Raw genomic sequence first — 144179 nt, forward strand, 5'->3', positions numbered from 1 at the left:
CTGTGCCTGGCCTGGTGGGCTTGGCACAGACTGGGCTCTCGGGTGGTGTTTGCAATTGCTGGGGCAGGTTGTCAACTTGTTTTGGGGCCACTACCACATGCTGGTCATCCCTGCTGGGGCTGCTCGCCCCTCCCTCCTCCAAGGTTATGGTAATTGGGGCTGTGTCTTCAGCCTCCTCCAGGTCAGCGAAGGTGGTCTGCACACTAGGCGCAGGTGTGGCCCTGGTGGGCTGACCTCCTGCACTTGGCGTGCCCCTGGTGGGCTGTCCTCCTGCACATGATGTGCCCCTGGTGGGCTGTCCTCCTGCACTGGGTGTGACCCTGCTGTGGCGTGCAGAGGTGGGGTGCGTCTTGTGCCTTGGCGTGCCCTGATGGCCCCTACCCGGGGTGATGGTGGTGCCGGTGGTGGCGCAGTGGACGCATGGGTGAATGTCCTCACTTCTTCATCTTCCCCTGATGTCTCAGGTTATGCCTGTGTGCCTGTAGGGGACATAGTGGATGACATTAGGACACATGATTTCATGTGTATTGGCATGCATGGCAGTAGTTACGAGGGAGGGGTGTGTCACATGGTATTTGGACTGATGCACGGGCCTGACCTGCTTGCGTCTGATAGCAGATTGGGATAAATGGGGCCTGGTGCTGGGGTGGGGGATTGGGCATGTGGATTTGCTGTGGTGGCATAGCATGGGGTAAATTGGTGGCCTAGCCATTGCTTGACTCACATGCATCTGATGCACAGAGCCAGCTGGACTGTTGCACTTGGTGATGGGGGGGCTGGTACTTCACATGGCCTGTATCCAATGGTGCACTGCTGTGCCCCCAACATGGCTGAGTGGTGCATGGCACTCGGATGTGCCCCTTGGCTCCCCCCCCCCCGACTCCTCGGCCGCACAGGGGTGGCCTAGGTGTACTGGCACATGGGTACTTCCGTAGGTGCCTGTGTTGGCTCCCAAACACTGCCCCCAGTCAAAATGCCCGGCTCATCAGTAGTTGCACTGGGGGGTGCTGTGGTTGGAATTTGGTGTTAAGTTTCCATTGGGGGTGGAGGTTCACTCATCTTCTGCCTCCTGGGTGCCAGCCTCGGCTCCTCCTACTCCATCTATCCCCTCCATATCTATCACTGAACTGCAGCACTCCTCCCACAGTGTCAGGTCCAGTGGTGGTGGTGAGTCTACCCCTGTGGCCTGTCAGTCTGTGCGGTGCTGTGAAAGTATTGACTGGATCCGGACCCGCAGGTTGTTCCACTGCTTTCTGCAGTCCTCCACATCCTGCAGGACACGGCCGACTGCTGACACCTTCTGGCTGATTGCCAGCCAGATCTGGTTGCGCCGTTGTGAGGAGGTCCTTTTTAGTTTGGCCCCATAGAGCTCAGCATGATTTGCTGCCACTTGTTTCACCAGGCACTTCAATTCTCACTCCATAAATGTTGGCTTCCTGACGCAATCGTGGGCTGGCTTAACCCTTGCCCTCTCCTGTGACATATTTGCTGCTCAGATTGTGTGGATGGCTGCCAGGGCCTCAGAGTTTTGATGGATTGTGATTTCAAAAATGGCCGCTGCTATGCTTCCCGTTCTAGCGGTTACGCATTTCCTGCTGGTAGTATTAGCGTCTGATAATAGCGCATGCTAATACCGGGTCCTGGCGTCACTCATGGCTGTAGCGCTAATTTCTGTGATTTTTCAGCCGGTAAGCCGTTTACAGGTGATGTATATGTCGGCCTCTATTAGCGTTACTGTCAGAGCCATGTACATGTGCCTGCATACTCGTGATGTGGTGGGATTACTGCCATGGTTCCCAGTGGTAATGCTCAGTGGATTTAAGGCCTGATTAATGCCCAACTCGTGATAAGGTCATATGTTAAAATGGGCATTTGTTGTTGATGACTTTTTCACTTAAACAGGATATTTTCCAGGAAATTTTCACTGATTACTCTTTAAGTGGCAACTTTTTCACTTGTTGCCAAAAATAAGTAACCTTATGTCATCAAAAGTAATCCAATGAAATCCAAAGTGATTCAAAGTAATTCAAAAGTCATCCAAAGTAGTCTAGTAGTCAAGTAATTGAAAAGTAATATGAATTTTTCCAAAGTAACCTGAAGTAAATTAAAAGTAATCTGAAGTGATCCTGCATTTGGGGTTAGCCTGGTGCAATTGGACTATAAATCTAAAACACCAGAATAAAGTAAATACAAGTCTAATGATATATCAAAGTTAACCGAGTTCCCGATACTGTACATTTCACCTAATCCAATTTCACCTAATTAGAAATCACTGAACTTTTTTTTCTTCGAATTGGTTAGGTAAGTAGGTACATTTAAAAACATAGATGGGGTGGGGTTAGGGGATAGGATAAGAGACAGCCTTCTGATTGGAGCATGCACGCCCAAGACTTTAAGTGGGCCAGAGCTAGACAAGGCAGAGCACTGGCAGTCTACGAAAAGTGTCCCTGAGACAGGACCTAGCAATCTCAGCCCAACAGGCCGCTAGAAGCCGAGGGCTTTTTTCTAAAGCTTGAAGCTCTCGTTTCGAAAAAAAAGCGTCGCTTTTTTAAATGAATTTTAGCTGACTCCTGTGAGGCACTCCTTTGATACGGTGATCATCACCCTCACACTCCATCTCCAAGTGAGAGGGCGATGATCGATGCAAAGGGGTGCCTGTTAGCACAGGTGGACACTACAATTAAACAAAGCTTACCATACCTGAATGCCACATTTTTCAAAATCGAGCTGGGGTCTTACACAGACATGCCCAGCACGCAGCAGTCAGGGCAGGTCTTAATTGCGGCACTGACAACTTGTCCGGCCACGCCCCCTAAATAGCCCCATCAGGTAATTTTTTATTTGCATTTTGAAAGAGCTCATACAGCCCGCGGGCATCGCGGCGCTGTTACAGGAATAGCTTGTTTTTTAGTTGCGTCATTGATTTATTTTGTCTTAGTTGCGTATTTATAATGTGCTTATTAAGTGCGGACCGAGGGATCGAACCTGTGTTGCTTCTTGTCGTCTTGTTTCCATGGCGTTCACTTTGCTGCTGAGCTATCCTCCCAGGCCGCAATGCGAAGTTGGTGCTTTCTCTGCGTAAAGCAGTGATTGAAAGACACATATCCCTTATTCGACAGCCTAGATGTAAAGTTTGAAATCTCGCAGCAGCAGCAAAAGGGTGAAGACATGTTGGACAATGCATATTTACTCAGCGCAGACTAGTAAAACACAAGCGCGAGTGTCTGGAACTGCAGATCACGTGTGTTGCAAGCAAGAACAGCGTTGTGCAACGTGTTTTTCTGTGACTACTGCTTTGGGCTCTACCCGCGGTACTGCTGGTCAGATCAGAAGAGCTGCTCTGGCGTGAGAACCGGTCAGTGGCGTGCCCGATAAATCACGGATTTATTACCCAGGCCGGTTCCCATGATTATCAGGGGGACAGCGGACACTGGCTCTCGTAATCCACATTCTCGCGGTAAAGCACATAGTGCTTCAGAAAGGTTTAATGGTCCCTTAGTGATTTACTAATGGGGTTCTTTCTCTTGTGTTTACTAGGCCTCCAAGGGGCGGCGAGGTGCACGTGAAGGTCACCCTCCCCGCAGTGTAACAGAGGGGGGCGTGGGGCAGAGCAGCAGGCGCATACATGACCTTGCAGTTTGTCTACCTCGAGTTATCTATTCTCAGACATGTTATCCATGTGGTGTATGGGAACATAGTGAAACTCAATGTCAGCTCAAATACTTTAGGCCATGGTTACGTCCGTATTTCCACACTCAGGATGTGTGAAGTGCTGCACATTGAAAATGCACCCCCTCTTGCAGTGCTACTGCTGATGGCTCTCACAGGGCACACCAGGTCAATGAAGCTACTGATGAAATCTCTGTGAAACCTAAAGGCAGAAAACAAGCCACCGAACTTAAGCTTTGGCTACATGTATCCCCTAAATGATGTCATAAGTTTGGTGGGATCGGTATGAATCAGAGCCACGCAGACCCTTTATGTTGTTTCCAATTGCTGCATGCTTTACTGGTGCCACTAAACTTGTAATGACCACCTAAATCCTTCAATATGATTATGGCGGTAGTAGTAAAAATGTAGTATTTTACGAATATTAATGTCAAGGCTAGCCAATGTATTGCACTCATAAGAACTGTCAAGGCTAGCCAATGTAGTGCACTCATAAGAACTGTAAAGGCTAGTTTGCACTTGAAGAATTGTTAAGGCCAGCCAATGTATCACACTTAGTAGAATCTTTAAGGGTATCCAGTTTATTACACTTGGAAGAACTGAGTATTAACTAATGTTTTGCACTTCGAAGATTTGTGAAGGGCAGCCAATGTATCGCATTTAGAAGAATCTTCGAGGGTTGAAAGTGCATTACACTTAGAAGAACTGGAGTTTTGCCAATGTATTGCTCTTAGATGAAGGAGGAAGCTCAGGCACTGTATTACACTTAGAAGAATTGTCAAGGCTAGCCAATGTGTTGCACTCATAAGAACTGTCAAGGCTAGCCAAAGTATTGCACTTAGAAGATTTATGAAGGCCAGCCAATGTATCGCACTTAGAACTATCTTTGAAGGTAGCCAGAGTATTGCACAGAGAGGAACTGTGAAGGTCAGCCAATGAAACACACTTATAAGAATCCCAGAGGGTATCCAGTGTATCACCCTTAGAAGAATTGTAAAGGCTAGCCAAAATGTTCTTCGAGGGTAGCCACGGTTTTACACTTAGAAGAACTATGAGGGTTAGCCAAAGCACTGTACCTAGAAGAATCTCAGAGGGCAGCCAATGCATTGCACATCAAAGAATTGTGAACTTTAGCCAACTAACTGTACTGAGAAAAATATGAAGGGTAGCCAATGCACTGCACTTAGAAGAATTGTAAAGGTTAGCAAATGTTTTGCACTTAGAAGAATCTTCAAGGGTAGCGAACATATTACACTTAGAAGAATTGTGAGGGTTAGCCTACGTACTGGACTTGAAGAATCGTTGAGGGTAGACAATTCACTGAACTTAGAAGAACTGTAAAGGTTTGCCAAGGTATTGCTTTTAGAAAAATCAACGAGGGTAGCCAATGCATTGCAATTAGAAGACCCTCAAAGGTAAGCCAACGTATTGTACTTAGAGATATTGTGAGGGTTAGCTGATGCGTTACACTCAGAAGAATTTCCAGGTTAACTGAAGATTTATGAGGGTTAGCCAATGTAATGCATTTAGAAGAACACTGAGAGTAACCAATGCACTAACCACCCCAGCTCCTGCTCCGCTCCAGCATATCTCCCAAGTACCACACACCCCTATGGGTCAGCCAAAACACACACGAAACACACAACCAATAGGTGTGTGTTTCGTGTATGGATTGGCTGACTTGCAGGTGCAAGTGGATCTAGGTGGTTACTGGTCATTTGGTCGAAAAAAAGGTCGACAGGACAATTGGTCGACGCAAATTGGTCGAAAGACAAATGGTTGAATTTTTATTTTTTAGTATTTTCACATTTTATTTTTTTTGGGGAGGTCCCTCCCCAACCCCCTTTTTTTGCTTAAAAACCCTTTTTTTTCCTAAACGAAAACCTGAAAAATATATATAAAAATAAAAAATAAAAATCGACCATTTGTCTTTCGACCAAATTGCGTCGACCATTTGTCTGTCGACCAATTTTCTGTCGACGAAATGACCGGACACCTGGTGCCTTCCTGGTTGCCATTCTTTTTCCCCACATAGCAAGCCCCACCCACCTCGTGCCTTCCTGTTTGCCGCTCTTTTTACCCACTTAGCAAGCCCCGCCCACCTGGGGCCTTCCTGGTTGCCACTCTTTTCCCCTACTTAAGGAGCCCTCCAACCTATTTTCCTTTGCAGATGGAGAGCAGGTGGCAGTGGATCCAGTGGCGTAACACAAAATGTGGGGGCCCCCCTGCGAACCATGCTGAGAGCCCCCCCCAACTCGGCAACACATCACGGGTCGTGCTACACTCTGAACAGGCCTAGATTATCATGCTTACACAATACGCATAAACGTGCTGCTGAAGGGGTATGCCGCACACTGTACTAGCTAAATATGTGTTTTAATGCAATATACAGCACACTTCCTAAAAGAAAGTGGCTAAAAAGCCAGAGGGCCTCATTACGAGGCGGGCGGAATTGGTTTAATGGCGCCGGTAATGGTGCCGGCGCTGTTAATCCCATTCCGCCCTATTACAAGGTTCCCTTGCAGGACCCGCTCTGGAACTCTGGTCAGACTAGACGTCCATTGCGGGTCCTGCGAGGGGACCAGGGAGCTAACAACGGTTAGCTCCCTCCCCATTCCCATTAAGGCCGATGGGGGCTTGAATGGGAATGGGGAAGGTCCGGGTCCGGGTTCCCTGAAGGAGGAAATACCAGGCCCTCCAAAGTCGGAATGGCCCGGTATTTCCCCTTCAGAGAACCGGACCCGAGTTTGGAGGCATGGCTGCCTCCAAACTCGTAATGAGGCCCAGAGTGTTTGCTATTGTTTTGTAGGGTAACATCAATCCAATACATGCAAGTCACCAACAGTGCACAGGAACATTAATGGTTTGCTATTAAAAATGCCATGCCACATTGAAAACATGTCCCAATGGCTGCACAATGCAGACCAGTGTAGACACGTAATAACATTACAGTAAAGCATGCCAGGCCACATTTAGACATACCTAGACTGGTTGCACAAAAATGCCAGTCAAAGAAATAATACTCATCAAGAAGAGAGCACACATTGAAGCCCGGGTCTCTGCGGCCTCTAACAACACGGCCAAACTCTTTAAAATCTGCACGGATCTGGTCAATCCTGTTGCGGTCTCCACCTCTCCTCTTCCCTCCCAGGCCCTCTGTATGGCTCTGGCCTCTCACTTCTCTGCTAAAACTCAGGACATCCTGCCCACTATCTCATTTTCCTCTCCCTTTTCATCTCTCGTCCCCCTTTGGCCATCTCTACAACTCCTCCTCCTTTCTCCTCTTTCTCTCTGACAACACCTAACAAGGTTTCTAGACAAGTCCGATCCATGAAAGTGTCGTCCAAACAGGTTCTCCCCTACGACTCCAGAACCATCAAGGACCATATTGACACCCTCGCTGCAGCCTTGGCCGATTTCTGTAATCACTCTTTCACCACTGGAATGTTCCCCCACTCCCCTCAAGCACTCCCTTGTGCACCCACTCCTCAAGAAGCCGCCTGCCGATCCTACCTGTCCGGCAAACTATCGTCCAATCTCCATCAGCCCTTTCCTGGGCAAACTCTTGGAAAAAAAACTGGCCATCTCCCAGCTTACTCTCCACATTGAATCTGTTGGTTGTCTCCATGACCATCAGTCTGGCTTCAGAGCTGCCAGAGGCACAGAAACTGCTCTCCTGAACACCCGTGAAGATCTGCTCTCCAACCGTGATTCCAGCATTCCTTCCTTCCTAATCCTCCTTGATCTTTCCTCTACTTTCTACACAGTCAACCACGCCATCCTGATCAATCGACTACATGAGAACCTGGGCATCACGGATCAGGCCCTGGAGTGGCTGACCTCCTACCTCTTGGACTACCCCTCCCAGGTCCAACTTTCTCTCTGCCACCTCTCTCTCTACCTGTGACATTCCCCAGGGCTCTATCCTCTCACCCTGGTTTTTCAACCTCTACTTGGCCCCTTTGGCCCACCTGATCTCTACCTTCTCCTCTAACTTTGAGTATTATGCGGATGGCACTGAGTTTTCCTTCAGGCTCCTCTCACCTCTCACTCATTCCTGACTGTCTAACTGTGATTCAGGATTGGTGCACCTCCAACGATCTCTGCCTTAATGCCATTAACATGGAGATCCTTCTCATTTTGACCCCTGCCCCTGCTTTCCCTCTCTCACTCAGGCCGACCACCTTGGGCCCTCTTGCTTTGCCTTCCTGCAAGGCAAAAAACCTTTTGTGCCATCTTCGACTCCACTCTCTCTTTCTCTCCTCGCATCTTGGATGTCGCCAAGAAGTCTCACTACCTACCAGCTGCTTCTCCTCAAAGGGACTCTTCCTTTTCTCACTTTCCCCCAGAAGCTCAATGTCTCCAGAGCCCTGTTTCTCTCTAGGCTGGACTACTGCAACGGCCTCTTTCTCAAGCTGCCTTCCTCTACTCTCCGCCCTCTGCAACTAATCCAGAACAGGACTGCAAGACTTATCCTTGGCAACAAGCCCAGGGATCATATCTCTCCAGCCCTGAAATCTCTCCACTGGCTCCCGGTGGTTGCAAGAATCAAGTTCAAGACCCTTTGCATTGTCCACAAGGCTTTCTGGGGTCGGGCCCACACTACATCCAACGCTCTCACCAAAATACCTTCTTTCTCGAGCCCTTCCCCCAGCTACCTCCAACTCTTTAAGGGCTAGACGCTTCTCCAGGCAGAAGTGGGGGGTAGATCTCTCTCCTCTGCAAATGCCTCCCTCTGGAATGGCCTCCCTGTCCCTCTAAAAACTTTAGCGGACCACCTGATGTTCCGGAAACAGCTCACAACTTTCCTCTTCTCCTCTGCTTTCGCTCTCTCCCTCCACTGCTGACCTAACTGACCTACCTGTATGCTGTACCGACTGGTTGCTTGGCTACCCTCAGAGTCTCACTGAGTCCAGGCTCTTTCTTGATCAGTCACCCTTGCACTGCCTCCAGCCCACCACGCACTTAGGGGCTGTAACTGTAACCTTACAGTCCCTTGTTCTCCTTGCACTACCCAGAACCGCACTGCCCTGGCTGCACTTACTCAGAGCATTATTGCCCTGTTTTCCCCTCCCTTCTTCCTTGCACTTACCCCCTCCCTTTCCCCTTGCATTTCTCGTTCTCGCACTTGCACGATCTGAATGACAGAAGGGCTAGTAAGATCATTTGTCTTGTCCTCCCTCTATCTTCCCTCCCTTGCTTGTCACGCCTAGAAACACATGTGTACAGGCATGTTATACAAGACTCATATCATATAATTTTATCACAGATGCCCAAAAAAATATACAATGCAGCAGTAAGAAATGGCTAGACTGGCAGCACCCAAATGCCAGTCTAGCCAGGTAATTACACTTAGCAGGACTGCTTTATCAGAAATGTGGAGCTAAAAAAAAGTCATACCAAACTGAGGAATAACTAGACTGGCTGCACCAAAATGCCTCTCTAGTCACTAAAACCACATATCATGCCTGGTTAGCCTGGACATGGACAACCATTATGATTTATCACACAATCTCGCCCCACACAACCCCTCTCCCTCCCATGCCCTACCCCAACCTCCAAAATGAGCTCCTTGCCCCAGAATTATCTTCACATCCCTCTTCCTTGTTGCAGAGCTTACATTTCAGGCTCCTTGCCTCATAGGTAAGTACTGGTATGAGGAAGAGTGGGATTAGGAGTAATGAAGATACAGGTAGCTAAATCAGGCATTACCTCCATGTACCTCTACCTCATCCCAGTGCTTGTGTATGAGACATAGTGCCACATACACAAGTACTGCCTCATACACAAGTACAGGGACGAGGAAGAATAGGACTAGGAGTAATGACAATTACCAATAAGTAATTAAGGCATTAAACACACGTAGGGGCTTAACAATATTGAGTTTACTGGGCTTCAGCACTCACCCCCAGACATTTTGGGCTATGTTGACTCAACCTGGCTGACCTTCAGAGCAGTTGCCAGACAGAACAGGACACAGATTTTAAACAGCACCTGGGTTTCGCTGTTAATAAGGGCCCAGCAATTACTAACGTGAATCATTTCACTGTTAGTACCTGCATTCAAATGCCACATTTTTTAGGCATTTTAAATTGTGATGTGAGTTTAGCACTTTCATGCCAGGGAAATGATTGGAAGGGTAGAAAGGGAACAGGAGACCGTTCATTCTCACATCAGTTCATATGTGGGTGCTTTCACACTTAAAGGAGAGAGTTAACTGCTTGTAACATTGAAGCTGCACTAGAATAGTCGCATTAAAATGTGTAGAGAAGTTTTATGCCCCCACACAAATAAGTTTGCCCGCCCGTGAAGTTAGAGTCTCTCCCAACATTTGAAGGATCAGCCCCCCAAAATGTAGGTTTTGTTGTACCCCTGAACACAAGCAAACACACCATTCACCATATACATGCACGCACACCCAGCCATCCAAACATTTAAGTGTGCACTCTTTCACCATGCAGGCAAACCCAGGCAGCCATCCATACATTTAAGTGTGCACCCTTTCACCATACAGGCACACACACCCAGGCACCAATCCCTACATTTAAATTTGCACCCATTCACCATACACTCACACGGGAAGCCACCTACACATTTAACTGTACACCCTTTCACAATACATTCATGCATGCACACGTCATGGGGTTCAGGGGAGCCCTATTACTTCAAAAATAAATAGTTTCTTTTTTTTTTGTTGTAAATTTGGTTTTATTAAGTTTTGCAAGTGTAAGTCATGGTACAACATTCTGAAAACCAGTACAAATCTTATAACAGTATAACTAAGCAGAAATAATAGAAGACTCCATGTATTCCGTGTCTGTCCGGCAGACACGATCTCCATACATAATGTTCGGATGTAAACATGACTCCTCCCCCCACCCCTGTTGCCCACCCCCTTCCCTCCCCAAGGTCAGACAGCGTTTCGTACAGCTCTTGCAGCGTTCATCATGTGAAAAGCAGAGTTTAACATGTGTTGTCGGGACCTTCCTCAATCGTGAGAGAATATAGTAGTGGCAGCGGGCTCTGTTTTATTCAAGTCTCTGTTGGGTGTCCTGACCCACGTTTAAGCTATCATGCTACAACATTTGGTGCTGTGGGCTTAGAAAATTCAAGATGGCGGAAAACCCACATGTGCGCCGAAATCCAGGAAAGCTGCGCAGTTTGTGCGCACACCAAAATGGTTGCCTCACTTGCCACCCACCAGTGCGAGAATGATAGGCCGGGTTGCCATGAGGGAAATGGGTTGCCAAAGGAAAAACAGTAGCGCCGGTTAGCTTCAAAGCGCTTTAAAACCACCCTGTGTTTCTCTGAAGGCAGGCTCAAAATGTCTATTTTAAACATTGCAACACATCTAAAAACTCACTGGACACCAGCAGACATTTGGTAGAATGGAGTGTTGTGTGCCTACAAAATCTGGGAAATGAAGAGCCCAAAACAATGCTTATAACAAAACTGCTATGGAGTCAGCAGTTTAAGTTGCACTGGATTTAAAGACACTAAAATCGAAAATGTTTAGATTAAATGAGTGACCTATGTTTGGTGTCACATGCCTTTGTAACTGTTGAAATGTCATAGTTTTGCACTTAGAATCAGCATTCTAGCTGCATGTGTAAAATTGCAAGTTAATTTAAAAAGCAACAAAAAAAACATGACAGTTAGCTGAAAGTCTGGCTTAAGGAACTTGATTTTGCTTGACAGCTACCCCCATCAGGAGTGAAACTTGAGTCACAACTGTGTTCCCAGGCCTATCTGCCTTTTGCTGGCCACACTAAGGATATACCATCTCTCTGATAATTGAATTAAGGGGAGCCCCCTACAGAATACAGGAGCTCTGAACAATGTAACCCCCTTCACCCAGGCAGATGGTTTATGGCAGGAGTCGTAAATGGTCGTAAAAAGTGGCTTCCTCCTGAAGGAAAGGGGAGGAGCACTGCCTGTGAGAGCAAGCTGGCTTGGCAGAACTGGAAAAACCAGAAATTCAACCTTGTGCTGAGGGTAAACCACACCCCTTTGGAGCCAGAACATAACTTTAAAAAGATGGATCATTCATAGAGCGGACATGTGAAAATTTTATAAATGATACCATAATTCTTGTGATTTTTCTGCCCACAGTTTAAGAGGTTTTTAGAACCGGTGGTATGTTCAGGGGGGTTTTAGCGGAAAAGAGGATATTACTCAAAATGTGTGCATGTGAAAAATCTGACACTTCATCAATTAATGTCCATACTCCTTGCGCACATGTGTGTAAATTTGGGGTAATGTCCGGAATTGCAAACCAGTTAAAAAGTGCAAAATATTGCCATTTCTGAATGCAAGCTCCCAGGAAGAGCAGAGTTTGAACAGGGTATATCTCCTGTGATATGTGATGTGTGCATGTAATTTAAAACCAATGTTTACCTGTGCAAATATGTCTTTTGTTATCAAATATAGAATGTGTGCAATTTGACTGGGGAGTGTCCTCTCTGCAAGCCATAAAATGACATCACGCTGACACACACTTCCTTCCCCAATCAAATGAGAAATGGAAGTTTGACCAATTAGAAGCTGAGAGAGAGGTAGGGTCAGTGATGCTAGAACACACCCACATTCTAAACACATAAAAGCAGACAGACAGGACAGATAGGGACTTTCAAATCCATTTGCAGCTGGAAGCTCTGCCGGGAAAATCCATACTTTACCTCCATCAATCTCCAGAGAAAGCTGTGCAGAAAGATCCAAACTTTAAATCCCTCAATCTTCAGAATCCAGAGAGAGAGCAGACCCAGATCACTGTGAAGTGCAGAGACCAGAGTCCCGTCTAAAACCTGACCAGATCCATGGCGAGGCCCATTTCACTCAAGAATATAGTGTGAGTACCTAGAAAACTGTGCAGAACCAATCTCCTAGTTAAAATAATATAATTCAATCTAGCTTAATCTAAGTAGAACTGTCTCCTAACTGTCACCTGTCATTTGCATAGCTGTCACCTGTCATTTTCTAGTTGCAAGCTGCACTTGTCTTTTTGAACTTTAAAATTTCAAATCTGAAAAACGACCTTTATTTAATCGCTCATATCTCTGTGACCGTTTGTGCTAGAGACTTGCAGTAACTTTCATCTGGAAGCTGAGATCCTAGGCTTTCCTAGGACCCCGAAACGATAGTGATAGTCCTTGTAGTTCCTCTGTAATCGCGCCAGACGCATCCGCAAATTTTGCCGCGATTTGAAAATTTCTCCACTTGCAAAAAGATAGCTGCTTTTGCTTTCCTCTGAAAAAAACCGTTTGCCTCATAAAAATTATCCCTGAATCATTGCTAGTGTGAGCCTGGACTAATATTAACTAGATACCACTCACCCTGAACCTCTAGAGGGAATTAAAAGCAAATTTAGCATATTTTTCACTCCATTGCCAGCACATATAAAAGCATTTTGCCTGTGTTTTCAACTTCTGTAGTCTAAGTTGCTGGGGTGAACTGAATCACATTTAATTGCATTTCTGAGAACTGTGTGCCTTCCTTCCATTTCCTTGCATTGCATAAAAGGGGGGGGGTGAATTGTACAAGAAAGTGATTACATTGTTTTTGCTGAAATCCTATCAAGTTATTTTCTGTACTGCATTTCATTCCACATTGCATCCATTGGAAACCATAAAAGTATTGTTGCTATCTTATCCATTTCATGTCAACTCCTTAGTGATTATCAAGAAGTGTGCTAGTGCCAGATTCTCCGTTGTTAATCTTTATCATATCAGATTAAGTGTGATATTCAATTATTAATTTATTATAAGTGTGATATATATATATATTGTTTAAATTATCAAATAAACATTTTAAACTTGCAAAACAGAACTACTTCTTGGCTCAGCGGGGTCAGGGGGATTCTGAGAGAGGGGTGTTATATAGGGGTAGTCATCCAGAACGCATGAACTGGACATAAAGATATATCAATAAGGGTTTTCATTCAGTATTCTAGACTAGGCGTTGACTTGGCTGTAGTGCTGAATTGAATCCTCTTACAAATTGGGGGCTCGGGCCGGACGTTTGGGTTAGATTTACCATTTGTGCAGATTAATACAGCGTGCCAGCTGACCAGATACACATATCCGGTCGGATCCCCACGCTGTGTTACGCTGTAAAGCACTCCTCAAAAGGGACACTCCAAGAAAAGTTCTGTTCTGCAAAAATAAAATACAAACTTCTGTAAGTCAGGACAGAGACCAATCTCTAGAATGACGACCTTAGTAGACATGAAAATAGCCAGAGAGCACCTCTTGCATAAGCTATTTGTGAGAGGTGAATGGACCGAACAGGGCCAGGATGCGTGGTTGCAGGCCATCACACAACAGGTCACTGAAACAGGGTCAGATATATATAGAGATCAGGGTCCCTTACATGTGGCCATGAGTGAACTATATATGGCTCCTAAAGCCAAAGAGGAACACAATAAGATTGCCAGGATAGCAGCATACCTGTACCTATACATGGGAGACATGCAGGATAGATGTGCTGAAAGCCAAAATCTGGCAAATAGGCAACAGATGGCATTACAGAAGGCCCAATCTGATCTGGACTCTTCTGAGCAGAGGCTGCAGAGGAGCCAGGAGTCAGAAAATGACAGCAGACGGTACATCACTAAAATAAAGGAGGATATGGATATACTGCAACAGGAAAAGGCTGACCAGGATACTAGATTTCTGGCCCTGCAGAAGGAGCACCAAGACAGTTTGGACTCCTTACTGCAGAGCCAGAAAAAGCTGGAGCAACAATTAGACCTTAACAGGGCATGCACGGAGCAGGTAGCCACCCTGCAAAGTCATCTAGATAGAGTGAAGGTAGAGAGCAACAAGCTGATTTTGAAAGACCTGGATACCCAGGCAGAGTTTGATGAAGAACGCCAGAAAGCTGGTGCCTTTCAAAGGCAGAGGGACGACCTGGCGGCACAAATGCAGGCTCTTAGTCAGGAAAGAGACGCCTTAGGCCAGGAAGTCTGCCATTTAAAAAGGAAAATGGAAGAAAATCACCTGGCCCACCAGGGACTGGGTGACCTCCAAAAAGAACACCAGAACTTGTTAGAGCACACCAGGAGGGTGGAGGATGCTCTAGCAAGAAAGGAGCAGGCCAATAGGGACACAGCTCAGGAGGTAACCCTCCTGCAGCAAAGACTGGCCCAGTGCTCCAGGACCAATCAGGAAACACAGAGAGAGAATGAGGCTCTCTGCCAGCGCAATGATAGACTCCAACAACAGGTAGCGATGCAGGAGAGACTGATAGAGTCTAGTAAGGCCTTAACTGAGGAACTGAAGGCACAAATGCAGGCTCTTGCATTGCAACAGGGAGCAGAGGCGGATAGAGACCAGGTTCGCTGGGAAAGGGAAACTCAGGAGCATAACCTCAGGAGCCCTAATACCAGAGGCCTTTATCTTTCTCAGTCCCTGGACTCTGCCAACCCCATGTCCCCTGGCGCACATGAGCACAGGGCCACAGGGATGGCAGATTACTATCCAGCTAAGAGTATGGGGCTCATAGGCCAGTACCACTCAGGAATGGAGGGGTGGGCATCCGGGTATGGGCACCCAAGTACAGTACAGTTCAATGGGGAACCCCAGGAGAGTAGGCCCATTAAGGGCATCCTGAAAACCTCTGCCCAGTTAGGTCAGTGGAGGGGGTACCCATCAAATCCTGGCAGCAAGGAGGAATCTGAAGACTCCTCTGAACTGCGCAGGACACAGGAGACCAGGTCCCCACAGTCTGCCAGCCATTCCCAGGCTCGCAGAATCCGGGAAAACCTGGAAGAACAGACGGGAACCTCTGGGAGCAGTGCCTCTGAGTCCGAGGACGAATGGACAAGGGTTACCCGAACCAAAAAGGCCAATAAGGCAAAAAGGGCCTTGCTTAAGGACCCCTTAAAGCAGATTAAGGCGATCAGGAGCGTCATCACGCCTTACCATAAGAACGCTAAGTATTCTGTTTGGGAGCACTTAGAGTTGTTTGAACAAATGATGGAGACTTTCCATTTGAAGGACAGCCAAAGCTGTATTCAATATGTAAAGTGGACCTTCTCCCCGGAATACTCCAGTTTCTTTGCGGGGCTGGAGGACCAAAATCATTTAAGATGGTTCGCCTATAAGGCGGCCATCTTGAAACATTTTTCTGTTCACAGAAATCCTCAAGAGGCTCGCAAGGCAGCCTACAATTTGCAATGTGGGGAGGATCAGGCCCCACAAGAATTTGTGCAGGAGTTAAAGCGTGCTTTTGCACAGACCACAAGAAGGGTGCGCACGGATAGCAGAGAATTTATTAATACGTTTTTCCATGCCTTGCCCAAATATATCATGACCCAGCTCGTGAGGGATTTTCACGAGAAAAGATCTTTAGACTGGGTCATTGAACAGGCTACCCGGATCTATGAGGTGCAGAAACCGGTAGATAGCAAAAGTAATGCCCAGAAAAACCCCAAAGCCAACAGCACCCCTGCTGCTGCCAAGGTGGCAGAGGTAAAGGTCACCCCCATTTTAGAGTTGGAGATGGGGGGGCCTAAAAACCTACCTGCACCTAATAATGCTAGGCCCAGAAGGTCCTCGGGCCAGTCACAGACAGGGAGCCAGGGAGGCAGCCCCACAAATGGGGTCAATCGCTCTCCTGATTATGTAAGTCCCCGTTACAAGGGAAATCGACCCATCCTGGGTTATGTGTGGACTCCTCCAGCCCAAGGGGGGGGATCCAGCCAAGCACCTAACCCAGGGAACTTCCCTCCCAACTTCCCACAGGAGGGCAGAAATTCTCCAAATCCTGGGCAGAACTTTTTCCCCAGGTATCCACCCAATTTCCAACCCCAAAATCATCCATCCTTCTTTCCCCAATTCCCTGAGCCCAGACAACCTAATCCGGGAGAGGGGAGGCCAAGGGTGGAGGGGTACCCAAATCTTCCCAACCCGGGGTATTACCAGAGGAGGGACAGCTACCCTTCCCGGGATCAGCCCAGGGGAGAAAACAGGGCCCCGTATCAGCCTGAGTGGGTTTCCCAGTTAGAGCGCCAGGTTCAAAACATGGCGCGGGATCTGGGTCACATACTGAGGGCTCAGCAGAACCCTCAGATCGGCATGCCGGCGCAGAACGCACCCAACTCTGGACCTGGTGCCCCAGAACAATGACGGGGGCAGCACCCCGATAACTCACCGGTTCCCAGGGAGGAGGCACAAAGGGAAGGGGGGTGTAAAGCCTTGGAGGAAGCTTCCTTCCTCACTTGTAAACAGCCCCTGGAAACCCAGGAACCGGAAACAAAATCTCTTGCCCCTGAAAGTCTGCCTCCTAAGGAGCAGAGGGGGGGTAGGAGAAACAAAAGACCCAAACAGACTCAGTTTGAGGAGGAGGTACAGGTCTTCCAATTTGAGGGAGAGGGATCCTCAGAGGATCCTGGGAAAAGGATCTTCTCCTTCAGAGAGGGGGGAACTCCTCCCAAAGAAAAATGGGTCCCTAGGGATGCAAATCCAGACTGGGGAGATGTGGAGACTGAGCTACCGCCGCCCACTATCTCATCCCAGAACCAACAGCAAGAAAATCCCCTGGTTCAAACCCATCCTGGTGACTGCCTCCAAAAAGGGGGGGGCGGCCCAGAACCGGAGCCAGGGGAACCCAAAATGGCTCTGATCTCCAGTTGCCAACTTTTTCTTTCAGATTCCCAAGGCTCTCCACAGAATTCTGCCCAAATCTCTTCGCTAGCGATGTCCAAAACCAGAAAGTTAGCCCGCCAGTTGTCCAAAAATGTGCATTATCTGTGCCCCCTTGAGGAGAAGGAGGGAAGATACTATGCCCCGGTACAAGTACAGGGGCAGGGTACAATTTTGGCACTGGTGGACACTGGATCTCAAGCTACCCTTCTGTCCAGAAGGGCCTTTGACGAACTAAATGCAGGAAGGGGAGAGAATTACCAAATTCCTCTCACCTCTCTTCCTGGACAACTGCAGAACTTTGACGGGAAGGAAATTCCCGTCGAGGGGACGGCAGATTTGGACATTAAAATTGGGCGACATAAGTTGAAACACCCGGTCATAGTTGTGACCCCAGAGGGCACCCCTTGTTTACTAGGGAATGACCTCCTGAGAAGGTTGTCACCCCTAATAGATTGCGTAAACAAGGTCCTCTGGACCCAGACTAGCCGACCAATAAAATTAAAACAGAGTGTTAACCATGTTAGTTTAAACGGTACCTGCCACATGGTTGAACAAAAATCTGACCAAGTAGAATTTCACTTCCAGAATAGCCAAATTCCAGACGTGACAGTAATAGCAGTAGGACAACAGACTGGTGATGGGGGGTCCTCTCTGTTTCTGAAAATCAACCTTCCTTCCAGTTTAAGGTGGTATTCCACGCTGGAAGGAAACACTCTGAAATTCTTTACTAATCCACAATCAGAAACTCCCACTCCTATAGTCCAGAAAGATGTGAAATCAGCTCAGAGCCTGGCTGATATTCAGCAAATTGGAGAGCAGTTGTTCATCCCTGTCCAGTTAAATGATGGGAAGGACTCTGTTCTCGCTCGAGTGTGTGTGAACAACGGTAAGAGCTTCATCAGCGAAGCCATGTTCCGCCAACTCCCAAAAGATCCAGCCATTCCCACATTCAAACTGATAGACAAATGGGAAATGGACCTGGAAGCGCCTAATTCCAAACATCTCCTGCCAAGCAGGTGTATGCTCAAAATCTCCATTGGCAACAAGAGCATAGTCCACAATTGTTGGGTCGTGCGAGACGTCCCCGCCGCCTTTTACTTAGGCAGTGACATTCTCAATCGCTTTGCCATTAGTTTGGACCTAATAAACTTCAAAGCTTGGTCCCGATTAGCGGATAATCCCATGGGCTTTGATGATCCAGAAAAAGCATTTAGGTCAGCTCAATTGCTACCTTATGCAGTTGGAATTCAGATCAAAGAGGAAGTCACCATCCCAGAAAGGACCCGACAATTCTCCCTGGAAGTGAAAGTTAAAAGAGGACAACATTTGAAAAACCCTGATGCTTACATACATCTAAATGCTTCTCTCCAACAGCAAGGGTTGGGGGTAAACCCAACTCCATTAGTCAACATAGAACATGACACCATTCCAATAGAGGTGGATAACAGCGACTTAAAGAGTATTACTCTAGCCGCAGGCACCATTATTGGAATGGCGGTTGATGACCGACATTTCTCCATTGATCTTGGAAATGAACTGTTAGGACCAATCCCCAAGGACTGTTTTGACAGTGACAGTGAGGACCATACAACACCAGACAGGATTTTTACCCGGCATGGGGGGAACTTCCTGGTGTACACTTCTTGCCCCTATGGTAAGGAAGATGTGACTTGTGACTTCAGGAGGGATGAGGTGATTTTCCAGGTCCATGAGGGCTGCCTTTCCCACCTGAAGCCTCCGGTCCAAATCAGCACTCTGACCAGGGACTTCTCCACCCAGCTGGAGGAGGCCGCGGAGATAGCCAGACCAGAAGTCTTTCCAGGCTTCAGGCAGATGGTGGAAGAGAGAGTCAACCTAGCTGATGCCTGTGTGACTCTGGAACAAAAGCAAAAGTTGAAACAAGTTTTCTTGGATTTCCAAGATCTCTTTGCGGTAGACTCATATGACTGTGGTCGCACTGACATCCACACAACAACAATCCCCACGGACCCTGGCATGACCCCAGTGTTTGTGAAGCAATATCGCTTGCCTCTCGCATCCATGGAGTCCCTTACTGAAATAATCAAGAACCTTGAGTCCCGGGGAATAATCCGTCCAGTCCACAGCACCTTCAATAATCCGGTGCTGGGAATATTGAAGCCGAACGGCCAGTGGAGACTCTGTGCTGACCTCAGGGAGCTCAACAAACGGGTCCATACTTCCCGATGGCCTCTGCCCTACATTGACCAAGGGCTGGCCCAGATCCAGGGGTCACAGGTATTCACAGCAATAGACCTGACCAATGGATACTGGACTGTGCCTGTCAGTAGGGAGGACCAATACAAGCTGGCTTTTACCTTTGGGGGCCAGCAGTACACATGGACCCGGACTCCCTTCGGATACCTTAACTCCGGTAATGAGTTCAATGTTTTCCTACATAAGGCCATGCCCGACCTGGGTGCGAGGGGTAACCTGGCTTATGTAGATGATGTCCTCATCAAAAGTTCATCTGTGGAGGAACACATAGCGGAGATCCGTTATGTTCTGACCCAGTTGAGGGCCGCCGGAGCAAAACTTTCCTTTCAGAAAGCACAGTGGTGTAGAACCCGTGTTAATTTCTTGGGGCATGAGATTACTCCTCAGGGTCTCTTTCCCCAGGAAAAGAAAGTGGAAGCACTTCAGAAACTGAAAGACCCCACAACTCTGCGGGAACTAAGGAGCCTCCTTGGACTGACTAATTACAGCAGAAAGTTCATTGAGGGCTACGCAGAGATCACTAGACCCCTGATTCATCTCCTGAAGGGGGGGGTCAAGTGGGAATGGGGTCCAGAACAAGCCGAGGCAGTAAAACAACTCAAAAGAAGCCTCTCACAAGCGCCTTGCCTAGCTTACCCTGTCAGAAACAAGGAGTTCTTCCTGGAGACAGGGTTCTCTAATACGTGCTTGACGGCAGTATTATACCAAAAGCATGACAAGGTCAATAAAGTAATCTCCTATGCGAGCAAAACTTTATCCTCTGTGGAGGAAAAATTCAACGATTGTGAGAAGGCACTCCTGGCAACGGTGTGGGCATTGAAGAATTACCGCCCGTTTATCCAGCGGGAACACATCATAGTGGAGACTCCACACCAGCCTCTGCAATATCTCCAAAGTGACAGAATCCGGGCCGGATATGTGAGTAATTCCCGAATTACTTCCTGGATTCTGTCAATGCAAGGCTTTCCTGTGGAAGTCAGATATGGCCAAAACAAGAAGAGTCCCCTCGCGCAAGGTCTGGCTGACTTGCATGATTGTGCCAGAGAAAACTGTCTCGAGGACGAAAGTCTGAAAATCAAGGACAACATGGAGGCATACCTTAATTCCCCCCACAAAGTCTTTGAAGAAGACAAGTGTGAGGGAATGCCCACTGTGTATGTGGATGGATGCTCTTACCATGTTGACAACGACGGGGAGAAAGAACTGGTGGCCGGCGTAGGGAATGCATGGGTGAATGAGTCCCCAGAACCCTCTGCTGGATACAAAATTGGTCCCCGAAGTAGTCAGGTGGCAGAATTGATGGCTGTGCATCAAGCCATCCTCACTGCTGTCCAGCATCAACTCCGCGAACTGGTCATAATCACAGATTCGGATTATGTACGGAACGGGTTCGTGGAGCACCTGGTTAATTGGAAAACCAGAGGCATGTTATGTGCTAACAACAAACCCTTGAAACATGGGAAGTTGATCCAAAACATTGATGATCTGGTCACCTCGAATGAGATGACCATCTATTGGAAAAAGATCAAGGGTCATTCCAAAGTAGAGGGACCAGACAAAACTGGAAATGACTTAGCTGATCAGCTGGCCAAAACCGGGGCCATCCAAGGGGATCTAATTGAGATTGAGTCCCTGTTGGGGGAAATCCAGGTCACTGCTATCACTAGGTCCCAGACAAATGCTCACAACGACCTTTCAATTGCACAATGGAGTAAGGAGACCCCTGATGCTGATTTGATTACAGCTCAGAAGGGGGATCCAATAATTGGTAAATTTTACCAGCACCTTGAGGACCCTGAGAACTTTCCCCTGACGGATACCGATTACATTGGGAAAGAGGACCTAAGAGTGTTGATGAAATGTCCAAAAATGTTCCGAATCCAAGACGGTTTGCTGGTAAGGAAATCCAAAGCTGGCCACGATCAGTGGGTGGTTCCTACCTCATTCCGAAGCCTGATGTTAAGTCACGCCCATGATGCGGCCACTGCCGGTCACAGGGGGTTTCACACAACATTGGAAATCTTAAGAGAGGTTGCATACTGGCCACACATGGGGCAGGACCTCGACCAATACTTGAAGGGGTGTCTTGTGTGTGCACAATTTCAGCCATCATCCCTCACGCACCGTGCGCCTCTCCAAAAGCGGGGGATGACACTGCCATGGTCAGATTTACAAATCGACTTTGTAGGCCCCGTGATTCGCTCTGCTAGGGGGAATAAGTACATGTTGACTGTGACATGCTTGTTTACCAAGTGGGTGGAATGTCTCCCAGCCCCAAATTGCAAGGCAGAAACGGCAGCTGCCTTGATGATTAACCACATCTTTTCCCGTTTTGGTCTACCTCAAAGGATTGAGTCAGACAGAGGTAGCCACTTCACCAGTGAAGTAATGACAAAGATGTGGGAGATACTGGGGGTCAAGAGAAAGCTGCATATTGCTTACAGGCCAGCTTCTTCTGGGGCAGTAGAGAGATATAACCGGACAATTGTGAGCATATTAAAGAAGTTTGTGGCAGATTCTGGGCCAAGTTGGGATATCCGATTACCTCTGGTCCTAATGGCCATCAGATCTACCCCTTCATCTGCAACCAAAATGTCACCATTTGAGTTGATGACTGGGCGCAAGATGGTGCTTCCCCAGCATTTGCTCTACAGGACCCAAGAGCAGACACTAATAAATGCCTCCACAACTCATGAGTATGTGGAGAATTTAAGGAAACACCTCCAACATGCTTTTGCTTACGCTCAGCGGAATCTAGAAAGATCGGCTGATAGCATGAAGACCCACTATGACCTGAAGACTTCCAGGAAGGAATATCAGGTGGGAGACCGGGTCTATTTATACAACTTCCAAAGGAACCAGGCCAAGCAGCGCAAATTTTTGCCTACATGGAAAGGACCCTTTGAGATCATCGACAAGATCTCCCCTGTGGCCTACAAAATCCACATCCCCAAAGGTCCTTTGGCAGCGGGGGAAGACAAGTGGGTCCACATAAACCAGTTGAAATGTTGCCATCCCAGGCACACTCTGCAACAACTGGAGGAATCCTCTGGAATCCTAGCGGGTACTGTCTCAGACTAATTCAGTTCCAATCATAAAACATACCACATCTAGTCTCTAAAATATTGTGATTTGCATGAAACTGTCTCTTAGTTATACTGTTTTTTATCAAAATAAGAATGTAATGTTTCGTTATGATGAAATGCATATGCTGCCCCACTATCTCAACAGTGGTGGAAAAACGTCTATGAGTAGGTATTGCCGCTCTTCCTTTGTCGTCCTAGGAGAAAGAAGACCTTGAGACTGGCCAAGGAGGATGACCCAGGGACCGGGAACGAAGATCCAATGGGCCCGGGGTACCGCCCAATACTCCCATCAGGACCGGCGAGGAGAACCGATCGATCAGTACCAAATGGAGAAGAAGATGCTGAGCTGTGCCATTTTCAGAATTGGAAGAAGATTATGCGGACAGACCGGTGCGTGGGTCAAAACCCTTGTGCACCCGACTCCCCATCGACTCAAATTCAAAGTGCAGTCGCGTGGGGGGGCTTGTTGGGTGTCCTGACCCACGTTTAAGCTATCATGCTACAACATTTGGTGCTGTGGGCTTAGAAAATTCAAGATGGCGGAAAACCCACATGTGCGCCGAAATCCAGGAAAGCTGCGCAGTTTGTGCGCACACCAAAATGGTTGCCTCACTTGCCACCCACCAGTGCGAGAATGATAGGCCGGGTTGCCATGAGGGAAATGGGTTGCCAAAGGAAAAACAGTAGCGCCGGTTAGCTTCAAAGCGCTTTAAAACCACCCTGTGTTTCTCTGAAGGCAGGCTCAAAATGTTTTAAACATTGCAACACATCTAAAAACTCACTGGACACCAGCAGACATTTGGTAGAATGGAGTGTTGTGTGCCTACAAAATCTGGGAAATGAAGAGCCCAAAACAATGCTTACAACAAAACTGCTATGGAGTCAGCAGTTTAAGTTGCACTGGATTTAAAGACACTAAAATCGAAAATGTTTAGATTAAATGAGTGACCTATGTTTGGTGTCACATGCCTTTGTAACTGTTGAAATGTCATAGTTTTGCACTTAGAATCAGCATTCTAGCTGCATGTGTAAAATTGCAAGTTAATTTAAAAAGCAACAAAAAAAACATGACAGTTAGCTGAAAGTCTGGCTTAAGGAACTTGATTTTGCTTGACAGCTACCCCCATCAGGAGTGAAACTTGAGTCACAACTGTGTTCCCAGGCCTATCTGCCTTTTGCTGGCCACACTAAGGATATACCATCTCTCTGATAATTGAATTAAGGGGAGCCCCCTACAGAATACAGGAGCTCTGAACAATGTAACCCCCTTCACCCAGGCAGATGGTTTATGGCAGGAGTCGTAAATGGTCGTACAAAGTGGCTTCCTCCTGAAGGAAAGGGGAGGAGCACTGCCTGTGAGAGCAAGCTGGCTTGGCAGAACTGGAAAAACCAGAAATTCAACCTTGTGCTGAGGGTAAACCACACCCCTTTGGAGCCAGAACATAACTTTAAAAAGATGGATCATTCATAGAGCGGACATGTGAAAATTTTATAAATGATACCATAATTCTTGTGATTTTTCTGCCCACAGTTTAAGAGGTTTTTAGAACCGGTGGTATGTTCAGGGGGGTTTTAGCGGAAAAGAGGATATTACTCAAAATGTGTGCATGTGAAAAATCTGACACTTCATCAATTAATGTCCATACTCCTTGCGCACATGTGTGTAAATTTGGGGTAATGTCCGGAATTGCAAACCAGTTAAAAAGTGCAAAATATTGCCATTTCTGAATGCAAGCTCCCAGGAAGAGCAGAGTTTGAACAGGGTATATCTCCTGTGATATGTGATGTGTGCATGTAATTTAAAACCAATGTTTACCTGTGCAAATATGTCTTTTGTTATCAAATATAGAATGTGTGCAATTTGACTGGGGAGTGTCCTCTCTGCAAGCCATAAAATGACATCACGCTGACACACACTTCCTTCCCCAATCAAATGAGAAATGGAAGTTTGACCAATTAGAAGCTGAGAGAGAGGTAGGGTCAGTGATGCTAGAACACACCCACATTCTAAACACATAAAAGCAGACAGACAGGACAGATAGGGACTTTCAAATCCATTTGCAGCTGGAAGCTCTGCCGGGAAAATCCATACTTTACCTCCATCAATCTCCAGAGAAAGCTGTGCAGAAAGATCCAAACTTTAAATCCCTCAATCTTCAGAATACAGAGAGAGAGCAGACCCAGATCACTGTGAAGTGCAGAGACCAGAGTCCCGTCTAAAACCTGACCAGATCCATGGCGAGGCCCATTTCACTCAAGAATATAGTGTGAGTACCTAGAAAACTGTGCAGAACCAATCTCCTAGTTAAAATAATATAATTCAATCTAGCTTAATCTAAGTAGAACTGTCTCCTAACTGTCACCTGTCATTTGCATAGCTGTCACCTGTCATTTTCTAGTTGCAAGCTGCACTTGTCTTTTTGAACTTTAAAATTTCAAATCTGAAAAACGACCTTTATTTAATCGTTCATATCTCCGTGACCGTTTGTGCTAGAGACTTGCAGTAACTTTCATCTGGAAGCTGAGATCCTAGGCTTTCCTAGGACCCTGAAACGACAGTGATAGTCCTTGTAGTTCCTCTGTAATCGCGCCAGACGCATCTGCGAATTTTGCCGCGATTTGAAAATTTCTCCACTTGCAAAAAGATAGCTGCTTTTGCTTTCCTCTGAAAAAAACCGTTTGCCTCATAAAAATTATCCCTGAATCATTGCTAGTGTGAGCCTGGACTAATATTAACTAGATACCACTCACCCTGAACCTCTAGAGGGAATTAAAAGCAAATTTAGCATATTTTTCACTCCATTGCCAGCACATATAAAAGCATTTTGCCTGTGTTTTCAACTTCTGTAGTCTAAGTTGCTGGGGTGAACTGAATCACATTTAATTGCATTTCTGAGAACTGTGTGCCTTCCTTCCATTTCCTTGCATTGCATAAAAGGGGGGGGGGGTGAATTGTACAAGAAAGTGATTACATTGTTTTTGCTGAAATCCTATCAAGTTATTTTCTGTACTGCATTTCATTCCACATTGCATCCATTGGAAACCATAAAAGTATTGTTGCTATCTTATCCATTTCATGTCAACTCCTTAGTGATTATCAAGAAGTGTGCTAGTGCCAGATTCTCCGTTGTTAATCTTTATCATATCAGATTAAGTGTGATATTCAATTATTAATTTATTATAAGTGTGATATATATATATATTGTTTAAATTATCAAATAAACCTTTTAAACTTGCAAAACAGAACTACTTCTTGGCTCAGTGGGGTCAGGGGGATTCTGAGAGAGGGGTGTTATATAGGGGTAGTCATCCAGAACGCATGAACTGGACATAAAGATATATCAATAAGGGTTTTCATTCAGTATTCTAGACTAGGCGTTGACTTGGCTGTAGTGCTGAATTGAATCCTCTTACATCTCGTTTCGGTCTCCCGTTCTCGGGGTGATCAGCTTGTGGTTGAGGAGTCCATTGGGTAAGTATATGCTCTTGTACTCCATCCAGAGAGCTTCGATCTGCGACGATCTTCCGTGTAGTGACGCTGTGATATGTTCCATTATGCATATATTGGTGGCAACGTTGATCCATTCGTTTTTCGTAGGAGTTGTGGGGGCTTTCCATTTCATCACCAGCGTTGCTCTTGCTGCTAGAAGCAGATGCGGTGCTATGTCCTTTATTTTGATCCAGTCCTCTTCATCCTTCTCAAGGCCGAAAAGTATGAGGTAGGGATTAGCTGTTCTGACAATGCCGTCGACCTCCTTGATCCAGCCCAACAACTCAGACCAGAAGAATTTTATTTGGGGGCACCCCCACCACATGTGCCAATAGTCCGCTTTCTCTCCGCATCCCCGCCAACACTCTGGCTTGACTGTTTGGAACATTTTGGATGACCTGATTGGATCGTATTGCCATCTGTGGAGCAGTTTGATTGCATGGAGCTTGTATTGGTTTGAGATGGATATTTGTGTGGCCGCTTGGCATATGGTGTCCCATAGATCCGATGTAATCTGTTCGCCAAAATCCTTTTCCCATCTACTTTTCAGTGCATCCGTGTTCACTCCCTCCCCTCCAGTCAGTGCCTTATACATGTCCGAAATCAGGCCTTTCGTTTCAGTTCTTGAGTCGAGTATTTTCTCAAAGGGAGTGAAATCTCTCATTAATTTGGGCTTCCACAGAGGTCTCGTCAGAACACCTTTAATTTGTATATATTGAAAGGTGGATAGTGGGCCTATTCCGAGGGCTTCCGTTAATTCTGGGAGAGGGATAAAGGAGTCCTTTCTTTGTAGTTGCCCCACTCTTTCCAGTCCTGCCTCATACCATGCTTGGAATCGTCCTACATTCGGAATGTGGTCGTTGATTCCAGGAGACCATAGATGGCTTAAGGGGGCTGGCCAGGTGGTAATGTTTTGCATGTTCTTCCCATATGTCCAAATGTCCCAGATGGTGTTCAGTATAGGGTGATCTTTGAGTTTTCTCCGAATCCTCTCTTTTGGAGCCCAGAGCCATTCCGATACAGTGGCTGGTGAGAAATAGTGGTTATCCATATTATCCCAATGGATGTCTGTCCGATTGCGTAGGTGTGGAATTAGTACTCTAAGTTGGGATGCTTCGTAGTATTTGTGAAGGTTAGGGAATCCGAACCCTCCCTTGTCTTTGGGGAGTGTTAAGATCTTATACGGGATCCTTGCTCTCTTCCCTTGCCATAAAAATCAGAGCATAGTCCTTTTGGTTTCAGTAAAGAAACTGATCGGGATCCTGATGGGTAACATTTGGAAGGGGTATAGGAATCGAGGGAGGGACACCATCTTTATCGCATTAAGTCGACCAAGCCAGGATATTGTGAGTTTGTCCCATCTTGCCAGATCCAACTTGAACTGGTTCAGCAGGGTGGGGAAGTTAGCTTCGTATAGGTTACTCAGCTTTTTTGTAATTTGTATCCCCAGATATTGTAGTTTTGTGTGTTCAATTTTAAGGCCCAGGGGAGAGAATTTGGTGGTATTCTCATCTTCTGTGCCTTGGAGGGGGAAAGAGTGTCGACTTGGTTTTGTTTACTTTGAACCCTGATAATTTACCATATTCTTCCAACAGACAGAGGGCCCGAGGGATGGAAGAAAGGGGATTAGTAATGTGGAGGAGGATATCATCTGCATAGAGAGCAATTTTGTACTCCATAGATCCCAGTCGAATGCCCTGTAGGATGGGGTCGGCCCTCATCGTTATCGCCAGGGGCTCTAGTGAGAGTGCAAAGAGGATTGCGGATAGGGGACCTCCCTGTCTAGTCCCACGATGCAAGGAGAACCATCTGGAATATTCACCATTCACGAATATTGAGGTTTTCGGATCTGAGTATACTGCCTGTATCGCTGTCCTGAACCTCGTGCCCATTCCCACTTTACATAATACTGATTTTAGGAAACCCCATTCCACCCTGTCAAAGGCCTTTTCTGCGTCGATAGAGAGTAGGACCGGGTCGTTGTCCAGAGTCTGGGATGTGTGGATGAGATGGAGGGTTTTGCGCAACGTGTCCGCTCCCTGTCTCCCTAGTATAAACCCAACCTGGTCAGGGTGTATAAGTTGCGGGATTAGTGTTTCCAACCTTGCGGCCAGGATCCTAGTATAGATTTTGGCGTCCAGGTTAAGGAGGGAGATGGGGCGGTACGAGGCACATTTCGTAGGGTCCCTCCCCACCTTGGGGATCACTGTGATCAATGCTCTAGTAAAGGAATCTGGGGGTTTCCCGGTGTCCATTATCTCATTGAAAAGGGTCGTTAGAAAGGGAGACAGTGTTGCCATGAAGGTTTTATAAAATCCGGCCGTATAGCCATCCTCTCCCGGGGATTTCCCTAGGGTTAGCCTCTTTATAGCGGCTTGGACTTCGGATTCTGTGATAGGGGATTCCAACAGTTCAGCATCCTGTTGGGGTATGCGGGGGACATTTATTGAGGACAGGTACGTTTCAGTGTCTATTTGTTCAGGGTTCACTTCAGAAGAGTAGAGTGCCTCATAAAAGTCGGCGAACGATTCTGGAATAGTGGTGTGGGCGTGTGGTGTTCGGGAGTTATCCTCAGCAATTTCAACTACTCTTCGTTCAGCTCTCTGCTCACGGAGCCTAGCAGCGAGAAGCGCATCGGCCTTGTCCCCTTTCTCGTAGAATTTTTGCTTCAAAAACCTTAATTTGCGCACCACTTGTTCGTGTTCCAATAGTTTCAGTTCGTTTCGTTTCTCTCTAGCTCTGGCCATTTTCTTGGGATCTAGTTCTGCGTTTGGTTCGGTCTCCAGTTGGTGAATTTCTGTTCGTAGTCTCTGTTCGATAAGGTTACGCTCCCTCTTCTTCGATGAGCCCTCCCTTATCAGGATCCCCCTCCAGGTAGCCTTTCCTGCCTCCCAGACGATCTGTTTAGACGTTTCACCATTGTCGTTTGTTTCGAAGAATTTGGAGATCTCCGTCTCCATTTCGGTTCTAAAGACAGCATCTTTCCAGAGGCTCTCATTGCAGCGCCATTTGCCACACTTGGTCGGGAGATCTGCCCAATGAATGTCTGTGAGGACCATGTCGTGGTCCGACCATGTGATCGGGGATATGTCCGCTTTAGCTGTGACCTCAGCGAGCTCTCTGGATAGGTATATGTAGTCAATTCGGGTGTACGTATTGTGTGGGGCGGAGTAGAAGGTGTAGCCTTGCCGTTCGGGATGATGTGCTCTCCATACGTCTATCATATTATACATTTCCATCGTTTGTGCCAGCTCAGTTAGCTCTAGTCTGTTTTGGTGGCTCGCGTTGGGGTTCCCAGGTTTCCGATCTTTGACCGGGTCTGCCCATTGGTTAAAGTCTCCGCCTAGGATGATGTGCCCGGTGGCTTCTAGTAATATCTTGGGGATCGTTCTGGAGAGGAATCTCGACTGACCCGTATTCGGGGAGTACAGGGTCGCAATCGTTACGTTTACCTTCCCTATTTGTCCATTCACGAGCAGGGCTCGTCCTTCTACATCAGACCATGTCCTGGTGGGAGTGAATGCTATACCTTTCCTGACAAGGATTCCCACCCCTCCTTTCCTAAGCGGGCCGGAGCCCCAGTATTCGTTCCCAACTCGTTTCCCAAGGATCAGTCTTTGTTCTCCTTTTATGTATTTCGTTTCCTGCAGGAAGAGGATATCTATTTCAGCCCTACGGAATTCTCTGGCGACAAGGGACCGTTTCGTCGGTGAATTGAGTCCTTTTACATTGAGTGTCCCGACTCTCAAGGAGACATTTTTCCTTGTGTTAGTGTCTATTATCATTGCTCTTTCTCATAGGAAACAGTCTCATCGTGCGTATTTGGTAACACATCGCTCTCGTGGGCTGCTTGCTGCCATGCTTGTTTTGATGCACTATTCTCGCTGCCTTGACCCTCCTCGGCCCGCTGGCCTTTCCCCCCACCTCCCTCCCTCCCATCCCCATTCCTAATTGAAGGCGTCCGATCTAACCCGGCGTGTTGCTCCAGGTCGGCGTCGGACCACCTCGGGGGGCCGTTACTTCCCGCCCCCTAACCAAAGAAGTCATTATTGTCCGGAGTGAGCCCCTCCATGGTTCCCCCCTAATTTTAGTCATTAGAGTCAGGGAAAATATGCGTGTTCGTATCGCCTCAGTGCATCGTTCGCATATGTAATTGGAACTGTCTTACCTGTATCGTTCGGATTCAGTTATCTGCTTCTGGGGAGATATTGCCTCTCCGGAACTTTCGCGACCCCTTTACTCTTTTTCTCCTGGGGCCCTGGATCCGCCACTCTCGTCCTTCTCCGTGTGATTCTCCCCGGCCAGCCTCCTCTCCCCGAGTGTCAAGGAGGTTAGATATGCATGCTTGTATTTCTTTCTCGGATCTCAGCCTGAATCTGGTTCCGTCGTATTCGAATGAAAGTGAGAAGGGGTAGCCCCACCTGTATCGAGTATTCTTTTCTTTGAGCATCTTCGTGAGTGGGCCACACATCCTCCTGAGAGCGAGAGTCAGGGAGGAAAGATCCTGGTAAATTGAGATTCGTACTCCGCCTAAAGTGATCTCGTCGCTCCTTCTGGCCTTCTCGAGGATCCTGGCTTTATCTCTGAAGCGGTGGAATCGGGCAAGAACCGAACGTGGGCCACCTGTAGGGCCTCCTGCCCTGTGTATTCGTTCCGTTACGGGTTCATCCACTTCATCATCCGCCGTGAGGAGTTTAATAATGTTGTGGAGTGTTTCCTTGAGGTCCGCCTCAGTTTCCCCTTCCTTTTCAGGAATGCCAAAGATGCGTATGTTGTTCCTTCTTTCTCTATTTTCCAAATCGTCCAGTTTGAGTCTAAACTCTTCTTCTTTCCGTTCCAGGTCCGCCATTCTCTGTCCAAGTTGTATCTCCAGTGTGTCGATTGAGGTCTGGTTATTTTCGACCCCTTCCAGCCTGTCTTCCATGCTGTCGAGTCTTTGGGTGATCCTGTCTATTTTGCCTCCTATGTTGGTGCCCAGGTTCTTTATTTCGCCCAAAAGGGCAGCAATGTCTCCTTTCGTTGCCGCTGCGAGTTCATTTCCCGTAGTGATGTTGTCCGCCATTGCTGGTTCAGTTAAGGCGGGAAGGGTGGGAGCGTAGACGAAGTGCTGGAGCTTATGTTTAAAGTCCATGCGGGTCTTTGATGGTGATGTTGGGATTCCTGCAAAGCGACAGGCAGAGGAGGCACAGGCCCCGGTTTTGGGGGCCTTACCCTCTGTAGTGGGCCGTTGCAGGGTGCATGGGGTGGTACCTTCCGGTGGTGTGACGGTTGCCACAGCGGGTTTCGGGCTCTCGAGGTGAACTGCAAGGATGGTGGCGAGGAGAGCGAGCCTGGCGATTGTGGTTTGAGGAGGCACACGCCCTGTGTCCAGGGGCCTTGCCCTCCGTTTGATGTGGTTTCTGTTTCACCAGGATGGTGTGCTCCGTAGTAGTCTCAGGGTCGGAGATACCACGCGTGTGTTATAGTATCAGTTGGGTCGCATGCTGGGGTTGGGGGCGTCTCTGATGGGGGCCTCCCCGTTTCGGTTCCTGGGTGGATCGTTGGGTGGTCCGTTGGTCGGCGCTAGGTGTTTCAGCGCCGTTGTGTCGCCCTTTTCCGGAGGCTCGGGTTTTCTCGACCATCGGGATCCGGGGTAGCGGGGGGGTACTTGGGGGGCGAGGAGTGGGTCTGAAGCCGTTATCCGATGCTGTATGTCCGATATCTGCTCAGGGTCGTGGTCCTCCGTGGCCGCGTAGGTTCTGTTGCGAGTTCGTGGCCCGGGAAGGCCCTTCAGCGCACGTGTTTAGTTTTGCTTTCTCGCCGGTCGGACGGCCGCGGCTTAGAACACGGAGTTTGTCGGGATCCCGGGTCCGTTTTTGCTCTGAATTTTTCCCAGCGTTGGGCGAGGTATTCCTACTGCTGCCTCACGCTTTTTCTCCGGTGGGGGGGTCCAAAAAGTGGGGGCTCAGTCCATCTTTTGGGGCGGTTGCGGCGGAGCTCACGCAGATTACATGGCAGTCTCTGCGCCCCCTGGTGGCCGTCCAATAGTTTCTTTTTTAAATCACTCTGACTTCATAAAGAAATTATTTCCGTTAAGGACCAAACCATAACAGAAATCATTTCTTTATGAAGGCACAGTGACTACAAAAATAAACTTTCTTTTTGAAGTCATGGGGCTCCCCCAGCCCATGACATGGAGACCTCCAGCCTGGGGTCTTCCATGTCATGGGGTGGGGGGCCCTCGGACTTCAAAAAGAAAGTTTCTTTTTGTAGTCACTGTGCCCTCATAAAGACATTATTTCTATTACAGAAATAATGTCTTTATGTAGGCAGAGTGATATCAAAAAGAAATTTAAAAAAAACCCAAAGATTTTGAGAAAATATTTTTTTTCTTTTTTTTTTCTCCAAGTGGGGCCCGCTCCCAGTACATGTGCTAGCGGGGACCCCCACACTGTGGGTGCTGCAGGGGCCCCTGTTACGCCGTGAGTGGATCTAGGCCACCTGGCCTAAGCCCCGCCCACCTGGTGCCTTCCTGGTTGTCGCTCTTTTTCCCTACTTAAGCAGCCCTGCAGCCTTTTTTCCTGTGCAGATGGGGAGAAGGTGCAACCACCATCCTTCTTAGCCCTGCTTCTTCCTTCCTGCTCTTAACTCTTAGATCAAGGGCATCTCTCGCCCGGGCTTCTGAAGCGAAGGGCAGACGAAGAAAAGGCCAATTCCTGTTTGGACCTGTTCGGACCAGGGGGACCCAAGGCCCGAACCTCTGCCCAGACAGCAGGTAAGCATGCACCAACATCCACCATCCTCAGGCAACGCCAACTTCTCAGGAGCTGAGGTGAGGACAGGTGCTCAGTGGCACAGTAAGTTGTGCATTTGTAAAAGTTTTATTCTCGCGCCGCAGTGTGTGTATGCCGGCTCCCCCCTCACTGCATTATATTGCTTTGTGTTCTGCTGCATTCTTCCTTCTTCGAGGTTTACATTTGTCGACTGCTTTGTTCTTTTGTATATTGTTCTGTGTTCTGTCATGCCCCTAGATTCTCTAGATTATTTTTTTAATGACTGCTCTGTTCCTGATGCCCATGTAACCTGATTTGCTTACCAGACTGCCTTCTTTTCTGCCTGCTCTTCCATCTGAGCTCTTGTCTACTTAGTCAGTCATCCACTATTGTCTTGTCCCTTTCTGTCTCGTCTGCTTGCACCCCTCCTTTTGTCCTCCTCTAGTGTCTCCCCCCATCTTTCCCCTCCATCCATCTTCCTCTCTCCTCTTCCCCCACCTAATCTATGGTGCTCTCTGGCTCTCCTATCTTTTCAAACTGCTTCTCTAGCAACTATCCTGCTCTTCTCACTAAATCTGGTAGGAAGAAGTTCAAAAAGGATATCCTGGTCTCCAACCCAGGCCTCCCTATCGCTGACACCTATACCAGTGCTTCCTCCAGACAGACCCTCACTGACATCCTCTTTGTCGTTCCCTCGCCAGACCTATGGACTCTTCACTTCAAATGTCTCTGTGCTCTCTCCTTTCTCTTCTTCTCCCATTAATGGTGGCACCGGTTGGGAGGCCCTCCTGGCCCCCTTACACTCCTCTAAGATCATCATTAATGTTTACCTGAATGGCACCGTCTTGGTCCAAGGCCCTCAGGCCAATCTACTCCTCTTTGATAGACGCTTCCTGCACTTCCATCAATTACCTTCTTCTCCTGCTGTCCCTTCTCTCGTTTCTTCGGCTACCTTGCTTCCCCCCTCGGCCTCCTCCTTGGCTACCTTTCCCTCTCCTCCATCTTCTGCCACCCCCCACAGCTCCTTCTACACCTCCACAGGGCGTGCCTCTGATTTGTACCCCTGCCCGGAAGTCTTTCAATGTTGGCAACCTTCTCCATATTGCCCCTCTCAACTATCGCTCAGCTGTCAAACAATCCTCTGACATCTGCCGCCTCGTGGAAGAATTTGATCTCAATGTCCTCGGTCTCATCGAGACATGGTTCACGGCCAGTTATGTCACAAGCTTTGACACTCTCCTGACTGCTGGCTACAAGATCCTCTCTGCTCCCAGATCCAACCATTCCGGAGGGGGTGTAACCTTGATCTTCCCAGAGTGGATTCCTGCTTCTGTCATTCCTATGCAGGCCTACTCCTCTTTCGAATGCCTTGTCTGCAGGCTCTCTTTCTCTCCTGGACACTCTCTTACCCTGGCTACTATCTATTGGCCACCTGGTCAGATCACCTCCTTCCTCTCTGAGTGGGCGGACCTCTCCTCCTCCCTCCTGGCCTCAACCACTCAACTCCTCCTTCTTGGAGACTTTACCATCCACCTGGATGCTTCCTGTCCCTCACCTGGACTCTTTTGCGACCTCTGTGAGTCTCTCTCTCTTTCTATTCACCCCTCTGGCCAGACTCACTCTGCAGGGCACACTCTGGATGTTCTGATCTCTTCAGATCTTCCCCTCTCTACCCCCCTCATCACTCCTCTCTCCTGGAGTGATCACGTTCTCCTTTCCTCCCATCTCTCCCTCGCTACCCCTCAGGCCAAGCCAACTCCAGCACTGCCACCTACCTTCTCTGTCATCCGACCCATTAAGTGTGTGTCAGTTAAGGCTTTTCCCGCCACTTTCTCTCCCTCTCCTTCCCCTCTGGCTGACTCACATCCTGGCACAGCCCTTTCCATGCTCCACTCTTCTATCTTTGATACTCTTGATGATCTTGCCCCTGTCATGAGGTTCCGCTTGAAGCCCAAAGCCAAGTGCAACTCCTGGTATGACTCTGACCTCGTCACTCTTAAACGCAAGTGCAGGGTGGCTGAGAGGAAATGGCTAGCTTCTTGTGCATCCTCTGACAAACAGGACTGCCGCTTGCTGCAAAGGCAATAACGTCTCTCTGTCCGCACTAAGAAGAGAGCCCACATCCAAGCCGGCATCTCTGCGGCATCTAACAACTCAGCCAACTCTTTAAAATATGCAAGGAGATGGCCAATCCTGCTTTAGCCACCACCTCTCTTGTCCCCTCCCAGGCCCCTGCACGGCCCTGGCTTCTCATTTCTTCTCTAATACCGATGACATCCTGTCCACCCTCTCATCCTCTACTCCTCCTCCCTTCACTCTCTCCTCGACCTCTGGCCCCCCTGTGGCCACCTCTCATACCTCTTTCGCTTCCTTTCCCCTGTTTGCCCCTGACAAGGTTTCTAGACAAGTCCGATCTATGAAGGCCTCGTCAAAAACAGGTTCTTCCCTGTTCTTCCAAAACCATCAAGGACCACATTGACACCCTGGCTCCTGCCCTGGTTGACTTCTGCAATCACTCCTTTGCCCCTGGAGCCTTCCCTTCCCCCCCTGAAGCACTCTCTTGTGCACCCTCTTCTCAAGTAAATCTCAGCCGACCCCTCCTGCCCGGCTCACTAGGCCCTGACTGACCTCGTTCCTCTCTGATCGACCCTCTCAGGTCCAACTGGGGTCCTTCCTTTCCTCTATCTCATTCTCTACATGTGGTGTTCCCCAGGGGTCTAACCTCTCTCCCTGGCTATTCAACCAATACCTGGTACCTCTTGCCCACCGCATTGCCGCTCTCTGCTCCAACTTTCATTGCTATGCGGATGACACCCAGCTCATTTTCAGGCTCCTCTCTGCCCCCTCTTCTCATTCTCTCTTCTCTGCCTGTGTGTCTGCTATCCAGGAGTGGTGTGCCACCAACGATCTCTGCCTTAATGCCAGTAAGACAGAGATTCTCCTCATCGGCACACTTGCACCCTCCTTTCCTGTCAATCTTTGGCTGGCCTCCCTCGGCCCTCTTCCTGCTCCCATCTGTGAGGCTAAGAACCTCTGGGTTGACTCCACACTCTCCTTTTCTCCTCACATCTCTGACATCTCTAAGAAGTCAAACTACAAACTGCACCTCCTCAGAGGTATTCTTGCTTTCCTCTCCTTCCCCCAGAAGCTTAATGTCTCTAGAGCTCTGGTTCTCTCTAGGCTGGACTACTGCAACAACCTCTTTCTAAATCTGCCAGCTTTTACTCTCCACCCTCCGCAACCCATCCAGAACAGGACTGCGAGACTTGTCCTTGGCCTCAAGCCCAGGGATCGTATATCTCCAGCACTGAAATCTCTGCATTGGCTCCCAGTGGCTGCAAGGATTAAGTTCAAGACCCTCTGCATTGTCCACAAGGCATTGGGGCCTGGGTCCTCAATACCTCCAACTCTTTTTTCATAAATACCTTTCTACTCAAGCTCTTCGCTCCTCCACCTCCAACTCCCTCAGGGCAGTCGCTTCTCCAAGCAACGAGTTGGTGGTAAATCTCTTTCTTTGGCTGGAGCCTCCCTCTGGAACAGGTTTCCTGCCTCCCGGAAACTTGAGGAGAACCCTCTCTGGTTCCAGAAGCACCTCAAGACCTTCCTCTTTGCTTCTGCCTTCTCTCTTCCTCTTCCCTGCTGAGTTCATGTCTGATACTGCACTGGTCACCTGGCTACCCTCTGATTTCGGGCCTAGGTACCAGCCCGCCCAGTTGCACACCTGCCCTCCTCCCGGCAACCCTTGCACTTGGGTCTGTATCTGTAACCCTACAGTTCCCCTACCTGCACTTTTGGACACCTGCTGTCTGCACTTGCCCTTGCACCTGCCACCTGCTGGCCGCACTTCTTGTTATTGTTTTGATATCATGTACAGCACTGCCCCTTCCCTTTTCAACTGGCACTTTTCTCATCCACTCTCCCCTGACCTTGCACAATCTCAATGCCACTTGGCCTAGTAAGATTGTTGTCTCTGTCCTCCCTCTGTTCCTCCTTCCTTGCCTCGTCGCGCTTTAAACACGTGTGTATAGGCGTGTTACAAATGCCATATCATATCATAAGCATTCACATACAACAAACAGTCCCAGACACTGGGCCTTACCCTTCCAGATACAAGAAGCTAGTGCACACAATCTAAACCCAAGTAGAAAGCCGATACGCACAGATGGCAGTTTCTCCTGGTTCTGCAAGCATCAACAGAAGAACACAACCTCTATCTATCCCTCTTCCCTCACTAACACACCCGCCCTCATTCTTACAGAGCCATGTGAAAGCCTCGAGAACATACTAATGGTAACGGTGCATGGTATAAGACAACTTAACATAACATAATCAGCTGATTGTGAATTGGGATCACATGGGATATTTACATCATGGTGTAACTTGTAAGTACTATATGGTGGACATGTGGTCTACTTACCCCTTGAAGTACGTTCTATGTATCCAATGCTATAAATATCCCATGTGATCCCTGTTCCTAATTAAGCAGTATTTTAAACAAGCATTGGCAAAACCAATAGTTTGGGCTTTTGTGTAAGTATGGGATAAGCATTTGATAGGCACTGATATAAATGTACTACCTAACCATAAGTTCCCCACAGCTGGAAAATCGAGTGATTACCTGGGCAAAGCACTGTACAAAAACAAAAGCCAGTACAAATCATGTGGAATCAAAATGAATAGACAAAATCAATAGGTAAGCAAGTGAGCTTTGAGCCATTAATGAAAGAGAGTAAGAGAGGAGAACAAGTGAAGAGGAAGGAGAGGAGAATTCCAATGTTTAGGGGCAAGTAGGGAAAAAACTGAAACAGCGTTTAGCACATGGGGACATGGAACAGTGAGTAAAAAAAGGGATTGAGAACGGAGGGAGTGAGATGCAACATAGAAAGAAATACGAGAGGAGGAGTGAGGAGTGAGGTCATGAATGCTTTTAAAACCAGGCAGAGGAAATTAAATAGCAAACTTGATTCAAAGGGGAGCCAGTGCAGACAGACAATACAGAGGAAATAGAGTCACGAGAGGATAGAGAGAAGAGAAGGCATACTGATGAGTTATAGACGAGGAGCAATATGAGTAGCAGGAAGATTAAGGAGAAGGGAAGAATAGACAAACCAATGAGATAAAAACAAGGAGGAGACAAGAATTTTAGACGCATTGAAGGAAAGGAAAGGTCTAGAGTTACGAATATCATAGAGATAGAACCAATAGGAGCGGGCAAAAACTGGTTTCGGGCGGAAGAAGAAATTGGGAGAGAAGTCAGGGAGTAAAGGAGATAGAAGGAGGAGGAACACTGGAGGCAGGAAACAAGAGAATTTCAATCTTCGAGGGGTTAAGATGGAGGTGGTGCACCGTCATCCAGCACTGAACAGCAAGGAGGCAATAAGTAAGTGTTCAGTAAATAGAAGGGGAAAACAAGGAGAAAGAAAGATCAGAGTATCGTCAGCATAGAAGTGATGAGGGAAACCAAAGGAAGAGGTGAGGGAGGTAAGAGGAATGGTGTAGAGAGAAACAAATTAGGGGGCCTAGGACAGAGCCATGAGGCACACTGTAATGACGAGGGAGAACAGGACAGATTGAGCCAGCCCAAGATACTGAGTAGGTGTGATCAGTAAGATCGAGGTGAACCAGTTTAAAACTGAGCCAGGAAACCAAGGCCAGAGAGAGAGTGTGAAGAAGAAGAGAGTCCTCGACAGTGTCAAAGGTGGCTGACAAGTCGAGCAGAACAAGGAGAGAAGACTGCGTAGAGTGATGAGCAGAGAGCAGTGAGTCGCATACCGAGACAAGAGCAGTTTCAGTGGAATGAAAAGAGCAAAAGCCAGATTGACAGAGTGGAAGAAGAGAAGCAGCGCTAATGTGCGAGGAGACTTGAGAGATGCACTCCAATAGTTTGGAAAGGAAAGGTAAAAGTGGGATTTAGACTTCCTGCAGCGATGTTCAGCGTGATGCAGAATGCAGTGCGAGGAACAGAGAGCTGGGGTAAGCCAAGGTTGAGGTGACTTATGCAAAGGCAAAAAGGGAGATGAAGCATACAGAAAATCGAGAGCCTTAAGAATTGTAGAAAAAAAAAGGGAAGCAATAGAATCGACTGGAAAGGAAGATAAAGTGTTGGGAGAACAGAGAGAGGATCTGAGAAAGGAAATGAATAATAAAGTATCAAAGGACCGCAGGTCTCGATGGAAGAAAGTAGAGGAAGAGGCGGGAGAAGAGGGTGGGGAAGAAGGAATAAGCAAAAAGGAAAGAAGGGAATGATCAGAAGAATATAAGGGAAAGGTCAGAGTAAGAGATAAAGAGGAAGAGAACATTGGATCCAAGGATGAACCAGAGAATTGAGAAGGAGAGGTGGAAACTTACGATAGTTGATAAGAATCAGAAACTGCTAGGAGTGGAGCTGAGAGTGGGTAGTAGATAGATGGAGGTTAAAATCACCCAGAAGGAACAATGGAGTTTTTAGAGGGAAAAGAGAAGATAGCAGGAGGTCAAGATCAGCGCAAAAGAGTTCGGAGGGGAAGGGAGGCGGTAAATCAATAGAAAAGCAATAGAAAAGCGCAAGTGGGTGTGAGGATAAAGTAGAAGAAGCGGAAAACAGAGCAGCATAGGGTGATGAGGTTGGATGGGTTAAGCCATGTTTCTGTAAGGCAAAGGAAATGTAAGTTGAGATGAAGGAAAGTATTACGAGATAATGAGCCTAATTACAAATGTAACGCGTATTACAGAGGCCAATGTTGAAAGGAGATGAGGACTTAGAAAGAGGTAGGATATATGAAATTGTTAAGGTTGCAGAATGAAACAGGAGTAGCATAAGTAGAGGAATTGTAAAAACGAAAGAAGGAATAGGGGATTCAATAGGGGCAGAAAGGGCATGAAAGTACAGAAGAAAGAGTAAGAACAGGATGTATGAAAAGATGTGCAAGGGAGGAGAGAAAACAAGCACCACAAAGTTGTTAGTTAGACAAGTACCCGAAAATGCAGAAGGAGGCGGCACAGGCATGGGCAGAAGATGGAAACAAAGGAGTAGCGCAAGGGCCTAAATGGAAAAACTGAGATGGGTGTAGCCTGGTGAGAAGAAAGTCACAGACATCATAAATGACAGAGAGACACAAGAGAAGAGGCGGAGCGGGCTGCTTTCATGCCCCGACAGCCGCAAACAGCCCAGTGATACTTGGCCGTACTTCACTGGGGCTGGGCGTAAGAGCCTGAGAGGGGGCGTGGCCTCAGAGTGCCGCATCAGACAGGCACTGGAACCGTGGCCCAGATGACTGTAGGTGGGAGCGGGGCAGCCGCAGACAGTGAATGAATGAAGATGGTAAGTGATATGATTTCAGTACCTGGCAAATGCCTATCTTATACCTCAAGCCAACATTGTTGGCTTTGTTGGCTTTTAATTGGGCATCCGCGCAGGGGAAAGATATATATCAAGAAGCTGAATTCCACACTTTGTTACAACATTGTTATTACACCAGTAGCCATTTTCAGCTGATATTAAGTCATTAACTCTCTGGAGACTGCTTAGAAAAACACTGGCAGGTTAAAGCTTGATTCTACTACTTGATAGAGCGTTCTCAAAGAGATCCCAGGGGGATGTGTTTTGGGCAGGTAGGGGCAACGAGTGGGTAGGAATAGCCATAGCTATAAGCATGACCATGGGCAGTCAAAGGGTGGGTAAATAAGCTGTATCTCCCTCCTCACAAGTCATCTCCCTCCTACTTGTACTCCAAGGCAATAGTTTTGGCTCATGGTAATAGCCCAATCTAAAAATGGAATTATTTAAAATACGGTATGTTTTTAATTTTACCGCTATCCTCAGAATGAGGCTGATAGTTGGGAAAATCTAGGAACTGCTATCAGAATTGCGGCAGAGTTCATTTGTTATGTTATTAGTACGTTAGGATTAACTTATTAGATAGACACTCAAATCAACCGAATGTCAGGTGATTCGAACAACACAAACTTCAAATAAACTTTTTTCTAAAGTCTGACCGGTGCCTGACCACATGGCCTAAAGGTGGATATGTGGCTGAAGCACTTTTCCAGCCCTAGGCAGCTTTCAAGGGGCAACATTGCTGGAGGCAATCTTAGGAAACGTGGCAAATGGGGGCGGGGGTCTAATTGGAATGGAGTTAGAGTAGCTGGTTAGGAAAAGGGTAGGGAGTGAGCAGGGAATCAGAGTTAGAACTAATGTATGATTTGCGTACACAGAGATTTGAAGTGGGCAAGCACACAAGTGACATCTGGTGTGAGCTTGGGAGAGGGAATCCCTTTGAGAAGCTGCAACCTGGCTTGTTGTGAGACACACAAGACTCTTGATTTTCCTGAAGGGAGATGGTGGTAGAGTTACACTTGCCTGATTTTGCTGAGAGGAGCAGAAGAGATCCGGGGATGTGGGTGACACACTGGTCAGTGTCTTCCTTTTGAACTGGGTGGATGAAATGCATGCCATCGGAGGGCACTTGGGTGGAGAGCAAGAGTAGCTTGGAATGCATGAGTGTAGCTTACGTGAGAGTCAGGCTTACATTTATTTATTGTTTTCTTGCTAGGCGCTTACACAGCTCAGCAATGTCAGGCTCACATGACAGTGCTGGGAGGGAGTAGCAGACTTTCAGGGTCGCAAGTGCCACACCAGTGAGTGAAGGACACATTTGGAACAATATGTCAGCACCTGAATGAACCAGAGACAGGGGAGATTGCAGGTTTCTCCTGTTTGCCCGAAGGAAACCCTGAGATCACTGAATCTGGTGCTATCTCCATAGTCACCCCAGTTGACACTGAGCCCTCACTTGCAAGACTAGGAGCCTCAGAGGAATTTAGGCCTGGACTGGAAGTTACCAGTGAGACTAGTCTCTGGCACTCTCCATCTGAGGAATCCTACTGTTCTTGAAATAGGCCAGGCCTTTCTAGCTGCACCTGTTCCCGGTGTTGGAGTGGTTCAGGACCGCCACTCAATGGTCTGCCTCAAAAGACTGGTTAGAGTAGAACAGATCTCCTGTTTCTGGCAATAATCAACCTGACAAGTTATTCTAGGTGAAGACAACTCTTCCAGTTCTAGCAGGCCCTTCAGGTCTGAAACTACCCTGTTCGCCATGTCAGGTTCTTTTTCTATGACAGTAGGTAACCCTAAGACCACTGAACCCGGTGCTATCCCAATAGTCAACTCGGTGGCCACTGGGAGCTCTCTCTCAAGAGTTAATGCATTAGGGGACTTCGGGCTTGGATAGGAAGCTACAGGGTCACCAATCCCTTGCAGTCTCTTGTGTAGGAAGCATCAGGGCCACAATATTACAGTGCTCCCTGCTTTGCTGCTTCCAGAGCTTTTGCTACAGTAACTGCCCTGGCTATCTCTGGATCAGGGAGGCGATTACCCAACAGACACCCTATTGGAATGTAGTTCTTGATGGCAACATGGTGCAGGGAGGTTTCACTCCTCCAACTAAGACCTATTGTTTTCAAGGGACAGTACGTGATCATTTCAAACCACTTACCTGCAGGTTTGGTCCTTCGCCATACTATCCTGCCTTCACCATATGCCTGACTGCTGTGACACTAGCAGCAGTGCAATTAAGTTGGGAGACGTTTCCCTATTTCTGCAGATCTGGCCCAGAAATATCTGAGTTATTTTGGGGACAGGGGCCCCCTCAAAGGACCTGGTAGTGTTCCCATTCAGAGTGAGGGAACTTTCAGCCACTCCCTGGCCTAGTGGGAATTCATCTGTTAAGATGCCCAAACTGACGGTGGTCCCCTTCTCTACCAGGTGGCCCACAGTCACAGTGGCATGATGGGGCTTCTGCGTGTAGGACGGATCACCCTTCCTATGTGTCAAATCACCACACTGGCAACAACCCCTGGTTGTAGAGTGTGTGATTGCCTCAGTGCTAGAGGTGCACACAATCTGCTTCCCAGTGGGAGTTGCCCTACCCAAGTCTGTGTGACAAATCAACATCCGGGGTACCAGTGGTCCAGGGATGAATATCAGTTTCTAAACCATCCATCAGCCCCACACCTCTAGTACATCCGAAGGGACCCAAACAGATTGGAAACACAAGCAAATTCTAAATTTCCTTGTCCAATTTTGGTAACGTGGACAGATTGGCAAGCTTATATCTGCAAGGTTGTGGATCGCTGATTAGTTGCAACACTGTGGAAATACAATTATCACCCAGTGATAAAGGGATTGGCCAGTCGAGGTTGTAAAATAATATATCTACTTTAATATTATTCAGCAGACAGTTCTAGCGCACTACAAAATACAACCCACCCTGTAAAGGAATGCAGAGGACAGACAACTGCACCTCTAGCACTGATATTCTTGAAACTTCAAGAAGGAAAGGGGATGCACTCTGGATACTGACAGGAGGGTAATCAGTGAAGTAATAAATCACAATAGTTCAAGCATTCTTGCTTTCAGCACAAAGGGAGCAATGGGTCATAAAATGTCAGTAGGGGCCTTTGGAGAAGGACCAGGTGGACAGAACCACAAGGCACCTTTTGCTTGTAGAAGTTCTTGGTGCTCGACAGGTTTGAGTCAGTTTCAGGGCATTTTGCAGCTTCTGTGACCGAGTTCATGGTGGGAGACCGCTGCGGGTATCAGGCGGCAGGCAGTTCGGCGAGCAAGGCTGGATGAACGGCTGCAGGCTGGTCTACACAGCAGCTCTGGGTCAGGAATCGGTGTCTCAGTGCTAGTTGGTGGGGCTGAAGCACTGGTGGAGGCATCTCGGACAACATTAGCGACTGCAGTTTGACAAGTCAGTGGTGCAGTCGGTTGCAACTCGAGGGGCTCAACTGGCTAAAGAATGTCAACAAGGCGGACGCTGGTTGATCCTTGTCGATGCACTCATCCTAGCTTCTTCACTAGGCATGTGTCATCCTTTAAGGTGGATGGCCGAAAGCTGAGGAGAGTGTTGTAGGCAACAGCCTTTTTCTTGTTTTGGTTCAGAGACTCTCTGACACTTCCCACCTAGGAAGCTTGCTTGCAGAGCCTATCAGGGGGTTCTATGTCAGTATTATGTTTGTAGGGCACCTAACCAAAGGACCGATTTTATTCAGATGATTTTAGGCGGCCTACAAAAATGGAAATAATCACATTTCCACACCACACCCACCGCCACCCTCCACCCTCTTTTCCTGGTTTGAGTCCAAATTGGGGGGTTTCACCCCCAAACCTCCCTCCCGCAGCCCCGCCGCCTCCTGCTCCACCCAAGATCCTCTCCAAAATGCACACACACACACAAACATACACCCAACACACACACAAACACACACATACATGAACGTACCTGTTCTCCGTCATGGCGGCTTCCGGGCCCTGCATGCCTGTCAGCCCCTGCATGCACTTGTGTGAGTTGCAGGGGCTGGCATTAGATTTAGAAAGACCACTCTGTGCGGTCACAGAGCGGTCTCTCTAAATAGTTTTTTTTTCTTCATTTCTTTTAAAAAAGGTCTATTGACCTAATACCTAGCAGGGTACGGTGTGTGCTGGCTGGGTACTGGTTCTGGATCTGCTTGAAGGTCCTCTGGATTCAGTGTCTCTCTGTTCCCTGGGCGATGTTTATGGGAGGGATCTTGCTTCCCTCTTTGGAAATTCTGCCCTTTGTTCACTGGCGGAAGCTGTAAGACAGACTGTGCCTTCAGCCAGGGTCCAAATGAGTTCTTCTTGTTACTCCTTGCAAAGTCTTCAGATGATCTGCCAAAAGAGGGGCTCGACCATCTTTTAAAGCCAAATGGACCACAGTGATTGGTGTAGACTAAGCCTACATTAATGAACCAATCCTGGGTCCCCACCAATAATCTTCTGTTATATAGGGAAGGTAAAGGGGTGAAAATATGTACTACTAAGTCCCCCCCCATCTTCCTGTCTGTTGTGGAGCAAAGGGTCTGTCAGATTAATTGATCGCTCTGTGGTTCCTGATTAAAGGCAGGTCTCCCTTGAAGTTGTGGCAAGAACAGAGTTTCTGTCTCCATCAAATCACATACTTCTACCCTCTGAACGGGGTCCCCCTGTGGGGGTTGCCTACTGTAAACACATGTACCAGACATTACACTTCACTGCCCTTCATACTGAGGGACGGGAGCTGGCTTCAGGTTGACACAGATGCCTATCAAAGGTGTTGGGGGTTTCCTGTCTCTTTTGTCACTCACTCCTGCAACCAGGACTCCTGTGGGCCTGCTTGAATTAACTCTATTTAGTATGCAAGGCTGCTACCAGCAGAACTGAAAATAGACAGGGGGGATCCATGGAGCCTTTGTTATTTAATTAGGATGGCCATGGCAGGAAGAAGGTTTTACCCTCCCCCTTTTGAGATGCATTTATGCACTCCTGGGTGTTGTAAGGAAGGCAAGGTATCAACAGTAAGACAGACCCAAGTGACCACAGTTCAAGGGTGCTTATTGAACTTTAACAAGGGTGTGATAAACGCCTATCTAAACCTAAATCTACGGATGGGAGCAAGCTGCGACGATCAAACAATAATAATGCAGTCCTAGTGGAGTCTTGTCAAAACAAAAGGGCCTATACTAAAAAAAAACTATTGCCAATCCTTACCGCTAAACATACATAGTGAGGGGTAGTGTTCATGAAAAACAAAGAAGTGTTCACAAAATGATGTCAGGATTTTCAGGCCGTTGGCCTCCCTTCCACAGGTTTTCAGCATGTGACAAGGCGGTTCACTTGAGAAAAGCGCACATTCTGGCTTCTTCGGCACGAGGACAGTTCCATTACCAGCATCAGGGCCTTCTGTGATGCAAGTCTCTTTGCTTTTCAAAAGTCTCTTGACTCAGAGGGCCTGATGTACAAGAACAAAATAAACACAAAAGTCGCTCTTCTCTTTCGAGTGTTCAATTTGGGTGTCTTACCCTCAAACCCCCTCAGCCGGGTTCAGATCCCTTTTTATATCACAGTCCGTATCGTGGCTCCCTCTCCTCCGGGCTCAGATCCCCCTTTTCCAATGTTTAGAGAATACTCTTTTGTGGGTGACTCTCAATTCAGATCCTTTCTCCGTCACAATTAGTCTCCCTTAGCTGGGCTCGGACCAATTGTAGCACGCATTCAACTATCAAAGGCTTTTGAATGTGCACAGGATTTAGCTCGACCATTTGCAGGTCCACTTCCATCTCCTCAAAATTCCCCTTTTAATAGTTGCCAATTAATTGGATACCTGACAGAGACCTTTGAGTGAGCACCCACGTGGGGCTGGACCACTCTGCCCATGGTATCTTATTTGGCCTCCCAAAGTCCATTCACTCCTCTGGTTTTCAATGATATTTGTGTCGTTCATCACACACGTTTCACACGCTATTCTCTTTAGATTTCTTCATGCAATATTGCTGCTTGCAACCTTGGTTCTAATACAGGCTGGTTGAGTATCAGTCTCGCCGACTTACAGGCTGTGCTGTCTTTACTGGCACTTCTTTGTTGTAGGAGCCAAGGACAGTACCATGGCGGCAGCTGCTCCTCCCCACCTTGGTTATCGACGCGGGACAGCCCCTGTTACCTCTGACACACAATGCAGGTTTGTTCAGCTTTAGTTCCTGCTCTTATGTTTCTTACTTTCCAAGGTTCACGAAAGTAACATTCTGAAAAGGTCAAGGGCTCTTCCCTCCTTGGAACCCTCTCTGATCTCGCTGCCTTTCTCCTCGTATTAATCTGACATTTTGGAACAACTGTTTCTTCGGGTGCTTTGCCTCGCTCAGAGTGTGCTTTCGTGCTCCTCCTTTTATCCATGTGGGGAAGTGTGATGGAAGCCGGGTGTGTGTAATGATCAGTAATGGCCTGATGTTGGCTGACCAATGTATTGGAACATTTCAGGTATACAGCTCTGGTGTTAGTCCGTTTTCGCTCACGGTGAGCTGTCAGTGAGAAGGTATTTGTGTCTGGAAGGGGGGCGTGTGTTAAGTTCATAGGTATTCTACTTAGTAGGATGGGTAAAGGGTGTTATTTTTGTATAGCGCTCAGGCAGCCCAAGGGCATTGTGGCGCTGTTACTTGCAGACAACTTAGTTACATTATGCATAAGTTACAGATTGGGGACATAGGCGTAACACATAATATGCATAGAGGCGTACACAGGTCAGGTATACATATGGCGAGTGTAAATGAGAGATGGTACAGAATCAAGCAAACAGGGTGGTTTTCAAGGTTTTACGGAAGGTGGTCAGAGAAGGTTCAGCTCACAGGGCAGTGGGGAGGGAATTCCAGAGTAGGGCCGCAAGGTAGGGGAAGCTGGCACCCCCTGCTCTTCCTTTTTTTTTACCCTGGGTACAGTGAAGGGTATACTGCATCTCACCTTCTGGTGTCCCCTCTCCACTCCCCAAAGTCCCCTCATCCAGGTGATCCTCCCGCACTGGTCCACCCCCAGGAACTGGATCCAAAAGTGATGGCCATGTCCTGGCCACCTGGATTTCAGAACCCCGGGGACTAGCGGATGAGACAACTTCAGGTTTCTCACAGTGTCACAGTCCAACTAAATGTGACAGGGAGGACTGCACCTGTAAGCTGTGTCCACTCTGAGTACACAGGCCTATGTGTATGTTGTGCAGTGAGCATAGGGAAATGTGTGCAGTTTAGCCCCACACATCTTCCAGAGGTTGATCTACCATCATTCAATTTCATATAAAATTTCAAAAAAGCCCAGGTGAGCGCACACCCACCGTGCGGATGGTCAAATTCCTCACAGACTGGGATCTCTCTTTGGGTTTTTATGGATCTTTCTTGGTTGAAGGATCAGAACCTCTGTTATTTCCCTCCTTGTGTTTATCGTAATCAGTTGTCTCTGATTTAGGTGCAAGGGCTGTAGCATTTTTGTGGACGTGAGTGTTCACGTACCTGCCTGCTGCCTTCTCCGACACCACAGGCTTGGTGTCCTTCATATTCCCTAAACACTGGTCTAACTCGATCTTGCTCTTTAGAGAGAATTCTCACAAGTGTCTGAATTAGTTATGCCCTGGGTTGTGTCAATTGTGTTACCTGCAGCCTATCCATATTGTGACTCTAAGAGCTGATGTGCAAATGCCTCAAAAGGTTTACTCCCCACCTTAGCAGGCTTGACTATGTCCTTGGGGATGTGGAGTCTATGCTGATCACCACCTGAGATGCTGCCTTCCCCCACATTGGAGGTTTTGTGAGTCTCCATTCAAATGGAATCCCTGCATCACCTAGTAATGTTTGAAGGTTTCCTAGCAGTGCAGTCTTCCTAACCTTACTTCCATGTGGGAGACCGAATCTCTCACAGAGTGGGTGCAGGCAAACTGTTCCGGGTTGTGCACTATACTCATTGTGAGGGACATTGTAACAATTAACAAATGTCCTAGCAATGAACATTTTAATTTTAAAAAAATAAGAAAATAACATTAAATGCACACTCTCATTTTGGCTGACTAAGCTGTAGGCACAATCTGATCTAAATCCCAAGCGTTGCCCATGAGTGTGACAAATTGAATTCTGTCCTACATAGGTACAAGAATGAGCGGAGGCTAAAACGCCTACTCATCCCCCACACTTCTACAAACCAATGAATGTGGGTCAGTAGCAAACCAAACAGCGAAGTATATAATTCCTAAATAAAGGAGTGACTAATCATGGTGAAATATATTATATATATATCACTGAAAAAACATTATTAAAAGGGATGTTATGGTAAAGTTGCACTATTAAAAACCTATGAAATTCAGTGAAAAATCTTTGTTAAAGGGACGTAATGGTTACAAGGAAAACCAAAAGACCTCCAAAATGTGCCCGTTATGGTAAGCTAAGCAACCATAACTCGTGCCATCACTGTGTACTGCTAAGACTAACACCAAGGACATCAAAGATGACATCATTCCTGGAGCAACAACGTCTCTCAGCCCACTCCTCTAACTGTTGGTGTTCCACAAGGCTGTGTCTTGGGTCCACTCCTCTTTATACTCTGGACCCCTGTCAGGATTCTCCTGCCTGTTCGGAGCCACCACAATACCTTACTTCCAGGGCATCTGTGGCAGCCTTGGGGATGCAGTGTTATCTAGCCAGCATCCACTTCCCCACAAAAATTCCCTGCCCACACCATGATGGCCACTTTGTCGGCCGCATCAGACCTCACCAAGATGGCCACTATGTGCCCTGTAGTATTGTGTTGATGCGGGTGGTATAAGAAGCATCCTAAATGAGAGCCAGGCATCTTGCAAACATTCAGTCCCAGGACCGGAGACTTGCTATATTAGCATATGCACAGTATTTATTTTGTTAAAGCTTCAAAGGCTCTTATCTCACCCTCTTCTCATATTTCAGTGAATTGTGGCGCCCTAATTGGCTGCAGAAGTGGAACAACGGTTTACTTTGCTGGGCCACATCTGAGAAGTACTAAAAGTGGAGGAGAAATGACTCAGTGTATTGAAATGGAGGGACAAAAACACTGGCAAACCTGGCATGTTTGGTTTCAGTGCAGGTGGGAAATGATAATATGGCGGCTGCACAAAAGGTTAATTTGAATCTTACAAGTTTGTGTGACTTATTGACATTTCTTGTGATGAGTATTTCTGAAATGATTTTGTAACTAAAAAGGTGTAAGTAACACGGTTAAAAAATCGAAAATAACGTTTTTGGGGGGAAATAAAAAGGTGGACCATATACACACAATATACATTCTGAGTCATTGTGGTTGCATAAAGGTAGTACACCATGCAATACGATTTGCATCCTTGTATAAAAAGGAGGCAAGTAGTTTAAGTTGTTTCATAATTGTAAAGAACTAGAAGGACGTTAAGTGCACATGTTTTCTCCATCTAGGTGTGGGGTGTTCTTCTCTCGTTTCTAAGTGCTGTTACCATACTTGTTATTATTAATAAATGTAATGGCCCTTATAAGGGCTGAATCATCCCCATAGAGGCACCATGTCCCTCGGTTGCCAAAGTGCTCTTGTTTACAGGCAACTAAAAGTATGCTTACTGTGGTGGTAACACCAACGGAATACCCTGTCTGGGGCCACCAAAGTCATTACTTCTAATGCAACCCCCAATGTTTTGCAAAAGTGGCAATTCCTTACTAAATAACATGTTCTGGCATAGCATGTAACTATTGGCCTGGTACCATGAACAACATGAAGGTGGGTGAGTAAATGAATGTATGAAAATGCTTATCGGCCTATCCTCGTGGGACTCTCCCTCCCCTCTGGCAGCCTCAGGACCACAAACACATTCCTGCATCTGGAAAGAAATTGAAGTGACCCCTGACCTGGCACAGATACTACCTGTCTCAGACCTCCCTTCCTCTCTCCCTGGCGCACAGGTCACCAACCCTTACTTTGAAAACTGGCTCTCCGAAGCACTCAACTCCACCTCACCTCTCAGGTCTTTCTCAAACAGAAAATGCCATTCACCAGATGGTTCTCACCAGCTGTCAAAAAACGGAAAAACCTTGAACCATATTCTGGGGCATAGATGGTCTTCAAACCAATCTATACCCAACAGACTTGTCTATGTCTCCCAGCTCAAACACTATCATGCAGAAATCCACAAAGCCAAAAAATCCTATTACTGGAACAGAATCTCCAAAGCCCCACACCCAACCATGGAATTCATTAAGCTCATTGCCCAATTCAACGCCTGTGCATGATCCACCAACTCATCCTGCAATCCCTCTGTGACTCTCTCACAGACCACTTCCACAACAAATCCCAAGAGAGACATGCTTCTATCCTTTCTAAAATCTCATCCCCCCCAACCTCCCACGCTATATCACCCCGTATCAGAACCACCATCTACCCTTCCACTTTTCTTCTCTTCACCACTCTCTTGCCCCCCCTCCCCAACCCCATGCTCAAAGAAATCCTGTCCTCCACTTATGTTGGCAATATCGCACAACTCATCATCAACTCTTCACTCACTTTCCGCCATCTTCCCAGCAGAATTTAAAACCTCCTTCATCAAGCCTCTTCTCAAAAAGTATTCCCTTGACCCTCATGGCCTGACCAATTACAGACCCATCTCTAAACATTGCTACATAGCCAAACTAGCGGACCAAGTGGCATACTTAAAACTATACGCTTTTTTTCAGGACCTAACAAGATCCTACATACTGCTCAATCAGGTTTCAGACAATTAAGTGGAACTGAATCTTACTGGTTTTCCATCTGGGACAACCTAACCAGACACACTGACTCAGACGTCTGCACCACCCTAATCTTGCTAGATCCCTCAGCAGCATTCAATACCATAGATCACACCATCTTCACAGAGAGACTACACACCCTAGACATCAGAGATCTAGTTCTGAACTGGATTGCCTCCTTCCACTCCAACAGATCACAAATTGTACACTTACCTCCGTTCTCCTCACAGCTCCACCCAGTCCTTCACAGTGTGCTGGAAGGTGCCTCTCTCTCTCCCCCCTCCTCTTCAACCGCTACATGAGCCCACTTCCAGCCTTCAATCAATCTCATGGTTTATCATGCTGTAACTACGCTGACGACACCCAACTCATCTTCAAAATCTCTAGTAACCTTTCCTCTAACTCCCCCGGTCTCGCAACCTGCCTCTCCGAGATTGAACGCTGGATGACAGCCAACCACATGCTACTCAACAAAGGCAAAACCGAGATCATGCTATGTGTAAAACCTGCACTCTTCCTTAAAGCCATCCCCTGTTTCCCCATCTCTCTGGGCCCACCACACTCCACCTCTAACACAATTAAATATCTTGGTGCCTCATGGACTCCAACCTGACTCTGTCACCTTACATCAACTCAGTTGTAAAAAGCTGTTTTCTGCAAATCCGAATCGTCTGCTGCATTTTTCCTGCCCTGACCTTTCAACACAGAGTTACCACAATCATTCCAATCATACTTTCAAGCCTAGACTATGTCAATGCACTAAACTTAGGAGCCCCTGCCTCACATGTGAGAAAACTCCAACAAGTGCAAAATACTGCTGTGAGGTTCCTAGCCTTAGGGCCTAGAAAGCACATCTCGCTGGCCCTGTGAGCTCTCCATTGGCTTACAATCGGTCGATGCGCTACCTTCAAAGCGATGAGTATCACCCACCGAGCTCTCTACAATAAAGTGCTGCAATACCTGCAGCAAATGTTTACTCGCTACATATCAAACAGAAGACTCACATTTGGCTCAGCACTTCTACTTATAATTCTAGTAACCAGATCAACTGGTACTGGGGGCACCTCCTTTTCAGTGCAAGCTCACACAATTTGGAACTCTCTCCCTGTAAACATCTGCTTTATAGCGGTCCACCTGATCTTCAGGAAAGCACTTAAAACCTGGTTCTTCCCCGCCCACCCTGCAAACCTAAACTGACCTACCCATCAAACCCTAGCACCTACACTTCCTCCCGCAACCTACATTACCAATCCATCAGCTTCTTACTTAATCGTTTCAGAGCTGACCGCTGCGACAGGAGCCAGCTAATATCACTGAATGGATTCAGGCTCTCCCAACATGAACTATTCGAGTCCCCCCACCCCCAGAACCACCCTGTTACCTGAATTCAATGTATCAAATCTCTCTTAACCTACCTCACAGAGCCCACCGGCTTCTGAATATTATGAAAGCAGACTTGCCTAACATATGCCTCTCTATTCCACTACCTCACTAAGCGAAAGGATTGGGCAGCCAGCACTTCCAGGCGGGATTGGACATTCAGGGGACTCGGCCGGGTGCGTCAACGAGGGGGGTAGTGAGCGGTCTCTATCCAGAGGACTGGGCGGCCTGGAGGCTGGCAAGGATACAGGCGACTATCTCAGCATTCCTCTAGCTGACCATGCATTAACACCAACCCGTTTGAATCTAATATACTACATTCTTAATGCAACAAAGAGGTGGTACAGACAAGAGGACCTACACTGGTGGTAACAGTTTTTCTTATCTGAAAGCTGCGCATGTTAATATCAGATTGGCCATTGGTGCATGTGTTCTGCATGTAAAGTATAGCAGAGCTCTTAACTGTAGACAGTTACCCTAGGGATTGATAGATTATTTACAATACTGTGCCCTCTCTTGCATCGCAACACATAGAAGACAGCTGAGTCCCACAACATGACAGCGGGAGTCTCTCCCTATGCCATTTCAATGTGCGCTGCATGATTTAAAATAATTCAACCTAGTCTTTTCTGCTTATCACAGAATGTCATTTACTGTTCACTCGCTTTGTAATGCTCCGCTCCTCTATTTACATGCTTGCACAGACCGCGGTCTCCCCTAGGGCGTTCACCCACTGCAGTGCTTCGAAGCCATACTAATGGCAGCATGGGATATGCAAATATCAAATAGCATAGCATAACATTTGCACAGTACAGCAATTAAAGGACAAAATTAACATGGTAACTATGAAGTGACATTTTTCACTGATTGTTTTTTCTTCATTTACTCAGGAGCCGTATCTCTGCATAGGAATGGCGTGCCGACTTCAGGTTAGTATAATCGGATTTGCCTTGAAATGTAGTCCTGAAAAATATATCCATACATTGCAGAGATTTGAAAAATTAGGGTACTTGCCATGTTGATAGATTTTCAGAGTTTTGAACATGCCAAGCCCACATCTCAGTTTGGGATGACGAAGCTTTCTCCCCCCACAGCTTTCCTAACTCAAACCCCTCATCTCTTTGTCCTATTAGCACACAGGTGGGTAGAGAAAACGGACCAATTCTTTTTGCGAGAATCATGACAAGTTTGTGATGTCATTTGGCCTGTAAGTAAACCAGTTTGCATTAGAACTGGGCCTTTTCAATTATTCCGAGAGGTAACCTGTTGCTGAACTCTTGCGAGAAACATCCAAGCAGAGAGGCCCCAAATCTTGCATTGGAGACAGGGACCAGGAGACATGGAATCTGACTGGAAACCCTTGGAGGAGCCAGAGGGGAATATACTGGACTGACACCCTTGCTATCCCAGAGGTGTCCTGCTGTTCCCTCATGCTCATTACAAGGCCTCTCCTGTAAGTAAAACTATCTCCAAAGCCATAGATTGAGTAGGCCCTGCATGTTTCAAGAATTGTTCTAGTTATTTCCCCATAGCAAAATATTCTGTTTGTCTGTGTAGATCCTTAGCATATTTAATTAAAGTAAATCAATGAATTCCCCTATAGCAATCCTAGGATGTGTTTTGTTGGCATTCGAAACTAAAAGGCTCTTCCCAGTGTGTTTTGAACAGGTATAGCCATAATGATTTGCCCAAAAAAATGACCCCAAAACCCTGTTTCCACGCAGTGTGAAGGGAGCAAAATTAAATTGCACTTTTGTTCCCATTGTGCTCTGACCCAAAACACAACGCCCTGTCTGTTCTTTTTAGGTGTGGCAAAACAAATTTTCCCATTGCTTTTCTTTCTCTTATATTGCATCTGTGGTAATCAGTAAAAGATTTTGTCCCCTGAATCCCTTTTTCCCAAAAGAGTATTTTATTAGAATCCCAAAACGATGTTCCCATTGTGTTCCATCTCTCTGCCACTGGCCTTCAATTCAGAGGGGCCAAGTCTAACTGATGTTTGGATGTTGGGGGTTGCCGGGAGAAAAAGTATTATAACCAAATCAGCAGTCACTGAGGGCCCAATTCTCAAGTGGGTGTTAAGTACCAAAAAGGTTGTTTTATGACCTATTCTGAAGGTGGCGCATTCTTCAGAAGTCGGTATGAATGCGCCACTTTCAGAATATATGTGGCGGTTGCTAGGATGGGTGGGAAACCAACCTATCAACCGCCACATTTGTTACCTGGCATTTAAGACGGGTATTCTTGTGGCACTCCTCCACTTTTAAATGTGCGCTAAAGTGGCGCACATATACGATACTATTTCGGTGCCGGTATTGTGGAGGAGTGCTACAGGAAGCCTGTCGCAGTGCAGGTAGATGCGCAAAATATTAGTGTTTGGGGGGGGGTGGGATGGGTGGGACAGTATTGCGCAAATACAGCACAGACAAATGTCCCATTCCATGGTGCAGTACTGTGGTGGAAGGAGGGAAGAGATCCCTCCTTCTACCAGAGTACTGCAGCGTGGAATGGGACATTTTGTGCTGTATTTTAGCAGGATATTTTTTTTTATTCAGTGTATCAGGTTCTGGGCAGCACTTTCGTTAAATAACAAATATGTCTTTATTTAAGGAAAGTGCTCATGTATACCCATGTTCTCTGCAGCACTTTTGTAAAATAACGATTATGTTATTTTACAAAAGTGCTGCCGAGATTTTTCCATTGCGCCTGCTGTGCTCAAAAATAGGGGCAATGAACGCGATGCTCTGTCGTGCACTATGAGGACGCCCAGGCCCACTTAAGAATAGTCGTGGAGCCTTGGCATCCTGATTTGGCGCGGTGATTCATGTTCTTTAGCATGCTCACTGCGCCAACTGGAGAATCGGGCCCTGTGTGCCTTGAATTGTTCTTGTTCTGTATTGGTGGGTGATTTGAAAAGAAAGCTGCGGGAAATTGTGACTGTATATCTCAGTATTATCTCTGTATTGGTGCCATTACGGAAGTCATTTTTGTTCTTGTGTTGCCACAGCATTGGTGGCTGATGTTAGTCTATTTGTCAAGTTTGGTTTAAATAAATTAATAAATCTATTTTCTTACGACACACCTGCCTGGTTCCTAGTCCATTGTAGCACCGGGTATTAGTTGCGGTGTGGTGCGAGACGAGTTGGAGGCCTTACCAAAATGAACCTTAACAAACGAATCGTGCTTTATTGTGCGCCACATTCATTGGTGGGAAAGGAACTCCCTGAGTTGAGTGTGACTGTGTAATAAACCGCAACACTATTAACTTGTTGAATGTTCTCAGTCAGAAAAGAGCCATTCCTGCTGCTTTGCTCCCTCCCCCCGATGTATGAGTTCAACCCCTCCTCTCCTCTCCCCCAGCCCAGACCTGGAATGTCTGGCCCACCTGCGCACTCAAGCCATTCCAAAGAGTAGGAACCGAAGCCGATGGAGCAGTTGTAAGCATTTGCTTCACTCAGGACTTATCATATTGCAAGTTACTGTCAATCTAACCAGAAAGGCTGACATGGCATAACAACAGGGCTTTCTAGTTGGCAAAGCCTTGTTTTTAAACTCACAAGTCTCCTTAAGGCCAATGCGACCTCTCTGTGCTTTGATGCCAGTAGGATCAGGTCAAAAGGACCCCAGGCGATTATGGGCACGCAGCTCCAACCACCTCAGAACAACCAGTGCTCTGATCGCCCCAAAGAAGAAGGCAATCCAGCACAGGCCCAACCCGCACATAAATAGCTAGAAAGTACTTCCTGTAATGAGCGGTATATAAAAGACATTTGCATAGAGAAATGAGAAGTCAAAACACATGTAAACTGGAAAAGAACTGGGGACTAGTGAGCGGTATGCTTAAAACAAATATTTGAAGATATCAGAAACGGAATGATGTGTAACATTCTCATGGTTTTTATTGCTCTCTCTCTCCACACAGCAGAGAATTCAAGTGCATAAGGATACATGGCGTGGCTTTATGTTAAAAATAAAAAAAAAACAGTTCTCATCTGATTTATTCACATACTTACAGATTATTTCACGTGGCTGGAGTACAGTTAACATGAAAGACAATGCTTTATGCATCAGAGTCCGGGTCATCATTGGGAGGGAGTTACATGGCTAGGGGTTGGTAGCATTTTAGCTTTCAACTCATTAGTACATTAGGTTTGGTTTAGAATCACCTGGAAGGCACACATCTCGACGCCTCAACTTCACACCCCTGCTGGGACCGATGGCGTTGGCGGATATGTACAATGCGACTGAACCGAATATCCCACTCGGACAGAGCAGGTTGTGTGACGCAGTTGCTTTGCGAATGTTGGCAGCGAACCAACGCCTCTTTGAAGGCAGTCACTGCAGCGAGCTCTATTCATGCGTTGCGCTGCCCAGATATGCGCAGAAACCAGATTACATGGAAAGAAAACAACATTGCCCGAGGCGGGCGAGCCTCACTGAGATGTTAATCCGGGCACTGATAGGATAATTGAGCCGAGCAATGCTACACTAGAAGGTGCCGCTTGGCAAGTCTGTGCAAAGAGTCGGCATGGAACGCAGGTAGGGTGCAGACCGCCGTCGCTGACGGACCATCTTCAGAAACATGGCGGCTGTTTCTCTTGCAAAGGCTGTACACATATGGCTGTTTCTCCAGGGCGCTTTCCCACTTGCCCGCTCCTTTGTGCTACTGCATTTCCGTCTGACAGAAATATATGCTCGTGAAAACGCTGTCCAGACTCAGACGCACCGTCCGAGAGGATTTCTGTGTGCAGGAATAAGTAGAAGTACGTGGCCTTCAACTTGGCTGAATAGTCCATGAGTAACTCCAAGCGAGGCTCTGCACAGGAACAGAAGTGGCGCGCCTCACAAGATCGTCATCTCCCAGTGTATGCAAGTATTGTAAAACTGCGCCAGCTGTCAGGCACGAGGTTCAAGAAGCAGTTTGATTTGATATAAGGCTGCTTGGCTGGACTGTCATGTTTGTGCATAGAATAAATATATCTGGTCACTACTGCCACAAATCCGGCGGAAGGCTGACGTGATAACGGTTAGAAAGCTCCTACTTCAGTTCCCCAAGGTCGATAAGGCTTACTGTTGCCAGCCTGCCGCGGACTGGAGTTTGAGGACAGGGAAAGGGGGGGACTGATGGCAGAGGCCGCCATGGCAGCAGCTGCCCCGGGTGGAAGCACTGGGAAGGTTCCGGCAAAGGACAGTGGAAAGCTCTGTGCAGCGGCTGCAGCGGCCGCAGCATGCACTGTAGCCGAAAGTGATAGAAGGGAGGTTGGGAGTGGTGGGCCACAGGGGGCTGTAGAGGTTCCCCTGAGCCCAGAGTCTGTGTGAGCAAATGCGGCTGACATAAGCGATGAGGTATGTGGCGAGGGTCCATCCGATGATGCCGAGAGTCTACAAGGGGTGTTCTCAGAGGAAGAAAGTCCATTTTGCTGCAATAGGGCTGCAGGGAGGTGATGGAAGGCTGCAGTCCAGTGGTGAGGATGCAGGGGATGGTGGTGATGGGCCATGGAGGAAGTCATGGCGGCCGCCTCTCGTTGTGAAGCGCAGGCGCTGAGGTGCGAGACGAGTCGCACCCTCAGGGGATCGGCCGTGTCCAGCCCTTCCACAGAGTTAAGGTAGCGAGCCACTTCGGTCAGACATTCCCGGAAGCCAATGCTCATGAAATCCATGGCCAGCACGTGCGCATCAAAGAAGCCTGTGTTGGGGGAGACAAGAGAAAAGGCCATGAGTAGATATCCAGTGCTCAAAAAGCAAATACACTATACAACACACAATCTATTAATAAAGCATGATGTTCATGGATTTTAAGGGTTTGGGGTTCTGCACAAGTCTCTATCAAGACACTGCTAGTCAGTCAAATACTTTATTTTGGCAACAAGCCATAAAAGTCATAAAACACATGATTAAAACGAATACATACAACAGCTCATAATTCTTCCCCAAAAAAACTGGTCATGCACTAATGAGCAAGGTGATGAAACATCCACAGTCAGGCTTTCCTACAGTGCAAGTGCACATCAGATGGACCTAAAAGGTCTCTAGACTATATCCATCCATCATGATAAACTAATCACTAAACGCTGTAGCGGGGCCATCAGTGCATCTGCCCATTAGGAAAGCTTCTCTGGCAGATCTAACTCCCCGGGACAAGAATCTTGGTTTCAAATAGATTCCTCTATAGGAAATGTACAAAGGGTTTGGGGTTCTTTGCAAATCCCAATCAAGGTACTACATCTTTTCTCATTACGTGGTCTTCTTCATTGGTTTAATCATCGTTACAGCTCCTTCTACCTCCAGACCCTGACTCGGAAACTCAGTGGCGTGGACAGCAACCATTTGATGTATGTGATCATGAAAAGGATACAACAGGGGCAGAGTTTACTTGATCTGGGGTTAATCAAAGTAATGATTGGTTCAAAGGGAAATGACCTCACCAACAGTACCTAAGGACACTTGTTTTTTATTTTATTGATTTAGTGAACATTTGTATAGTGCCTATACAGCAGAAAGTGTTTCCAGACCTTCTATCAAGACACTAATGTTTGGAAAAAGGGCAACATGTCAGTACACACATTGAACTAATTGGTAAATATTTGGAATGGATTAACAAAATGAGACACATCAGGAGAAGGCATACATTCAAATCTTACAGTTTCATACTTCTAATTAGTGCCCGGCAAGGCGGGGGTTGGGGGTGAAGGCCTCCCTTCCAATGGGGAGGCTCAGAATGTGGGCAGTACCAGATGATTATCCCGCCGCCCTGTGCCTCCTCAGCTGGAGCGTTTCAGAACCGAAAACAAAATGCTTTTAGTACCCCAGTCTTACGGGCCGGGGTACTAATAGCAATAAGGCCCTCATGGGGGCGGGGGATGGTGGTGGCATTACCACTTCAGGCAACTATGGGCCCTGGGGCATTACCTGAAGTGGTAATCCCCCCTCCTTGGGGCTTATTGCTTAAATGGAATCTGCATTCTGAGACACATGTTTGCTGTGACACCCAATCAGCACATTACAGTTATTCTGCCATTATTTCCTGTAGCATTCTTCCCCGGAATTCTGGAAAGAGACATCTTTTGCACCCTTCAAGAGCTCTTGAGGGGTAGGGGTATATGTTTGAATTGCCCTCATGCCAATCAGCAGCTTGTGATGCAGACAGGCCCTATCACTGCATCATGCTTGTGGTGTTGCCCGATTCCCCATCCCCGCTGACCCCCCCATCAAAACTGGCATACTTGATGCAGTCACCTGGGTGTGTGGCCCCCTGTCCTGGGATACAGAGTCCATTTTCTGAGGTTCATTTTGTACTAATAGTTGTTCTTCCTATTATTACTGTAGATTCCCTACGGAATTCCTCCAGGAGACAGGAGGGTAGGAGAAGCCAGGCAATGGGCCCCAATTACAGATGAGCGCTGGCTCAAATGGCATGATCTCTCAGGCCTGGCATGTTTAGGCCCAGACCCAAAGAGAAAAGAGTAGAGAAACTGCCCAACTTTCCAAGTGCAGCAGTGGAGTGTGAGTCGCCCTGTTGTGCTGGTGCACCAGTTATCTGGGTATAAAGCCCACCAACGGTACTGTTCATCCGCGGGGCAGGAGTTGCAGCACAAAGCCCAGAGGCTGCTCCTCAATGACACAGACGAGCTACTCTGCGTTTCACTAAGCGACTGGCACAGAAATAGAGAAGTGTAGGGTTCCAGGCGTGCCTCGCTGATGCCGGCAGCCAGGTCAGAAGAGGGTCTGGAAATTAAACTAGGCAATAGTGAGAGTCATTGTGACCACTAGGTGCAATGGGGTCACATGAGCACACAACTGCTTCCAGCAGCGGAGCAGGGCCAAGCATATAGGAAGCATGTGGTATTCCTCCTAATGATTTCACTCTTGTTTCCTTGTGCAGGAGACCGGGGAGGATGGGGTTTGGTGTTTCGGGCATTGACTAAACCCCCAATAAAAAAAAGACTGGGTTCCTCTTGTTAAAAACTGTATCCCTTCATCAGGAGAAAGAAAGGGGGAGGATTCATAATAAACCACAGGTCCAACCTCCTGTTCCTACACAAACTTGTGTGAGGTCTCACAGTTATCACTGCTGCGAATGCAATGCAAATAGTATCACCACCCTGCTCCTTTTAATATTCTATTTCCTGTCCTCAGCTCAATTCTTTTGAGGGTGAACTTACTGGGGAATGCAGGAATGTGGGTCTGTATTTTCCCTAATAGATACTCCTCAGAGAAGGTTCCACTAGACTATGTCTCGATTTATCTCTATTGTAATTGTTTATTTGTAAACGCGCTTATACATGAGTGAAGTGCTTCAAATCTCTATGTCTCCATGTATCTCAAACACTGCCCCTATCCACTTGTCCAGAAAAATGTCCTTGGCCCAATCGACCAGACCCACCCATACTGTCTACTCGCACTTACTTGACATTCCTAGATTCAAGCACCAGAATGCAGGGGGAAACAGCGTCCCGGTGATCGTGGCCAAACTCTGGAATGCCCTCCCTCTAGCCCTAAGATCCGATGACTCCTTCTGGTCCTTCCGCAAAAGACTCAAAACTTGGCTTTTCTCACAAGACCCCCAAATTTAACTGAACCAGACAACTCTTGGCACTGCCACCGCCGCCCTGTTCAGAAACCTGTATGTATTATTCATGTTTATAACATGGTACCCATTACCTATAACTAACTACTAATAACCATGACCTGTAACTTATGTATTACCTAGGTTTGTAACCTTGCTGGAACCAAGTGCAATCACAGCCCTCATGTAACCAGCGCCCAGATGCCCCTGGGTTCGGTGCGCTCTATAAATGTCCAAATAAATAAATGACAGATTCTGGTTTTACTCTGCATATAATGTGTACGAAAAACCACTATGCAGGCCTGGAGTGCCCTGGAGCGGCACACTCTTGAAGGGTACCTACAACTTTGAGGGTGGACTCTTATGACCAGTTTGGCAGAACTGACTTCCGTGGCATCAGGGGGTGTTTCTCCCCATTCAAGGGTGGACAAATGGGTGCAGCTATCACCGTCCCTACTTTGCTAAGTACTCTGTTCCTTGCGCAGATCACTGTGGATCACTCTTTATTAAGTGGGATCTTTGGTGGATCAGTTGGTTGTGCCCGTCACTCTTAACTGCAAGATCACATGTTCAGGACCCAAATGAAAAAGTTACACATGAGGTTTATGATCCTTGCATGTGTTCAGTCAACCCTTCAGGCAGTATAGGTCAAGATATGTTAACTCAGAGCACGGCTATGACGTTTGAAGTAGGATTGGGTGTGTTCCCATCCTTGAGTTCCTGCTCTCCTCAGACACTTCTTTGCAATGGTGTTCCTCTGCGTTATAAACTGCTCCAACAGTTTCTGCAAGGGTTCAATCTGACTGGTTCCTGGAGGGAAAACATTTTTTAGTTCGTCATTTTCTGGAACCTTCTCTTTCCGGGTTAGGAATGTGGTAATTTTCTGTGGGAATTGTGGTAACAGATTATACTAAACTGTCCCACCCTTCTATCGTGCATGGCCCTAGTTGTCTCACCCCCATTCCCTGACCTGATGGGCGCAACAGTAAAAGCAACTGTACCCGGAAGGATCCTGCAGACAGGTTAAAGTTTACTGACCACTCATTTTGCAAAATACTTCTTAATACGGCAAGTGCTGTAATGAAAAGGACCAAAGTGCCTTAAATGGTGAGATGGCACAGGACCTAAGAGCTGAGAGGCCCAGACCTTGGCCTCCCCACTCAGGTACCGTGCAGTTCAAGCAGCAAGAGCAACCGAGTAGCGCGACGTAGACGCTAGCATACGGGTGCACGGGTGGTGGCTAGGGCCGAGGGCGAGTAGGTGCTGCTGACCTCTCTTCCCTCACATTTGGATGGCCGCCCCATTTCCAGCACCCCCTCGGCTTCCCTTCCGCTTCACTGCGCTCTATTGAGCCTGTGGGAATCGGGACAAGCACTCACGTAGATGCAGGAGCTGCATGGTGTGGCTGTGCTGGCACTCATGGTGGTAATTTGGGAATGCAGGGGTGACATGCTCGTGAGAAGCCACAATGGCTCTCTCCTCATCGGCCACATGTTCCTCATGGTGGTAATTTGGGAATGCAGGGATGACATGCTCGTGAGAAGCCACAATGGCTCTCTCCTCATCAGCCACATGTTCCTCATGGTGGTAATTTGGGAATGCAGGAATGACATGCTCGTGAGAAGCCACAATGGCTCTCTCCTCATCAGCCACATGTTCCAGCAGCAAGAAGCAAAGCGGGGGGGGGGGGGGAGGGAGCCCAAACCACACTGCTATGTAGTCGCCCCGGCCTCCTTCCTGAGGGTCATCTGCTTCTTCCGCTGCCGTACAGGTTCTGGAATTCTCAGACTCTCTTTTACAAAAAGCCATTCTTCTGTCTATCCCTGCTCAGGAGGCGGTTCCGCTTCTAGCTCCTGTCCGCATCCACTGGATTTTGAGAGGGTGGTGTGAAAGGTCTGTTTTGCCCAGCCCCTTCTATGCTCTGTCTCTCTGGTTCGTGAACTGTGGCCTGACTCAGGAGAAGCAGGGCAGGGGGAGTGGTTTCCTTCGCCCTGTGTGCTTAGATGATGGGTTGGCAGTCTATCTGCCTTTTAACTCAGATGGCGGCCCCCTTTCGGTCACGACCAATTTCCCCACGGCATGCCATCCCCATGGGACTAGGCTGGTGTCCATGGAAGACATCTATGGAGTTTCTCTTTGACATACTGATCTCGAGTTACAGAGTAACTGCTGTGACCACAGGCACATTATCATGCCCAGTTCTCTATCCTTTCTCGAACTGTGTTTCTGTGTAGATCTCATGTCCCCATAGGATTAACATGGTTGGCTTGGTGGGAGGTCTGCCCAAGTATTGCTTGATTTGCTTGGTGTGGCCTGGATGATGAGGACTGTAACAAGAAGGGGAAACCACCTGGCCTCGGCTGGATTGTTTACCAGTAATCTTCCCCGCACTGACTCCTGCTAACACATTTGAGACGCTTTTAGCTAGTCTTCTGTGCAGTTACGCATGTCTGCTTGCAAAGCACTGGGTTCATAGCAGGGCTGGAGCTAGGCATGGCCAGTCAAGGGCCACAAACAACAGCTGCCACCTGTGTACTAGCAATCTTCAAGGGTGTCTTGTGGTAAGGCTGCCTCCTGGCACAAGACCGGCCTTCCTTCCCGCCAAGGCCCTGCTGCTTATAACCTCCAACCACCTTGTGAAGTACTGGAAGCAACTCCCCTCCCCGCACCTGCCCTGAAGTTCAGCATACTCTTCCCCGCAGGTACCGCCGGAGCCGTGAGGGTTCCGTGGAATAACCATTGATTCCTACAAGGCTAGGTTTTAACATTTAGTGATACAAACTGTAATGTGTGTCTTTCTCATGATAGGCCACAAAAAGCTCAGCTAGCTACACAAATCTGTGCCCAGAGTGCTAGGGGGCGCTCAAGTCGTATGGTGGCAGAGGTGCTCTGCAGATAAAGGGCACCGCCAGCTCACACAATGTAAAGTGTCATGTTAAATGTCAGTTAATGGCTTTCTATTCGTGACTCAGTAATAGAAAGTCATTGATTGACACTTTACATGACAGTGAGAGACAGAGGTGCAGCGCCACCGCCTATTCCAAGAATCACGCCGCGCCTGGCACGGCCCCTCAACACACTACAAGCTGTTCAGTCATTTCCTGATTTGCTGATGTAGAGCTTTGTCTCTTTCAAATTAAGCAGCACCCTGCAAACCTTAACCTCCACGCCCCAGAGAAAGGGGCGAGTGCTTCAGCAACTATTCCCACTGCCACGGTGAACTGTTCTTTTTTCCTTTGCATTCTGGTATTTGTAGTCTACAGAACGTTGGGGAGCGGGGCGCCCAAAAATTGCACACAGGGCACTGGTTGACCTGGTGCTGGCACTGCCCGTGGCTTCTTTCGTGACAAATAAAATGTGTCACACAAAAAAAAGTCAACTTCCAGCTTTAATTTCATTTGTGCTTATTAAACATACCACAAAGTGTTTGCTTTTTTGTTGCACTTCACATTTTCGTCACATCTTAAATGCAACATGCCTGTATCAAACAATGACTACAACCATGTGACCTTCTCAAACAGTATTGTGTGTTGTTGTTGGTCTTTCAGTCTTGAAAGTACACTTACAAAATCCACAATCCTTTGTTCAGTCTCATGTTGAGTTGCCTTCTTGTACTTCTAATCTTCCATTCAAGATGGGGGAAACCAAAGCCACAATCATACTTGTTTCAAGTCATCTCCATAGAAGAGTGTTCTTGAAAGCCAGTCATATTTCTATTGACTAAGCTAGGAAGATAGATCGTCAGGTGCATTAGTTGCAGGCTGGTCTAAAATCCCAGCTTCACCACTTAACTAGTGTGATCCTGGGAAAATAATGTGTTCTCACTGTGGTTTATCTGCCAAAATTAGAAGTCCCTATAATGATTGTGTTCACACTGTCTGCTACTCAAAAACCTTACTTGTGGTCTTGATCCATATATAATCATAAAATAATAATAATAATAATAACAGTGGCCTTTCATTTATTACACATCATAAATTGTGTCTCTTGCTAGCTCCAGGCACCAGCTTTCAATGCAAATCCCCATGTTGCCCTCAGGCACCAGACTCACGACACTCCCCGGGCGGGGTACCATTTTCTGTGATGTCTGTGTGATGCCAATACAAATTCTTTTGCCTCCCAGGACCTTGAAAATCCTAGAACCGCCCTTGGTTCACATAATAGATGACAATGATGCTATAAAACAACTGAATCAGACTGGAAGGAGAGAAAAGTTGATCAACTTTAAAGACCAGAGAAGAGCTCCCACAAGTTGGGGGTGCACCTCAGCAGCAGATGGTATATATGCCTCTCATGTGTGAGGTTCGTGGCCCAAATCCTGCATTTTCATGTCATTACACTTTGATGTCTTATTTAATATTCCCAGTTATTCTTACAAAGGCATGTTTGTTTTAGTTCTGGCTAGGAAGAGATTCAGTTCTCCGCCAGAGCAGAGCATTTGTAGTATCTATTAGCAAATCCTCAGCTTGGTGTGGCTTTGTAAAGAGCCAGGATATAATGTCTCTTCACCCTGTGTGGCCTTTGCAGAAAAAAAAGGGGTTTCCTGCTACATGTACAAAACTAGACCTAGTGCCGTTGTCAATGCGTGCCTTACATGGCGCACATTGTGGACTTTCATGATGCCCTTCTAATGCTCTATACTGTGCTCCCGGCAGATTCATAAACGCGTCCAATTGCCGTAAGATATCCCGTTCTCCGCCAATAAAGCGCTCCCATATTTCAGGTCGCACCTGAGCGCTAGGAACGGCCACTTGCTAGCCTCAATAACTCTGTGACGGTGTGAGGAGACATGTGTGAATTAACATGCGTGGCCATGTCTGGTAATGAAATAGGCCGGGGCTGGTCTCGTTACAAACGAACAAACTGGAGAGTAAATTAAGACCATCCGTGTCTCTAAAGCTTTGAACCAAAAACTGAAAGGGGAAAAAAAAGCCACTGCAGTTCCTCTCATCTTGTAGTGTGGGATGCTGAAATTCCAGGGCGAGTTTTTTTCCTCATGCTAATTCGGGCGCGGGGTTTCTTTTCTCCTCCCTCACGCGTGCGCGCGCGACACACGCACGCACGCGCACACAGATAGAAAGGCGGGATTAAAGGGCGCGTCTGTCACATCCTGTCCCATTCCGCCGCTGACATTTATGAGATGGTGTTTAAAAGTGTTGATGGCTATGGGAAGCAAAGAGATGGGGTAAAAAAAATACGTTCTGCCGGGGCATCATCTGCTGTGGGAATCTAGAAAGACCTCCCGTGGCACGCTGAGTTACTTAAAGGCAAACTGGAAACATCTTGCGCCGTTTCATTCGCCTCGCAGAATAGAATGAAACGAATTCTTCTGCGCAACGTGGTTAGAGGTCTGGGGGCCCGGGAGCTTGTGCCACGGTCGCATCCCAGAAAGCAGGCTAAATAAACCTCGTCCACAAGTCGCACTGCTACACAACACTTGAGCATTGGCAATTCCAACAGTTTGGGCTTTTGTGGGCGATCAGAGGCAGGCACGTCCAAACGGATTAGCATGGCCATGGGCAGGCAATGGGTGGGCACATAACCAAACAACACCCACAGAATACTCTGTTTCCCTCCTCATATGTTAATCCTGACAGGGCTTCTTTTGGTTCCCAGTCCCTCCCTGTACCTCCCTATCTGGACTCCAATGCAATATCTTTGGCTTATAGGTGTCGCAAAAGTCCAAACAAAAAACGTGATAATTCTACTGTGTGAGGTGCACTGTGGCTTGTTCCCACCGCGTATCCTGCTATCCCATGTGATGCTCTACCAGCGAGCGATCGCCCCACACTGCGGAAGAGAGCTCCAGGAGATGACGAGGCAGGGGGACACTGCGGAAAAGAGCTCCAGGAGATGACGAGGCAGGGGACACTGCGGAAGAGAGCTCCAGGAGATGACGAGGCAGGGGGACACTGCGGAAGAGAGCTCCAGAAGATGACGAGGCAGGGGGCACTGTGGAAGAGAGCTCCAGGAGATGACGAGGCAGGGGGCCACTGCGGAAGAGAGCTCCAGGAGATGACAAGGCAGGGGGACACTGCGGAAGAGAGCTCCAGGAGATGACGAGGCAGGGGGACACTGTGGAAGAGAGCTCCAGAAGATGACGAGGCAGGGGGACACTGCGGAAGAGAGCTCCAGGAGATGACGAGGCAGGGGACACTGCGGAAGAGAGCTCCAGGAGATGACGAGGCAGGGGACACTGCAGAAGAGAGCTCCAGGAGATGACGAGGCAGGGGGACACTGCAGGGGACACTGTGGAAGAGAGCTCCAGGAGATGACGAGGCAGGGGGAACACTGCGGAAGAGAGCTCCAGGAGATGACGAGGCAGGGGGACATTGCGGAAGAGAGCTCCAGGAGATGACGAGGCAGGGGGACACTGTGGAAGAGAGCTCCAGAAGATGACGAGGCAGGGGGGACACTGCGGAAGAGAGCTTGAGAAGATGACGAGGCAGGGGGACACTGCGGAAGAGAGTGCGACAAGATGACGAGGCAGGGGGACACTGCGGAAGAGAGCTCCAGAAGTTGACGAGGCAGGGGGACACTGCGGAAGAGAGCTCCAGGAGATGACGAGGCAGGGGAACACTGCGGAAGAAAGCTCCAGGAGATGACAAGGCAGGTGGACACTGCTGAAGAAAGCTCCAGAAGATGATGAGGCAGGGGGGCACTGCTGAAGAGAGCTCCAGAAGATGACGAGGCAGGAAACGGGATAACACAGAAGGATGTCCACGCTCAGGTGCGGCTCAGGGCTGCCTTAACTCCTATGAGTCATGGCACAGCTGCAACCAAATATCACAGAGCTGCGTCCACAGTGACAGGATGCCAGACAACCTAACTGTTCATCTGGGGCACTGCGTGGGAACAGAGAGATCACTGCAGAGTTGGGCTGGCTGACAGCTCTGCTGCGTGTGTTCAGAAGCAAATAGAACGCAGCACCATGCTGCTCAGAGCGAAGGCAGGACAACAGTGATGTGGAGTGAGTAATTCACTGAAGGACGGTCCAAGCAGGGCACTACGCACCCTCTGCTTTAGCACTGCGTCACATGAGCCACAGAACAAGGGCAGACTTGACCTTCAGCCTGAAGAAGTGCTATTTCATCTTTAACAGATTGAGGTACTCAATCAGCTTTAAGAGACCGGGACAATGCACATGCAGAGCCTTGTCAAGCCTTGTCTCGGGAGGATAGCTCAGCAGCAACATGCTCGCCTTGGAAGCAAGACGACACGGAGCAACGCAGGTTTGACCCCCTGGTCCGCACTTAGAAACCTCTGCGTATTAAGTGCGTTATAAATAACCTATATCATATCACTGTCGGGACTGTTCAATGCTGCGCAGCACTGATATCCGACGGTTTAATAGAGGAGCACTGCTCAGCTCTAGCATTGTGAGGAGAACCGCTACGCTGCATGAAACATACAACAGGAGCTATAAGGCATGAGAGTGCTCAACTCAAGCAGAGCACCAGAAGGCAACAGCACATGCACTGCACTATATGTGTCTCGGCAATAGAGGAGCACAATGTCTGCATCAATGGAGAGTCTGGGGGAGTCCTAGCCGAGCACTACAGTCACAAAAGGAACACACTGCAAACATTCATAGAGTGAATGCTGAACTTTGGAAGAGCACTGGAGGAAGACAGAGCGAACTCTGCGCTGACAGTGAACACTAAAATATGTCCGTTTGACGGAAGCAAGGCCACAAAGCAATCACCACACTGAGGGGTGACAGGCAATGGCCAGAAATACACACGTTGCCTGGAATAATTGACCACCATCACTTTAAATGTCTACCAATCGCCCCTCTTGACCAACATTGGCAGCACTGACCAGACACAGCTCGGGAGCAGGAGCACTGCAGTACTGGGAGTACTTAGCTGTGGAAAGTGAGGGGAACACTGCTGAGCCACACAAACACACCAGAACAGCACAGCGTGATTTTAGTGTCCAATATCAAAGGGCTGTGGCATCGGGGAATGAAAGCTTGCTAGACTTGGGGCAAACAAAAGCATCCCAGGAAATCGAAACACAAAGTGGGTTTCCAGTCTGGCCCGATGGGAGCAGATTGGAGCCAATCAAGCCGATGCAAACAGTTCACTGCAGGCAATGCCAAATGAAAACAGCATCTGGCGATTATATGCAGGCTTATTTTCAATTCCCTGGCTTGATCGCTGTGTGGGATGGAACATACAGATCCAATGACATTCCTTGTTCAAATGCAGTTATTTAAAGAGGAAAATGTATCAATGTGAAGGCATGGATTTATAATGTATTCAGCAAAAGAAACGTCAAACACATTCTGAATACAGATTTCCACACTAAGATGCATGGTACCTTTCCCATTCAAAGATGGCCGCTAGTTTTGGTTTGTCGCCAGATAGCTTCCTTAGAGACAGTCATCCAAAATGGCTGCATCCATGGAAGAGCTCAGAGCTCAAAGAGTTCAGAGATGGGCAGCAATGGTTGGGATTAGACATAGGGATTAGCATGACAATAGCTTTGTCTTTCAGTGCTACCTAATAGCCAAAACTAAAAATGGTCACCAGCATCTGGCTCTAGTGCATGTTGGCGCAATGTGTCAAGGTTTGGGGGAACAATACAAGGAGCACAGAGAAAGACAATAGTTCCAGCTACAGTAGTGTTGAATGTATTGTGTTGCTCTTGCGCTGTCAATTACTGCAGGCCACTGTTCTACAGAGCCTGGCCAGTGTTTCGGAACAGAAGTTCTGTTGCGGCAGGAAACAGCACAAGTAGCAGAATTATCGTTTTTGGTTTTGGCAAATTCTTTTGGCACAAGCCACAAATTTACCAAAACCAATGATACAAAAAAAAGAGAGAGATGGGGTTCTGAACTGAGGATATCTGTTTGGCATAGCAACTAGCAATGCCATGGAATGGAATGCCCAACAAAAACATTGTTACAAAAAAAAGATAGGGAAATGGGTTTCTAAACTGAGAATATCTGATTGGCATAGCAATCCGCAGTGCCACAGAATGAAATGCCCAACTCAATAAAATTACTTTTCCAAACGCCTTCGCTGTACTGCCAAATGAGGAGCTCCCTAATAAGATTTGCTCCAATCAGCAGCTTTGTAAGAAGCAAGTCGGCAGGCTTTCCATTTCCCAATTGCATAGTGATTTGCCTATTTTGGCCTATTTCACGTCCAATTGAGCTATTTTTGGTCAACTTTCTGCAGTAATCTTTTTCTTTCTGTTCTTCACAAACAAAGTTGTGTTGCTCCCTAATCCCGCTTGTTGAAAAGAAAACTCTGTTCTGTGGGTAACAGACAGAGGCGTCATGTGGTAAAGACACAGAGCCAGGCACCCGGCCTTGCATTATTCACTGAGCAGCCTTACAGCTTGGCCCTGCCCCGGAATGTTTTCATTGTTGTGCTGCCATGGAAACATAGGAAGGGAAAAGAGACATGTCTTGAGTGTTTCTTTCTTTGTGGAATTTATTTCACTTAGCTAGGAACCAAATGCACCTGGGTCCACAAATAACCTTAGTGAACCTGGCATTGAAACTGCTTGGAAATATGCATGAGACGTTGTTTTGGGAGCTAATCAGTAAGTACATGTCTTTTTGATTGGCAGTGATTTTCGAACATGCATTTGTAAAGTCCCATGCTAATACGACGCATTTTGTTTTTGTTGTCTTAATGGTACGTTGAAGTTATCACGATAGTGGTGTTTTTAAGGTAAACATAAATGTATTGAACGTTAGCCAGATCCAGGGCCACTATTAAAACGGAAGTAAACAGAGAAAGGAGGCGGACGGGCAAAGGGGATTTTGAAGTGACGTTGGAGGGGCCATCGTGTTTTGAAGCAATCATGTCCTGGTGCTGCTGGGACTGCATCTTTCATGCCCCATGTTTCACTCGTATTAACACCTGGGATTTCTTGCCCCCCCCTTATGCATCCCCTGCCCATAAATAGTTCTCTTGGATACCTTCCGACCTGCATTTTCTCCCTCTCACTCTACCCTCACCACCCCCTTACATGTGCTGGTTGGGTTATGCTTGGACTACATTTTACAAGTCCTCCTGAGGTTGCTTTATTGTTCATATTTCCTGCCCCCAGCAAACTACCACCACTCAGCCACTCCACCCCCCACTCTCTCCACCCCACCCATCCCACCCCCACTCGCTCTACCTTCCCCCACAAATCCTAGCCCCATTCTCTTGACCCCCACCCCTACCCACACTACTCCTACTCTTAACCCCATCCCCCTACCCATCCCAACCTCTCCACTCACCCAGCCTACCCCAACTCTCTGTACCCTCACCCACACACCCTAACCACTCTCTCTACTCTCACCTACCCTATCACCACTCTCTCGATCCCTCCCCACCCACCCTACCACACTCTCTGTACCCCTACCCTCACACTTTCTGCCCCTATCCACCCACCCTACCCCACTACCTACACTCTCTCTACCCCCAACCACCCACCCCACATTCTCTTTACCCTTACCCACCAACCCTACTCTCTCTCTACCCCAACCCACCCAACTACTCTCTACCCCCATCCTAGCCCAATGAACCCCCATTCTGTCTACCCCCTCCGAACCCCCACTCTCTCTACATCCCCATCCACCCTACCCCACTCTCTCTATGCCAATCCACCCACCCTTCCCCACCAACCTCACCATCACTACATGTGCTGATTGGGTTATGTTTGGGCCACATTTGGCAAGTCCTCCAGAGGCTGCTTGTTCATAATTCTTTCCACCAACCAACTACTACAACAAAGCCACCCCACCCCTACTCTCTCCACCCCCACCCACTCAGCCACCCTATCCTCACTCTCTCTACAGCACCCATCTTACCTCCACTCTCTCTACCTTCACCCACATACTATAGCCCCATTCTCTCAACCCCAACCCACCTATCCACCCTGCTCCCTCTCGCAACCCATCCCTCGACCCACTCTACGCCCACTCTCTCTACCCCCACTCCCTATACCACCACCCACTCTGCCCTCACTCTCTCTACTCTCACTCACCCTACCCACACTCTCTCTACCTTCACCCACCCACCATAAACCCGCACACTATACCCTACCCACCCACCCTACTCTCACTCGCTATAACCCCAATCACCCACCCTACCCCAATGCCTCTACAGCCCCACCCACCCTATCTCCTGCTCTCTATATGCCAACCCATTCACCATACCCCCACTCTCTCTACCCCAACCACCCACCCTACCTCCACTCTCTACTCCTTCCCACCAACCCTACCCTCACTCTCCCTCTCTACCCCCACTCACCCACACTACCTCCACTCTCTCTACCCCACCAAAACTACCCCCTCTCTCTACCCCACTAACCCAACCTACTCCCACTATCTCTAACCCCACTCACCCAACCTACCCTTACTCTCTCTACACCGACCCAACCGACCCACACTCACCAACCCTACCCAACTCACTCACCCTAGCCCCACTCTCTGTACCCCAACTCACCGTACCCCCACTCTCTGTAACTTCACTCTCTAACCTAATTCATCACACTACCTGCACTCTCTCTACACCCACCACCCCCTCTCTCTACCCCACCCACCCTACCCCCACTCTCTCTACCCTCATTAATCCAACCCCCACTCTCTACCAAACCCACCCTACCTCCTCACACACTCTAGCCCTACTCTCTCTACCGCCTCCCACCCACTTTAACCCACTCTCTCTACCTCCACCCTACTCCACCCAACTCTAACAACCGAATGCTCTCTACCCCCACTCACCCATCTTACCAACTCTACTCCACCCTACCACCTGTCTACCCCCACCCACCCCAACCTTACTCTCTCTATCCACACCAACCCGCCCTACCCCCTCTTTCTTATCCCCACCCACTGCACCCCTCTCCCTCTACCCAGTCAACCCGCCCGACCCACTCTCTATCTCCACCCACCTTACCCCCCTCTCTCTCTACCACAATCCATCCTATCCCCTCTTTCTTCACTCAATCCGACCCCCTCTCTTTACCCCACCCCACACACCCTACCCCCTCTCTAGCCTCACTTACCCTACACCCTTTATTCCAAATCCACTCTATTCCCTCTCTTCCTCTGCCCACCCCATCCCTCTCTATCCCTTCTCATCCTTCCTCTCACTCTCGCTTTATGTCTTACCCTTTCACACTTTCTCACTCATTATTTCCTCTTGCTCTATTCCCTTCTCATTCTATTGCACACCTGCACCCCTTATCACATCCTCCTTGAAACTTTGCACTCTTCTCCTTACACCCTGCTGCTCATAAATGCAAAATGCAAAGAGCAGCAGTAAACGGCAAAACTATTGGCATTGCCAATGCTTGTTTTCTGGTGGTGATGGGAATCCTGCAGCAGGATGGGCAGGTGGCCCTCTGGGTACGGGCCATCACAGTGAACTGGAAACAGATCAGGGATTTTGGTTAGTTTTGGGCACAGGTATGTCTAGCAGAACAGTGTTTTAGGGGGATATCAGCATGGGATCCAAAGAAAGGCTTATAGTAGAAGCTGGTAATCAGTCTGTGTCCCCAGCAATTCCGAAAACAGATGGACCTACCCTGTGTTCCCCCAACTCTTCTGCACTACTCTATTTGGGCTTATCAGTACCCACTTCCACCCTCTCCTCTACCACAAACACCGCTCAACATGCACTGTGATACGGAGACCCAAAGCCTCAATGTCTAGGTATTGCGACTTTTACTTGCACAGCGCCTATTTGAGGGCCAGGATGCAGTGAAGCCATGAGTGTAGGTGGGGGGGATGCAGACCGACCTGTATTTGGTGTAGGAGTGTGGAGGGGATTAGCCATTGGTAGGTTAATAAGGGTGGGATGGATGGTTTTCATGATCAGGAAGGGGAATGAAAGAAGTGTACCAGTGTCTGTGTTGAGAAGACACGAGCCTGCCCTGGTGTGAAGGATAATAGGAATTGGAATATTCGTGAGGGCGACCCAGGGCTAGAAGTGCATTTGGAATTAGGAAGCTGCAGTGGGAGCAGAGCGCTAGACCCCTATGGCCATAAGCACTGGCATAACGGTAGCCCCACAGCCAAGGGGTCGGGAGGCCTCAGCCTAGTCCTCACCCGGACCTTAAATCTGGACGAGGGTTGGGCCAGGGAAAACTGCAGGTGATGTGGGAAGGAGGCGCTCCGCCTTCGGCTCGCTGCGCACGCAGACAGGAAGCAGACACTGACTCCTGTCTGCATGCACGTGTGAGTTGGAGGCCTGGAGGGAAAGCGGAGTGTTGGATCTGCTGGAACAGGTAAGAAAACCTTTTTTTTAATTTTTCAATTTGTATGTGTGAAGTGTGTGCATGAGTGTGTGTCTGTTTTGATTGTGTATTTAAGTATGTAATGATATGCATGTATGCATGTTTATGTGTGCGTGCATGTGAATGACACATTTATGTATGGGTGGCAAATGCACCTGTCAAGTGATTGAGAATGCAGTTTGTGTGTGAATGTTCTGGGTGCTCTTGAGCGGGAATGCAGTGTGAGAGAAGGAGCATGGGTAAGTCACTGCTGATGAATGGGTATGGATGTGATTTTGTGTGCGTGAATGTTCTGGGTGGGCGCTAGTGTGGAGAATATAGTGTGTGTGAATGTGAGAGCGTGCATGTGGGAGTAACTGGTGACTGAATGGGTGTGAATATGATTGTGTGTGTGAATGTTCTGGGTGGTGCTCATCTGAAGAGTGCAGTGGGAGTTGATGTGTGAGGAAGTGAGTGGGTAAACTGGTATAAATGTGATTTATGCCTGTGTCTGAATGTTCAGGGTGGCTACCCCTGTGAAGAATTCAGTGTGAGTGAATGTTAGAGACGTAGGGCGGGTGTTTGTGTGGAAAATGCGGTTTGAGTGGATTTGGGAAAAGGTGTAGGTCAATGTGATTGTGTGTTTGTGCATGTGTGTGTAAATGTTTGGGGTGAGTACCTGTGTGTAGAGTGTAGTGTGAGTGAATGTGGAAGGCATATGAAGGAGTGATATCTGAGCGAATGGGTATGAATGTGACTGTGAATATTCTGGGTGGGTGGGTGCACTGTTAGAGAATGCAGTGTGAGTGAATGTGAGAGAAGGTGTATGGGAAAGGAACTTGTGGGTGAATGGATATGAATATGATTGTGTGTGAATGTTCTAGGTGGGTGCCCAGGTGGAGAATGCAGTTTGAATGTTCTGGCTGCATGTGTTACTGAATGTGAGAGAAAGTATATGGATGAGTGGGTAAATGGGTATGAGTGTGATTGTGTGCGTATGAGTCGCTGCAGGGCCCAAGGAGCACTGGAGCATTTTTGACATTTCCTTTTGTGACATGGCATATTTTACTGCCATTTTTGGGCAAAGCCACCTTGATGTGTGTTAATGCGTTGCTAGACTGGCATGACTATTTTTTCTAGGCATCTATGATAAAGCATATGTCTCATTATTTGGCTATACTGGCATTTTGGTGCAGCCAGTCTGGCAACTTCTAACCGCGCCTTGACATTTTATACCGGCACCTATAATAGAGCAAGTAAGCATCATAAGTGGTAATAGATGACTAGACTGGCATTTGTTTGCATCAAATCTAGCCATTCTTACTGTGGCATATTTTTTACTGAGCATCTATGATAAAGCAAGCATTATAAGTGTTATTATATGGCTAGACTAGCCTTTTGGTGCAGCCAGCCCAGCTATTTCTTATTGTGGCATGACATTTTTTACTTAGCATCGATGATAAAGCAAGCATGACATGTTTTCTTATTATGGTATGGCATGTTTAATGGCAGAGCCAACAGTTGTATGTTCTTACGGAGGAAGGGCGGGGGGAATTAGCATATATTGGCAGAGCCAGCTCAGACATGTTTTCTTATAGTATCATTATTGGCATTAAGCGCAAATCAGATATGAGTATGTTCTTATACGGGAATACTGGCATATATTGGTGCAGTCAGCATGGAAATGTAAGGGCACAACAAGCGTGAATATTCTTTCTATACTGACACATATTGCAGGGAAAGGCATGACAATGCATTAGGAAATGTTCCTGTGCACTGTTAGTGACTTGCATCGATTGTATTTTTTCATGAGTCATCCAACAAAACCGATTGTAAACCGTCAGGCTTTTTCCCCAGTATTTCACAGAAAGTGTGCTGTATAATGCACCAGTTCAACCCATTATGAAAAATAAAATCTCAGGGGGCACGCCCCATCCCCCACTACTGTGGGTTTGGGCTACCCCGCTACACTCGGTCGCTCTTGCATACTTGTGGCAAATATTTCTGCCCCATCAATTACAAAAAATAAACCACCAGCTGCCACTGGTGGCTGGTATATTTGAGTACCGGACACTGCCCCCTTGTTCTTAAAGTACAAGACAGATCTGAGCTTTCATTAAAAAAAAAATACATCTTTCACCTAGTGCAGCACGCGCATGCACCTGCAGCAGCGTGATCATCAGAGACATGGTGGGCGCATGGAGGTTCTGGGGGGCCGCTGTGGGCCGCATTCCATGCTTTGCTAGGGGGCTTGGCGTGGATGGGGGAGGCTCTCCATGGCTTACTGGGGAATTTGTGTTACGCCAGTGCCCATAAGAGGTCATACATAGAATAGGGAAACTGTAGAGCCAGGAACGGCATAACACACGGGTAGCATAGTAAATAATTGGTCTGATAGGGGGCTCAGGGTTCAGAATGGGAGGATACTGGAGTGGTACTAGGCTAAGGGGAGTCACAAATGTCACCGGCGTCAGCATGGCCTCATGTGTACCGCTGGGCAGTGCACATTTAGCTACTGCACAAATCCATTGGCAATTTTAGCAATCATTGGACGTGTTTGACTCGCCCTACTTTATGCTTTCAGGTGTTTTTTTTATCCTATGTGTTTATACAGAATTTTAGTAAAATGTCCTTCTCATCAATATTTCTCTTTCTGGATCTCTGCAAATACCATATTTTTTCGGCCTTAATACATTGGACAAAGCTTTGTCCAAAGATGCTAAACAATGGTGTACAACAGCATGCTCTGAAGTCGCCATTCCGGGCAGGTTTTAAGGTTAACAGAATGCGCCACCCACAAACATCTCCAATCCATATCCGAAAAGCCGCTGCCCCATCCCTTGACCATGCACGGGAGGGCAGTGCAGTTGTCCCGCTGCCTCGTGGGCGCGCGGGACTTCACTTGGGTGTTTTTTTTGGCCAGCAGAAGCGCAGCCGCCGGCCCCCTGTTTGTGTGTGTGGATGTTTGCGTGTTTGTTTTGTCTCCCCTCGGTGCGCATTTCTGAGCTCCCTCGCAAAGCCCAAACAAACCCTGGGACTGGGATGCCAGTGAATGAAGCCTGCACTCCCACAGTGTTATGAAAGCAAACACAGGCCCAGGGTCAAGTGCCGTCTTTTGTCCCGGCAGCTCTTTCCCACGAGTTCAATCCTGCCATTAGCATCGATTCCCGCTCCTTTAATCTGGACCCGCCTATGGCGAGCTTGTTTGCTGCGTCCCCCGCCCCCCTCCGCTCAGTAAGTATTAAGGACAGTCGCCCCGCCGGCTTACCTTTGCCTCCGGTCGCCTGAAGCATCTTCAAGTGGTCCACGGTCATTTGCAGGATTTCCGCTTTTTCTAATTTCGCAGATCCCTGTGCGAGATAAAGGCGGACATAAGAAGATTGTCTTTCCCTTTCCTTTTTTTCTTCATTTTTTTCGCTGCAAGTGCTGGAGGCTCTAATTTGTGACCCCTTCCATTCATTTTCGTCTTATGGTTTCAATTTCCCGTGACAACCCGCCGTTCCCACAGTGAGCCTTTCATGGCGCGCCTTCCTCCCAGCCTCGGCGTGTGTGTGTTTTTTCATTTTAATATGGAGTGAAGTAAACCCCTGCCTACATCAGAGCGCCTTCTATCTGCTTTGTGTCCGCTTCAAATACATATTTGTTAAAAACTTTCACTATTCCAGTACCCGAATGAAACTTTATTAATGTATTTACTTATTGTGCGTTACAGTACACATATGCACTTTTCACACAAACAAGAGGGAACAGAAAGGTTTTACAAAATTCCTTAAAAAGGCAATTTAACAAGTTAATTTCCACCCCTTTATTAAGCATTCCCGAACCTTCCAGTGCCCGGCGCTAATGGGCCAAGAAGGCTATGCCACCCTCTACCCTGCTGATAGCAATGAAGATGTTCTATGCTTCTGTTTATGGGATGGGCACAATTATCCAACCAAGATTTTTAGAAAGAATTTGAATTTCGTTGATGTCATTAATGTGATCACATTTTACTTATGATGGTATGATTTGTTTAAACCAGATAAAATGTAAACATGTAAATACAAATACAAAAAAATACATAACGTTCAAAAGTTTAAATAATGGATTTCAAGTTCATCCCTGCCGGCCTCACCCACATCCCACTCAAAGAGAGACAAATGAAAATATCTCCTATTATTTTTTAAATTAGAGCTTCCGATCTGCATCTCCTGTGAGCAATGTGATACCTAATGATGTCATCAAGCTAGCATGTGGCACTCCCTGATGTCACAGGCAGCTTCACCATGAATCTAGTCGTAACTTGGTAAACTTAACACCGAGCCCACCTTTGTCCATTCATGGCCATGGGAAGCAGGATCTTTGACATGATGACAAAAGGTCACCTAAAATGCTGTGTAGCCTAGCAACAGAACAGCCAAGAAATGGGGAGAAAAGAATCTGCAAACTCCTGTTGTTATGTATAATTATGGTTCTGTTTTCTGATATTAACGTTAAATTCAGATAAAGTGAGACAGAAATAAGTTGCTTTCCACTCTGTTTTTATTTGTACATGCTGAAAAAATAGATAACGGACGCAGACATTGGACCAGTGTGACCACGATGTTAGCAGCGCTTCCAGGCCTGTGGCAATAGGGAAGCCATGTTAGGTTGCAGTGTGCTACATGCAGCAATCGAATGATCATAATTGCAGTTAAAACACCATGGTCCTAATCTGCTCAACCTCCCAGATGTCCATAGTAAGCTCCTTTCTCATCTACAGAACATCTTCTCACAACCTGTCCTTTGCAAACAAGTTGGCCAACATGGTCGCTAAACCTTTGGAAGTTGGCCAACACCTCGCTATACATTGAGACTTAAACATCTGGCTAGAGAAGGGGGACAACAAATCCACAAAGTCACTCCCTGCAAACCCCTGAGTGGTATACTTAAATCACTTAGTTAAAGGACCCAGACACTCCTTGGATGGTGTCTTCTGCAAAGAGAATTTAATCACTGCTCCCTCCGCAGTCCGCTTACCGGTTGGAGGCCACCGATTCATTCTACTAAGCACTTTTGTCCAAAGCACCACTGCTTGAAAAAATCATGCAAAGAACCCCCAACTTTAACCAGATCATGGAAAGAGATTCAACTGGACATCTCCAGGAAAAAACTCTAAGCTTCCAAATTCCAGCACACACGTGACAACCAGACGAGCCCACCAGACAACTAACTCAAATACATCCACAACCAAAAAACCAACACTCTGGACAGTAAGTCACCAAAATACTTCAGATTCTCATTAGGAATCAAGTCACTTAATAGTTTACTATGTATCTTAATCTCATTGACAAAGAAAACTGAAAGCTCGAGAAAATCTGAGGAAGAAACTTCCTTCCTACATACATATTGGCCTACCATTGACCACTTTGCTTTGGTTCAAGAGAGTGACGACAGCTTTGGCTCAAGAGACCAGAAACTATCAAAGCAAAAAAACGCATTACAAACACATCAAATATAATCGTCCCAGCATTGCCAGAGGGAATCTTCAAGATCATCAACAAATTCATAAACTCTGCAGCCCGCTGCATGGCATCAACACCTTTGTAGGAACTCTGTGCCTCCATCTTGACACTTCAGCAGCACAATTCTTTAAATCTACCTGGACAGGAATGGACCAACGCCACCATACCCTACCAGGGAGACCTACGATAACACTAACAGCCTTTCACCCATTCTCCTCCCAACACTTCCTCACTGTACTCAACACTAGCAACACAGCAGGTTCAAAGACCAGAAAGACTCATGCCCCCCCAACAACTTCAAATCCATAACTAAGCAGCCCAGACTACCACCTGCCTTCCTACCCCTCCTCAAAAACTTCAGTAATCAAGGGGTTATGTCTCACACCTTCCAAAAAAGCCTCACACCTTCCAAAAAAGCCTTTAAAAACTCACAGATGATTCAATCGACCAACTGAAATACCATCCAATGTCCAAAACATCATTCTTCATCAAAATCCTTGAGAAATTTACCAACAGCTACGGAATACATCAAAAACAATAGTCTTCTCCATGAGTCACAACAAGGATTCACGATAACGAGAGGAACAGAATCCACACTATGCTTGATATGGGACATCCTAAAGAGCAATGTGGACACCAACTCACACAGCGCACTCATCGTGCGGCCCATTTTTGGACAGTATCAGTCACAGGATCCTAATAAAAAGACCAGAGGACATTGGAGTAAAACCAATCACTCTATGCTGGATACAATCATTACTGACCGAGCGGATTAAAACAACAAATGTGGCCCTTTTAAGGTCATGTACTTGTACCTTAACACACGGAGTACCCCAAGAATCCAGTCTCTAAACTCCACCCTTCAACATCTACATGACCCAGCCACTTTAACTAATTAACAACTCATGTCACAGATGCTTCAACAACACAGATGACACACACTTTATTTACAAGTTCACAAATGACTCTACAATGAACACATCGAACCTTAGTACATGTCCTTTCAATTTCTGAGAGAGATTATCTGGCAGCCAAAATGAGAAATATTGTTAACAACATAAGCCCCACCTTTTGCACTGGCAATCTTTGTCCTACAAATATCCTAATAAATTGTGAGCCGGTTATTATGCCCTATCCTATAACCATGGTTAACAATTCCATAACCCAAGACTTTACACCGCCCAGTTCGAAACAATCCTGGATAACCCTCCTTTTAAGAAAGTCTTTAAATCGGGCCAGCCTAAAAACTATTGACTCACTGCAAACTGAACTTATCTTAATAAAAATTCTGAAGGGGGAAGTTGTAACAATGTAACTGCAGTCATTTGTGGAGATACATGGGCTTCTGGGGGGAACGTCATTCTGGTTTCTGGCCAGGATGCGGTACGGAAAGACCACTCCTAGACGTCAGAGCACAACTTTGTTTGAACTTGGATAACCCTCAGTCATCGTTATTGTGATGGCTGACCTTTACGTAGCTGTTGACACTCTTGACCAAGGAATCACTTTACATAGATTTTGATGTGTTGTTTGGGTGTTGAACATTGTGCTGAAATGGTCTGAATCCTTTTCGGGAAGTAGGCCCCTTGCATGTTAGCTTGAAAGGAATGACTACTGAGCCTAACACTATATTTGGTGGTATTCCACAGTGGTCAGCTCTACCCCCACTATTATTCAACTTTTATACTAAACCTTTCCATTATCTATTACTTAGTCTCAGTGTGGGATATCACTGATATGCCAATCACACTCAATTCTTCTTTTTTTTTAGCTCTCTCGATATCCTGCTTCTGATAGCAAACACCTACATTATACTTTCTCTGTCATCAAGGAATAGCTGCATAGCAACTGACTGAGCCCTAAAGGTGCAACATGTATGGGTTTGCTTATTAGACTGCAGCACCATCAGGAACAATTCTAACCATCCTTCATTCTTGATTCTTGACTACCCCCACCCCCCCCCCCCTGATTCTTCAGAAGGTGAAGACTTTTGGGGTTTTCTTTGACACACACTGTGGAAGGAGCTCCTAAAATTACGTGAACTTTAACAGATATGTACATTCATCTCTGACAAAGACTATCTGGAGAATTAACTCATTTGGGTAAGACTCCACACAACTGAAGGGTGATCCAACAAATATTGCCACAGACAGCCAGCAGGCCAACCTAAATGTATCCCCAAATTCTGCGAATTACCTCGCTCCTGGATGGTGCCCAAAGCTTCTCTGTCCCATTCTATCCACCCCTCATTTGTTTACCCTCCCTCTAAAGTCTCTGACCACCTTGCATTACACACACAAATGCCACTTCCTCCACGTTGCTGCCTCAGGCTTATTAGTTACCATGCCAACATTAGTTAAACTACGACTAAGCTCAGCTCTTTCGCTCTACGACGGCCCGCACATCAGTGGCTAACCAAGACCCGGACTATTGTAATCTTTCATATCTTGGGCTCTCCTCTCTGAATAAAAATATTTCCAAGTGTTACTTCCATACCCACTCAACCAGAGTGGCAGTCAGGGTTGGCATATGTCTAACCCGCACCCAGCGACACCACATGTGAAGCATTTGCCTCTTGCCTCTTCCTCTATGCTGCAAACAACCCTTTCTTAATCTATGCGCTCAGATGCCTGAGGGTTAGGCGCACTTTACAAATGTAATAAATAAATAAACCCCACTGCCTCTATTCTTAGAGAGCCACTCTTATCAATGAGGCCAATCAAGTTGGGAGAAGGGCATAACACAAGACCCATTTACATGACAATAAATTACATATGTCCACCCACAGACTGACCATCCATGTTACTGAGCACGTGGAGAAAAACCATATTAGTATCTACGTAATGTTGAGATTGTCAATATCTGGTAATACCCATTGAAAACAGGCATGCGTGCTACTGCCCACCAAAGACTGGCATTTATATTACTGGTGGTGTGGACATTGGTAAAACGTTGCAGTGTATATCTAAAAAAAAAGCAGAAAAATAGTTCTGGCTTTAATCTTTTAGAGAAAAAAAAGTCAATCTCAAAATATACTGATAATACGTGTAAAAAATTAGAATGGAAAACGATGGAAATCTTTGAAACATAATTATCATAGAACCAGGAGCATCTGGTAAGACTGCAGTTTTTTAAACAGATTGCTGCGGAAATGTTAAACTACTTACATTTTTTTCATGGTGTCACCCTCTGGGGTTCGCCAGCATCAAAAAACACTCAACCAGTCTATGGCTGATAAACCTCTTGATTGGAAGTTATGCAACAATATTGCACTTTTAACCATTTGTTATCCATTCTCTCTGTATTTCTAATGTCATGCTTTTAATTAGCACAGAATACCACATTCCTCCCAATTTTGAATGCCGTAATATATGGGATAAAGTACCTCTACCATAAACTATAAGAATATTGCAAATCACAGAGCAGTTTTGTGATGAAACAGAGGAACAAGGCCAAGGGCTGAGTTCCTTGGTAATGTCGCAGTACTCCAAGGTCACGTGCAATATCCTTTTTATGTCTGGTAGCGGGTATTTTATTCCTCATAATACATGGCCACACACTGTCATTACCTTTAATTCCTTGCCTCTGGCATAATATAATGTAACAAATCTTCCATTTGCTGATCGATACAACCAATATATAATATGCAACAGTGCAACTCTTAATGTGTTGCAGAAAAATAGTTCAAGCAGTTTCATAAAATGCATCGAAAAAAGTTTTCATCTTAGGCTTTTAAAGAAGTAATAACATGCTGATTCTTGCTCACCTTTGTTGAACTCCAGCAGTGCTCAAAGTAAACATTATACCTTAAACAGGTCCATGTCAATTAATGGCTGTAAGGTGACACACACAACTATTCTGCAAGCAAGGATTTTGAAAAGCTTTCACAGCTTTAATTAAGTGCTTCACTGACAGCTGGAACGCTCTCTTCTGACTCAAGCAGCAGGCCTTTTGAGGTCACAACTGAAGCATAATAACTGATTAGAGCAGTTGTGATGTCATTTTCTTAATAAAGGTCAGCTGTGATGTCACAGCCATCCTGTAATAAGAACCTTATTTCCAGGCTGTTGTACAGATATTGCAGATTGCCATGCATTACAGATTTCCGACTGTAATGGTACTTAACTTTTTCAACCTTGAAAGAATGAAGGGCTGAGTCAGTTCTGCTGGGATGCAAAGCTGTGACCCCAGGGTGCACGCAGACCTCAGGCAAGAGCTTAATCTGCTGAGCTATATTACCAGATAATACTTAAACATCAATCTGTATTTCAGAATGGTGATATATGAGGGGGTGCATGGTTTAGACACATGTATGTGCACATGTAGCTATGCATACTACCATGATCGCAGCAGCATAGTTAATGTTACGTGGCCCCTTTCATGGGATAATGCAAACATGTTTTCCTCAAAGGGTTTGCTTCTATTGAGGAAAGGTCATAAAATGTGTCAGGCCCCTGATCTGACAAAATCTCAGTATTCATGCCAGATGTGGGGAACTTCCAATCAACATTATGTAGAAATATATTGCTGGAAAAAAAAATGTTTTTTGCACGGGACCTTCGAAAAATGCACTCTTAAGCACAAGAGCTATGCAAATGGACTACTTCGGTTTCCAAGAGTTTTGGCCGACTCCTAGTCCCTGGGCTGAAGTGGTGCATGCCACAGAAATGTTGAACATTGCATCAGCAGAAATTGAACTATTCAGTTTTTAAGGCCAATGAAATGAACCAATATTTTAAAGCATGCATAGAAAGCACGGAGGGGCAACGGAATAAAAAAAAAAGTGCCACAATGCACAAAAACGTGTGCAATTGCCAACCTAAACACAAATATCCATTCAATTATGCATAGCATTCTGAGAAGGACAAAACAAAAGAAACAATAAGATGTGAAATGGAAAATCCAACCAACCATCCGATCACGTGCACACCCTTTGAAAACCTGGAAACAAATAATCGTGTTTGGTTGAGCATTGGACAACTCTTACCACTTCCAACAAATTCAAACCATCTTTCTGTTGTAAACCCCAAACAGAAAAACACCCTCGCTCTGCTGAAACTGAAGCCACATTTTACAAAGCTTGGCCTCCAAATCAAGACTCCCAGGTGGCCAGCTGAAGAGGTTTGGGGCCCATTTCAACATGATGGTTGGGGCCACCCTTGCATAGAGCAGGGAAGTTTGAGACACTTGTGGGTGCATACATTATAATGAAGACAAATACAGTTAGTCCAGCCAGAAGGGAGCTGAAAAAATTAAATGCTCACTGAAAAGCTATACATCCTTCTTTGTCAGCAAGTGGCTGATTTGGAGGAAACAGTGCTTAAAAGCAGCGAGGTGTTAACACTTCTGTATTCTCCAAGGCAAGTGACGGACGGACGGGCGCCAGCAAACGCTGCTTGTAAGGAGAGAAGAGCGGTGTAAAGCACACATTGTAAGCCCCAGAATAGAAGTAATACATGAAGGAATATATTGTGGCGTTAAGCACCTGTTCCAGGGGCTGGAACGGGTGTTAACGGCCCGGCAGCCCAAGTTAAAAGCCCAAGCGAAGCAAGCAGTTAAATATGATATTCACTCACTGTAGTGGAATAAAAAGCTATACACAGAGAAGGATGGCTATAAGTTAACAATACACAAACAATCCAGATTGCTGTAAAAATAAGACTAGGCCGAAAGAAAGAAAGATCCAAAAATGTAATCGCCTCATACAGTGAGACCCATTATGTACAATTTCTCTCAGAGAAGGTCACATAACGTGGGAATCACCATACAACATCAATATCAAATCAGCTTACATTGGTTAATTCAAGTCCAAGTTATATTTGTAAACACATGCTTGGGAAAATTAGAAGCACCTTTCCCTTAAAAAACTAGGAAATCAGTGGAGAAAAAAAATGTAAGCCAAGTTAAGATTACTATCTTTAAAAAGTGAAAGTTTCTACACGTTTGGAATTACAATGTTCCGATTTAACCCTTTATTAAACATAAAGTCAACATTAACACTACCTATAATGGAAAATTAAAAAGATGATTAAAACCAAGATCAGGGGGCAAACATTTCAAGTTGCAAGCAATATAAAAAGTCACTCACCCCCTTGACATGAACACAGCGCACACAATTTCCGTTCGTCCAGATTGAGTCATCACTCACCAATGACTAGCAGCGAATACACATTTTGAGGCCTGCCAACATTGTTGGAACCTTACCTCACACTCATGTAACATGACCTCTAAGCATGTTCCCACAATCACAATGTATATGAAATCATCTAAAAAGTAGTTACTAAAATGTCAAGCTCCCAACACCGTATGCTCTTAATAACATCTTCACCAAACACCAAACAATAACTAACATTAACACATTCACAGGATACAAACATTCCAAAGAAATGGAATGTTGATTTTATTGTTGGTTTCATTTTATGTTATGTTTAGTGTTACTTTTGGTTCTTTGTAGTTATTGCTGAAACCTTAACCTTGGTATTCCCGTTTATAAACGTCAACCTTTTCATATATAGTAACTGTAACCCTTCTTTCCCCACTTATGCACCAAATAGGGGCATATTAGTTTTGTGTTTGTGAACTTCCGCTGACGAACAATGAAAATCAATCAGAAAATAAGAGGTTTTATTGGTTCACAAAGGAGTTCGCACCACGGCCATATTAAACCTATAGCACTGCTGGGCCCACCACTTCAGACACTGCCCATCAATCCCAGACAACTCCCCCTGTCTCAAAGCAACTTATAACTTTTGGTGCCTACCTGGACCCACCATTCAACCGACCACAGAAGATTCCATCAGTAAGAAAAAAATGTCATAGCTGTGTAATAGTTGCCACTGTAGTCTCTGACTCAATCTCTTAAACTCCTTTACATACAAGGCTTTGAATCCCACACTAATAAGAAGTATGATATGATAGTTTATGTATATAGCGCCTATACACAATGGGCCTGATTCATGGAAGTGTTTTATACTGGCGCAATCCCATAGGAAAACGTTCCATGAATCAGGCCCGATGTGTTTCAAGGCGCTTATAGCCAATAGCCAATTCAGTGAAACATCTCACTTTGCATTCACAATTCCGCTGACAAATAATGTTCTGTAGATATGCGATTTAAAAAACTAGTGAGTCCCTTGTTGAGGCTTGAACCACCTGTTACATGCTCACATGCCAGACACGTTTAATTTTACTTGTGAACGCTGCATGCCATACCTGTATGACAGGCAGCATTCACAATCAAACACTGCCCGACATACAAGCATGTGGGTAATGGTTCAATTGTAATAGTAAACGCTGCCTGCCTTGCAAGCATGGCAAGCAGTGTTTACAATGGCTTCCTAAGGGGTCCAATCACCTTTATGGTGGTGCACAAAGCTGGCGGACCCCATTGGGATTTCCAGCATTTGCACCACATGAAAATCCAAGCCCGCGCTAATGCTGGAGCATTTGTATGGTGGAGAGCAAGAAAGGCGGTGGAACTGCAAGTTGCGTTTGGCCCCTTCTCTCCACTATACAAATGAATTAAAATGTGGCGTGGCATGAATGAAAGGCATAAACGCCTTACACAAGGCTTTTGAGCCTTTCATTCTCATTGCACCACATTTGAAAATGAGCTCCATTATGTTGGTGCTGTTCCCCCTCACCTCTGACCCCATACATGCATAACTATACATACTTATGCACATACAAACACACATGTACACACACACCCCGCTCCCCTCCCCCTTATGTTATTCAGCCGGAGCCACACTTGGCCTCTTGCTATCCTGAACTCCATTCCACGCACAGCAACAGGAAGCAGGGAGTAAAGTTGATGGACATTTCCTCCCCAAGTTCTGGTTCAGCATGGCCCAATGCTAAACAAGGACATACGTTCTTATGAATTCCTATCGCCTGTGCTGCCTTGTTCCATCTGCTGTCTGCAGGGGCATGGGTCTTGAAGGTCTCCATGTTGGACAGAGCCCTACATGAGAGCCTGAAGGGCGTCTGACCTGAAGAAATTAGATGATTATTCTGTCATGCACAGCACTCCTGAATTGGAGCACTATGTATGACGGAATAAGTGATGCCAGTGCATTATTTGAGGGGCTCTGCCTCCAGGCCAATTACGCACATGCAGCCACCGACTGGCAATGGCACCTTCCCCTACAACGAGTTACTCTGAAGCCTTTTCACAGATGGCATGCATTTCAAGCTTGCCATGCACTAAACATACACATCTCGGACACGTGTGCATCATATTTAGCTCTGTGGGACCAACAACAACATTTCCCATGTGTGGAATAGGCAATGCTTCTAAGTCCATAGCATCACTATTAGGTTCAAGAATGTTTATGCCATTACTAAAAACATTGTGGATTTTCTTTGCACACAAGCCATAACAATTCAGCATGCACGGTCAAGAGACACCTGAAGAAAATCATACAATTAGAAGAAACTTAAATATCCTATGTTTTGTTTGGATTTTCTTCCTACGTTTCTCACAGAACATGCAGGATACATTATCAGAAAAACAAGAAAGTGTTGGGAGGCAGACGAATACGTCATCCAATAGCCAATACCACACAGGTGAGAAACGTTACTCACTGAGACAACCGTACCGCCCTTATCCTTGGCAGGTACGGCAGAACGTGGAGACCATTTAAGCTGCAGATGGCAAAAGCAGTCAAACTACCATTGTAACAGTAACAAGCACATGCTTTAGACAAAAAGCAAACATGCACTCCAAATGAAGAACACATACACTTCTAAGATATGCATTTATACATGAAGAATTTTAACATAGCATCCACAGACATCAAGAACACTAACATAATCGATGTACAAGGTGAATGCAACATGAATGACACGTGAAAATAGCTCACAAATGCAGAAACAAAAATGTAATTAGGCAGCCATCGTCCTAAAAATGGAAGCCACAGCATGCTTTTGAATGAGGAAAGGCCTCATGTCCTCGGGAAAACTCAAAGAGATGCACCCACAGACAAACAGATCTGTGCAGAGCCCAGACGGTAGCTGACAATTAGTGCCAAGGTTGCAGTGGAATAAGGTAGGATGGGAACTGCGAAACAAAGGCATGAGATACCAATTCCCAAGACACATGCAGCATACTCTCCAATTAATGAAAGGTTTAGAAGAGAACACAACCAGCCATTGTTAGCCAGGTGCAGTAACACAGTAAGCCAAAAGACTCCATGAAGAGTAACTCAAGAGTGTCCCCGGTGGCAGCAGAAGACACGACACTCACATTAATATTAGCTTAAAACCCAATAAACAGAAGGTCATTCGGTTCATACACGGTCTCCAAGCACCTGATCTAGAACTGGAGAACACTGATTATTCATTAGAAGTCCATGGGATTCTTCCCCTACTCCACACCTGGCTCATATCTTGACGACCCTTCAAGATTCCAAAGTTGGTTAGAAAGAAGACAAACTATCGGGACCCCAACTGTCAGGACACCCATCAAGTAGCATGCCAACTAATTATGTGTAATAGAGATTATGTATTTTTCACCTTATCATTATAGAGGTGTTTCCAGGTGGAGCCATCGGATATCTATAACCCAATGAAATGTTTAACCCATATGGAAGCTATATTTAGCCAAACCCACTAATCTATCCTCGTTCCCCTTGGGTTTTGAAAACTTAGATTATGTTATGACGCCATTGATTACGCGTTTTTAGTACTTAAGAAATTGTTTTGTATTAACATGTCGAGAGTAACACGATTGTAGGCTTGTAAGCTGTCCCGGATTTGGGGTTATGAGAATAAAGCTGGATTTTGCCTTGAACTTTGTCTACTCCATCTTTGAGTCTGGTTTGGGACTTGGGGACCACCTTAACAAAACTGGTATACTACTTTCAGTCTGCACACACAACTACCCAATGGGTAATGAGTATTGACTCTTCACAAGTAATAAATGGTGTGGCTCCGTGCATGTGGACTATTAAGGGGGTGACTGACTTATTATGCCTGGCTAGAAGCTTTGAACTTGAACATTTTACTACTGCATATTATAAAGTCATGTTTCACCAGGGTATAGAAACACCCTGAGAACTATCTGGACAAAAAGGATGCTCGGAAAGATACACGCTAGAATGATAACTTATCACAAATAATAAGATTTTTTTATGGAGACTAAATAAAATGTTGTTGAGTATGATGACATGTTATAGTTATCTACACACCACACTGCCCTCCTGCAGCCCCATAATAAGGTTTCCTCTGAAGAACCGAGATAAAACAGAAGCTGAGATATGCATATGTTATCAGGAAACCACATTTCATTAGAAGTGATTGGAGAGGTATTTATGTTGTGTTGAACTGTTGCTTGAATCTTAATGCATTTTTGCACTGAGGTCCATGCGCGGATCTACGAGATTACTGCGTGGCGCAAAATTCCAAATCTGAAAAAGTTGAATTTGAAAATCGCGCAGTGATCACATAGATCACTTTCTCCCGCATCCCTCTGCCGCCCCATCTTACCTTTTTTCAGAAGCACACTTCTGTGTGTGCTGCAGAATCCCGTCCTTTCCTGCGCCGTCAGCTCCCTCCCACTAACATGGGTCAGAGCTGGCACTTCAGGGTCCTTTCTTCTTCTTTTTTTGAACTTTATTGTCTCCTGCTTTCATTCTCATTGAAGCAGGGACACCCGTGCAAACCCTGAACCCATGATACCGAACACGGAGAGCGGGGGTAACTCCCACAACCCCTGCAACCCCTTGTTCGACATTATGGGCTTTGTTGTTTTTCCATTGCCGAATGTGCATAAACTGCGCATTTGGCTCCCCCCCCCCCCGACATTTTCGGGATCAACGCCATGCTCTGCCAGGACATGAGTTAGATAGTTAAAACTAACATTTAAAATGAAGAAGCTCATGAACATAAGCTCTACACAGACATGTTTGAGGCCTATCACAGACATGGGAAAATTGGAAGGTTTGACTTCTTGCAGGTCAACAGAGATTGATAAGGTCTAATGGAAGTGAAGACCTGAGAACCTCTGGACACGCAGAGTAATGGCGCATGTGGAACATTGCTTTAGGTTTTTTTTGTGTCTTGTTGGAAAGTTATCGTCCTGTATTACCTTCAGGATCTCCTATCAAAATGTAGTGCAAGAACGCCTATGAGAGAAAAGCTGATAACATATTTTACTCACCATTAAATGACAGGTGGTGGAAGGGGAGCATTATTCAGACCTTCAAGGGACAAATGAATGGTTTTCTGTTTTAAGTTTGTCTAGGATTTTTGTCCGACATGGGAAGCAGCGTCTGACTAACCACGACAGATTTATCGAGGAGTTACTTAACAGACCACAGATGTCATTGACTCTACGAAATATTGGTGTGATTTTCTAAGACTCCATTACCCTCTCCTGCTGACAATTCCTGCATGTGGCATGGCAAAAGCATCATGACAGCGCTGTAATTTCCTCGTGTGTGGGAATCAAGTATATCTCTGTTCTTGACATTAAATCGATAATAATATTCCGTGTTTAAAAGTGAAAAATCAGTGCCGGCCTCTGACAGGTGAATGGGCCCAGACATTTTGTTCCTCCTAATGTGTTTCTAGCCTGTCCTGTGGTACAACTAATTATCCAGTTCTCCTTCCTCAGAAAAGCCTGTACATGGCGTCTTTTATGATTTGTGACAGTTTCTTTGTTTGCCTACTCAGTGGCAAATTAAGACAAAGGGGCGAGTCTCTAGAAATAGCAAACTGCTGAGTTCTCCATAATGTGTGCCCCGTGGTGCCGTGCCGGGCTAGAGTGTGTCTTTGTGTGTCTCCCAGCCTGCAGCGGGTAGTGCGGCAAGTATTCCCTTCAGCCTTATTAGGCTTATCTGCTTCAGGACTGGCCAATGAAGCTGACTTTCTGCTGTAGTTAAAACCCCTATTATTTGGTCTCTTTCATATGAGGATTGGCATTAGGTGTCCAAGGAAGGCCTGACTGAGTGTTCTCTTGGAAGTACTCTGTGCCATACCCGGAGGGAATTCTCCCCCTTCTGGTCTGTGCATACTCCCGAAAAGTGATCCTCAAATATTTACAGGTCACACTCTTCCCCCTGATATTCATGCAACAATTCGAACATTGTAGGCCTCTTGGATTCTGAAATCCCACAAAGATGTTGTGGTGGGAAATGCGATCCCTCATGACCACGCCCCCGTCTAATGTTTACCTGATTTTTCAGATTCCCTCCTAGAGTGTAACAGTGCTCAGAGTCGTTTTATGGCACAATGTTTATTCTGTAGGAATGGCACTATTTATAGGTTGTAATGTCAAGGCGTGGTACCACTTGAGGCAATGGTCAGCGTAGCGTGGTGATGCATTAGCACGAAAAAGCACGGCCAGGGGGGAGATTAGCACGAAAAAGCACGGCCAGGGGGGAGATACAACCTTTGTAATTATGTTATCCTGGGTTACATTATTACTTGCCTGGTATGCTACAATATACCATATTTTTGCTACCCTATGCAATCTTTAGTATTTTATGCCAAGGTGTGGTGGCGTGCTACGTAGGCAATGTTGGCCTGTTCCCAAATACATCCTTGCCAGAAATGTTCAAATGTGCTCTTTACTTTTATTTGTATGTGAGTGTGCCCCCACACATCCATCGTGAACTTCCACGTTCTCCCTCACTGCATCCATGCCCAACCTTTGCTACCCTTGTAAGTCCTTCTTTTAATCCCACTCATCAACTTCGACGTTGCAATCAAACAGCATTTCTTGGTTTTAAAGGAGTTTTGCTCCTTTTCTTTTTTATTTATTTACTAATTTCCATTCCCACTCCATAATACCTTTGAGCAAGATGGCGGTTTTGATACACTGGCTGGTTAAGCCATGCTGTGCCATGCTATTCTATATTACATGATCTTTTGTTATATTGTTTTACATTAATGTTATGCTGCTTTGTACAAGTCCAACAATAGCTTTAAAGCGGCTTGAAAGTTACATGTAGCACTCCATAAAACAGGCAAATAAGTACATGCACGTAGCACTTAGTTAATGAAAATGGCCATCACACCCAAAGTAGACCTGCAACGGTAAACCGGTAAGCAGACTCTACAAACATGTTGGATATCAGACCCCTCTGTTAGCCTCCTTTAACAGGATAAGGTACCTGTAACCCGGTGCCAGGATGGTAGACAATGTGGGATTAGGCATATTAACCCGCAGAAGAACCCAGCTCAGGCCAACAGGAATCCAGCTTCTCACACAAATATAGACATGCCCATGAAGCTCCTAGAAGGCCTGGATAACATCCAGGGAGCCCAATCCTGGGTACAGCTCTCAGGAGAAAATCAGAACAGAGCCCCCAGCTCATTGAAGAATGTCTGTAGTCCCCCCCCAGACCCCCAGATTCCCTTTATATAGTACATGAGTAAAAAGGACATTTGCTCCTGTTCCCTTGTGTATTGTTTCAGCACACTCCGACTAACAATGACACGCTGGGATTGTGAAGGTTAGCGAGTGCCACACTTAGACGGTATTATGTAGGTCAGCAAGTGCTACACAGACAGAACTGTGAATGCTTGCATGTTAAATGTCATATAACCCACTAACCAATATAAACTCAAACTCCCTGCATACTCATCTAAAAACTCACACAACCGTCTCTCGCACAACAAGCTGCATGCACTTCACCACACTGCAACAACACATAAGCCTCACCAACAGCACACGCGGACTGACACCGATACAATACTCGCACCAAAGCTCAGCACCCGGTGTGTACCGAGTTAAAGCTGCCAGCAGTACACCGCTCCTCTCACTATCCTACTCCCTCTTCACCTTACTAACCCATCCCACCTTCTAGTTTACAGATCCGCCAGAGCGCCTGGGGACCAATTCCGTTAGTGACGGTGCGCCATATAAGTACCTTTAACATAACATAAAATAACACGCAAGTGTAGTAGAAGGCTTCAAAGCCTCATAACCCATGCTCCAAAGACATAATCACATCACTAGAACATTTCACATAAAATAATGCCAGGCTATCACTGCACACAGAAGGACATACAATTATCCGATCCCGCGAAAAATACTGACGCTGAACATGTCGCATTTATTTTGTCGCACATTTTAACGCATTTATGTGCAGGGGGAGACGCCCCTTCCACGCAGCTCTCCCCCATGCAGCTCTGGAGACGCCCCTTCTACGCAGCCCTCCCCTCGCAGTTCTCCCCCATGCTCCCCTCACATCATGTATTACCCTAACCCACCCCCCTACATATAATTGCATGAAAATGCACAGTATAAAAATCGACATTGTCGGCTTCAGCAATGGGGTGCTACCTATTTACATTGCTGTTCACCATCAACATTCACCTTTCACATTGTCTATTCTTAACTTGGACCCTAAGCTTGGCAGCTTTCTGGAGTTTGTGTTGTGGTTCAAATTAAATACAGAAAACATATGTACATATAAAAGCTGACATGCTTCATGAGTCAGCTTCAGCACATCTTGACTCCATCATATCACTTATAGTAATACCTATTCATCACTCTGAAACTGCCCGCATGTAAATATTCCCTTCTTCTGCAAACATCCTAGAATGTACCCTCCCAACATGTCCAACCCTGACCTATGATCTACTTTGGATGAGTAGGCAGGCACCAAAGCTGTCACAATCATTAGCCTTCCCTTAACCTGCTCCTCCTCCATTTACAACCCCGTTTGCTGAATCTCCACTCTTCCTCCCACAGCCTCATCCCATGCATTTTCCATTCCTCCGAGACTATGGTTCGGATACCACAGCCGGGGGCACAATACGCCAACTTCCAGACAAGCCTGGGCACTTTGAGACCACAGTAGTGATGATTTGGCAGAGAATAAGATATTTCTAAAACACAGTAGAAACAGTATTTATTTCTGTTGTTATGAAAAGAGATTTGAAAGACAAGGAAAAAGTGGTGGCCTGTAGGTCTTTTTTTTAAAAAAAACTCTTACCACCCACGCTATGCTATTCTTTGAGGTACCCTGTGCAGTCCGGGGGTGAGCTTTGGAAAAAATGTCCACAACAAATCACCAATATTCTCAGTGATTTGTCAAAAATCAAATCACAAGGAAATTCAGCTGATTTGACTTTTCCCGTAAAACCAATCTCCAGAGACTTCTGAAGGGGGTTATCCAGTTCCACACAGAGTTGAGCAGTGCTGGCGTGGTAGGCCGACCCCATGAAAAGGCTGACACGGGCGAGGTCTGTTATTCCTTAGTGCCCATCTAACACGCTAAGCTGCCATTCTCGCCCACTCCCTTTGGTCTCTTCAAACAAATTAGTCGCTGGCACATGCCGAGTTTGACTTTGGAAGATCACCCAGGCCATGAGGATCCCAAAGAGATTAGCTCCTGCAAAGCGGTCGCTTGCGATGGCTGCTGATCTCCCCTTCGAGACATAGATGCATTACTCTCTCGGAAAAGAGCCCAGTCTTTATATCTTCTTCAGCTGTCTGTCCATTCTCTCCGGTCTGACTCCTTCTTCTTGCCAAGAGACAGGCATGTACAAAGAGCTCATTCCTTTCACTTGGGAGGCGGCCTGAGCTCTTATTGCTGTGGGAAGGACATTAAGAGGTAGTCCCTCACATGTGACCAAGGCTGCGTGAGGAATCACGTGGAACAAGGTCCGCCCCTTTCCTCTGCCTTACCTGTGTTTATGGTGTACATATAAATAAACACAGGGAACCCGACGAAATCTCGAATGGCATGAACAGACTATTTAGAGATTACCAACGTACCTGGCAAGGCCATGTGAGATTGGCAGGCCGGCTGGAGGAGAGGGGGCGAGTATTGAGTATAGGTATTTTGGCTGTTACGGTCTATTAAAATGTAGTGGCTGCCTGGGGCGATAATATTTGGAATGGAGGAATTCAGTCTGTGTGTTTGGAAGGATTCAATCTGGTAACCAACTGTGTAACCCTGTGCAGAAATAAACCCTTTGAGTTTAAGCACCAAAAATGTAAGCGAGAAAAAAAGAATTGAGAAATCATAAAAATAAAAAATCCCCCTAGCAACGGTAAACTACACCGCCATTTTTTCCACCAGACTAGTTGCGAGACTATGACAATGTCATCTAGGTTAACCTCATGATTGTGCCATGTGATGGTGCTAGACTCTCACATCTGGTCTGCACTTGATACTGAAAGGAAACCATAGCACTGGCAACATACATACATACGTACATACATACATACATACATACATACGAATGTAAGAGACGCTGCCAGCATGAGAAGACAATCCTATGCTGTGGCCTGCCAGAGATCCTGCATTGGCTGAGCATTAGTGCCACTAAAATACTATTTCAAATGAAAACAAACCTTCCACTTAAAAACAAGTCTAAAGTACCGACATTTCGTTCTGTTTAAAAAAAAAAAAAAAGTCAGCTTTGCAGGAGAAATAATGGCTTCCGTATCAGGCATTTCCTGATCATTAGTGGTTCGGTGGGTTCCTTCCTTCGGGGCACCTAACTACTAGGAAATGCCCTCCCTTCAGACATTATCCAGAAATGAAAGGGAGTAACACTGTAAAACAGCGATGGGCATATTTTCAAAACATGTTCAACATTGGAAAAGCCCCATTGAGTTTTTTTTAAAAATCAGGCCCTTATTGTGGGCATATCTTGTCTGTGAATGAGACTAAGGGCCCGATTCATGGAATATTTGCCCGTTTCAAAGTGAATTTGCAGTGCTGAAAAGTGACTTTGCACTGCTGACACAAACCCTGAATCGTGTAACTGTGCAACGTGTATTTTTGCCGTGCAAGGTCCGGGCAAAGTCATTTTGAACTGCAAAAATGACTATGCGCTGACTTTGCCCGGACTTTGCACTGTAAAAATACACGAACCATGAATCAAGGTTTGTGTCGGCCGTGCAAAGTCACTTTTCAGCAGTGCAAATTCACTTTGAACCGGGCAAATATTCCATGAATCAGGCCCTGAATACATTGACAGCAGTGACACTTTGCTCATCAGAAGGCAGGAAACTATACCCACATGGAACTGTGTGGACCCACCCTGACCAATCCAACACAGCACCAGAATTCGCTGTACGACAGTCATTTTTTTAAAATGAATGTCTGTCTTTTAGATGGTCAAACCCCTGCAAGATTTGCACATACAGAATATAAAAAGTTAGATAGCGATTTGATCATAGCGATTAAGCGAGTACAAAAATAACGAAGCTTCAGAAAAGTGAAGAAAAACTTGAGTAAATTATCACTTTCATGCAAAACAATTTCCAAAGCAGCACAGCGTTGCTGTGAACCAAAAAGAAAAAAACTCCTGGTTCCAGTTTACAGAGTTGTAAGAAAAAATACAAATTCACAGTTGCAGTTTAGAGAAATATAATTTTAGAAACAAATAGACTGATCGGAGATGACTTGCAGTTGTAAATTAACTTCAGGCTGAATGACTACATTTAACGCTTGTGTTTGGAGGAAACACTTCTTAGCCTAACCATTCTAAACCAGCAATTGAGGCATTTCAGTTCCCACACGGACCACATGTTAGTTACTGGGGCTTCAGAATACAGAATGTGGGACACACAGCAGCTTACAAATACACAAAAAAGTGTATAATCAATAACAGAAGAACCTTGTCTGCAATGCCTGTCAAGAACTCGATCATCCGCAAAGGGAGTGTGCGCTCGCCTGGGCTTTTTTGAAATTGTGTAAGAAATGGAAGGATGGGAGATCAACCTCAGAAAAGGTGTGGGGCTAATCTGCACACATTTTCTTATGCTCGCCACACAACAAACACATAGTCAAGTTTACTCTGGTGGACACAGCCTACAGGTGCTGTCCTCCCTGTCACATTTAGCTGGAATGTGACAGGCAGGAGTACTTAAAGCATCTCAGGATGGGGGAAGGCAACACCTTCCTCCTGCCATGGCCAGCCTAATTAAATATCAAAGGCTCCATGGATCCGCCCTGCCCATTGTAGTTCTGTGTGGTGGAAGGGCATACTGATGAGAGTTAATTGAAGCAGGCCTGCAAAGAGGCCTGGTCACAGAAATAACAAAGGGCAGGAAACCCCAACACCTTTTTGATATGCAATGTCTTAGGTTGAAGCTAGCTCCCACCCCTCTGTATGAAGGGCAGTCAATGTCATGTCTGGGACAACTGTTTACAGTAGTCACCCCTGCATGGGGAACCCCTTTCAGAGGTAAAAAGTATGTGATTTGTTGGAGACAGAAAGTGGAGACCTCCGCTTTGATCAGGTGCCACAGAGAGCTCAATTAACAAGAGAGACACTTTTATCCACAACAGACAGGAAGATGGATGGGACTTAGTAGTGCATGTTGTTGCCCCTTACCTTTCCTGTTGCAAAGCACTCTAGTTATGACCTCACGTATAACAGAAGATTGTTGGGTGGGACCCAGGATTGGTTCATTAAGGTAGGCTTAGCCTGCACCAATCACTGGTGCCCATTTGGCTTTAAAAGAGGGTTGAAGCCCTCTTTTGGCAGACCAGCCGACGACTTCAAAAGGAGCAAGACGAAGGACTCATTTGAACCCTGGCTGAAGGTACAGTCTGCCTTACAGCTTCCGCCAGTGAAGGAAGGCCCAGATTTCCAAGAGGGAAGCAAGATCCCTCCCCTAAATATCTCCAGGGAATAGAGGGGGATACCGGACTCAGAGGACCCGTCCAGCAGCTCAAGCACCGGTACCCAGCCAGCACACAGCAAGCCCTGCTAGGTTCTGCCAGCAAGCTTCCTAGATGGGAATTGCCAGAGAGTCTCTGACCAAAGGACAAGGCTGCTGCCTGCAAACACTCTCAAATTTGGGCCGTCTGCCTTAAAAGGATGACACTTGCCCAGCAAAGAAGCTATGGGGAGTGCCACACCAAGCATCAACCAGCGTCCATCTTTTAATTACATTTTCGAGGCAGTCAATCCCTCCAACCGCGACCGGCTGCACCACTGACTGTTGTCATGCTGCAGTCACTACAGCCACCCGAGGCGGCTCAACCAGAGTTCCAGATTCACCAACCAGCACAGAGACAACGATTCTGGCCCGAACCGCCATGTAGGCCAGCCTGCAGCCGCCCGTCCAGCTTCATTTGCCGAACTGCCTGCCGCCCGATACCCGCAGCTGTCTCCTGTCTTGAACTCTGTCGCAGGAGCTGCAAAGCATCCTGGAACTGACTCGACGATGTTGAGCATCAAGATCATCTCAAGCAACAGGTACATTGTGGTTCTGTCCCACTGGTCCTTCTCCAAAGGCCCCTAGTGACATGTACGACCTCTTGCTCCCTTGGCACTGAAACCAAATAACCTTGAACAGTTAAGACTGATTGCTTTACCGAATATCCTCCTGTCAGTATCCAGAGTGCATCCCTTTCCTTCGTGAAACTGTCTGTCCTCTGTGTTCCTTTACAGGCTGGGTTGTATTTTGTAGTGTGCTAGAACTGTCTGTTGTAATATTAATTAGGTAGAGATGTGTATACAACCTTGACTGGACAGTCCCTTATATCATTGGGTAATAATTGTATTTTTGCTGTGTTGCAACTAACCAACGATCCACGACCTTGCAGAGATAAGCCTGCCATTCGGTCCACGTTACCAAAATTGGACAAGGAGGTTTATATGTTACTTGTACTTCCAATCTGTTTGGATCCCTTCTGGTGTACTAGAGGTGTGGTCTGATTGATGGTTTAGAAACTGATATTCATCCCTGGACCACTGGTGTCCCGGAAGTTGATTCATCACACTAACATGGCTTGAGATCTGACATCGAGCACCAAGACACTGTGCATCTGCAATTTGTCCAAGTCTGAAAGTGAGATAATAGAGTTGGCAGGTCGCAAAGGGTAGTTTAGAGCCATACACCTCAAAACCAGTAGTTAATTTGAATTGTATGTTATTAATCTGTCCGTGTCAATGTTACAGGTCTAAAACATTAACTGAAAGGTTGATTCAACTAGTAGTAGAGGAACAGTGATCATCCAGCAGAAACAGACATTTGGGCTGATTCATAGAAGCGTTATATCATAATGCAATCCCATTGGAAAATGCTGTGTGAATCAGGCCCATTGCTCGCCCCATCTAATCACGTTTAAAGACCTTATTGGTGGTAACAGGGTCCAAGTGCATGCCTTGGTCATTGCTTCATGGAAAAATAATGCTATGAGATGCAGACTTGAGAGCGGCTGGCAAGGAGGAGCATTCCAGGTACGGTACCATCTTGCAATAGTCAATCCAAGCAGACATATTTGTGGCGTAATGTTGCAGAAGAGGGGATGGCTGGGAAGGGTCAGGGGCTCTCATCTATCACGAATGGATTCGATCGATCGTGCACATTAATAGATAGCAGCAGCTTCTTCCGGAAGATAAGAAACAGGAGCAGAGGACATGTTTCTGCTTGTTAATTCCATTCTGGGTCAGTTAGTTCCTCAACGAAAATCAGACCCATAATGCAAACTTACTCAGAATAATACCACATTTTTATACAGCACTTTGTGCAGGATTCCTCCTTCTCCTAAGAGCTATAGCGAGTGGCTGGCCCTGCAGTTACTCAATATATGGTACTCTAGCTATTCAACCTTGGAAGGAACACTGAGTCGGCTCTGCGAGGTTTCGAACTTGTGACTGCATGCTGCAGGCAGATTTTGGAAGCAAGCAGATAACTTGCTGAATTACCATACATTAGCACCCAGGGCAAGGGAGCAGCCAATCAGGTTGCTGCGATCGCGGGCTGAATCCCGGGCCTTTAACTCAGGGCATGTAACCCCCTCCAGTATAGCCTGTGGAAAGGGTTCTAACGCCATATTCTAGGTTTGAGCCTAAAAATGTGGGGAATGTATCCAAACACATGCTTCTGGCATTTTAATGGGGGAAGAAAGTTCATCAGGAACCTTTTTCCGCAGACATTTGTAAAAATCATATCGCTTATTTCCCTTGCCTAGGAAGTGCAAGGGTGAATTGAGATTTTGCTGTTTGGGGGAATCTGTGGCGCAGAAATATTTTGCGCAATCCCAGTTGGGGCAACTACTAGATAAACAGTGCAGTGCAGTGCATTGTGGGCCTCTTTCTAGAAGGCTTGATGTTCTGACGCAGTAAACAATTAATTGGCACAGTAACCGCCTCTCGTCACTGTTGTGTCTGAAATGGCCTGGCTGTGTCTGCGTCCTGTTTTGCTGCCAGCTGCACATGGCGCATTGACATAGCTGCGCCCCGACTGCAAATACCAGCACCAAGACCCAGAGGAGAGAGGCAGTGGCTCACACATGTCTACCGGACTACTTGTTCTTACTGTTGAGGCTTTCGACCTCCCATCAGCTCGCTGTACAGTCAGTCCCCGCTTCAGGGCTTTAAGTGGGGTAACACATCGAGGGGGGTTTCCTCATTTGGGGGGGCGTGGCTTGCGGGATGGACGTGGCCTAAAAAAGTACACAAACCATAGCAAGGTATGCACACAAATATATGAATGTATGTAAGCATTTATATATTTGTATGCGTACCTTACTATGGTTTGTGTACTATGCAAGCCATGATATGATATGATATGGCATTTATAACGCGCCTATACGCAAGTGTTTCAATATGTTACATTCTTCTATGTTTATTAAAGATGGCTTGAAAAGTACACAATACCATAGTAAGGTACACACATAAATATATAAATGCTTATATATGTTTGCGTGCCTTACTATGGTTTGTGTACTTCAAGATTGCTTGAAAAGTACACAAACCATAGTAAGGTACGCACACAAATGTACAATTTATATATTTGTGTGCATACCTTATGGTTTGGGTACTTTTCAAGCTGTCTTTTTCAACCATATTTCTAGGTTTATAAAAGATGACTTGAAAAGTACACATTTCAATCCATCTTTTATAAAGTGTTGACGACGGACAAAGTCTGACGTGCCTTCGTCCGTTGGCAAAGCTTTATAAAAGATGGCTTGAATTGTGTACTTTTCAAGCCATATTTAATAAACATAGAAATGAGCACGGAGTCCCCAGGTCCGACGAGGGTCAAAGACAATTCGGTCACCTGGGGAGAGGGCGGGGAAACAAAAGGACAGTAACTTCCTCTTGTGACCCCTCTCGCAAGGGACCACAAGAGAAAGTTACAGTGACTTACAGAAGTGCAAGCTAGCCACAGCTGTGAATGGCTGGCACTTCTGTCAGCTTGCCTGACTCGAAAATGGCGGGTGCATTTCCCGTCGCGGTTGCCGTGGGATAATGTGTCCCGCCAATGTTGTGGTGAGACCAGGGGGCCCGCGAGAGCCCTGGCTCAGCCCCACTTTTTGGAGACTGCCAGGGCCTGGCCCCGGCTGTCCCCGGCCCACTTAAAGCACTGCCCCACTCAGTGCAGCAGGTACAGTGCTTTATGTTATACAGCCAGGTTAACGGGTGCCCCGTTTTACTAATCAAATCACATTCACCTGCTACGTGGAGACGTAGGCCTTCAAATGAATGACTCTGCAACTGACCTGCCTTGTCGTCACCAGCAAACCCTGTACCCCGTTCTGCAGGATGGCGTGCACTAACTTTCTGTAACTTATCCCCATGGGGCAATAAGGCAGCGAGTGAAGCACCGGATTATGAGGGAAGTCAACGCCCGTGTTTTGGGACCACGTGGGGCATCTTAATGACAGTACGTGGGGCATCTTAATGACAGTGCATGGCGCATCTGATATTATTAAACAATATTACTGGCTAATGGGCTTCAAGGTCACCGTTTTTATACTACTTTGCCCAAAACGTGACAATCAAACAGATTGTCATGTCAAATCCAGAAAGGAGGGTGGGCCACTTTTTCTGGGCGAGACTGCTGCAACACCACATTTTGCAAGCAGCGAAGGTCCACCGGTTAATGTTTTGTACATTTACGGGGGCATTTTCCCTTTAACAGAACCCGGGCTGGCACTGGTAAAAAGAACAGCACATTGAGCAAATTCAAAAATAAAAAAATCTTTCCGAGCTTGGATGAACTGGGCGGTAGGGAGATGTCGGCGGCTGCAGGCGGCAGGGGGCCTGCCGCGGTTACAGCTCGGCCGCAACAAAGCATTTCTCTCTACTATCGCTTTCAAGCCAGTCCAGGACAAAGGATTATTAAACAAAAAAAAGATGTAAAGATGAAAAGTGCAGCGGAAAAAAAAAACAGCTTACTTGTTTTTCAAAAGCGGTTGGCACCAGTCTTCGTAACTCAGACAGGCTGTTGTTGATGCGGTCCCTGCGCCTTTTCTCTATTATCTGCCGGAGGGACAAACATACCAGAGACTGTTAGGAAAGCACATCCAATCACAAACCGCGCCCATTGCGTCAGGGTGGCGCGCGCACAGGAGTCTTGCTCTGCAGGACGTACCCCTCTCCTTTTTTTTCTGGCCATGATCTGCGTGGTTGTGGTTGGTGAATTGGAACGCATCGTCGAACCGCTGCTTTGCCTAAAAAAATAAAAAAAAATACGTTGAGATATTTTAGGAGAGCGGAAATACGGCATGCCCCCCATCACGGGGGCAACCACGATGCCACTGGGCACAGTTGTGTCAATCTGCACCCTTTGACAAAGGCTTCTTTCTCCCAAAAGTGATTGGAGCTCTGTTTACCCAGTGCTGAAGACCCTCCAAAGCCCCACAGCCAGAGTTTATGCGACCCAATACATGCCTCAAACCAAAGGTGAACCACAGAGAGACCACGGGGGTCAATGCCCTGCATGTTTAACTCCGTAGATTCAATATATATTTATTTACATGCAAGGAGGAACATTGCTGTTTTGATCACCAAGGAACAGATTGGAAACCAGACTTGATGGGAAGCAGCGAGATTCTTACAATGAATGGGGTGAGTTAGAGGGACATTCTGACCAGGTTGTGGATGGGAGTAAATTGAATAGTCACCGGGATGAAACATGGGTGAACATACATAGATTAAGGACAGTCAACATGAGATATTTTTAAGTGGGGTTAGGTGGTGCGGCCATGCAAAGTCAGATCACGCCTTTTTCTAAGCAATCCATTATAACGTATACGATGCAGCCTGACACCCCGGGGAACTTCAGGCAGAAACAAACCCTGGTATACCTCAATAAATGTTTCCGGTTAGGCCAATGGTCAAGGCCATCAGGAAGCCCCTTTAGCTGTTTAACAAATGTACACTCTCCATCAGGGACTTATTTCACCCAAACAACACCAGGCACTCATTTTGCAGACGGCAGATCAAAGGCTGATTGTGTCTTTTTTGTTGTTTTATTACTGTGCTGTTTTTTTTTTAAACATTACACATAATTCCATACACAAATATTTCATCAAAAACTGTATGAATACTTCAACTGTTAGCACACTATCTCTTGTTGTGAACAGGCAACCATGACTTCAAGTTCGAAAATGTCTTAGTGCTAGAATCTTAATAGCTAATATGCTAGGCCTATTACCCCTACATAAACATAAGCGGTATTAGAAGCATTCTGCCTCGCCTTTTACCATAGACATAAGCGGTATTCGGCCTATTACCCTCACCGTACTCTTAAGCAGCATTCTGCCTCGCCTTTTATCATAAACATAAGCGGTATTCTGCTAGGCCTATTACCCCACCGTACTCTTAAGCAGCATTCTGCCTCGCCTTTTACAATAGACATAAGCAGTATTCTGCTAGGCCTATTACCCCTACCGTACTCTTAAGCAACATTCTGCCACGCCTTTTACCATAGACATAAGCGGTATTCTGCTAGGCCTATTACCTCCACCGTAACCTTAAGCAGCATTCTGTGTCGCCTTTTGCCATAAACATAAGCGGTATTCTGCTAGGCCTATTACCTCTACTGTAATTGCAAGAGGCATTCTGCTGCCCTGTTACCCATGCAGGGATCTCTGCTACTGTAAAAGCAACGATGAGATCCCTGCCTACAGCAAAACATTGAGCCGCTAGCCCATGCCCCATTATTTTTTAAGTTTCTCTTATGAACTGATTCTTACCAGAGTATACCGTGTGTATTATCATATGGTAGTTGGCGTTGATAATGTCTCTTCTGTAAAAACAAATGTGCCCTAATTCCCAGGGAAATTCGGGCAAACAAATGGATGTTCCTCAGAGAGCACAGAGCCTTCCCGTCACACTTACTGAACGACCCACTCCACCCCACCCCCCCCCCCCCCCCCGTCCCTCCCGCCAAAACTCCCACCGCCGTGGAAAGAGGGTATTTTGCTCGCTAGATCAGTTTCACAATAAGAAAAATAACCCCCTGGCGTTCCTGCAGTCGCCCACAGGCCTCCTCTGCTGTATGGCAGGGCCCAGTCCATGTACAGTTGCCCTATCAATGTTTGCAGTTTCAATACATTTGTTTAGCGAACTTAAAGGGGGTGAACATCTCGCTGCTCGGCTCCAATCTATGTGGGTTTATGCGAACAGACCTCCCCAGCTCCCCCCCAAGCCCTCCCCCCCGCCGACCCCACCCCTTGCATTGGCTTCTAGTGATATGCGAGGCACTCTGTGCGGTAAAGCAGCGTTTCTGGCAAATAAACGGACATGGGCAACTCCATGTTGAGCTGCACTCACCACTAGACTGATTAAAAATCCCTAAAATGCCCGCGTTCTGTCGTGACCTCATTGGTGTACAGAGCTTTTCTTGTCAAACTACAAGGCTTTAAAATCCCTCCCCCCGTCCCCAATTCCTTCTAGTCCTTGATGGAAATCGACGCCCCCTGGCTCGTTTTCGTAAGTCTTTCAAAGCATGGCTCTACCCAAGGTACTTGTCCTCTCTTTCATTACTGCTCACTGTGCAAAGAGGCGTCTGTCATTCTACTAGCGCCAAGTGGGGGACGCGCACTTAAACAATATTAGGCAATGTAACGAACCGAACCCCTAACATTGCAAGCCTGGCACGCGTTACCTGGTACGCAGCACCAATTCTAGAAGGAAAATATCACGGTATATAGTGAGTTTTACCCTTCGAGGACTTTAGGCGTTGGAAACATTAGATACACAACAGGAAAGGCTAGAAGGCTTCCTAGCGGAAAGTACAAGCAAGAAAATAAACGACTGGGTTAGAGAAGTCTTGCTATGCGCAGGCGAGTTTCCCCTGCCCTGCCCTGCCCCGACCCGCCCCGCCCCGTGGAAGTGAAGATGGCATTAGATTTGCGTCACCTGGTGGCAGGTGCTCTATTCGTTTCAAGTAGCTCTTGTTCTAGGTCCATTTAAGCCACTGCGATCTCTTTGAGCGGCACAGAGAGAACGTTTTTCAGACTTGCCATTATGTTAAAACACACTGGGAAACAACTGACAAAGGAATGTAAACCAGTGCACAGTCTATCACAACACCATATGCGGCTTCGGAGGCCGCCTACCCTAAATAGTAGGTAGGTATGCTCTCTCATTGCCCACCAATGAACTTTGTAAAGTTCTCCCCGAAGTGCCTACATTCCTAATGTTAAGCACTTCCTTACCAGTGCGGGAAATGGGCAGGAACAAGACGGAGCGGCGCTGGCAAAACTTGCCTTGACGGAGGTCGACCCTGCCCTCAGACCCACGGGCTGGAGCAGGACACTCACAGACCTGTTCGAAAGCTGAGTTATCAGATGGACGAGCAACCAGCAAATTAACGAGCAGACGCTTGAAGGACAGGTTGCTCATGCATGCAGATAGCTGGGCTTCAGAACAGATATGTCCCCAGGACCAAGGGCTAGCACAGGACAACAACATGAACTGTGCTAAAGCATACTCATTGCAAACACGAGGAACCCATGTTTCAACAAGCACACGGCTTCCAGAAAACTTGACACGGAGACTGAATACAGAAACAGCCAAATCCTCATATACATGTTATAGCTGCCCAAACTGGTATATGTGCCCTGCAATTTACAGACAGTTATTGTTAGGTAAGTATTGTGACCAATCAAAACCACAGAGTTCATCTTCCATTATTCACTCAAAAGGGATTCTAACTGAATCACTATAAGACATGTTTCAAATTTAAAACTGTGGGCTTACTTATTTTCCAATAATGCTCTTTGCTGTTATGCAAATCGTCAGGATTGGGTTCTATGAAGAGATGCTGTGTTGCATGACTCGGCCTTGCCCCTTTTCCACACAGCACCGCCCCTTCAAGGAGGGGAGGGATCCCCTAGTACATGTTTTCCGTTTGCAGCACCGTTTATAACATGCTTTTGGAGCGGCATAAAAAGATGGGATCACAGAACATGGGCACCCCATGAACCCCAGCGTCCTCTTGACTCTCATCTCAGGCAAGCTATGCCTCGATTTCCCTGGTTCCATGTCCAATCTACTGATCGTGCAGGGAATTTCCTCCGTTCTAGGAGGATAGCTCAGCGGCAACGTGCTTGCCTTGGAAACAAGAGGACAACAGGTTCAACCCCTGGGTCTGCGCTTAGAAACATATGGGTATTAAGTGTGTTATAAATACGCAACTAAGAGACTTATTCCTGTAACAGCTCCTCGATGCCCCTGGCCTGTGTAAGCGCTTTAAAAACGCAAATTAAAAAAATATATATATCTTAAGCAACTCTCCTTGAATGGTGGAAGTTGCAAGGCTCTTTAAGTAGTGATCTGCACCCAAGCATATTTCTTTATATTCACATACATCTTAAGACACTGGGCCTCATTACACTGTAGGCGGTAAGGGTTTACCGGTACCGGTATTTTACCGGTACCGGTAAATCCTTACCGCCTTACTACGAGGTCCCTTTGCGGGTTGGGGAATTTAACGCTTGCTTTTTGCAGGCGTTAAAAACCAACCCGCAAAGGGACCGGTGGAGCTAATTACGGGACCGCAATTTGCGGTACCGTAATTAGCGCCTTCCCCATTCCCATAGAGCCCTATGGGGCAAAAATGGGAATGGGGAAGGGCAATGGAGGAAGGAGGAATTACCGCCCCGCCAACCTTGGAATAGGGCGGAAATTCCCCTTTCCACCAAGGCGGTGCCGGTATTTTACCAGCATGAACCATGGCTTTACCGCCTACCGTGTAATGAGGCCCACTGTATGCAATGTGTATCGAATGAAGGGTTGGGGCCCAGTCACTGTACGGTGATGGAACAGGGTAAGTCTCCTTTTGTAAACCAAGTGCCACCCACGTCACCTCCTTAGAAGGAAGACCCTCTCATCCACCATTGCATGATCACAGCCCCCAGCTGGTCCTTCTTTCAAGCACTGTCAGCTACCAGACCCGAGGGGTCCTTTGGGAAAACACCAAAAGGTGCCTGACTCTGATGCACTAGGGTCCAGAGATGCAGCAGGCTCTTTGAGCCAAATTAAAGGCTGATGGCCAGTGGCGGTTCAAGTGATCCGGTTTTATAAGATCCCGGGGGCAGAATCCTGGTGTGAGTTGAGTTTCTTTACTCTGCATGAATGCCATTTTCTCGATCTCTCTTTTAGGGGTAGTTCTAAATCGCAGGGATCATGATAAAGATCTGATGTGCAGGAGCTAAAAGCAGACCCTGGGTTTTGGGCACCCCAAGCAAGCAGGTGTGACCTCTGGAGAACTAGGAGCTAGTGCAAAGTGCAACATTAATCTTCCACATGAGAGGCAGACTATAACTTTGTGACCATTATTTATTTATTTTACATTTAATTTGGCATGCTGTTGTAAACAATTACTTTTCATACCAAAGTACACAAGAATACAAAGAACAACAGATCATTAAAAGACAATACATACAACTAACAGTATAAAACATCATTAAAAAGGGTCAGTGTCATAATAAGTCAACGATCCAGCGATGAAAATGTATTGTCACATTCCGGTGACCCTTATATAGGAACAATTATGTTATAAATGTAATTTCAATGTGTCCTAATGCTCCAGCGGTAAACATTTCGAAATGCAAACTACAAGCTAAGCATACACAGTCACTTGCCAGCACTCCACATACACATCATCCCTTACTCGTCCGTCAAGAGGCACTGGCTCACAGCTGGTGGCCAGTGCACTTTCGGGGCTGGATGCTCCTTGTTACCCGTTGCCAAACATGCAGAGTCAATTCCGCATAGGTGTCTCTCTCGGTCACCAGCTGGCTTTGTGTGTGAAAAGTAGCTCCTGGTAGCTTTTGGGGCCATGCTAACCAGACTATTCCAGGATAGCCAAATAGAGTCCACCAATTTGGAAGCAGGAAATAGGTATCTTTAGGACAATGTAACTGGGAAAGTAAGATGGTTGTAACTAATGCATAATAGTGGGAGGGTGACAGAAAGAAACTGGAGAAATGTGCTAGGGAAAGAAGGTCTTTCTCAGACTTGAATGGCAAGTGCATTTTATCCGTTTATTACTATTAAATAGTGATGAACGGATCCAACTATAGTAATCCTGGGTCTAGCTTCTCAACCAACTTAATATCAACATCAAGTCAGGTTTTCACATTACCGTAAACATTATGGGCCCAATTCATGGCATTTTTTGCACGGTTCAAAGTGACTTTGCACTGCTGAAAAATGACTTTGCACTGCCGACACAAACCCTGATTCATGGAACTGTGCAAAGTGTATTTTTTTGTCCGTACAAAGTCATTTTGTACTGCAAAAATGACTATGCACTGGCTTTGCACTGCAAAAATACATTTTGCACAGTTCCATGAATCAGGGTTTGTGTCGGCAGTGCAAAGTCACTTTGAACCGTCAAAAACATCCCATGAATCGGCCCTATGCAAACAATGGCAATGTGTCATATGCATAGTTTTCTCATGTGCAGTGATGGAAATTGAAATGATTAGCTGTGGGATTCCACCAACGACGCAGGAGGGTGTGGGGGGCGGGTATGACACCAGAGATTTTTCTCATTCCCCCTCATAAACAAACATTTCCATTTCGGGACATTAATTAATACATTTATTAACAAGTGGAAACTAACCCAAGAACGCAGGAGCTTTTCCTTTAATGTTGCAAGCAAATTATTAAAGTTGTACATTGCAGATTCTGCAGAGTACAATAAGGGTAGGTATATTCACAAGGGTTCCAATCAGATATTCCAGTGGTTTAGTGGGGTTGTTTCCCTGACAAACGGGGTTCGAGTCCCGGCTTCGGCAGCAAAAGTAAATCAATTACACGAAAGGGCGCGAATAGATTTCTTGGGTCCGAGATCCGTGGAGACATTTTTTGCCGGATCCGTGAAAATCCAACCCAGGACCGGCACAGCTCATGTGCATTCATTATGGATTAACTAAAATCTTGACAGAGTTTTACAGTTCTTGTAGTGGTGAGCCGTGTGCAGAATCAAATGTTCTGCTGCGCATATGGCATGGGTCTTCACCAGATGTCGGTACCCAAAAGCATCCATAATCCACCATGGCACGTTTGGAAGCAAACAGCGTTTAATACTCACAAACTCATTTTTGACGCAGAAGTTTGGGGATAACTCTAGGACATCACCAGGTAAAGAGCCAAACTTCTACTGCATTAATATATGATCAAATATGGAGATGGGGTAGAAAGGGTTGAAAGCTGATGTCGCAACCGAACCCCAACAAGCAACCGCCTTTGGAAAATAGTGGGATGTTTACTGGAATCTGAAAAGCAAGAGATGATCAAATAGACAATCTTCATCCTAAACTCCTGGATGCAGGGTATCAGAAACATTTTCATCCCACTTCTGGCACCTTTACACTGCTAAAGGCCTTTATTTGCCATAGAATGCCCCTGGATGGCCAAGCTCCCATTGAAGGTTGCTGTGTCTGGCATCAAGCTTGGGCAGCCAGGAGCTTGTTTGGTGTCCTCAGTGATGACTGCATTGCTGAACAGTCAGAGTTGGGTTTTATTGGGTTTCCGAATACACTCTGCTCTGTGGTGGTTTTGTCTGACTTCTTTTTTGTGTGTAATTATGCCAGTGGGAAATGGGTGAGACATGACTTGTGGTAGAGAACACTGCTCATTTGGTATAATTAAGTAAACATTTCTGTCCCAATTCATGACATTTTCTGCATGGAAAATAGGGACTATGCGGCGCCAAACCACGTGGAAAATCCTATTAGTCAATACATGGAATCGACTGCGTGGTACTTTTGATTACTTTGGGAGTACGTCTCTGCGAGCGGCCGAGAACCCTGCGCGAGGCACCACGTAGAGCGTGGGCATGGTTTGCATAGAGGGCAAACTACGGTGCAGACTCGCAAAATGAGGAAGAACAAGGGACAATGTGGGTGTTACAAGGGACGGGCCGCAGGCAATCCATCGCACGCCCTCAAATGCGCGGAACAAGACGTATTCATGGATCCGATCATGCAACCTCTCGTCTATGAAATGGCCAAGCAATGCCCTCATTCTATCCGCCACCCGAAGGCAGGCGTACAGACACCTTGGATTTAGGGGTGTGTGTATGCAGCCGGGGTTCCGATCAAACTTAGGGGTGCGCATACACAGTGAATCGGGATGCAGGAATGGTTTATGGGGGTTTGCGCACAGATTTTTCAGAGTTTTACCCGAATTATGGAAATTTCTACGCACATTGTCGGGGTCCCGGTAACAGCTATGGGGGACCCTGTACAGGGTCCCCGAAGTGCATACCTGGTTGCAGGGGATCCCATGCACTGTTTCAAGGGTGCATGTGTTCGCGCCCGAGAAGCACGCAAAGGTAGCTGTTTCTGCCTGTTTTTGCTTTGCGTGGGGCCGTGTCGGGGGCATTTCGGCCGCGACTTGCTTATACGGTTACTTTGCGCGAACAATTCCATGACTATGCGGCACACGCAGGAAACCTTATGTGCGCTGGGTTGCAAAGAGTCGTTCTCGGCAGGCAGGCTTTGTGTGATCTCTGCACACATTTCTATGAATCGGACCATACATTTTGAGAAGTAAAGTCCGAATTTGCATGTATGGGTTGTAAAGATGTGTCATGCCAAGCAAACTTTGCTATCAATTGAGCAGAAGGGGCGTTTTCTGACAGATCTTGCAGGACCAGGGATTGCTGGCGCTGAGCCTCTGCAGTGAAGATTGCCTTCGTTCAGCACTGTGTGATCATTTTGCACTTTGCGCTAAGGTTAGGGATCCGACCAGCAAGCAAGGTTCTGCTCACTGCTTATATCTGATAGTCCTTGGCTCTGAAAGGGTGTTTTCCAAGTCTAAGCCCTAGCATGTCATTGCACATGGCAAGAGACAATTCAATTAAGTGACCGGAACTGTTTTAACATGGGAAAGTCCCATCGAAAACATATTTGAAAATCAGGCCCACAGCGTTCTCATTTATTGCCCTGGTTAGGTCTATGGTTGGTTCTAAACATAACATGTTTTAATGCTTGTGTTTTACCTCCCAGTTGGTAAGAGGGGGGTCTGAGCCGCCCCATAATACGTTTTTTCTTACATGCAAAATAGCAAAAAACATTTGTAATTATCAGTACATAATAATAGTTAATAGGTATTTTACTTGCCCTAATATTTTACAGCATCTAATGATCACAGCGTTGACCCATGTGTCACGGGAGGATAGCTCAAGGGCAACCTGAGCAAGACGACAAGGGGCAACACAGGTTCGATCCCCGGGTCCGCGCTTAAGCTTAGAAACCTCTGGGTATTAAGCGCGTTATAAATAAATAACCTATCATATCATACCCATCATGTAAAGCTATTGACACGATAGGGCCCCATTTGCAAAAGCGTTTTTCAATGGGGCCCATCTGTTTTTCCACCTTCACCCACCTGCTACATACCCTGCAAACGTGATGAATGTTGCCCATACAAATATTTTAGAGCATTGGCTAAGAAGATTTTTTTCACCCAACCAGAATATGCGTTGGTGCCTGAGGAGGGCTCTTCCCATCAGCAATAATGCATTATTCCCAAAACGCAGTGCAATAATATAGCAATAATACCCGATCCGATGGGCCAGATCCGGTGGTAATGGCCCGGGGCCCAAGTTATAGGCCCGGAGCCCAGTGAGGGCTTTAACGATGGGCCCTGGCACCGTTACCACCTGATAGAGCGCATAGTATGGGTGTGGTGTACACGGGAAGTGTGCAGGCGCAAGGGTGAACGCTCTGTGTACTGGTTCAGGGGCATCCAATTCTCGCGAGATCGCGCGCCTGATCACTGGGATGGGAAAGCCGTGATATGGGATGAGCTCTCCATCCAAGACAGCAGGTGATGTGCTGGTATGGGGCGGCGCATGTCCGGACCGCCTCTCCACTTAGGCCCCAGTCATAGTTACGGCATGAGCTGTCGGTGGGCACGCACAGGTATTGAAAATAAAAATGCTCTCTGGCAATCTTTTGATCATGCGTCGATGGAAATCTGGGTTTACATATTCCAATAACTTCCGGCAAATGTCCGAGCTGAGACCGGATGCAGAACTGCCATCAGATCGGTTTGTGGTTCTTGAACGGGGGACTCGCTGGAGGACTCGCCGATGAAACAATGTGAAATAGCCCCATACGGTGCATTGACTTCTGGGGGTGAGAAATAACAAAGACACGGTCTGGACCATTTATATAGCACACACGTGACTGTAGACGGAAGGGCCTCTTGGCGCTTCAATAATAGCTTACCCAAAGATGCTCATTTTGCGGGCGGACGGACGGACGACGCCGCCAGTGGACTAGACATGTTCCAAACGTATCCAGGCAATGCCGCAGGCAGTTGACCCGTTGGGCTATCCGATGGCCACGAGTTGTCTTTTTAGACAACTTTTAGATAACTGCAGTATTACTTCACACCCAGAAACATAAATCAGAAGGGCTGACGTGAGCTCAGCCCGGAGTCCGAAAGTTCAAAAGTCGGCAAATCTGACTCAGACCTTCATCCTTCCAAGTCGGTAAAGTGAATATCATTTAATTTGACAATGGCAGCACCCACCACGTACAGTGCTGAGAAACCGAATGGATCAGTAGAAACACTGAGCATTCTGCATATAGACACGTGTTCGATATGTTGGCCATTTAGTTAAAATCGTGGCACCTCATTCATTTACAAGGGCTCTTGAATAAGTAACTGCAGAACGTTTTTTGCATTTTATCACAACTCGACTCAGCTGTGGAACGGAGCAGTCCCGTACTCTATATCGAGGATACAGTGGTGTTCATCCGTTTATAACGCCTACCGTCTCTTTGTAGATTACCGGGCAGGGCCACGTTTGGATAAGGAGATTTGCCCACGAGAACACAATGGGGCTGCTTCACAAAGCGTTTGGCAATGGGCATATCCCATTGAAAGCCCGCTGTGAATGAGGACCGATGTGTCATGCGTTGCACCCCATCTCCGGCCAGGAGTTGGCATGGGTCATCATCCTTAGAGGCCCACCAGGCGCCCGCAATTTTGGGAGGATTTAAGCCGCTTCCCCGCTGGCCTGCAAACCCCCCTGTGATTGTAGACGCTTTGCGCGGAAAGGAAACAGTAATGATTTCAAGCGCACGTTATCCCCACCGCAGGCGCATCCGTTTCATGTGCCTCGATAATGCCAGTGTCATTTACACACACAAAAAAGTGCATTAAGACGGAACGGGTGCGCATTCAAGTTGCACCACTTCGCCGGTTTACGGAGTGAACCAGTCTGGCTTCCACACCCTTAATTGCACAATAATGTTTCTCCGGGGCGGTGCGGGGCAAACCAATTTTGCACCACGCACACTGTGGCAAACTGAATCTACTCCGTGTACCGCAGCTTGGGGGGGGGGGGGGGTGGGTCAACAATTTAGCAAAACGGATAGCTGCTTCTGCTGGACTTTGTTGACCTAATAGGGGGCGAACCAGCGGAATTAACGCTTGGGTCGAGGGCGGCTTGCTGGAGTTTTTCTCCCCTAACAATTAATCGCGCGAATGCAGGGAATCGTCTTCAAAACTCACTCCCAAGCAGCGTGCACGAAATAAATGAGCTGGTGCCCGCCAGTGGCATTGCCGCCGCACCTGGCACCTAGTTGGCAGTCTCAGCGGAGAGGCAGCGTGAGAAAACGCTGGACCCAACAGAGACCAGTCCCTGTGGCCACCAACCGGCCCTCTTCCACGGGCGGTCATCCTTACACCCAAAATGCGTCCAGGTGCGCAAGGGTGATGTGCAACTGAGGGGCACAGGATGTGGGAGGACTGAGGGCGGGCAGGTAGAGCAACCCAGTGCCGGGCTCCGACTGGCCTATTGGGCAATCACCGAGCGACCACACTGGGGCTGAGGCCAGCGCACCCCGGCCGACACGAGCGCATCCAAAAGGCGGCGATTACGGCTCCGTAAACGAGACATCAGACTTGTCAAGGGAGAGACCGGTTGACGGGAACGGTCCGCTTTTTCCAGAGACACGCCAGAGTGTGCTAGCGTGAAAGTGAGCGGCATGTTTGGGCGAGTATAGTGGGCCCGAGTCATAGAATTTTTGCACGGTTCAAAGTGACTTTGCACTGCTGAAAAGAGACTTTGCACTGCCGACATAAACCATGATTCATGGAACTGTGCAAGGTGTATTTTTACAGTGCAAAGTCATTGTGTACTGCAAAAATGACTTTGCACGGTTCCATGAATCAGGGTTTGTGTCGGCAGTGCGAAGTCACTTTTCAGCAGTGCAAAGTCACTTTGAACTGTGCAAAAAATTCCATGAATCGGGCCCAGTGTGTTCACATGCAGGCAAGTGCGCTGCAGCGACACTCAGCAGCGTTGTGCTAGTTGTGGCCCCCAAACACCAACTAACTCAGCCTGGGGAGAGTCTAGCAAAGGACAACTTTGTGTATGAAAGAAAAGTGGCTGCAGCTGCTAAACGCAAAGAAAACCAAAGTGAAAGACTGGGAGAACCACCAAGTCACGTGACCCCTGCCAGTCTGTACCCTTGCGTCGATAGCGCCGAAAACAGAAGTACAACATCTAGGCTGCTGCTGGGATGAACACCTGTCTCTCCACACAAGAGCAACCATCACGGTGGCGCCTTATTCCGACTTCATAAACTGAAAAGCATTATCAATTATTAGACCCCAAAAGCAGATCGGGCACCGGCATAAACTCCCGACTGGACCGTGGTGTCGGGCTGCTTGCTACCTGTGTGACCAGCTCCATCCAGAATTAAGCCAGTCACCTGGTTTTCGGCATTAAAGACGTGAACATGATGCGAGCTTGCACAGGTCCTTACACTGAGTGGCTACCTCAACATTGGCATGCATATCTTGCTCGAGTTCACATTTCCACGTCTTTTTGTTTAAAGCTCTTAGAAGCCGCGCTCTGTCATATTTGACTACAGATACAGTTTCTTCTTAAGGGGCCGCTTTTGGTGCAGTTTCAGGGGTTTGTTTGCAGGCTAGGAAAGGCCAGCAACGCCTGAAGTAAATTGCAATACGTTATTTATAACGCGCTTAATACCCAGTGGTTTCTAAGCGCGGACACGTGGGATCGAACATGTGCTGCCCCGGGTCGTCTTGCTTCCAAGGTGAACGCGTTGCCCCTGAGCTATCTTCCCGTGTAGTTTGAACCGGATTTTATAGTCAAAGTGAGCCAATTTGACGAGTTACTTCACATAGAGCGAGGTATTTTGACCAGTGTTTCTTAACAAGCATTCTTTAAAATCAACTTTGCATCACATTTTACAAATAAACTCCCCCTTGAGTACTTTACCAGTCTGCCACAAAAGGAATTCATTGCATTTGTGACTGTGGTGAACACTTTTTCCTTGGGCCCCGAGACAATTGGAAGCACCACCAGATAGCTTACTTTGTTGTTCTCTTCGTATGGTCAGCCAATCAACGCACGTCGGGAGTGGTGTTCCCCTACGTTTATTTTTTTCTGCTTATCATTCCTCTACTTTTTACGACCATATTCACCATTCTACACAGGGGATTGGTGCATTCATGTCCTTTGCAAGTGCAAAGTTGCGGCGCAACAGCATGTCACATGTTGCACTATGCCTCTGCCTACCCTCTCCCCTGCCGAGACCACAGTTCCACTACTGTTTTCGGTACACGTCTACTACTGAGTGAGAGGCACTTTGTGCAAGTTTAGGATACTGGCGTACATAAGTTGCAATACGTGTAGAAGTGAAGGGCACTTTTTGCAGGTGGTTTAGGTTACAAGAGGGTTCCCAAGCGAGAGAATGTTTGCACAAACAAACATTATGGTCTAGGGCACTATTTATTTGCATGCTCTCGAGAGACACTATCTGTGCAAGTGGGCACTTTATGCAGGTTTTTTGCATCCACGTGAGAGGCAGTGGGCCTAATTCATGGAATTTGTTTTAGCACAGTGCCAAGTGACTTTGCACTTGTGCAAAGTCACTGCACTGCCAAAAAAAACACCTGATTCACAGAGCGGTGCAACGTGTATTTTTGCAGTGCAAACACACCTTGCACTGCTTTGTGAATGAGGGTGTTTGTTGGTGCAAAGTCACTTTGCACCGCGCTGTGAGTTCCATGAATCACGCGCCATGCCTGTACAAGTGAGGCGCACTTTGTGCAAGTTTGTGTTAGCGTGCAAGCAAACGGGAAGCGATGTATGCAGATCTATCTGTGCACAAGAGTTGGCCATTTTGCGCAAACTAAAATACCGTGTGCAAGAGGTCGTCTCGTGCGTGCCACTGGTATACTAGAGGCGATTCGCGTTGAACACCGGCCAGCTGTAGACTCTGGCCGGGTGACGTACGCCCTGCTACCCCGACACTAAACTGGGTGTGTCCCGGTGCGCATCTCAGTGGCCTTCCAAGACGCTGGCCCTCCTGCTGCAGGGCACCGGCCGCTCCCTGGACAGGTGCAGGCAGGGAGCTTGCTACTCACTCACCCGGAGTAGTTGTTCTCGCTGCCCACGTCAATGGTCTCGTCCATGTCGCTGTCCGAGCTGGAGTCATCATCGCAGGGTCTCTTCATGGTGGCGGTGCCCGGCTTGCTGCGGGGGTCTGGCGGCGTCAGGGCAACTCCTCGGGCTTCTGGCAACCTGAATTCTCCTCTGACTGCGGCCCTTTCCCACGCTGCCCAGCCTGGCCTCCCCGAGGGGCAGGGCCGGGGAGAGAGGCCACGCCCAGGACGCGCCCACGCGCCCTGTGTAGCGTAGGGGGGCGAGGCTCCGCAGAGTGGCCACGCACAGGACGCACCCACACGCCCTGTGTGGCGCAGGGGGGCGGGGCTCCGCAGAGTGACCACGCCCAGGACGCGTCCACACGCTGTGTGTGCGCAGGGGGGCAGGGCTCCTCAGAGTGCGCCTTCCCTGCTGCAAGGGCAGGCGCACCCCGTGGGACCCAGGGCTCCCTACCGGAAGCGAGCCGTGTCTGGGTCACTCGCACACGCTCCGCTTCCCCTTCAGGAATCCGCTCCCTGTAAACGGAGTTCCCTGGACAGACCCGCGTGCCGTGAGAAACTATGGGACAACGCGAGGAACTAGCGAGGAGCTCGCATGATCGCACAAGACCTATCAGCAGACAGCACGGGTTCTAAAAGTCAACACACCCCAACAGATTTTAGGGGTTTGACCAGAATCTATTACCATCGACCAATTAGGATTGTAAACTATGAATTAATGTATATGATTAGGTAGTTTGACCATACTGTCCCCTCATCCTTGTTCAAATTCTCTGCCTCAACCACCTGTTGCCAGATTATAGAAAGTTTGCACGGTATTAGCGCTCTTGGCAAAGTTAGCCCCAGTGCAAAGGACATTGGAGCCATACTAATAAACCTTTGCACCATCGCAAGTGCTATTTTGCATGGTATAACCACTGGGCCAAAAATTGTCATAGTGCAAAAAAAATTGCTCTCAATGCATTTTTGCACAAGGGCAAAGCATGCCCTAGTGCTAATACCATTCCATATTAGAACTAGGTCAACGTTTGGCTTGGTACAAAAATGCATTTTGTTTGGCTTGGTGCAAAAATGCATGTTTTTTGCACTAGGGGCATGTTTGCCCTACTGCCCTCATCATGCAAAATTGGACTTGTCATGGTGCAAAGGTTTTTGAATATAGTCCCAATGTTTTTTGCATTATGGCAAAGTTTTCCCTATGGCTAATACCATGCAACTTTGCACTTTTCACGGGTGCAAAGTTTCTGTGATGTGGCTCCTGGTGCACGTTCATCCACGTTTCAGTGAATGTTTGTAAAGCACCCAATGATTGCATTCCTGTACCTCCATTTATGACTAGTACAATGTTTCTGGTAAAAGCACTTTGTTATTTCAATTGAATAAAGAGAATTGAAAATAATCAAGCTCTTTTTTTCACCTTTAACACAGGGATGTCATTTCACCAAAATGACAGGGGTAGCGGAAGTGACATCACATTATCCTTGACCTCTGATGACATCACAGGAAGTGATGTCATTTAGCCCCACCTTGAAGTGATATCCCGGGAAGCAATGGAACACAACCTTTCACCCCTTGACAAACCAGGAAGTGGCATCACATAGCATTGTTACAAAATACACTAAGAAAAATATGGCTACGATATCACTATAATATGATATACATTTTGTACAAGACTGAATCGCCATATGTATCGTTAAGATCAGTGTTTATAGGCCCACATTACCAAATTACTGTGAATGCAAGCAGACGTCCATGGCCAACTGATAATGATGTGTTATTATATAGCACTTACACCTAAGTGCTTTATATAGAAAAAATATACATACAATATCACCCAACCTGTGGTGGTACTTATCGACCTCAGAAGGATGAAAGGCTGTGTGGAGGTGTTTAAGAACAGACTAAATCAGTGACTCGCCCCCTGAAGTGTGCCTGATAAAAACTTTTAATGAGTCTAGCATCCATTTTAGGGAACTTTGCAATGTGTACATCACTTTCAGGCACTACCAAAGTGGGTATGCTTATCAGCACTATGGAACACAGCCCTTCGGGGACAGCTTCATATATGCTCTGGACCCACAAGCCCAATAGTCCATCAATTCAGCAGAACCTATTTTCATGCCAGACACAACAAACATGCTTTCTCACCCTTGGTTTTCTCCTACGTTCACAGGGCCCATACATATGAAGCATAATGTGGCATTTTTCATGGGAATTATGGGTAGGGACAAAACAGATCACAATCTGTTCCTGAGTGTGCTCACTCGTCACTCTCCCTCCAAAGTTGTTTATGAATCCTGATGTTTTATTGTTCTAATAAATAAATAAAGTTGAACTTGTCTCGAATTGTGGTTAACCCATATAAGATTTAATTGTTCCAATTATTCAATTATTGCTGTGTGCCTGACTCATCAGTGCCCAATTTAGTTAAGCCAATGCATTTGGGACATAAGTCCATCATCGGGGCTTTAAGGCACTATTCACCAATTATCAAAATTCAGTTCCCCACAGGTTTAATTCTATACAGTTCCATGAACCAATGGTCAGAAGTTATATAATGTTCACCAATATAAGAAAAAACATGTCAATTAAGCAAAATGCAAATCAAGAAATATAAAAAAAATCAATATCATTTTCACATACCAGTCATCCACCATCATATTTGTAGTAAAGATCCAATCACAGTGATAGAAAGACAGAAAATAAAGTAAATTTAGCCAGGTGTATGACAGGTGAAATCTAAAGTTCAGTACCTGTAAAAATGTGTTACCAGATGTGACTCCAATCCCTTTTCTCTATAGTGTCACTGTCCTAGATGGACAAACCAAAACTCGTGTTGGTCATCTAGCTTATTCAACTCAAACATCAGTGTTTATGTATATATAGCAAAAGTGTCCATCTGCTTACCAGAATATCAATTCTTCTCAGTTCTGACTCTGTAAAAATAAGATTGACTAAGTCTTAGCTCCTGTTCATCTGATCAAGGATCTTCAATGACATACCTCCATATCGCTGCTTACCTTATCACTTCTATTGTGCGAACGAACATAAAAGCGGCACTTGCCATTATGGCAGCCAAGGTATTCATGTATTTCAGATCCAAGAACAACAGCAGCCCTATGCGCATCAGTTTGTGCTCTAATCAGAAGAGCAAAAGTTATATGTATACAGCATCCCATCACTATCTCATGAGGAGTCAGGTGATGGTCTGAACCTGGCTAATTGCACAATGCAAATAGGGCAAAAGGTAGACAATGGCGCCATGCTTTTTTCAGGGTAATTTTTATTTTGGCTATTCTCTCTTTGAGAAGGTCATTGAGGCGCTCACAAATTCCATTAGCCTGTGGGAAATAAGCAGAAGAAAATGTATGCTTAATACCCAGTAGGTTTGGGATATGCTCAAATAATTCATTCACAAAATGCAGTCCATTGTCAGACCGAAGGACTTTGCACCCTCCCCATCTCAGGAAGACCTCTTGCACAAGAAACGTTGCAGCACATCTGGCATCAGGATGTGTGCAAGGACCTGCTTCGATCCACCGGCACAAAGGGCATATGACTGGAAACATGTATCTGTAGCGTGACAACGTTGGAGCATATCCACATAATTGATATGAAAATGCTGGAAAGGTCCAGTAGGATGGGGTATTGCTCTTCTCACTACTTACAGTGTGTGCCCCACTGTACATTTTTAGAAAACTACACAATTAAAAATGAATGCAGAAACATGTGCAGCTGGACATAAACCAGCCTTCTGAGATCAGAGCTGCAAGATTCTCTCGTGTTGTGTGCGTTGGATAGTGAAGCTGAACACCCCCTTGGTTTCCACAACTCCTGCTCTTCTGGTGCTGTGTGCCTCTGCATTCTGGTTATCTGTGCTATAGGCAAGGAATAAAGCCTTCTTTCATTACCATATTGCGCACTTGTGTGCTTATTAGACAGTGTGTAAAATTCAGATAACTCGGGAAAGTATGCTGCTTTTTTGGCCTCTGTGTCGATGGCATCGTTGCCACAGGAAATGAAATCTCCTCCTCTAGTATATGCCATGCACCTTACTATGCTGATGGCCGATGGGAGCTTTAGTGCGACTATGAGCCTGTCCAATAATGGTGCATGCTGCACTGGTGTGCCATCTGTGTGTAGGAAGCCCTACCTTTTCCAACATGACAGTCCTGTGTGCACTGCCGACGTCACATAGGCAGAGTCTGAAAACACTGTTATTCCCTCATCCTCATTCATTTGAAGGGATATAATAAGTGCTAGAAACTCTACTGCCTGCGATGCAAAATTTGAAAGCAATCTTGCACTCGCCACTACTTCAAAGTTTCAAAGCCATTCAGTTTTAATTTTACCACTGCGGTCCCAGTGTACCTCTCCCCTGAATTCTGGTCAATTGATGAGGAACCATAAAGGAAGAGTACTTCTGCTCCTCTGAGGGCATTTTCTCTGACATGGGGTATATCATAATAATATTCAGTGAGCTTGGTGCAGTCATGCTTGTTAGCTCCTTCCTCCACTGACTCTGCTATGAATGTTGCTGGATTCACTACCTTACAACTCTTTATCTTGATTGCTGGGGTTGAGATAATCACTTCATAACCAGATGCTCTCTGTGTGGACAATGTACTTTTTGGTTTCTCAAGAATGACGAACAGGGCATGCTACACATATAACATGAATTCACAGCCCATCATGATACTTTCTGATTTCTCAATTGCAAAGTCTGCTGCACAGGGAGACTGGCCTCTCATTAATGGATCTAAGATCCCACCGTAGTATGCTAGTGGTTTGTGTCCCAAGGTATTCTTCTGTGTGTGCACTGCTGTCATTACTACCCCATTTGAATGCGAAAATAGAAAGAACTCTGCACTGTAATCAGGGATCTCTTGGGTGGGTGCTGTACATATAGCTTCTTTTAATTTGTTGAATGCTTCTGGCATTTGGCCTGTCTAGGCTGCATGCACGACTGTCATCTCTATGAGCTTATCTAAGTCCTTTTAAAAGGGGTCTGGCATATGTACTGGAATCAAAAACCCACACCCTGCAGTAGTTGCATAGGCTGAGAAATTGTTGCATTTCCCTCACTGTCTTCGGCTGAGGTGTTTTCATGATTGCTTCTGCTCTCTCGGGGGTCACCTTTCTGCCCTCTTGAGATATCAACTGCCCAATGTACAAGACCTCCACCTGGCAATATTGATATTTCTCCTTTTCTACTTTGTATCCCTTGTCTGCCAAAAATGTCATCAACTGTATTAAGTCTTTTCTGCACTGCCCTTCTGTTTCACTGCATACCAAAATGTCATCTACATACTGAATCATTCTACTGTCAAGGTGTACGTTACCTAAGTCCATGTGGACGACCCGGTTGAATATTGAGGGGCAAACAAGCGTGTTTTCATTTTTTTATTTATTTATTTCTGTACGAAAACGAGGTCAGGTCTTGTGACTCCTCTTCAAACACAGCACCTAGGTATCTGTCAGACAACATTCGCTAAATCCTATTAGATTAGACCTACGTGATCAGCCTACACAGACCTACTGACTGTTCCGAGATTCAAAAGAAACAAATCGTAGGGCTCCAGTTTCCTAGTATCTGCTGCCAAGAACTGGAACTCACTACCACCCTACCTCAGATCTGAACAATCGTACTGGACCTTTAGGACACACCTCAATACTTTACTTTTTACCAACTAAGTTGATTGAACAAGACTAATACTTTCAGATGCCTTTATCCTTCGGTCTCAATCTGTAACCAGCACATTGATGCCTCTGAGTTTAGTGCACTTAATAAATGTAAACTAAATAGCTGAAGGGGGATTGAAAAGAATGCATTCTTTAAATTGATCACTGTGAAATATTTGACTTTGGATGGGTTATTACACAATAGTATGGCTGGGTTCTGAACTAATGGAAATTCTGCATCAACAGTATTGTTTAGGGGTTGTAAATTCTGAATAAATCTCCACGAACCCACGTCAATTCTTTCACTGGGTACACTGCTGTGTTACATGCGGACTCTGATGGGACTCATATTCCCTGTTGCACTAATGGTGAAATTGTTTCATAAATACCATCATCTGCTTATTTTGACATGGGATATATTGCTTCACTCTGCGCTGAATTGCTCCTGGCTTCAATTTAATTTTAACTGCACCTACTCCTTTCAGTAGGCCAACGTCATAGGAACGGCTGGTCCAAAGTGTGCTCTGTGACTTTGCCAAATCTTCTCGTAAAAATGACAATGGGCCTCATTACAATAGTGGCAGCCACGGTATGAACGGTGCCGGTAAGGCACCGGCACCGTTAGTACCCGGATGCCACATTACGAGTTCTGCTTGCGGGTTCCTGACAACTCTGTGCGGCACCCGTGAGTAGAAATCGTGATTGCACCGGAACCATTATCAACGGTGCCGGTGCAACCATGCTCCCGACCCCCATTGTGCCCTATGGGCCAGAATGGGGACCGGGAGCCCGGCATTACCGCCTCCATTGAATGGGCAATTACCGGCCCCTTCATCTCGTAATGGGCCGGTTATTGCCCAATCGCGGGAGGCGGTGCCGGTAGCGAGCATGGTGGTAGCCGTGCCTGCCATACAGGCACGACTACCGCCATGCTCGTAATGAGGCCCAGTGTCTTTTTTATCAATGCCATCCTATGCTTCACTTCCCTGTTCTCAATCTTCACCCAGTATATGAGGTTTATGAGGAATACTACTTCATCATCTGAATTCTCATCTCTGAATAATTTCTCATCTGTCAAATCAGTCAGTCTGTGTCCTTCGTCCAAGGTGATCACTGCTCACCATGCTTTCCCTTCGTCATCAGTCCCATGAATAATCACCCTCTCTTCTCTCACTATGACTGCTTCTAACTCTAGTGGCAACACATGTCCTTTCTCCTCATCCATGGGAACGTCTGGTCTGAATAAGAATTCTGCAGGTAGCCACAATATCTTGCCCTTTATCCCAGTAAGCCATGATAGGATCTATTGGATCTTTCTTCAACTTTCAAATTAGTCGATCATGCTCTCCTAGAAAAAAGACTGAACAAGATAGGTAAATGCACCTTTCAGGCTGCAAGCTGGTTTAGATCTTTTCTTGGGCTGAGGACAGCTAAGGTAGTGAAGGGAAATGCAGAGTCTTCAAGAACATTACTAACTTGTGGAGTCCCACAGGGTTCATGCCTGTCACCAGTACTGTTTAACATTTACTCTTAACTCCTATGCAACCTCCTTGCCTCCCTTGGGGTCTATTTTGCAAACTATGTAGATGATACCCAGATTGTGTTTAAACAATCTGGGGTCTATGCGGCAGATGTAGTTAGAGTGAATGAAGTTTTCAGGGCCATACAGATTTGGATGTTCTTACATTCTTTGGCCTTGAATGACTCCAAAACACTGTTGCTTATCATTGGCACCCAGCATAAACTAAGAAACCTTGATACTCGCTACAATTGCCTTGAAGTAAATGGCACTGCCATTCTAGTGTCTAAGACAGTTAAAACTTTAGGAGTCTACTTCAATTCGCATCTTACCTTTGAGAAGCACGTTTCGTATCTTAAATCTTCCTGTACTTACTTTGTTAGTCTTTCATGGCAGATTCGTCCATACTTGTCTGAGGATAATGGAGCCCTGGTTGCCGCAGATGTCGTTAATTCTAAAGTGGATTACTGTAACAGCCTTTTGGTAGGCACTTCAAAATCCAACATTAAAAAGGTGCAGGTGTCACTAAATGGAGCTGTCCGCAGAGCTACTTTGACTTCCCGTCGAGCAGCAGATACAATTTAAGGGCTCTGTGCTTGTATTCAAATGTCTTTCTGGCCAAGCGCCTCTATATATACCTTTCTTCAAGAGTCCATAAAACCTGTGTTAGGCTTACTCTCCGCTCTGATAGCAATATGACGCTATTCCAACCTCGTGTCACCCTGGGCACCCACCATCTGGAACTCACTTCCACTGGCACTACGAGATGTGAATCAATGACTCAGTTCAACAAACAACTAAAAACACTACAGTTTGATAGGGGGATTGACTAATCTAATCCCATAATCCTCATACTCTACTTTACTGACTTCCTTTTGCTCCCCTTGTTTCTGTTTTTTGTTGCCTGTCATGTGAGGGCCGTGAGGCCTTTGGGCGTGTGGTGCAATACAAGAAAAACATAGATATATACATTGATAAATGGATGGAAAGATAGATAGATAGATAGATAGATAGATAGATAGATAGATAGATAGATAGATAGATAGATAGATAGATATATAGATAAATGGATGGATAGATAGATAGATAGATAGATAGATAGATAGATAGATAGATAGATAGATAGATAGATAGATAGATAGATAGATATATAGATAGATAAATGGATGGATAGATAGATAGATAGATAGATAGATAGATAGATAGATAGATAGATAGATATATAGATAAATGGATGGATAGATAGATAGATAGATAGATAGATAAATGGATGGATAGATAGATAGATAGATAGATAGATAGATAGATAGATAGATAGATAGATAGATAGATATTAAGAGGTTCAAGTTGTGGAAACACTTGTGTATAGGCGCCTTACAAATGTCCAATAAATAAATATTGGAATACTTTGGGATCAATGGGCACGCTCTCTCTGCTTTCTGCCCTAAGAATGCTGATTTAAAATTCTTTGCATTCATATGATGAATCCCTGGAGTTGAGCACACGATCAGTAAATGATATGGTCATATTAAGCTTGCTCATCATATCTTTCCCTATTATGTTGACTGGCATTTGGTAGGAGTATAATAGTGGCATGGAAAGGTCATGTTCTCCTATAGTAATAGGCAAAACATCAGTGAATGGAACCAAATTTGTAGCCCCAGAGAAACATGTGCATTCATGGCAATGCCTGACATTGGGGATCTCCCCTCCCTAACACAGGACCCAGTCACCCTGGTATCTACAAGGAAGGAAAATAGTTTCTCAGCTATGGTAACTCTGACCTGTGACCTCTTTGGGTCCGGTATAACAGATAGGATTGAACACATCATGTCAGTCTGTGGGATGTCCTATTGTGTGTATAGGTTCATCCCTGTCCCAGTGAAAGGATTCCATCCCACTACGGTCACACTACCTATTCTGTTTGTAGGTGGTTGCGCCCCTGCATTTGCGTTCCAAGTCATCATGGTATTCTGTTGTACTGGTGCTTGCGGTTGCATCTGTGTTTGCTGTGTCTGTATGGGTGCTTGCATCGGTGCCTGCAGTGCTGCTTGTATTTGTGGCTGTATTTATCTCGGGAGGATAGCTCAGGGACAACGTGCTCGCCTTGGAAGCAAGACGACACAAAGCACCACAGGTTCAATCCCCGGGTCCGCGATTAGAAACCTCTGGGTATTAAGCACATTATAAATAACCAATCATATCATATCATATCACGTGTGACTGATACTGTGTGTGATTGTGGGAATAATATTCAGATGGCTCGGCATTGTATGTTGGCGGATATGCCATCGCCCCTCTTGGGTCTGCCAATTCTGTTGCATCTCTGCCCTGCTTCTGCATACTCGAGCGATGTGTCCCATTTTCCCACATGTCAAACATTGCTGAGGTGGTCCTCCAAATCTGGAGTGTCCCCAGTTAAACTCTCCTCCTTGCAGAGCTTGAAATCCAATGCCTCTTCCTCTTGGTGCAACCCCTCTTTATCTTGGACAATAATTATATTCTCCCCTTCCTGCGAAATTCCTTCCAACCATTGCCGTACCTCCTGTGTGTCTTGTGTAACCACTCCCTCTCCACTTGTCAACATGACTCCTTCAAATTAAAACTTCAACAGCTTGTTCTGAACTACCTTTGCTTCTTCTAGCCTTCTTTCCTCAAGCTTCTTTCTGGCTTTCTCTTGCAAAAATCGACAATGGTGAACTATATATATTGGATCTCTGGCCATGGCTTCACTTGCATTCCATTAGTTGGAATTAGTTTGTATAATTTCCCACCCCCAATGTCAAAGTTGGCAATTTACATCTCAAATTATCCTTGCCCATTTGTGGCCAGGCTATATATTGCAGTTGTCCTCCCCTCTTATCTAGGAATGGGAATTGTGTTAATTCTGCATTATATTCAGATCCAGTTGCGTCCTTCATTTTTGTGAAGGCACCTGTCATGCTTGCTTTCTTTCATTGTGGCAATATCCGTAACCTATTTTCATATGGGTTTATCTCTTCTACACTCTGCGATTGTCCTTTTGGATGCTTGGAATATGACATAGGTTTGGGCTTTTCCCCTTCTGGTTCTTCCAAATCAGACCACTCTGTCTCTTTCTCTGGGTTCACACCCATGAATGGGCCTTACGTGGCTTCCTCCTCTTCCCCATTTTCACTTTCATGCCTTTCCTCATCCGAACACATTGTCACGCAATTATCATCACTTTCTTCATCTTTTCTGTGCTCGAAATCTAATTGGTTTAGAGGGCATTTCCCTTATATCCCCTTCAACCATTTTTCCAATTAACTCGGTTCTCCTTTCTGTGGAGATCCTACTACACTCCTCTTTACCTTCTGGGTAACACCACCATCCCTCCTGCTTCTGTATTGGTTACCGACCCAACTTCGTATTGCTTCTCTCTCATCTTCATCTGGAAGAGTATAATTTTTCATTATCTCCTCCATCTCCCTAAAGCCTTTTTCCAAACGCCTTTCTCTTTCCCGCTCCTGTTTTTCACTTTTTTCCATTCCTCGACGTATGCGTCCCCTGACAATACTTTGAACTTCTTTTCGCTGTCTCTCTCCGCTCTGTTTTATCTGTCTCTTTCTTTCTTCTTCTATTTCCTTTGCTCTGTTTTCTTCTGCTTCAATTTGCTTTCTCCCTCTTTCCGTCTTCTCTCTCTCCTTTTTTCTTCCTTCTAATTCCCTTTTCTTTTCTTCCTGTTGTTTAGTCTCCTTTTCTTTCTTTGCTCGATGTTTTCTTTCCCTTTCTTCCACTTCTTCCATTATGTTATCCCATTCTCTTTTTGCTTCCTCTAACTTCCATCTTTGTTGAGCCTCTGCTTTTTCCTTTTCCTGTCTCTTTTTAACTTCCACTTCTTTGTCTCTAGGATCACCTATATTCCTTCTGTCCCATTTAAGTAATATCTGTCCTCCCACCCACTCACTCGGAGTGATCTCTTTCTCTTTCTTATCGCTCTGCCTGATTTTTCAGTCTTTGCATCTCTTCTTCACTCCCTGTTAACTTCGCCTGTAGTTCGAAGCGCTCATTATACTCATCACGCATAGACACTGGGCCTCATTATATAGTTGGCGGCCATGGTATGAATGGTGCCGGTAAGGCACCGGCACCGTTCATACCGTGCCACCGAATTACGAGTTCTGCTCACGGGTCGCAGACAGCCCGCCAGGTCTGACCTGGCAGGCTGTGCGGCACCCGCGAACATAACCGTTATAAATGGTGCCGGTGCAACCATGCTCCCCACCTCAATTCTGCCCTATGGAGCAGAATGGGGATCGGGAGCCCGCCAATACCGCCACCCACGAATGGGAAATTACCGGCCCATTCAACTCGTAATGAGCCGGTCATTGCCCAATCGCGGGTGGCGGTGCCGGTAACGAGTTTGGCAGTAGCCGTGCGTGTGAAACAGGCACGGCTACTGCCAAACTCGTAATGAGGCCCACTGTCTTTTGATTATTTAACTTGGCTCCATTTATAACACTGTAAGCAGGTGGGACATATTGTGGGGTTAGTATACTGTGCTGCTGCTTTTAATTCTTTCAATGGATAAAATCCCTGTCCTTCATCTGGCGGATCGATGCTCGGAGGAAGAGGAGGAGGAGCCGAGGGCGCTGTGCCCTTCCCTTCATGCTGATTAAGCATCCACTCCTTTGGGGGTTGATCTTCCACCTTGTCCCTGAACATTTTCCATAGTTCTAAAATAGCCAATCTCTTACCAGTTTTTTCCTTTATACGCAGCATGTAACATGTACATACGTGGTCATGTGTTGCAGCACTGTTTTCGAAAGATTGCCCTCTTGGGGCCAAGGTAAGAACATTTTGCCCACTGTGTCATGAACCCACTGCGCGTGTTGTACTTCTGGTTTTTGTCCTTGTACGTCAGCAGGAATTTACACAAGTGCGTAAGGGGAGTGTCTCCCCCATGATGGCATGTCACGCTCTTGACTGCCGATACTTACTGGATTACAAAAACCCTTCAGACCCACACCCTCTTCACAATATCTTTTCAACAATATTTTCTTCAATTTCCAAAACTTTCTGTGCCTCTTTCCAAGCCTCTTGGCTTCAATAACAACTGTTTGGGCCTGCACCACAAATGCTGACCACGGGCAGAAACCAAACGCTCCACATGCTCTACAAAGCCTTGTTTTTATCACTTAAACCATTACTCACCCTCCCGCTGGTGCCAGCAATCTCTTCTCAATATACCACAACACATCAATGCAACAGTTGCAAAAGAACATCATTTGAGAATGGTGATTGGTTGGCATTGGCTTTGCCAACCTTGACTACTTGGCAGGGCATCAGCACATGAGCAACAACAGTGGTAGGAGAAACTGTATCAAGGTGCTCCTTTTCCTAATTATAACACACCATCTCTGATTTTCCTAGGCTGTGATCCAGTACTTTTAGTTTTGAACTTGGCTTTGTCTTGTATATTTGTTCTGAGAATTTGAGGGGAGTGAAGGCCTCAGTCCATCTGTGTCTGGGGCTAATGACTAGCCCCTGTTCTCCAACTATAAAACACGGGTGAGGAGACCATGTTTGGAATTATTCTGCTTGGCTTTTACTAGGATTTTAGCACATTTTAATGCGGATGCCTTTACCCTTCCTGTCCACTGGAGACTTGTTCAAACTACTTTTCTTCCAGCTTGAGCCTTAATTAATGAGCACCTGGTCTTCAAGGGCTGTTTCTTTCTTTACTTAATCTAAGAGAATGTGCCTTGCTCTTGGAAATTGTTAACTTCTGTTCTCCTCAGTGTTCGTCCAAACGTCCCTTTTGTAATGTAAACCTGGCAAAAGTTGTGTAGTTACTGTATGGCTTGCTCAGATCTGTGCTCTCAGCTTGTTCAGAGCGTCTGACCTTCCTGCAGCTTCAAGGCTTCTCTGATGCTTCTCATTCACTATTGCACTGTTAGAAACTGTGCTGGTGCTTCCATGTCCCTATTCCCTTGGAGACCTTTAGGGAATGGGGGATTTACACTTTCCACCACCTGACATCCTGGCCCGATGCCACCTGAATATCCCAGTGGTACCATGATATTAGGCGGCAGAATGGTGTTACAAAGTCGGCTGCAACTGGCGGTTTACCACCGACCTCATAATGAGGCCTTATGTGTGTCAGTTTCGGTAGTGATGCCACTTGCTTTTGTCATTTCTGTTTACAGCATGTCCATGTCTGCTAGAGCTTGCAAATTCATCTTTCCTCAATCGCTGTGGGGTAAAGTTAGTAGGGTTGGCTTAGTGAGCACGTATGGCAGCAGAGAGGGGGCAGACGCCATGAATGATGCACTCCTTTCATTCCTATAGTATAGAGATGGGGGAGGGGCCGACGCTACGAATGACACATTCATCTGCCTTTACACACATTGATGAATTAGGTTAGAGAAAGTATGCACACCTCTAAAGGGAGGGGTTTCTAATATATAAAGTTCCCTAAACTGTAATTACTCCTGCTGAACACTAGATCCTTACTGAAGCACACAGTGGAAGTGGCTACATATATTGAGGCTAACTCTATGGATATCTATGCTATTACGGTAACGTGGGCAGACGCAGCTGCAGCACCATCTCTTCATTTGGCCATCCCACCTGGATATGGGATGTTCAGATGTGACAGGACAGAGGAGAGGGGTGGGGGAGTAGCGATTATTCATAGACTGTCCCTGTCGATTTGGGAGTCCAAGGGTTTTATTATGGAAGGGATGGAATCTATTTTAGTTAAAATCGCCTTGAATGCTGAAGCAACCATGAACATCGTCGTAGATTACAGGCCACGTAGTATGCCCGCAGTCATTCAGGCAGGACTCCCTAGCTTTCTCCTACCGCTGTTGAATCCTAATTCTAAGTTCCTCATCATGGGGGATATTCATTTGTGGCTGGAACACATAGAGGATGTTACAATCTGCCTTATTAGAGCTTGGCTTTAAACAGATGGTTGATGTCCCTACCCATTGTCTGGGACATACACTTGACTGGGTCGCCTGTCATCAGGTTGACACGACCAACTTAGTTGTTTCGCCATGCCCTTGGTTGGATCATCCCTTTGTGGAATTCACAGAACTGGTAAACCAACTGAAGGATATGAATAATGTTGGGGCTCTTGCAAGAGATCTCAGACATATCTCAGTGTATAAAGTTGAACGCATGCTTGCCTCTCAGGGGTCAAGGTTGGACCTGACCTCTCCAGAAGATATGGCTAATTCTATTCTTGCAAGTATTGTATCAGTGGCTGATACGCTTACACCATTAAAGAGGACATTTTACAAACAGAACATTAAACGATACTCATGGTTCTCCCCGGAGCTAAAATCCCTCAAGAGTACCACCTTGAAACTCTTTTACATATGGAAAACTAATCTAACTGGCCCTACATTAGTTGCATATAGGATGGCAGCTAAGCAGCCATTCTGAAAGCTAAAAAGAACTTTTTTAATAACAGGATCAGGAATCCCAGTCTGAGACTAGGGAGTTATTTAAAATTTTGAAAGAAAATTAGACAACTAAAATAGCGGAATCCGAACCACTGGTTAAGGAAAAGATGTGGTGCTCAGGAATCCAGCAGGCTGTGCATGTGAAACTGAGCACGATTCAGGCAGAGATTGACCTGAAACAATCTACTCTATATGGTACCAGAAATCCGACAGTAGACTGGGTCTTTGAGAGATGCCCTTCTAGTCCCACCTTTAATTTTAATACCATTTCAATTGAGGAATTGGAATTGATCATAAATCAGTTAAAGGCCACTAAATGCAAGAATGATATGTCAGCGACCATGATCATCAAAACCTGCTCTCCTACTATACTGGCATCTATTGCACATTTATTAATACTTCCCTGGAAACAGGAATTGTCCCGCAAATTCGAAAAAAAGCTTGGGTCACAAATCATGGAAAAGCCAGGTCTGGCTACTGACATCTCTAGAAATTTTAGGCCTACTACGGACATGCCGTTCCTCTTAAACATTTTGGATCAGGTGACTTACTGACAGATTTCGAAGCATGTGAAGGAACACCCCATTCTTAATGACCTCCAATCAGGCTTTAGGGCCGGATTTGGCACAGAGTCAGCCCTCCTAGAACTTAAATCTAAATGACTTCTCCATATAGATAATGGAGAGGCCTCCCTTTTAATGCTGTTGGACCTGACAGCAGCATTCAACCTGGTGGATCATCACATGTTAGCCACCAGGTTGGGTAAGGTGGCGAACTTGTCCCCCGTGCCGACTAAGTGGATGATATCATTCCTTAGTAACCATGAGAGCTGTGTATTCGGCCCGGAGGCCGAGGCTGATCCCACTATTGTCAGCTTTGGGGTGCCTCGGGGCTCTTGCACCTCGCCCTGTCTATATAACCTCTTCACTGTCCCATTTTTTGCGATGTTAGCACATGAGGGGGTTATATTTACAAACTATTCTGATGATACTGAGTGTAACATGCCTCTCTCTGGGAACCCATGATCTTGATGAAATTTTGATTAACAAATCTTACCAGCTTATTGAGTCATGGATGGTTGAGAACAAATTAGCCCTGAATAGAGGGAAGACGGAGCTTCTAGTTGTTAGCTCACTTAATATGCTACAAAAAATGGGAACAGCATATGAATGCTTACATCTGGGAGATGTAAAAATCTGTACTCTTAAGAAAGTAAAGACGTTGGGGATGGTGATAGACCAAAGTCTTACAATGAAGCCTCACGTCTCCAACATTGTCTCACCCTGTGCCTACTATATTAGACATTTGCCTCAATTTAGGCCATTGATCTCGCAGATCAATGCAGAGACGATTGCAAGGGCAATAAAAGGAGCCAAAATCGATTACTGCTCTAGTTTTATGATTGGTATTAATAAGACTACCTGTAAGAAATTGCAGGTAATCCAAAACAGAGCAGTAAGGGTGGTTCTAGGACTTTCTCGCAGAGACCATATAACCACTGCAAGACACTCTCTTCACTGGCTCCCGGTGGAATCCAGAACTCGCTTCAGAGTCCTTGTTATAACCCAAAAGTGCAGGCAGTGTAAGATGCCAGCCTATCTGCAAACCCTACTCAATAAAAAAAGCCATGGCAGAGTGCTAAGGTCAAATAATCAGGATGTCTTATTGAATACTAGATGCAGAACTGAGAAGGCCATAAAGGGAGCATTCTATGCAATCACTCTCAGGCTGTGGAACGATCTACCCAGTGATGTGAGAAGCATTGAGTCTACCAACATCTTCAAAAAGAGGCTTCAGACTCTATAGTTTGCTTAGATCGCTCTCTTGGACTTTGATCACAGCACTTCTCCCTTCCATTCTGCTCTCAGATTGGGTCTATGAGAGCGCACTACATATCAATACAAGTAAAAGTAAAGTAAAGTAGAAAGTCTGAACCCATAGACTTTGGACAGACTCACTTGCTCCCTCACTGACTGGGATGGACTAACTGACAGAAGGAGAGAAAGGAGAAATGACAACAACAGAAAGGAGAATGAAATAGATTGCTTTCCTTTTGGACCACTAGAATCCACTGTGAGAGAGGCCAGCCAGTAGTTAAAGCCTCAGCCCTTCTTCAATTGAAAAGGAGGCAGCAATCAGGCCTAGTACAGAAAAAGGGAAACCAGGCTGTGGTGGGAAGCTGACCCCATCTTGCTGACCTATTCCTACAGATCGATAATTGACCCAATCCTTGAGAGAGTGTCCGCCTGTCTATGAGAAAGCCAAAAGAAGCTCTTATGTAAGTATTAGCCAAGGGGCATTAACTTTGAAGGGAAATATACTCTAAAGAGGAATAGATTAAATCCAGGCTCCTTTTTGTTTGCATATGTACTGAGGGGTGAGTGGTATATACATTGACAGTACAACCTGGGAAATACGTTTTTTTAAGTCTATGTGCTTCTGAACTAACATATTTTATTAAATTGATGCTATGGTATGTATATTGGTAGATTCTGTGACTCATTCTCTGTGTAATGTACAAGCATGAAGAATGTAGGGATCAAAAGTTACAGCTCACTGTGTGCTTATCTAGAAAAGTAATGTAAATGAAGTAATTCCCTGGTTACATCACCAAGCAGAGTTCTGTCACTGGCACAGAACCACTCATGACAACGGGGAAAGTGTAATTAACCTCTACCCACTTTCCTGCATTTAAGTTGAACATTGAAAATTACAAAGACACACATTTACACGGTAATTCAATAGGAGCACCATTGAAAGTAATCTAGCATACATACATGTTCAACAGACATTTCTCCTTACAAGCGATTTACATTCAGGACTGTCAAGTAGCCCGCCTTTCAGTTGAGTTTTCTAGAATGCTATTTAAAATTCGGGCATTTCCATTGAGCAAGGAGGGCGGTATCTATTGTCAATAAAGGAGAACTAGAGAGATTTAGATAGGCATGGATGTTCTCATTTTATTTGGTTTTCTATAAAATTACACCTTCCCCTGAGCCTTCATACACTTTTGAACGCATGGTGGGTGTGTGTTCCGGGTAAAACAAATGGACATATGGTGACACTTGTGCTATAAAGGTTAACTTTCTAATTAATGCTGTTTTGACAATTTAAGTGACTAGTGTATGGATCATTCTTCATTGTAGTAACCGTTGACAATGGGATTTCATAGATGTATAGTGTGTTTATATTTAAATTGTTTCAATAATTTACATTTTAATACTACCTTGATCTTGTGTGCAAACCTGTGTATTTCTTGTCCCAAAAGGGGAGCAGGGCTGTAGGGAATCTATGTTGTTAAATTGCTGGTCCGAGGTTCATAAAAAGAACTTCATGCAATAAATAAAAGTTTTGTGTGCCTGATTTGGGGCGGGACAAGCAAATTCTCCAAACTAGTTTTCAGACGATTAAAACATCCTATGCTGAGCATTTGTAAAATAAATCTTGGGTTGTTTTTAGAGTGTGGCAATGAGGGTTTCCTGTACACTGAAGTAGCTTGTGTACATGAATAGGTAAAATACTACCAGAAATCCCGAAGATGCAATTGCAAAATTTACATACATTTGATCAGGAGGAATCCGCAGAATCATTCATACCACCTGTTACAAAAGTTGAGTCACTGCACTTAAGTACCGCCAATTCACACATCTCAAAGACATTATTTGTCCAGGCTATATATTTAAACAAGCTGGAAAAGTACAAGTGAAAACATAAGCTACATCTATTTCACTTGTGAAGTGGGGGACAAGTGGTGGCAGTGGGGTGAAGCCCCTGCATATCTTGGAAATGTTGCTCCTGTTTTACTTGGAAACTTACATGGCCATGTTGGACCCATGACTCCGCCCACCTTCATGGTTACAAAACTGAAGGCACCGTGCCAAGTACAACTATTACCCGGAAATTAAAATTACGGAAAATTCTATTGGGGACATTATTGTAAATTTGAACAAACCCTGTGCTCCCAGAACCAATGGTTTAGCTAACACTGTTTTAAAAAAGAATCCTTTTGGCTGGGCTTGTCTTATGAAACAAGTATTTGGTAGGATTAAGCCTACTGGGAGGATACTGTGTTCTTGGAAAGACTCCTGATTAACAACTGTTTTCCAAAAAGAAGAATCGGCCCCATTACGAGTCCGGAAGTAACCCTGCCGGCGCTACCGGCGGGTTGCCACCGGACTTGACTCCACAGGAATGGGTTAACGGAAGCACCAGCACTGTTACTAAGGGTGCCGCTGCACCCGTGATCAGTCTGCCTACCATGACCGCTGCGCCCGGTATGGTCCGAACTGTCAGACGCAGCGGCCCCGGCAGGCAAACTTGTAATTTGCCAGTCCGGAAACAAGAGTGCTGGTAAGCTTACCGACGCACTTGTTTCCAGACCGGCAAGGTCATAATGAGGCCCAATGACTTGATCCAGCAAATTATAGGCTATTGGCCTTATTAGATACATCCAGTAAAATCTACACAATAATGTTATTAAGGGAGATCCAGATATGGGTATAAAATCAGGCGTTATTAATCACATTTCAAACAGGCTTTTTTCAGAGATCAGGAACACGCGATATTTTGATACAAAACTTACTGATAGAGCATTGCAAAAGAGATATTCTCAGTTGTATATTTATTTATTGATTTCACTGCAGCTTTTCATGGTGTGGAGCATGCTCTTCATGGTGTGGAGCATGCTCTGTTATGTGAGTCCTTTGTCCAAGTGACATTGGACAACAGAGGCACTTTTACAGCCAATACCCCCGCTGAGAGCGGTCCTAAAACAGGGCTGCACGCTTGCCTACCTTCTTTGCTGATCTCCCAGAAGCTTTTTTAGCTATAAAAATGTCCTTCCCGAGGTAGGCAGCGCCCCCATTCCATAACTCACCTACACCGATGCTGTGGTCCTGTTGGACACCACCTGTTGGGCTTGCCAGGATGCTGATGGCGCTTCACTAGCCTGTAGCATTAAATCACCTGGGTGATCTCTAATAAGACCAAGACCAAGATAAGGATCTTTGGCAACAAACTAGATCATACCGAGAGCTGGAGGTTGACATTATACAAGTAAAAAATTGTATATAATAATTATTAGCAAAGAAAACGAACAATTTTGACCTTAGAGAGAGCAAAAGCTCAAAAACAGGTTGAATAATGATTATAGGCAAAAGATTTTGTATGTAAAAGAGCAGGCGATCATATGAAGGACCGGCTTCTGACAAAGCGTCTGACAAAGCGTAGTCCCCTTGGTTCTGTATGGATTAAAGTGCGCATACAGATTGGCTGAACAAGCTAGGGGGATAAATCGGGCAATTGGTGCTCTGCCTTCCGCGGTGCACCCCTATCCAGGGTGCATGGCTAGAATTGGGCCATGCCTCACTGCTTGCATGTTTAGCAAAAAGGAGGTGCCTGCTATATCTGAAGAAGTGCCCGTTATGAGCTATCTTGGGCAAAGCGATGAGATGGGGAAGCATAAAGGCTGTAGATAAGTATAACGTAGGAAATGAAAGTTTCTTCAAATTCATTGATTGGGAGGTAGGTTGGAATTTGGATTGCCATGTGTTGGAGGAACAGTTGGTGTGCAAAAATAAAATATGGGATTGGTGACGCATTTATGAACACGGGAATAGGTGTCCAGTGTTACAGTCGCCTGGGAAAAGGTCGCCAGGTGGTGACATTTGCCCAAATTTGCACTCCCAAGAAGTCAAATATTCTAGGACTGGAAATAAAATAGTAAATAATACCGAACCTAGAATATGTAGGGGAAGGCTGTTAGGGGTGCACGGAAAAATATCGCCTACCTGACGACATTTTCCCTGGGGACATTTTCACGTAGAACTGGTTGAAATAACTGGCTGACACTGCGGCCTGTGTTTGTACCCAATGGCTACCCGAGCCATGCAATTTGCACTTTCCTTCAGTGAAACACAGAAGAATTGTTGTGCTACCAAGAATGAATTTACCACCGGTACTGGCTGTGTTCGAACCAAGATTGGACATTCCTATTTCTGAGAGAAATTATTGTTTTTGCCGATCCTTGCCTATTATGCAGAATGTTCGCTAGTTACTTATGGAATGTAAAACCTGGAAGCGGAACAGACACACTATCTTGGTAGATTTGTACGCAATATGGAAACATTTAAAACAAGGCGATTCTGGATGCTCTGTTTGGCAGGAACACAAACATGACTTTCTTTAGCCTTAATGAAGTCGTGTCTATGTTGAGCCTGGAAGGAGGGGGTCAGTAGGCCGAATGCACTTTACAGTCATGGAATGAAAAATGGTTGGATTTTAGTGGATTTCCTATGAGTCATATGGTAATGGTAATGCTTATTTATATAGCGCCTATACACAGGCAAGTGTTTCAAAGCGCTGTTTCGAAGTCATAGTAATGCATCATGTTTTTATTTAAATATTTTGTATTTCTAATACTAGATGTTGTTCCTGTGTTAACATAGATTTAATATTGGTATTTATGTGGATGAAATGGCTTTTAAAGGTATATGATTGTTTTGACAATGTGAAAAGTTAATATAGTAACCGTACCTCACTTTACTGCAAAAACAATAATAAGGCGATCTACTACTACTGTTAAAGAAATATGTGGCCTACATGGCGTTGGGCTCAACAGGTGAATCAAATCCGCAGCTAGTCCCCTTAACCACATACACAAACATACATGTATTACACATACACACATACACAGACATAAGGGACACAAATGGAGCTGAGGTCTTGCCCATCAAGCTCAGTTCGATTAATCTTAAAAGTTCTATTTTTACCTTTACAAAATAATGAATTTTTACTCTATGATTGCTGCTGACTTGTGACACGTTTCAGCAGTGGTTTAAATAGATTCAAGCTAAGCTGACAGCTTTTTTTGCAATGCTCTCAGTCAGCAATGCCACTGGCAAAAATGACAGTCACACAACAGATTGATTCAACATCAGTAGAAACATAAAACTGGGGCATTACTTATGAGGACTTAAACTTTACGGCTGTCAATAGGGACGTTTGACCCGACCGCCTTGAAGCACTCCCACATTCAATTCTCTCTGTGGGGCGGGGGGGGGGGGGGGACGGGACCCGGGGGGTGACGATTTTAGCCAGCAATGCTGATATGTATTGTTTTACTTTATCCTAAAATGGCTTTCATTCCGAAACAAGTTCCAAGGTAAATACATTTTCCCCACTCCCCCCTGTGAAATATCCCTCATGAGTTTTCACACATGTGGTCATTGCTCCCAAGGAGGAAAACTCGGCCTCTGGTTATGGACATAAGCATTCTTTTAATGGGTGACTTTGTCAGCATATTAATGCAACGACCAACTTTTCTTCTCTGTGCCCCAGGGGGCTCGAGGGTGCGTGAGAGTGGGTTTCATAGTTGGTGCCTTTTCTGACTCGCAATGCACTCTCTCTAATTGGCGACACAATTGTACACTTGCTTCTTCCCCGTACCGAATTCCTTTGCACTTTTATCCCATGCTGGCCAGTGACACTCCAGACCCGCAACTTATAACTTTACCATTGATCTCGAAATGCCAGTCCAATTGGTTCTGAAGGGATGAGTCCATTTTCGGGAGTGAGGGGTCAAGAGGAACAACACGACTAGTCAAAGAGACAGAAAGAGAGAGCTGCAGGCAAAAAAAAAAATATGGAGTGACAGCAAGCTGAACTGTCTATGCATGCTTCCAGGTTGAATGGAATACTCCAGATTGCATTTTGATATATATATAGTAATACTTTAACTTGTCTTATTTGCAAGATTTCACTCCAGATAATGGAACCAAGGCATAGGGATACAACCACCTACTCCCTAATGTTCACACAATGCTATTGGTCATTCTTTAGCTCAGTGCCTTTTATTTTGACGTTTGTGCTGCCTGTGCCCCAGTCTTGCAGTGTCTGTGAATGGCCGTGTTCCCCTTTGACTCAGGCCTAGAGTGATGATTTAAAACTCCTCCCCTTAGGCTCACACCAGGGCTATGATATTATGTACTGTTTCAAATGCTTTCAGGCCCCATTGTTGGTTAACTTGTCTTAACTAGGTTCTATATAGGACAATGTGCTACACAGGGATGGCCCGCCCATAATGGGCCCGGGGGCGCTGACCCGCCAGTACCCGAGCCCATTGGGGAGGAGCCATGACCTAAACTGTCAAAGGGTAATGCCCTTTCCCATAGACAGTTTCTATTACCCAGCACGCATGTCCAATGGACCGGGCAAGGCTGGTGTGTGTTCTGCCCCGCCAAACTATTATGGCCCATTGGGGATGTACGGTGGGGAACTGCACCTCTGAATGTGTGTAGGGGACGGTCCTTTGCCTCCCTGCACATTCAGGTGGCCTAGGGTGGTTCATTAGGACCGCTTTGGCTCCTGTGCGCATGTGCGCATGTGAGCATGTGCAGGAACCAGGAAGCTCTCTTTGCTTCCTGGTTCCTGTTCGTGTAGGGGGATCTGAAGGGCTTTCAGGAGACACCAGCAGCGAGGAGCATCCGGTCCTAGGCAGAAGGTAAGTTTAACTTTAGCGTTTAATGATGTTCTGTGTGTGTGCATGAATGTTTATGTGTGTAATAAGTGAGTGTAAAATGTATGGGTGCACGTGTGAAAGAGTGAGTGAATGTTGTGTGAATGAGTGTGCATGCACTTGTGTGTGCTGGGTCGGGGTGCTGATTTTGGCAGGGAGAGGGGGAAGTGTTATTACATGGCTAGACAGGCATTATGATGCATCTAGTCTAGCTTTTTCTTACTGTGGCATGGCATTTTGTACTGAGCATCTATGATAAAGTAAGCTTGAAAGGTGTATTACATGACTAGACTGGCCTTTTGGTGCAGCCAGTCTAGCTGTCTCTTCCTGTAGCATGGCGTTTTTTTTTTACTGGGCATCTTTGATGAAGCATGCAATTAATCAGTGGCTAGACTGGCATATTTTGGTGCAGCCGGGTTAACTATCATTTCTTTCTATGGCATTGCATTTTTTATTTGTATTTATTTTATTTATTTACCAGACATCAAAGGTAAACAAGGCATGATACGTGTTATTAACTGTATAGGCTGGTCTACATTGGTGCAGCTAGTTTGGACATGTTTTCTCAGTATGTCAGGGCATTTTTAAAGGCGAAGCCAACAGAAGTATGTTCTTACCATGGGGCTACCGGCACATATTGACAGAGCCAGCGTTGCCATGTTTTCTTATAGTATCATTACGGTTATCATTAGCAAAGCAAACATGAGTAAGTTCTTATATGGGAATACTAGCATAGATTGGCGCAGTGCGCATGGAAATGTATGGGCACAGGCAGCAGGAACATGTTTTTACACTGAAATATGTTGTGTGCAAAGGCATCGCTCGATTGTTCTGGCAGATTTGTGGGAAATATTTCCACCCCTCCAAATAATCCACAAGCCGTCACTGGCATAACACCAACCTATGTGGCTGCATCAGATCTGATGGATCAATTGTCCTAATGGACTGTTTCAGATTGTACCAAAGAAACTGTACATACAGACCTAAATATGAAAGCTGTTCCTATAGACTGATTAAAGGCAAGGTAGAAAAGCAATGTCTTTAAGGTCTTTCTGAACTAGAGCGTTTGGGCTCAATCGAAGCTCACTGAGCAGTGCACCCAGGAGTGGGATCCTGTCTCCTCCATGGTGCCACCTCCAGACTGCACTCTTTTGTATAAGGGCTATCTAAATGTGGGAGACAATCCCATTTTTTATTTCTTGGACAAGATTTACTTCAGATTTACTTTGTAGATATAGGGGACCTACTCCCCAAACTGCCCAACGCTCTCCCTTCTTGAAGAAAAACACGCCAGGATCCGAACTTAAAAGCAACACATAACAGAGTCAGTTTTACTTCATTGCAATTCAAGAAACAAATCAGACATAGTAACCCTGTCTGACAAAACCAGGCCACAAACCAAGATTCAACATACTTTCACAAGTTTTTTCTCCTGCAAGTTAGAGGTGTTACACAGTTCATTAAGTTCTTGTATGGTTTTCAAAATATTTCATCCTTGAAGAGGTTAGTGTCTTTGGAACGTCCTGGCTGTAACGTCCTCTTTCTTTATCCTTTATTGTTAAGGGCGGACACAGTCCCCTGTCCATGGTGACCGCCTAGGCTCGGCATGGCAAGGCGGGGCTACCACCAAGGTTTTGGCAGTTGCTGTTTAGTAAATAAAGAAGTTACAAGCTACATGCACAGGCTCTGTGCTTTTATTAATGTGCCAATCTCTTATTGCTTTGATGCTGTCTGCAATTTAACAGTGATAACAGTGATAACAAGCTTTCTTCAAGGATGGACGCATGCAGCATGCACCGCTCCATGGAGCTCATGCTAAATATTCCGCCTCAGCACAGTGAAATTCCGGTGGCCCCAGACAAAATCTGCACACTCGACTGAGGGCCAACCGTGAGTTTCCAGTACTATTGCCTACAATTTCACCCGGACACGATCCGCCCACATGACGGAGGGCCATCTGTGAAATTATGCAACCCTGTGCCTGCAATTTTGCCTCGTGCTCATACAGCTTTCCAAGTTCCCAGGGACTGAGGGATAGCCCATGTGCACGCTCACATCTAGAAACGCATGACAAAGAACTGCTTGCACCTACCTGCTGCATCTACACTGGCCAGGACCAGTAGTCTGCGTCATCATCCTTGAAATGCCACAAAGCTCCACCACTACATTTCAAGGTATCATTGACCCTCTGATAAGCTATTTCGCCCCACTGTGAAATGTAGATTATGAGCGACATATTTTTCATACGACCACGTAAGAAAAAGGGGGAAACCCTTGACAATTTTGTCATGAGGCTCAGGAAAAGGGTGAAATATTGTGAGTTTGAGCATTACTCGACTGAAGAAGCCCTAAAATCACAAACAACTGCCGGTTGCAAATCAGTAGAATTTCAGAAAAAACTGCTGCAAAGGACCAGATCACTAGAGGAAATATTACAATTAGCCATAGCGGACATGGCCCTCTCCATGCAGACCGAATTAGGAAACATTAAAATCATGTAGACGTCGTCCACTGCGCCACTATGCCAGATCCGGGCATCAGACCGAGATGGTAGAAGAGACCAAAAGAAATGCTACAGGTGCGGTTACAATTTCCCCAATGTAGGGCCATGCCCGGCAGAAGGTAACATGTGCGACAAGTGTGGCAGTGAAAACCATTTCCAGTCCATCTGCAAAAATATCAGACACTACCAGAGACCTACGAACTACAGTGGGACAAGCAGGAGACGGGACAGCTCCCACTCCAGACAGCTGACATCGCCGACAAACAGAAGTCAATGATCTCCGAGCAGGAGGAGGGAATCCACATGCAGATCCAGACAAACAAGAGACAGGAGAGATGAACCTAGAAGACGCTGCTCCCCTGAAATCATGGAAAAGAGATCCACAAGACACAAAGTGCACTATATTGAAGACTCACCAAGATGCAGAAATGCCTCAGGCTCATCATCATCCAGCGGCGACCACATGCAAGGCTATGTACACGACTTAGGGAACAAGAAAGCGACAGAGTGTAGCCTGACATTATTATTGCAACTTAACGGCCGCCCCGCACATTTCTGATTGACACCGGGGCAACCGTGAATGTAGTCAACAAAGCGACATACCAAGGACTCAAATACAAGAAAATGCTCCAACCAGCTGACATTGACATTTATCCGTAGGGGGCAAACACACTGTTAAAATGTAAAGGGATGTTCAAAACCACATGTACATACAAAAATAAAATAGCAAAAATATTAATATACATAATAGAAGGAGAGGGACCAGGTGGCAGAATCCTCGGCTTCAAGTCTGCTGTACAGATTGCTCTAGTACACATCATGTACCAAATAATGACAGCATATACCACGAGCCCAAAAGACATGATGGAAAAAATCTTCCCCACTTTATTCAACGTTCTTGGCTGCCTCAAGGAAAACAAGTCAAACTGCATATCAATCGCGATATCAAGCGCGTGGCTCAACATTATAGAAGTATACCCCTGAACATCCAGAAGCAAGTCAAGGATGAAATACAAACTCTCCTGGATCAAGACATCATCGAGCATGCAACTGGACCTACACCCTAGGTATCCCCTATCGTCCCAGTCCCGAAGAAGGAAAATGGGAAAAACATCTGCATCTGCGTGGATAAGAGGGCACCAAACATGGCCATTGAAAGAGAGAGGCATACATCACCGAGAATGACGTGCAGGATGCACCAGCTACATGGAGCAAAAGTCTTCTCAAAATTAGATCTTAATAAAGGCTATCGTCTGCTTGTGTTACATCCTGAATCCCGATACATAAACATATTCTCCACCCAT

The 144179-nt window shown here is 46.2% G+C and overlaps 1 protein-coding gene across 1 annotated transcript; it reads right to left on the reverse strand.

The window, feature by feature from the left end:
- Positions 1-56198: 56198 nt before the first annotated feature.
- HEY2 (hes related family bHLH transcription factor with YRPW motif 2) lies at positions 56199-117434 on the reverse strand. The gene is made up of 5 exons (XM_069607513.1): positions 117207-117434; positions 102912-102990; positions 102716-102799; positions 77389-77470; positions 56199-58010 (listed from the first exon to the last, which is right to left on the reverse strand). Exons 1-5 carry the CDS (start codon positions 117290-117292, stop codon positions 57352-57354), a joined length of 990 nt encoding a protein of 329 aa, XP_069463614.1. The 5' UTR covers positions 117293-117434; the 3' UTR covers positions 56199-57351.
- Positions 117435-144179: the final 26745 nt, after the last annotated feature.

Source organism: Ambystoma mexicanum, chromosome 4q (genome assembly GCF_040938575.1).
Source record: "Ambystoma mexicanum isolate Mex_15411 chromosome 4q, UKY_AmexF1_1, whole genome shotgun sequence".
Classification (NCBI taxonomy): Eukaryota; Metazoa; Chordata; class Amphibia; order Caudata; family Ambystomatidae; genus Ambystoma; species Ambystoma mexicanum.

Bases quoted from the DNA above. Each gene is read 5' to 3' on its own strand.
- HEY2 (XM_069607513.1), bottom strand. From the start codon at position 117,292: ATGAAGAGACCCTGCGATGATGACTCCAGCTCGGACAGCGACATGGAC. The intron at 102,800-102,911 runs GTACGTCCTGCA...TCCCTCCGGCAG, and splicing joins CCAGAAAAAAAAGGAGAGGG to ATAATAGAGAAAAGGCGCAG. The intron at 77,471-102,715 runs GTAAGCTGTTTT...TATCTCGCACAG, and splicing joins CAACCGCTTTTGAAAAACAA to GGATCTGCGAAATTAGAAAA.